This window comes from Trachypithecus francoisi, unplaced genomic scaffold, assembly GCF_009764315.1.
Source record: "Trachypithecus francoisi isolate TF-2019V2 unplaced genomic scaffold, Tfra_2.0 Lachesis_group6, whole genome shotgun sequence".
NCBI lineage: Eukaryota > Metazoa > Chordata > Mammalia > Primates > Cercopithecidae > Trachypithecus > Trachypithecus francoisi.
The window spans coordinates 37288574-37428748 of record NW_022681471.1 but is presented as its reverse complement, the minus strand read 5'-3'; the positions used below and the strand labels follow the sequence as shown (position 1 = coordinate 37428748).

The 140175-nt window shown below is 38.1% G+C and overlaps 1 protein-coding gene, 1 non-coding gene and 1 pseudogene across 2 annotated transcripts; 2 read left to right on the top strand and 1 right to left on the bottom strand.

Annotated features, from left to right (window-relative positions):
• Positions 1 to 62733: 62733 nt before the first annotated feature.
• IL13RA2 (interleukin 13 receptor subunit alpha 2) lies at positions 62734 to 100949 on the bottom strand. The gene is made up of 13 exons (XM_033201365.1): positions 100771 to 100949; positions 78575 to 78702; positions 76241 to 76429; positions 75923 to 76049; positions 74498 to 74649; positions 73262 to 73415; positions 72610 to 72730; positions 69360 to 69544; positions 68244 to 68388; positions 67323 to 67338; positions 66685 to 66829; positions 63943 to 64061; positions 62734 to 62846 (listed from the first exon to the last, which is right to left on the bottom strand). The coding sequence occupies exons 4-13, from the start codon at positions 76014 to 76016 to the stop codon at positions 62796 to 62798; spliced, it is 1182 nt and encodes a 393-aa protein (XP_033057256.1). The 5' UTR covers positions 76017 to 76049; positions 76241 to 76429; positions 78575 to 78702; positions 100771 to 100949; the 3' UTR covers positions 62734 to 62795.
• Positions 90923 to 91031, top strand: LOC117078613. The gene has a single exon (XR_004435061.1). It is a non-coding gene; the product is annotated as a U6 spliceosomal RNA (small nuclear RNA).
• Positions 100950 to 102257: 1308 nt separating the features above from the next.
• LOC117077684 lies at positions 102258 to 127620 on the top strand (annotated as a pseudogene).
• Positions 127621 to 140175: the final 12555 nt, after the last annotated feature.

Below are 140175 nucleotides of genomic sequence, written 5' to 3'. Positions count from 1 at the left end.
GGAAGCTGCCGAGGCTTGATGCTTACACCCTCTGAAGCCATGGCCCAAGGTCTACATTGGCTCTTTTCAGCCACAACAGAAGTGGTTGGGAAGCAGGGCACCAAGTCCCTAAGCTGCACAGCACAGGGTTCCTGGGCTAAGCCCACAAAACCACTCTTTCCTCCTAGGCCTCTGGGCCTGTGATGAGAGGGACTGCCATGAAGACACGCCCTGGAGACATTTTCCCCATTGTCCTGGGGATTAACATTTGACTCCTCTAACTTATGCAAATTTTTGCAGCTGGCGTGGATTCTCCCTCAGAATATGGGATTTTTCCTTTCTATTGCATTTTCAGGCTGCAAATTTTCCAAACTTTTATGCTCTGCTTCCCTTTTAAAACTGAATGACTTTAACAGCACCCAAGTCACCTCTTGAATGCTTTGCTGCTTAGGAATTTCTTCTGCCAGATACCCTAAATCATCTTTCTCAGGTTCAAAGTTCCACAAATCCCTAGGGCAGGGGCAAAATGCTGCCAGTCTCTTTGCTAAAACATAACAAGAGTCACCTTTGCTCTAGCTCCTGATAAGTTCCTCATCTCCATCTGAGACCACCTCAGCCTGGATTTCATTGGTCCATATCACTACCAGCATTTTGGTCAAAGCCATTCAACAAGTCTCTAGGAAGTTCCAAACTTTCCCACATTTTCCTGTCTTCTTCTGAGCCCTCCAAACTGTACTAAACTCAGCCTGTTACCCAATTCCAAAGTAGCTTCCACATTTTTGGGTATCTTTTCAGCCGTGCCCCACTCTTCTGGTACCAATTTACCAAATTAGTTCCTTTTCATGCTGCTAATAGAGACATACGTGAGACTGGGCAATTTACAAAAGAAAGAGTCTTAATGCGACTTACAGTTCCACATGGATGGGGAGGCCTCATGATCATGGCAGAAGGCAAGGAGGAGCAAGCCACATCTTACATGAATGGCAGCAGGCAAAAAAAGAGCTTGTGCAGGGAAACTCCAACTTATAAAGCCATCAGGTATCATGAGACTTATTCACTCTCACGAGAACAGTTTAGGAAAGACCTGCCCCCATGGTTCAATTACCTCCCACCAGCTCCCTCCCACAACACATGGGAATTCAAGATGAGATTTTGGTGGGGACACAGCCAAAACATATCACTGCAGAAGAGAATACAAAAGACACACTGCTAAAGAAAAAAATGATTCAATGACACTTTTTAAAGCACAGTAAGGCAAACTTTATTCAAGACCATTGCAATGGGTGTCGAGATAACTGCAATAGGGTTTTGCAGTAGGGCAAGCTGACAAATTGGACTCCATCAAAATTAAAAACGTATGCACTTTGAAAGACAGTCCTTAAGAGAAAAAAAGACCAACTATAGACTGGGAAAATATATTTGCAAATCACAAATCTGATAGAAGACTTTTTTCCAGATATGTAAAGAACTCTCAAACCTTAATAATAAGAAAATAGCTCCATTTTGAAAAGATAAAATATTTTAACAGACCCTTATTTAAGAAGATATACACGTGGCAAATAGGCACTAGTGTAATGAAAGTTAAAACCACAATACAATAGACCCTAGACAGCTATTCAGATGGACAAAACTGAAAAGACTAATCACACTGAGTTTTGGCAATGCTGTGCAGCAACTGGAACTCTCATACACTGTTGGTTGGTGTATAAAATGATCCAAATACTATGGAAAACGGTTTGACATTTTCTCAAAAAGTTAAACATATGTCTAGAATATGATCAAGCCATTCCACTCCAAGAGAAATGAAAGCATATGTCCATACAAAGACTTGTGCACAAGTTTTTATAGCAGCTTTGTCATAGCCAAAACCTGGAAACAATCCAAAAGTATATCAAGTGGGTGGATGAAGAAAGTATGACATAACCATATAGTGGAGTGAAACCTAGCAATAAAATAATGAACTTTTTATACACGCTATGACATTAATATGTCATTAATATGATTCTGTAAATGGAATTATGCACTGTGTATTCTTTTTTTCTTTCAGGCTTCTTTCACACAGCATAATTTTTTCAAAGAAGTAACTAGTGGCAAGATCATGTGGGAACTTTGGATTTTCAGGTTTTGAATGTGAGGTCATAATAACTGTTTTCAAAACGTGATTCTAGTCCCTGTGTTGAATATAATGTAATGGGGTAAAGGTTAAATCAAGGATACCAGTTAAGCATTACTATAATAGTCCAACTACAGTAAGAAGTGAGAAGTGGTTGCATTCAGAATATATTTTGCAAGGTGAATTTGTTGATAGATTGAATATCAGGTATGAGAGAGAAGAGAGTGAAGATGAACAGAGTTCAATGTTTGAATAAAGGAGTGAATACTGCTGCATTTTTCTGAGATGGGAAACACAGAGGGGAAGCAGATTGGAAGTGAAAGAACCAGGCTTTTGATTTGAACATTTCCATGTACATATGCATACAACCATACACACACATTCATATATGTGCAAATATACATATATTTACACACATATACATATATATAGATAGATGTTTCAAAGACAGATTTCTGCTCTTGCTTAATGCTCTTCACAAAGATTTAAAAAACCCTTCACATCATATACATAAATAAATACCATTATTTTTAATGTCCTCACGATGTTCCATGGTATGAATAAGCTGTAATCTATTTAAGCATTTATCAACTGATAAGCTTTTAAGTTGTTTATTAATTTTTCTGTTAATATAATTCTTTAATATTTATACTTCTACATGTATCGTCATAACTTTTGTGGGCATTTTGTATGACTTCCACAACCATTTAGTCAGAATTTTCATTATGATTAATAATTATCTTGAGAGAAAGAATTTTTCGTTATTTTTTGCAGCATTAACCAAGAGATAAAATATCTGACTATATCATATTCCAACCAGGAACAAGAGACCACTCTGGGTTTTTCAAACAAAGGGAATTTAATACTGGCCTTTGTTAGTCAGAAGATGAATGTGCTGAGAAACGAAATAGGAAAAAGTGAGGCAACTCAGAGATAAGAAATGACAGGAAGCTATGCTTTCCCTGTGGAAGAGTGACAAAGGACAAGGAGCTATTATGACCAGAGCCCAGAAACTGGGGCTAAAGTGCAAGGGCCTAGAACCAAGGCTGGACTGGGACCATACAGGAGGAAACCATGAGTGGCAAATGAAGCCAGGCAGAAGAATCAGTCGTTGTTAGAGATACTAGAGAAAGCACAGAGATGGGAAGAAGTACTCTGTCTTCTTCCCTGTTCATACTCCAGCACCTCAGATTTATCCAACCTGATCAGAAAGGAAAGGGCAAAGATGTCTAGGATAGACAACTGGTTTTAATATAGAATAAAGCAAGGAAATAGGTTTTATACCAATTGGCTAAAGCATGGATGAGGCAAATATTATAATAATGGCTAGTTGTACCCAAATATGCAGAATGAAGAATTCATCAAACTTTTCCATAAATAGATTATTTCATGTTTATAGATCAGTGTTCTACTTAACGATTTGATCTCTGAGACTCTTAATACCAGGAAAATAGCGTCCTAGGGAGCAAATATCAGCTTTCCTATATTGGCACGTTCCCCTAACAATTATGGATTAATAAAGAGCCATTCGAATTTTTAACACAAAAACAGAAACTGAGGAAAGAAGAAAAGGAGGAAAGAAGGAACAGAAAAAAATATAACATGTCGTTACAGATTTATTTTTCTTGGCTAGATTGTTTGGGGAATTACTCTGGTGTCCAAATTATTATATTCCCAAATATGAACTAATATCACCTCCCAAAAAAGAATGATTGTGACTGACTTGGAGATGGAGATCCCTGAGGCCTTAATTTGGATTGGCGTGCCTAATGTGTCAGTACTTGCCAAAGCTGTTTGACGCATACCTTATTTTGTCTGGAGAATAGTTTGGATAGATAGCTCATCAGTGTTTATTGACAGGCATTAAGTTGGTTAGAACTTGCCTGAACAGTATTTTATTTTTCTTGGTTTGGCTACAACAGCCTGCTCACCACATAAGTCAATTTTTTTTCTGTAGCCTCATCTGCCTTTTATACTATGGTTGAATGACAGAAAAAGGTTCTCTGTCTAGCACTTATAACAACTCCAGACCTGAATTCTATGTGTCTTTCTGATGTTAGTTGGAAGATTGACTTATTTCTTTAGTATGTGAACAGATATTCCATTACGTAGGGCTTGATGGAGGTTCTATTTATAAGTGTTGAAAGAATTACCTAGTTTCACTTTATATACAGCAAGAATCGTACATCAATATAAGCAAACTGTATGTTTGGCAGATCTCTCTTAGCTATTTAGGTGTTAAGATGAGACAAAAAAATTGAAATTCTGCAGAACAGGGAATCTCAAATGCCTGTCTACAAACCTGTGCACAATCAGTGGTCTCATAACCACATGGGAAGTTTCCTTTAAAAAGAACCAGGGGAGGCAGGCAGAGCAAGATGGTCAAGTAGATCCCTCCAGTGGTCATCCCTCAACAGGAACACCAAATTGAACAGCTGTCTACACAAGAAAGCATCTTAATAAGAACCAAAAATCAGGTGAATGATCACAGTACCTGGTTTGAATATTACATCCAGGAAAGAGGAACGGAAGAGGGTAGAAAGAAAGCCTTGCATTGGCTACACCACCCCTCCCCCTATCACCTCTGAGTGCCATGCAAGAGAGAATCCATGTGCTTGGGAGAGGGAGAGCAAAGTGATGGTGGGACTTTGCATTGGAATTCAGTGTTGCCCTGTCACAGCAGACCACAACACCAGGCAGAATTCGACCATCACCTACAGAAGGAGCATTTAAACTAGCCCTGGCTAGAGGGATATCCTCCACTCGAACCATGGAAATCTGAGTTCTGGCTAGCTCCACCACCATCTGACTAAAGTACCCTGGAGTCCTGAGTAAATTTGAAAGGTAGTCAGGCCACAGGACTGCAGTCTTTAAGTTATTCCAGGTGCTGTGCTGGGCTTGGAGCCAGTAGAATTGGAGTGCACACAACCCAGTTAGACACCAGTTGTGGCAACCAAGGGAGTACTTGCACTACTCCCACCCTAATTCCTGACAGTGCAGGTGGGGAGAGACTTCTGCTATGGAAAGGAGAGGGAAGAGTAAAGAGGATTTTGTCTTGCAACTTGGGTATTAGCTCACCCAATTTCCTTGGGTATTAAATTTGGCATTTAATAACCAAATTCCCAAAGGTCAAGGATAAAGAAGGATCCTAAAAGCAGCAAGAGAAAATAAATAAATAACATATAAAAGAGCTCAACACATCTGACCACAGGCTTCTCAGTGGAAACCTTACAGGTCAGGATAGAGTGGCGTGACATATTCAAAGTGCCAATTTCCCCAGGCAAACAAAAGCTAAGGGATTTTGTCAACACCAGACCTGTTCTACAAGAAATCCTAAAGGGACTACTTCAATTAGAAAAAGAAAATTTAAGAGCAATAGGAAATCATCCAAAAGTACAAAACTCAGTGGTAATAGGATGTATACATACAAAGGGAGAATACCACTAATTGTGGTGTGTAAACATAAAAACATGTAAATGGAAATGACAAAGAATTTAAAGGCAGGGGGATGAAGTTAAAGTGTAGAGCTTTTATTAGTTCTCTTTTTTCTTGTTTGTTAATTGTTGTTTATAATTGGGGCTTAGTTGTTATCAGTCTAAAATAATTGGTTATAAGATGTTATTTGCAAGCTTCATGGTAACCTCACATCAAAAAACCTAGAAAAGATACACAAAATATAAAAAGAAGGAAATTAAAACATACCACTGGAGAAAATAATGTTTACACAAAGGAAGACAGGAAAGAAGAGAACACCACAGAACAACCAGAAAACAAATAATAAGATAGCAGTAGTAAGTCCCTACCTAGCAATATATATATAATATTGAATGTAAATGAACTAAATTCTCCAATCAAAAGACATAGAGTGGCTGAATGGATAAAAGAAACAAGATCCAATGGTATGTTGCCTACAAGAAACATGCTTCACCCATAAAAACACACATACACTGAAAATTAAGGGATGGAAAAATAATGGAAACAAAACATACCAAAAATCTATGAGATACAGAAAAAGCAGTACTAAGAGAGAAGTTTACAGGTATAACTGCCTACATCAAAAACAGAAGAACTTTAAATAAACAATATAATGATGCATCTCAAAGAACTAGAAAAGCAAGAAAAAAACAAATCCACGATTAGCAGAATAAAAGAAATAATAAATATCAGAGCAGAAATAAATTAAATTGAAATGAAGTAAAAAGCACAAAATATCAATGAAAAGAAATGTCGTTTTTGGAAAAGTTAAAGAAAATTGACAAACCTTTAGCCAGATTAACAAGGAGAAAAGTTGAGAAGATCCAAACAAACTAAGTCGGAGAAGAAAAAGGCAACATTTCAACTGACAATGTAAAAATTCAAAGGAAAATTAGTGGCTACTATGAGCAACTATATGCAAAAAAAAATTGGGAAATCTAGAAGAAATGGAAAAATTCCTAGACACATAAAACTTACCAAGATTGAACCAGGAAGAAATCCAAAATCTGAAAAAGCCAATAACAAGTAAGGAGATAAAAGCCATAATACAAAGTCTCCCAGTAAATAAGAGCCTAGGACACAATGGCTTCACTGCTGAAATCTACTGAATATTTAAAGAAGAACTAACAGCAATCCTGCTCAAGCTGTTCTGAAAAATAGAAAGGAAGACCAGTATTACCCTGATATAAAAACCAGATAAAGACACAACACAAAAAGAAAACTATAGATCAGTATCTCTGATGAATATTGATGCAAAAATCTTCAACAAAATTCTAGCAAACCAAATTCAACAATACATTAAAAAGATCATTCATAATGACCAAGTAGGATTTATCCCTGGGATGCAAGGATAGTTCAACACATGCAAATCAGTCAATGCGATACATCATATCAACAAAATAAAGGATAAAATCCATAGGATCCCTTCAATATGCTGAAAAAGCATTTGATAAAACTCAACATCTCTTCATGATAAAATAAAACTGAGTATAAAAGGAACATAACCTAACAAAAACCATATATGACAAACCCATAGCTAGTATCATACTGAATGGTGAAAAATTGAAAGCCTTTCCTCTAAAATCTGGAACATGACAAGGATACCCACTCTCACCACTGTTATTCAACATAGTACTGTAAGTCCTAGCTAGAGCAATCAGCTCTTCCCAAAAAGCGATAAAAATAAGGGCATCCTAAGTGGAAAGGAAGAAGTCAAAGTATGCTTGTTTGTAGATGATATGATCTTACATTTGAAAAAACCTGAAGACTCAACTAAAAAGCTATTAGAATTGATAAACAAATTCAGTCAAGTTACAGGACACAAAATCAACATACAAAAATCAGTAGCATTTCTATGTGCCAACAATGAATGACATGAAAAAGAAAGTAAAAAAGTAATTTCATTTACAATAGCCACACATGAAATTAAATATTTAGGAAATAGCTTAACCAAAGAAGTGAAATATCTCTATAATGAAAACTATAAAACACGATAAAAGAATTGAAGGGGATACCAAAAAATGAAAGATATTTTATGTTCAGAGATTGAAAAAATTAGTATTATTAAAAGAGTCATACTAGCCAAAACATTTTACCCACAACAGATTCCATGCAATCCCTACCAAAATACCAATGACATCTTCACAGAAATAGAGAAAAAATTCCTAAAATTTATTTAGAACTACAAAGGACCAAGAATAGCCAAAGCTATCTTAAGCAATATGAACAAAATTGGAGGAATCACATTACCTGACATTATGGTACTGGCAAAAAAACAGACACATAGACCAATGGAACATAACAGAGAACCCAGAAACAAATTTACACACTTACAGTAAACTCATTTTTGACAAAGATCCCAAGAACATACACTGGTGAAAAGACAGTCTGTTCAATAAATGGTGCTGGGAAAACTTGATATCCATATGCAGAAGAATAAAGCTAAACCCCTAACTCTTGCCATATAAAAAATCAGATCAAAATGAATTAAAGACTTAAATCTAAGACCTCAAACTATGTAATTACTACAGGAGAACATTGAGGAAACTCTCCAGGACACTGATCTGGGCAAAAATTTCTTCAGCAATACCCCACGAGCACAGGCAACCAAAGCAAAAATGGACAAATGAGATTACATGAAATTAAAAGCTTCTGCACAGCAAAGAATGCAATCAACAAAGTGAAGAGACAACCCACAGAATGAGAGAAAATATTTGCACATTATCCATTTGACAAGAGATTAATAACCAGAATACATAAGGAGCTCAAGCAACTCTATAGAAAAAAAAATATTTATTGGTCTTTATTTTTTCATGTGAATTTGAGTTGTTGTCTATTGTCCTCTCAATTCTACCTGAAAAACTCACTTTATTATTTCCTGTAGGTCAGGTGTGCAAGAGACTAATACTCTCAGTTTTTTTAATTCAGGAATGTCTTTCCCTTTAATTTTTGAATGACAGTTTTCCTGGTTATAGAATTCTTAGTTGACAATTTCTTCTTTCAACACTATGTTAGCAGACTTCCTGCCAGCCTCAGTGGTTTCTCAAGAGACATCAGCTGTTATTAAGGAGGACCTCTTGTATGTCATGAGTCACTTCTCACTTGCCATTCTCAAGAATCACTGTCTTTGGTTTTCAACAGTTCAGATATGATGTTTTTAGGTGTGAATCTCTTTGTGTTTATCCTCTTTGAAGTTTATTGAGTCTCTTGGATAGGTAGATACTTGTATGTCATCAAATTTGGGGAGATTTCAACCATTATTTCTTCAAGTAACTTTCTTCCTCTTTTTCTCTCTCCTTCCTCTTTTTCTCTCTCTGGACTCCTATTATGCTTATATTAATATGCTTGTGTCACATAGGACTCTAAGATTGTGCTTATTTTTCATTTTTTTTTCTATTCCTCAGATCAGCACTCTCAATTGACCTGTTGATGTGTTTTTTATTGTTGTAGTTCTATCTAGTTTGGTCTTGAGGTCTCTTTGTTGAGAGTGGCCTTAGGCCAAGATAACCACTCTCTAAGTGATCCCTGACTGGAGAAAGTTAGATTCGGGTGTGTTAGTCAGGTGAGACAGAATGAGGAGGTAAAACCAAAATACATGAAACAGATAAATTTTATTATTTACAAATCCCCGAGAGATTGGGGGTGCTGATGGGGAGTGGGAGGAGACAGGAAATCTGGAGGCAGAAGGGAGTTCAACCAGCATGTAGGGAGAAAGAGCGAGAAAGAGTACCTACGGGACTATGACTTTATTAAGGTTCATGGGTGCTATCCTTTAGGATTTCCCATGGGGAGTGTGGATTGATTAGTTTAAAGAAAGCACACACAAAGGGGGGAACTTATTGACATGACTCTGGTGTCAATCACTAGATTTTTATCATGGTGAGCTGCTGTGGGGTGTGTTGGATTTTGTGTCAGTGAAATGAGGAATGAATAGGCTATATCACAAACATCACATAAGGAGGGGAAATTTTAGCTAGAGCAAAGGGGATGGGGTATGACTGGTTTTCAAATAATTTATGTCAGGCCCAAAAATGAGTGCCCAAGCAGCAAATATATTAAACAAATGTATGATGCTTATATTTAAGTTCACTGGTACTTTTTTCTGTCTCCTAAAATCTGCTGTTGAGTCCCTCTAGTATTTTTTTTTTCATTTAAGCTATTGTACGTTTCAACTTCAGAATTTCTTTTTTTGTATATTTTCTCTGTGTCAATATTCTTTATTTGGTGATACATCATTCCCACATTTTTTCCATCATTCTTTAGATATGGTTTCTGTTAGTTCTTTGAACACATAGAAAATAATTGATACACCAGCACTTTGGGAGGCCAAGGCGGGTGGATCACGAGGTTAGGAGATCAAGACCATCCTGGCTAACACAGTGAAACCCCATCTCTACTAGGCGGGCGGATCACGAGGTTAGGAGATCAAGACCATCCTGGCTAACACAGTGAAACCCCATCTCTAGTAAAAATACAACAAAAAAAAATTAGCCAGGTGTGGTGGCGGGCACCTGTAGTCCCAGCCACATGGGAGGCTGAGGCAGGAGAATGGCGTGAACCCGGGAGGCAGAGCTTGCAGTGAGCTGAGATCACGTCACTCCACTCCAGCCTGGGCAACAAGGCGAGACTCCATCTCAAAAAAAAAAAAAAGAAAAGAAAATAACTGATATAAAGAATTTGTCTAGAATGTTCAATGTTTCGGTTTTCTCTGAGACTTTTACTTTATTAATACTATTAATCTTGTGTTTGGGGCATACTTTCTTGTCTCTGTGCATGTCATATAGATTTTGTTGAAAACTGGACATTTTGAAAAATACAAATTGTCAGGTTTGGAAATCAGATTCTCCTCCAATGTTTGTTGCTATTGTGTTTAGGTCCTTTCCTGAATTTATTCTATTAAGTCTGTATTATTTGTCACCTGTGGCCATTATACTCTGTGCTTGGCTAGCTTATGGTCAGCTAATTATTGAATAGAGTTTTTCTTAAATTCCTAGAACCAATAAAAAAGATATAAAGTAATCATAACAAGTTATTAATTCAAAAGTAATAGAAAATTTAAAAGATGAGACAACAGAAGGCCCATAACAATATGGTAGATTTAAACCAACATAACAACAATCCCTTTCAGTCTAAATCAACTGGATTAAAAAAAATCAGACTCAACTGCATGATATATACAAGAAATTCACTTTAAATATAAAAGTATAGGCTACAAAATGGAATACATATATTATGAAAAAAGTAATCATAATACAGTGGGAGAGGCTATATTAATATCAGACAAAGAAAACATCAAAACAGAATATTACCAGAGATTTAAAAAGACATTTTATAGTGATAAAGGAGTCCATTCATCAGGAAGACAGAGCACCAGTAAAAAATGTGTACACAACTAACAGCAGCATTTCAAAATACCAAAAGCAAAAACTGTCAGAACTGAAAAGAAAAACAGACTAATCTATAATTATAGTCAGAGATTACTTTGAAATATAGAAATATTTTTCTTTCTATAATTGATATAATAAAGTAGACCAAAATCAGTAGGTATATAGACAATTTAAACAACACTAACAACCAGAGTTACCTAACTGATATTTAGAACATTCAGACAACCATAGCAGACTTTAAATCCTTTTCAAGTGTACATGAAACTTTCAGCGAGAGACTACATGTTTGGCTATAAAATGTATCTGAACTAATTTTTAAGATTGAAATACAATGGAGTATATTCTCTAACCGCTATAGAACTAAACTTGAAATCCATAAGCAAAGGATATCTGAAAAAGAAATCCCCTAAATATTTGAAATTTAAACAACACACTTGGCCAGGTGTGGTGGCTCACGCAGTAATCCCAGCACTTCAGAAGGCCAAGGCTGGTGGATCACTTAAACTCAGGAGTTCAAGACCAGCCTGAGCAATGTGGTGAAACCCTATCTCTACAAAAAATATAAAAATTAGCCAGAGGTGGTGGCGCGTGCCTGTAGTCCCAGTTACTCAGAAGGTTGAAGTGGGAGGATCACTTGAGTCTGGGAATGCCAGGACTACAGTGAGCTGTGATCTGGCCACTGCACTCCAGCATGGGCAACAGAGCAAGACTCCCTCCCAAAAACAGAAATAACATATTTTGACTCTGGAGTTTTTAAGCTCATTTTTAAACAAATACATTAAAATCATAGATTCATTTAAATGATAATATAATTAAAGCAAAACATTTTATTCATTTAACATGTAAGTCAGAATTCACTACTTGGAAGAAATATGTTGGTAGGCTGTTGGGGGTGAATCTGCAAGGTGTATCCTGAAGTGGAAAAATTGGTCCCTTAAAGGACCTTCTCAGAAGAGCAGGTCCATGTAAATGTGGTACCTTTTTTATTTGAGCATTTTGGATAAACTCCTGCAAAGATGTTCAGGGTATGATCAAAGAGAAAAGTATTTGAAAGTGATATAGGTGAATGTAATCCAAGAGAGGTAGGAGACAGAAGCTTCCCATGGCATAAAGAATTAAGGAATACAGAATCCCTTAAGCAGGTTGTCCAAGAGGGGTCTTTGGAAAATGAAATGTCTAATATGAGTTTTTAGTGGATTGCTGTGTGCCATCCTCATGTTCCCACAAAACCTAAAGGCTACTAATATAAATCATGATATGCTTGGTATGCTTAAACTTGTGAAAATCAAAGCTGATGTCAAGTTGTGTATCCCGTTAGACCTGTCCCTGAAACAGCGTTAGCACACATGGACTGGAGGACAATTGAAAATTGGATACAATACTTATATTTGCTAAGCTGTTAGATAATTTTTTTTTTGAGACAGAGTCTCACTCTACTCTGTTGCTCATGCTGGAGTGTAGTGGCACGATCTCGGCTCACTGCAACCTCCGCCCCCCTGGTTGAAGTGATTCTCCTGCCTCAGCCTCCCGAGTAGCTGGGATTACAGGTGCCTGCCACTGCGCTCGGTTAATTTTTGTATTTTTAGTAGAGACAGGGTTTCACCATCTTGGCCAGGCTGGTCTTGAACTTCTGATCTCGTGATCCACCCACCTCAGCCTCCCAAAGTGCAGGGATAAAATAATAAAAGCAAAACATTTTATTCATTTAACATGTAAATCAGAATTCACTACTTGGAAGAAATATGTTGATAAGCTGTTGGGGGTGAATCAGCAAGGTGTATGCTGGAGTGCAAAAGGCATGAGCCACTGTGCCCAGTCGATACTATTTCATTTCACATACCATCTCGATAACTTGGACAGCTTACCTCACTTTCTGATAGAACTTGTCAGGTCTGCAGTACATAAAGTGAAATGTATGTTTGTCCAAATATGATCAAGATGAAATTTTTAAATTTTACACAGTCCACTAATCAAAGGTAAAGCCTCTCTTGCTTGATAAACAGAAACTTCTCAAATTTCTTGTCACTCATTTTATACCTGGGCTCTGGCCAGTCTAGTGGTTCATGCCTGTAATCCCAACATATTGGGAGGACAAGATGGAGGATCACTTGAGGCCTGGATTTGAGATCAGCGTGGGCACATAGTGCGACCTTGTCTCTATCAAAACAAAAAAGCCAGGTGTGGTGACATGTACCTGTAGTCCTAGCTACTTGGAAGGCTGCGTGACATGGAAGGATCATTTGAGTCCAGGAGTTTAAGGTTGCAGTGAACCGCAATCATGCCACTGCACTCTATCCTGTGCAACGGAGAAAGACCTTGACTCAATAAATAAATTAATTAAATAAAACATACTTGGGCTCTAATGCATCATGTTTCATCTTTTTTTTAAAAAACATCACCGATTCTCGGGGCGGAGCAAGATGGCCGAATAGGAGCAGCTCCAGTCTCCAACTCCCAGCGCGAGCGACACAGAAGACCGGTGATTTCTGCATTTTCAACTGAGGTACTGGGGTCATCTCGCTAGGGAGTGCCGGACAATCGGTGCTGGTCAGCTGCTGCAGCCTGACCAGCGTGAGCTGAAGCAGGGCGAGGCATCGCCTCACCTGGAAGCGCAAGGGGAAAGGAATCCCTTTTCCTAGCCAGGGAACTGAGACACACAACACCTGGAAAATCGGGTAACTCCCACCCCAATACTGCGCTTTAAGGAAACAGGCACACCAGGAGAATATATCCCACACCTGGCCGGAGGGTCCCACGCCCACGAGCCTCCCTCACTGCTAACACAGCAGTCTGCGGCGATCTATCCGCAAGGCAGCAGCGAGGCTGGGGGAGGGGCGCCCGCCATTGCTGAGGCTTAAGTAGGTAAACAAAGCCGCTGGGAAGCTCGAACTGGGTGGAGCTCACAGCAGCTCAAGGAAGCCTGCCTGTCTCTGTAGACTCTACCTCTGCGACAGCGCACAGCTGCAGTCCATTAGGGGAAAGAGCGGGGGCGGTGCAGACGCGAACGACTCTGTCTGACAGCTTTGGGGAGAGCCGTGGATCTCCTAACGCGGAGGTTGAGATCCGAGAACGGACAGACTGCCTGCTCAGGTGGGTCCCTGACCCCTGAGTAGCCTAGCTGGGAGACATCCCCCACTAGGGGCAGTCTGACACCCCATACCTCACAGGGTGGAGTCACCCCTGAGAGGAAACTTCCAAAGAAAGAATCAGACAGGTACACTCGCTGTTCAGCAATATTCTATCTTCGACAACCTCTGCTGCTGATACCCAGGCAAACAGGGTCTGGAGTGGACCTCAAGCAATCTCCAACAGACCAACAGACAGTCCTTCTGACTGTCAGACGGAAAACTATCAAACAGGAAGGACACCTATACCAAAACCCCATCCGTACGTCACCATCATCAAAGTCCAGAGACAGATAAACCACAAAGATGGGGAGAAGCAGGGCAGAAAAGCTGGAAATTCAAAAATAAGAGCGCATCTCCCCCTGCAAAGGAGCACAGCCCATCGCCAGCAACGGATCAAAGCTGGTCAGAGAATGACTTTGACGAGATGAGAGAAGAAGGCTTCAGTCCATCAAACCTCTCAGAGCTAAAGGAGGAATTACATACCCAGCGCAAAGAAACTAAAAATCTTGAAAAAAAGTGGAAGAATTGACAGCTAGATTAATTAATGCAGAGAAGATCATAAACGAAATGACAGAGATGAAAACCATGACACGAGAAATACGTGACAAATGCACAAGCTTCAGTAACCGACTCGATCAACTGGAAGAAAGAGTATCAGTGATTGAGGATCAAATGAATGAAATGAAGCGAGAAGAGAAACCAAAAGAAAAAAGAAGAAAAGAAATGAACAAAGCCTGCAAGAAGTATGGGATTATGTAAAAAGACCAAATCTACGTCTGATTGGGGTGCCGAAAGTGAGGGGGAAAATGGAACCAAGTTGGAAAACACTCTTCAGGATATCATCCAGGAGAACTTCCCCAACCTAGTAGGGCAGGCCAACATTCAAATTCAGGAAATACAGAGAACGCCACAAAGATACTCCTCCAGAAGAGCAACTCCAAGACACATAATTGCCAGATTCACCAAAGTTGAAATGAAGGAAAAAATCTTAAGGGCAGCCAGAGAGAAAGGTCGGGTTACCCACAAAGGGAAGCCCATCAGAATAACAGCAGACCTCTCGGCAGAAACTCTACAAGCCAGAAGAGAGTGGGGGCCAATATTCAACGTTCTTAAAGAAAAGAATTTTCAACCCAGAATTTCATATCCAGCCAAACTAAGCTTCATCAGTGAAGGAGAAATAAAATCCTTTACAGATAAGCAAATGCTTAGAGATTTTGTCACCACCAGGCCTGCCTTACAAGAGACCCTGAAGGAAGCCCTAAACATGGAAAGGAACAAGCGGTACCAGCCATTGCAAAAACATGCCAAAATGTAAAGACCATCGAGGCTAGGAAGAAACTGCATCAACTAACGAGCAAAATAACCAGTTAATATCATAATGACAGGATCAAGTTCACACATAACAATATTACCTTAAATGTCAATGGACTAAATGCTCCAATTAAAAGACACAGACTGGCAAACTGGATAAAGAGTCAAGACCCATCAGTCTGCTGTATTCAGGAGACCCATCTCACATGCAGAGACATACATAGGCTCAAAATAAAGGGATGGAGGAAGATCTACCAAGCAAATGGAGAACAAAAAAAGCAGGGGTTGCAATCCTAGTCTCTGATAAAACAGACTTTAAACCATCAAAGATCAAAAGAGACAAAGAAGGCCATTACATCATGGTAAAGGGATCAATTCAACAGGAAGAGCTAACTCTCCTAAATATATATGCACCCAATACAGGAGCACCCAGATTCATAAAGCAAGTCCTTAGAGACCTACAAAGAGACTTAGACTCCCATACAATAATAATGGGAGACTTCAACACTCCACTGTCAACATTAGACAGATCAACGAGACAGAAAGTTAACAAGGATATCCAGAATTGAACTCATCTCTGCACCAAGCGGACCTAATAGACATCTATAGAACTCTCCACCCCAAATCAACAGAATATACATTCTTCTCAGCACCACATCGCACTTATTCCAAAATTGACCACATAATTGGAAGTAAAGCACTCCTCAGCAAATGTACAAGAACAGAAATTATAACAAACTGTCTCTCAGACCACAGTGCAATCAAACTAGAACTCAGGACTAAGAAACTCAATCAAACCGCTCAACTACATGGAAACTGAACAACCTGCTCCTGAATGACTACTGGGTACATAACGAAATGAAAGCAGAAATAAAGATGTTCTTTGAAACCAATGAGAACAAAGATACAACATACCAGAATCTCTGGGACACATTTAAGCAGTGTGTAGAGGGAAATTTATAGCACTAAATGCCCACAGAGAAAGCAGGAGAGATCTAAAATTGACACTCTAACATCACAATTAAAAGAACTAGAGAGGCAAGAGCAAACACATTCAAAAGCTAGCAGAAGGCAAGAAATAACTAAGATCAGAGCAGAACTGAAGGAGATAGAGACACAAAAAACCCTCCAAAAAATCAATGAATCCAGGAGTTGGTTTTTTGAAAAGATCAACAAAATTGACAGACCACTAGCTAGACTAATAAAGAAGAAAAGAGAGAGGAATCAAATAGACGCAATAAAAAATGATAAAGGGGATATCACCACCGACCCCACAGAAATACAAACAACCATCAGAGAATACTATAATGCCTCTACGCAAATCAACTAGAAAATCTAGAAGAAATGGATAATTTCCTGGACACTTACACTCTCCCAAGACTAAACCAGGAAGAAGTTGAATCCCTGAATAGACCAATAGCAGGCTCTGAAATTGAGGCAACAATTAATAGCCTACCCACCAAAAAAAGTCCAGGACCAGATGGATTCACAGCTGAATTCTACCAGAGGTACAAGGAGGAGCTGGTACCATTCCTTCTGAAACTATTTCAATCAATAGAAAAAGAGGAATCCTCCCTAACTCTTTTTATGAGGCCAACATCATCCTGATACCAAAGCCTGGCAGAGACACAACAAAAAGAGAATTTTAGACCAATATCCCTGATGAACATCGATGCAAAAATCCTCAATAAAATACTGGCAAACCGGATTCAGCAGCACATCAAAAAGCTTATCCACCATGATCAAGTGGGCTTCATCCCTGGGATGCAAGGCTGGTTCAACATTCGCAAATCAATAAACGTAATCCAGCATATAAACAGAACCAAAGACAAGAACCACATGATTATCTCAATAGATGCAGAAAAGGCTTTTGACAAAATTCAACAGCCTTTATGCTAAAAACGCTCAATAAATTTGGTATTGATGGAACGTACCTCAAAATAATAAGAGCTATTTATGACAAACCCACAGCTAATATCATACTGAATGGGCAAAAACTGGAAAAATTCCCTTTGAAAACTGGCACAAGACAGGGATGCCCTCTCTCACCACTCCTATTCAACATAGTGTTGGAAGTTCTGGCTGGGCAATCAGGCAAGAGAAAGAAATCAAGGGTATCCAGTTAGGAAAAGAAGAAGTCAAATTGTCCCTGTTTGCAGATGACATGATTGTATATTTAGAAAACCCCATTGTCTCAGCCCAAAATCTCCTTAAGCTGATAAGCAACTTCAGCAAAGTCTCAGGATACAAAATAATGTGCAAAAATCACAAGCATTCTTATACACCAGTAACAGACAAGCAGAGAGCCAAATCAGGAATGAACTTCCATTCACAATTGCTTCAAAGAGAATAAAATACCTAGGAATCCAGCTTACAAGGGATGTAAAGGACCTCTTCAAGGAGAACTACAAACCACTGCTCAGTGAAATCAAAGAGGACACAAACAAATGGAAGAACATACCATGCTCATGGATAGGAAGAATCAATATCGTGAAAATGGCCATACTGCCCAAGGTGATTTATAGATTCAATGCCATCCCCATCAAGCTACCAATGACTTTCTTCACAGAATTGGAAAAAACGGCTTTAAAGTTCATATGGAACCAAAAAAGAGCCCGCATTGCCAAGACAATCCTAAGTCAAAAGGACAAAGCTGGAGGCGTCACGCTACCTGACTTCAAACTATACTACAAGGCTACAGTAACCAAAACAGCATGGTACTGGTACCACAACAGAGATATAGACCAATGGAACAGAACAGAGTCCTCAGAAATAATACCACACATCTACAGCCATCTGATCTTTGACAAACCTGAGAGAAACAAGAAATGGGGAAAGGATTCCCTATTTAATAAATGGTGCTGGGAAAATTGGCTAGCCATAAGTAGAAAGCTGAAACTGGATCCTTTCCTTACCCCTTATACGAAAATTAATTCAAGATGGATTAGAGACTTAAATGTTAGACCTAATACCATAAAAACCCTAGAAAAAATCTAGGTAGTACCATTCAGGACATAGGCATGGGCAAGGACTTCATGTCTAAAACACCAAAAGCAACGGCAGCAAAAGCAAAAATTGACACATGGGATCTAATTAAACTAAAGAGCTTTTGCACAGCTAAAGAAACTACCATCAGAGTGAACAGGCAACCTACAGAATGGGAAAATTTTTGCAACCTACTCATCTGACAAAGGGCTAATATCCAGAATCTACCAAGAACTCAAACAAATATACAAGAAAAAAACAAACAACCCCATCAAAAAGTGGGCAAAGGATATGAACAGACATTTCTCAAAAGAAGACATCCATACAGCCAACAGACACATGAAAAAATGCTCATCATCACTCGCCATCAGAGAAATGCAAATCAAAACCACAATGAGATACCATCTCACACCAGTTAGAATGGCAATCATTAAGAAGTCAGGAAACAACAGGTGTTGGAGAGGATGTGGAGAAATAGGAACACTTTTACACTGTTGGTGGGATTGTAAACTAGTTCAACCATTATGGAAAACAGTATGGCGATTCCTCAAGGATCTAGAACTAGATGTACCATATGACCCAGCCATCCCACTACTGGGTATATACCCAAAGGATTATAATTACTCTACTACAAAGATACATGCACACGTATGTTTATTGCGGCACTATTCACAATAGCAAAGACTTGGAATCAACCCAAATGTCCATCTGTGACAGACTGGATGAAGAAAATGTGGCACATATACACCATGGAATACTATGCAGCCATCAAAAAGGATGAGTTTGCGTCCTTTGTAGGGACATGGATGCAGCTGGAAACCATCATTCTTAGCAAACTATCACAAGAAGAGAAAACCAAACACCGCATGTTCTCACTCATAGGTGGGAACTGAACAATGAGATCACTTGGACTCGGGAAGGGAACATCACACACTGGGGCCTATCATGGGGAGGGGGGAGGAGGGAGGGATTGCATTGGGGAGTTATACATGATATAAACGTCATGCACATGTACCCTAGAACTTAAAGTATAATAAAAAAAAAAAAAAATTACTTTGCAAAAAGAACAACAAAAACAAAAAAAAAAAAAACATCAGCCAAGATAGAAAATTTTACCATGTCTCACGAAAACAGCTCCCTCAACTTTCATCTCAATATTTCTCACATTAGATCTAACCCATTGGCTGACCAGAGAGGGGACAGGTATCATGATATATCCTTCTATCATCACTGTCTTTATCCTCCGTCAAGTCCCTGTACACAGTCCAAAAGTCCTCTGCTCTACTCTATTGAAAAACAAAATCTCCCATATTAAATAAGTATAGAAAAGAGATAAGAGGATAGAAAACTCTCCCTCTCAACAAAGCCTGGATTTCAAGAGGAAAACACCTCGTTCAACTTCAGTCCTAAAATCTCTCACTTTACGGACTCAATCTAATCCCTCTTGAACATTATGAATATATTAACTGATCACATCTTTGAATTTCTGCTGTAACTATCCTAAATCTTACCAGACACATGTATGCATCTTCTAGAATAAGAGGGAGATTGGTGCAAGGCAAAGAAAAAAAATTATATTAAGATACATAAAAAAGTGTTCTGCTGGTTATAATAGTGTGTGATTTCCTAAAATGATGACTTTGAACCAGATATCACTAAATCTTTAATATGCATTTTGGATGATTATTTACATAATTACCCGTACTACTTTACTTTTTCATGTGATGATGCATTATTATTTAGAGGAATTATGTTAGTCAAAATCTCGTAAAACTGACAACTTCTATTATACTTTTGCCATTGGTCTCAAAGCAGTGCTCGTATCACCCATTCCAAATCGCTGTTCCTCACTGTTATCAGAGTGATATTTCTATAACACTAATCATGTAATTCTAGAGTTGAAACTTCTTAAATGACTTCCTTCTCCATCATTGACATTTATGTCTTCAGCCATCACATGCTTACGACCTCCAAAACTTCAGCTCAACTCTTTCTACCATATTACAGATCCATATTCCACTGTCTACTGGATGGATACACTCAGCTGGAAGTCAACATGTTCAATTCTAACCACTGATTGTTTGTCCACCATACTAAACAATTTTAAGTTCTCAAAATGCATTTATACTTTTGCAAATGCCATCAACTCTGGAAGGAAGTTCCAACCCTACGACCCCCAACTCTCACCCCTAGGTCGTTTCTTACTGCCCCTTACAGCAACCTGTGGCTCATTAATAACATTCTTTAACATATGTTGAGTGATTTGTGCCCAGTGCTTTAAATGGATTATCTCATTGCATTTTCAAAACAACCCTAAGAGATGGATACTATTATTATCATCATTGTACTTATGAGAAAACTAAGACTGAAAGGGTATTTTTGCTTACGTCATATAATGGATAAAACCAGGGATGGGAATCCAACCAGACAGCCAAACTCCAGAGCCAGAGAACTCAGCCTCAATACTATACTGTCCACCCTTTACATAATACGTATCACATATCGCATTTCCTATCATTGTGATTTTACTTATATGTCTTCCGAACTAAACTCTGAACAATTTGAGAGAAGAGACAATGACCATCTTGTTCACCACTTTATCCACTGTCCCATGAACAATTCCTAACACATAATAAATTCTCAATCAATGTGTGTTGAGTGTATAATTGTAGAGCTGAATCAATGAATGGCTATTTTAATGGTTTCTGGGCAATCCTGCTCAATGTAGCACTTAGCTTGAATCTACAAAAAACAAAACAAAGCAAAAACCTTTAAGCTAACAGTTTAGTTATATGTTCATTTCATTTTCTTTGGGTCTTCAATTTTGTACGTTATCAAATTACAAAAAGTATCATTTATTATGCATTTTATAATTTTTATGGTGATTATGATACATTATCAGCCAGAGAATAAAATGACTAGTAGTAGACAGCTAAAGATTGATTCAATAATAAGAATCTCCAAACAAATATTAACTACAATCAAAAAATAAACTTTAGAACTAGCATACAACTTTTAGAGATTATGTGTTAAAAGTCATACATTGCTGACACCCAGTGGAAATCAGATATAAAGCAAGCTTGGTTTATGTAATGATTTTCATTTCCAACTATAAAATTAGTGGTTAGACTATCTTTATTTGCATCTACTTTCATTTTATGCCTTAAATTTATAATTTTACATTTCATATACATAATAGTCATTTTAGAATTTTTTAGAAAGTCCAGAAATTTCAAAGAAAAATATTGTTTATTAAACGATCACCAAGAAGCAGCAACTCCAATATTTTAAGCACAATTTCAAACTGGGTTCCCTACAATTGTGTTTTAGAGGAAGTATCCTGACATATTGCATATGTCTTTAGTACATGAAAAGTTATATTCATATAATATTAAAACTATGAGTAGACGGTGATGGAGTCTGTACTCCAAACCTCAGCATCACATAATATTCCCATGTAAGAAATCTGCACATGTATCCTCTCTATCTAAAATAAGGTAGAAATAAAAATAAAAATTTTTAAAATGGAAAAATAAGAAAAAGTAGGTTTTATATTTTTATAAGATACTATACAGAAATAAAAATGAACAATAGCCAGGTTCAGATATACGTATGAACCTTGCAACATAATTAAATTAGTCCAACATAAGACAGTGCATTCTGTTTGATGCCATTTAAATAAAGTTTAAAAACAACCAAAAAAATACTACGAGGGAAGCAAACAGTAGAGGAAGTTGTATTCAATTCATGTAAGTACCATCTAATAATATTTTGCATTTTCCTAGTGCTTTAATCTTTACAAAGCATTTTAAATGCCTTATGCAATGCTTCAATATAACACAAGAAGGTCTCTTCTTTTTCTTATAATACAAAACAGGAAGTTGTCTCCTTTTTTGATATAATTAATATGCAAGCATTAAACAAGCAAATCAATAGTCCCCTCTAATATTCTCATGTCTTGATTGTTTAACTGCCAAAAGCACTATATCATTTTCCTGCTCGTGAAGTACATAAAAACTCCTAAAAGACAACAGAAGATCACTAACACCATTGTCCTGAATCTTGCCTCTTGCAAAAAGGTTGAAACAAAGTATTTTGCTACATTTAATGTTCAGGTGAACTTGTCAACTGAAAATCAAAACCACATTCACAAGACAGCAGGAAGAAATGTGTATTTGCACTGGTAGATAGCCAAAAGAAATGAGAACTTCTGCTTTGATGTTTTATCTTTAAGTGAATCTCATAGTGATCGTAGGCCTTAGCCCTTAGCGTAGCCGTTTTTTCTTTTTTGTTTTGTTTTTTTTTGAGATGGAGTCTCGCTCTGTCGCCCAGGCTGGAGTGCAGTGGTGCAATTTCGGCTCACTGCAAGCTCCGCCTCCCGGGTTTACACCACTCTCCTGCCTCAGCCTCCCGAGCAGCTGGGACTACAGGTGCCCACCACCACGCCCAGCTAATTTTTTGTATTTTTTAGTAAAGACGGGTTTCACCATGTTAGTCAGGCTGGTCTCAATCTCCTGACCTCGTGATCTGCCCACCTCGGCCTCCCAAAGTGCTGGAATTACAGGCGTGAGCCACCGCGCCCGGCCAGCGTAGCGGTTCTTAAGTTATTGTATTTTACTGACAAGTAAAATTTCAAAAAACTTGAGAGTTCTGACATAGGTTTGTCACTTTTAAAATTCTTTTCCAGGTATGCGAATTTTAAAAATCATACCTGAAGTCATGATGTCATTCTCTGAAAGCAGATAATTTCATATTAAAAATGTAGGAATAAAATAATCAGTATCTAAAGGGCAGCGCTTCATAAGAAATGACAATTGGCAAGTATACCATTTTTTATTTGTCACTCTTCACAGATAGGTGAAGACATGATCAAGTACTAGTCATTGGAAACCTCTTCTGTACAACACATTGTCAAATCTTGCCCTCTGTCACTGTTCAGGAAATGTGGCTTCTATGTGAGAGGCTGTTTCATTCACCAAAGTGTTTATGTTAAAGAGTGGAATCAGAATTCTATGGAAATGTGATGTATATATATATGTAAAACATTTCTTCATTAGTTAAAAGGAGATACACAAATAAATAGAACATCTGATTTGTCAAAAACTGTTTAAGTATATTGTATTTATTGTCTCCCATCTCACAACAATTACATAACATAGGAACTAATATTATCCCCATATTATGGTTGAAAAAACTGAGACACAGAGAGGTTAAGTAACTTGCCTAAGCTTACACAATTGGCAAAGGGCCAAGAAATATTGGAACACAAGGAGTGTGAATCTAGAGCCTGCACTGTTAACCAGAATACTAAAACCTTGAATCCGAATAGTTTGCTTCCCTTGCTTTCATAGGTAAATGACAACAGAAAGAAAAAGTTAAATAGCTTTGATTGAATAATGCTAGTCCAAGTTGGTTACATTTGGATTTTGAGACTATCAGAGAGCATAAACTTCTATGTCTCTTGTGAGTTTGTAAATGATTACGGGGAGTCAGGAATACACTAGTCAGTTGCCTTATTTCTCCTTTATTCCAGAAGAGAATATGTCTGATACAAATAATCTTTATGGGAGCACAGCAAAAATTTATCTCCCATTTTGAATCAACCAAAAATCCAAGTGTGAGTGAGTATATAGAATAACTAGAACTCTCATGTATTGCTAGCAGGAATGTTGAATGTTACAAACACTTTGGAAAAGAGGTTGGCTGTTTTTATAAGTTAAACATACATTTACCATGGGACCCAAAATTCCACTCCAAGATATTTACCGAAGAGAAATGAAAACATATCTGCATACAAATCATTGCATATGAATGTTCACTGAAGCTTTATCGGTAATAGCCATAATAGCCAAATGCAGGAAACAACCCAAATGTCCACTAATCAATGAATTGATGAACAAATTTTTGTGTACCTAAACAATGGAAGACAACTTAAAAATAAAAAAGAACAATCTACTTATACATGCAACAACATGGAAGAATCTCTAAACTACTAAGAAAAGTGAAAGAGACTAGATTCAAAAGACATGCTCAATGATTCCATTAAAATGACACACTGGAAAAGACACAACTGTAGTTACAGAATACAGATCAGGGGATGACAAAGGTTAGCACTGGGGAAAGGGGATTAAGTACAAAAGGTCACAAAACACTTTTGGGGATAATAAAAATATCCTATATCCTAATTATGATAGTATTTATATGGGTGAAAATATTTACAAGGCTTATCTAAATGTATGCCGGAAATGAGTGTATTTTCCTATATGTAAATTAAATTTCAAGAAAGTTGATTTTCAAAACCAAACAAAAAAGTGCTAAAGAAGATAAAAAGTAACTAATGAAATTTTGACATTAAATGCTATTAAATCAGCAATGAAACATTCAGTGTAAGTGACTATACTTTGAAAGATAAAAAACTATTAATCAAAGACACAATTAAGAGGCTAAACATGCAAGAGCACAGTGTGGAAAATACTTACGAACATAACCAGCAGGGTGATATCATGAAACATTCTCCTCTCTGTAAAAGCAATGAGAAAACTGGTGAAAATAGTCATCATCATTTCCGAAACTCTGCAAATTCACCAAAAGCTTACAGCAATCCAGGGAAGATTTACTCAGGAAAAACAGTGAAATTAAGAACAGTTAGCTTTAGAAATATTTTGATTTACAGAATTCCTATTCCCCTCTCTCAAGCTCTGTGATACCCTTAAAAACTAACAACTAGCTATCGTGAAAACCAGTAACCTAGTAATGGGATGGCTGGGTCATATGGTACTTCTAGTTCTAGATCCTTGAGGAATTGCCATATTGTTTTCCATAATGGTTGAACTAGTTTACAATCCCACCAACAGTGTAAAAGTGTTCCTATTTCTCCACATCCTCTCCAGCATCTGTTGTTTCCTGACTTTTTAATGATTGCCATTCTAACTGGTGTGAGATGGTATCTCATTGTGGTTTTGATTTGCATTTCTCTGATGGCCAGTGATGATGAGCATTTTCTCATGTGTCAGCTGGCTGTATGCATGTCTTCTTTTGAGAAATGTCTGTTCATATCCTTTGCCCACTTTTTGATGGGGTTGTTTGTTTTTTTCTTGTAAATTTGTTTGAGTTCTTTGTAGGTTCTGGATATTAGCCCTTTGTCAGATGAGTAGATTGCAAAAAGTTTCTCCCATTCTGTAGGTTGCCTGTTCACCCTGATGGTAGTTTCTTTTGCTGTGCAGAAGCTCTTTAGTTTAATTAGATCCCATTTGTCAATTTTGGCTTTTGTTGCCATTGCTTTTGGTGTTTTAGACATGAAGTCTGTGCCCATGCCTATGTCCTGAATGGTACTACCTAGGTTTTCTTCTAGGGTTTTTATGGTATTAGGTCTAACATTTAAGTCTCTAATCTATCTTGAATTAATTTTCATATAAGGAGTAAGGAAAGGATCCAGTTTCAGCTTTCTGCTTATGGCTAGCCAATTTTCCCAGCACCATTTACTAAATAGGGAATCCTTTCCCCATTTCTTGTTTTTGTCAGGTTTGTCAAAGATCAGATGGCTGTAGATGTGTGGTATTATTTCTGAGGATTCTGTTCTGTTCCATTGGTCTATACCTCTGTTTTGGTACCAGTACCATGCTGTTTTGGTTACTGTAGCCTTATAGTATACTTTGAAGTCAGGTAGTGTGATGCCTCCAGCTTTGTTCTTTTGACTTAGGATTGTCTTGGCAATGCGGGCTCTTTTTTGGTTCCATATGAACTTTAAAGCAGTTTTTTCCAATTCTGTGAAGAAACTCACCCAAAGGATTATAAATCATACTGCTATAAAGACACATGCACACGTATGTTCATTGTGGCACTATTCACAATAGCAAAGACTTGGAATCAACCCAAATGTCCATCAGTGACAGACTGGATTAAGAAAATGTGCCACATATACACCATGGAATACTATGCAGCCATAAAAAGGGATGAGTTTGTGTGCATGGCACAAGTATACATATGTAACAAACCTGCACATTATGCACATGTACCCTAGAACTTAAAGTATAATTAAAAAAAAGAAAAGAAATAGAACAATTAATGATTAAAAAAAGAAATAGTTAAGATGGCAGATTTTATGCAATGTGCTTTTAATTAAAATTTTTAAAATTAAATTTAAAAATTAAAATTAAACATAAAATGAAATTTAAAAATTTTAAAAACATTAGTAAACTTTATGAATATGCTTTGGGTAGTAGTGATTAGAGTACTCTTTGAAGGGAATGAGTTGTGAAGAAATGGAACCTATTTAAGCAATTTTTAAAAGTTCTCGGGCAGGTAAATATTACAAAATGTTTTAAGAAAAAAAAGGAATCTAAGGCAAAACAAAAAATAAATACAGACTCTGCAATATCTTATAACCTCTCATTTTATACTGTGGCAATGAAGCAATTAGGTTAAAAGTGCTAGACTAGAATGCTAGAGAACCAGGTTTGATCCTCAGCTCTAACACAAAGTAGAGCATTTTGAACAATTGTGATCCTTAACCAACTTTATGCTTTGTTGCCTCATAAGTAATCTGGAGCTAATAGACCTTACCTGTCATAAGGTTGTTGGGAAAATTAAGTTAGATAATGTTCATTGCAGTTTCTGGAAACCTGAAAAGTGTGGTACAAATATAAAGGATTGTTACTATCACTCAGGTCATTTGTTACTGGAGAGTTTATAAAGCCTTCCCACAGTGTTTCATTCCACCCAAACTATGAGAATTCCTATTTTTATTTCTGTCTGATGGCTGTCAGAAAATACACAGAAGCCATTGTTGCCTGAATAAGGGAATCACAGACCAAATATATAATAGCAAACTAAAAAAAAAAAAAAAAAAAAGAAAAGAAAACCAGTAACCTGGCAACCACCAGAGGGAAGAACAAAATTAATTGGAGGTCCCTTGAAGCCTCATTCCCAGAAAAGTGTTGTTAATTTACATAACAGTTAGTTCCCCGGAATACTCCAATTGCTGCCTAACTTAATAGAACCTGATTCAGAGCTTGCCCAACACTAAAAGTCTTTTCCCAAGGGAAGTTTGATGAAAGCATTTAGAGGTCGTTTGAATTTGAGGCTGCCCGAGAGGTTGAAAAGACTTGGGGTAAATGGTAGACTAACCAAAACCTAAAACAGAAAAACTGAAGAATGAGATATCCATAAGAAATTTGAAAAGTTCTCACATATTCCTCGGAATTCAGAAGACCACAAACATGTGCAGGGCTATGTGCATACCCAGAGATGTGTACATGCTCAGGAAAGACCTAAAAAGGCCCTAAGCTGTCTTTTCTGGTTGACCTTGAAACTCTGCACAGGCAACAAGTATAGGCCCTATATGACCTTGATATGACACCAAAATTACAAGCAGTAAGTGACTGATTACAGTTTGCTTTCATCAACATTAAAGGTATTTGTACTTCAAAGGCCACCATCAAGAAAATAAAAAGACAGGGGAGAAAAAAATTTGCAAAAACATATACCTTATAAGTTTTCATTTGAACACCTATTTTCAATTCTCTTGGGTATATACCTAGGGATATATACTAGAATATGTAAAGAAAACTTACAACTTCACAGTAAAATGATATATAACTCAATTAAAAATGGGCAAATATTTCAAATAGGCATTTCTCCAAAGAACATATACAAATGGGCGGCAAGCACTTGAAGAGATGTTCAATGTCATTAGGCATTAGGGAAATGTAAATAAAAAACGCAGTTATATAACACTCCACACCCACCAGGATGGCTACAATCAAAAAGGAAAACAGTAACAATTGTTGGTAAGGAAGTGGTGAAATTAAAACCCTTATTCATTGCTGGTGAGAATGTAAAATGGTGCAGCCACTTTGGAAAAGAATTTGGCAGTTCCTCAAAAAGCTAAAAATAGTTACCATCTGACCTAAAAAATTCTACTCTTAGGTATGTAACTGAGAGAACTTAAAACACGCTTTCAGACAAAAACTTGTTCATAAATGTCCACAGCATTATTATTCATAATAAGCAAAAAGTAGAAACAACCCAAATGTTCATTAACCAATGAATGGATAAACAACATGTGGTATATCCGTATGCCGGACTATTATGTAGCCATAAAAAGGAATAAAGTACTGATTCATGCTACAACAGAGATGAACCTTGAAAACATTATGCTAAGTGAAAGAAGCCAGACACAAAAGGCCACATACTGGATGATACTATTTATTTGAAATGTCCACAATAAGCAAATCTACAGGCATAGAACACAAATTAATGGTTGTTGGGGGCTGAACAAGGAGTTAGAGAGAGAAAGGGAAATTATTGCTAATGGGTAAAAGTTTATGTTTAGAGTGGTGAAAATGTTCCAAAATTAGATTATGTGATGGCTGCACACTGTGAAAATCCACTAAAATCATTGAATTGTACATTTTAAATAAGTGATCTTTATCCCATGTAAATTATATCAGTATAATTTAAATATTTAAAAGCATTTAAAATTTATTTTAAAATAATGAAAGACATGCATATCTATAGAAACAGCAGAGACTTAAAAGACAATAGCATGAACAACTTTAATCCAATAAGCTTGATGTTCTACATTGAGTGGTTAATAACTTACAAAAATATAACCTACCCAATCTGACTAAATATGATATAGCAAGTCTAAACGGTCCTATCATTATTAAAGATTTGAAACAATAGCTTAAATTCTTCCTACGAAGTAAATGCTAATCTTAGATGGCTTCTGGGTGTGTAATACCACACTTTCAAGGAAAAGATTATTCAAATGTTATTCAAAATCTTCTAGAGGCCAGAATAGAAGGGAACACAGTGTTATTTTGCTTCTGATTTTAACATAAAACAGTATAAGTAAGAACCTATAGATAAATCTCGCCCATGATCATAGATGCAAAAATTCTAAAAAAAAAAAAAAAAAAAAAAAGAGCAAACAGAAACCAATGGTACAGAAAAATAACATATATCACAATTTCAATAGATACAAAGCTTTTGGAAAAATTCAAAGTAAAAAAAAAAAACCTTACCGAATGAGGAATAATATGGAATTTTGTTAAACTGATAAAGAGTATCTGCCAAAAAACTATAATAAATATTATTCTTAATGATTAAAAGTTTGAAGCACTTCTTCAAAATCAGGAGGACAACAATAATACCCCTTATTGTTGCTTCCATTCAATAGTGTAATGTATGAACCAGCTAAAGCAGTAAACGCAAGAGAAAGAAATAAAATGTATGAGGTTAAGAAAGGAAAAATAGGCCGGGCGCGGTGGCTCAAGTCTATAATCCCAGCACTTTGGGAGGCCGAGAAGGGCGGATCACGAGGTCAGGAGATCGAGACCATCCTGGCGAACACAGTGAAACCCCGTCTCTACTAAAAAATACAAAAAACTAGCCAGGCGAGCTGGCGGGCACCTGTAGTCCCAGCTACTCGGGAGGCTGAGGCAGGAGAATGGCGTAAACCCGGGAGGCGGAGCTGGCAGTGAGCTGAGATCCGGCCACTGCACTCCAGCCTGGGCGACAGAGTGAGACTCCATCTCAAAAAAAAAAAAAAAGAAAGGAAAAATAATACTGTTGGTACTCACTATGACATACAGTTAGTTGTCTGACAGAAATCTATGATTTATTCCCCATAGTGTAGGATTTTCTCAGTCCCCTTACAATTTGGTGGAGCCACATGACTAACTCTCACTAATAGAATGTGAATGTAGGTGATGTGTGTCATTTCTTGGTCAAGGTGGTAGGTGTGCTTCCTGCACACTCTTTTAGCTGGAAACAAAGGACTCCAAAGACCTAGGAGATGGTAAAGCTTCAAAACAAAAGATGACTCTGTCCTTGAGTTGTCAAATGGAAGGCTAAATCCTGAACATGCACATTGGACTTTACATTAATGACAAACTACTATTGCATTAAAACACTGAGATTTATGTGTGTATCTGTCAAAAGAACAACTCTTACCTTAACTAATGAATTCATAGAAGATAGAATTATCTATAGAGAAAATGCAAAGAATATATAAATGAATAGAAATAATAACCATTTTGCAAAGGGGTGAATGTAGAATCAATATATAAAAATCAATTTTCCATACCAGCAACAAACAGAAAAACATAATTTAAAAAATTATTTCAATAGCAACAAAATATTAAAGTGCATTGGAATACAGTTAATGAAGTTGCAAAAAATCTTTACATAGAAAATTATAAAACTTTATTACAATAATAAGAAGATCCAAATAAATGGAGAAATATATTTGTTTGTGGATAAATGTGTTGAAATTAACATTATATCAATTCTACTAAAATTTATATACAGATTTAATGTATTCTAATAAAAATTCCAACAGTTTTCCAAGGAACTTGACAAGCTGATTCTAAAATGTTTATGTAACAGCAAAGGGCCAAGAATAACCAAGACAGTTCTGAAGAAGAACAAACAAAAGGACAGGGAGGAGCATGAGGAGGAAAGGGAGATATGGTATGAAAACTTGCCCTACCAGATCTCAAAACTGATTATAAAGCTAGAGAAATGAAAACAGTGTGGTTTTACTGCAGAGGTAGAAAAATTGATCAATGGAACAGAATAGGAAGCCCAGATTCAATTTCATTCATATATGATAACAATATGACAAAGCCCATTGTAAATCACTGGGGAAAGAAGGGTTGGCTGAATAAGAACCGATTTACAAAACAAATAAAATTGGATCCCTGTCTTACACCATTCCCAACATTTAATTCGAGATGAATTAAAGACTTAAATGTCAAAGACAAAACTTTTAAACTTCTAGAAGGAAATAGAAAAAGAATACTTATATGACCTTAGGATAAGGAATGATTTCTTAAAGCAACAAAAAGACTAAGCATGAAAGCATTCCCAAAGCATCTATTTCTTATTTCCAAAATGTTATTGTAGTTAATTTCACATAGGATTGTAACTGCTTACTTGATTGTTTACTCCACTAAACTGTCAATTACTTGAGAATAGAGACTATATTCTGTTAATTTTATCTTCTCCCTTACCCTGGCATGTGTTAGTTGAGGACAGGAGAGAGGATAGAGTTTCAGGAAGCAGGGGGTAGATATTACTTTTCTTCTGATTTGGCACTCAAGGGCTTTTCCTTCCCTGACAGCTACCCGAATTTTGTCTCCTTGTTAGATATGTGAAGTGACATTCACATATCTATAACACTATCCTCCTAATCCAAGCCATGTTTTCCATTGCCCACTCTTGGTCATCTTCCCCATTTGTAAACCCTTAGTCGCATATCCCATTCCTTCATGACCTGAACTTCTGGGCTTTCAAAGGGAACAATTAAATAAAAAATAAGGCTCTATTAAAAATTAAGAAAAAATCCATAAGACACCTTTCCCAGTATTATTTGTTCATTTCCTAATTAGATCTCTTGAGGTTAACCTCCAGAGGAGAGATTATAAAAGTGCAATTACAATTCAGAGTGAGAGAACTACATGACTGCAGACCAGTCTTAGATCTGGAAGAGACCTTCACAAGATAATCTGGTCTAACTGTCCTTCCAATGTGAGAATTTCTTCTGTCACATTCTTGATCTTTAGTGAAACTGCTCAGCTGTAATCCTTCAAACAACACTTCTGGTGACAAGGGGCTCATTGTTTCACAGGGAAGCCTGTTCCATTTTGGTTTGCCCCACCTAATTAATCTAAACCTAGAGAAGGGAACACACAGCCTTAGGGCAGTACGAGCTCATGTGCATTATCAAAATTTCCACATTTCTGTAGGTGGTTTCCCAAAGTATTTTCTCCAGAAAGTTTTTCAACATAATGCCTTAGATTGCATAACTAATGACAAACACAGACTGCCCCAAAGCCTCTACTAGTAAAAGCTAATCACCATTCTATAAAATCTGCATTCCAAGAATATCAAGTCATTTGAAAAGACGTGAGAAACTGAATCATGAAAATATTACACCAGTCACTTTGTAAGTAGGGTATGTCAATAATGGAATTATCAATGACTCAGAGAATACTTAAGACTGCTTTGGAAAAAGTATAAACAAGACATAGGGGCAGAATGTCAACCAATTTCACTAAAAGAATCAAAATATGTCAAAGTTGGAAAGGGCCCCTAGAGATCATATAATCCAGTTGCATTACATAGAATACTAGTCCTGCAAGAGATTCTGAATCACGAGGATTTCATGGTAAGTATGTGTAAAAACATGCATCATATTAACTTCCTCTCTAGAGGCCTCTAGATGACATTCACATGTTACAGGATCTTAATGATTGAAAGAAACCTGTAAGTATGGTTTAACTTAGGGCATTCCAAACACATGTAGCCAGTCACCCCCTTTTTTTTAGTAACAACTAGCAAAATATTAATGCATCTCAGATATACTCCAAGAAATGCTAATCTAGTTAGATTTTCTCATTGTAAAGACCCAGAAAGATTTGTGAAATGCCTAAACCAACCAAACTGCTTAGTGGCAGAGTGAGGACTACAACTCAGGTATTAAACCAGCTTATAAGTCTGGAGCTTTCAACCACTCCTGCTTTCACTTGACTGGTTGACTGCTGTTTGTTCTTTCTTTCCTTCAGAAAGCCTTACATAAGGCTCAGTTATGTTCCCTTCATATATATTTCAGTGTGGCTGAAAGACAGATGGGGTAAAGAAAGAGAAAGAGAGAACCAAGAGAGTGAAGTGGTGGAGAAGCATATGTACTCAGAGATAAGCGACACAGTAAAGAACTAATGAGGGGCCAGGTCATGAAGGGCCTTGTACCTCGTGCAATGAAATTGATCTTTATCAATACAGCCATAGTAACACATGGAAAGATTTAAGCAGGAGTGTTATATAATTGAATGTGCATTATAGAAAAATTGCTCAGGGGAAAAATCCACACTGTCACAGAAGGAAGTTTTTATTGAGTTCAAATTTTTCTGGAGCTTAATTTCTATTGTCTTAGCCAGTGTAGCCCCTGTTCTGAATGTGGGATGATTAATCTAACAGGGCCTAAAGAGGGATTATGACAATCTAAATCACTTGGAGATCAAGGTATAAGAGTCAGTATAACAAAACGGCACAGCTGACTCATAACTAGTGACATGAATCACCCAAGTCAGTATTTCAGTTGGAATAGTTCACAAAGAAACTCACACTTGTTATTTCTGTAAGACAAGAGATTGGAACAGTATGTTTCAAAACTGTGTTTAAGTTTATAATATTCTAACTAAAGACATGAAAATTTTGAATTTTCTCTCATAATTTATTGGAACTCATCAGTCTTAGAATCAATTGTTCACCAAATTTTCTCAACCTCTTTCACCTCAAGACATACACTAAAGAAGCTCATTACCACAACTGTTTTGAAGATCCTGCAATAACTGTAATGCAGTGACCCTCATGACCAATCTACCTGAAGAATGTTCATTTTACAAGGAATTATTGTCATGAAGGCGGTCAACTGTACCAAGGCCCTGTCCCACTTAATTGTCATGGAATCTATATAACTCCAATGTCATATGACCATTCTTTGGTGCCTTAAATTCTTCGTCATATTCAAGTTCCTATAAAATCCCTAATAATAATTATACAAGAAACAAAAATAATATGAATAATGTAGTACTTTCTATGTGCTAGACACCACATGCATTATCTCATGCATGTACAAAATGAGTTAGATACTGTTAATATCCCAATTTGACAGACAAGGAAACGAGCCCTTAGAAAGATTAAGTAAATTGCCCATGGTCACACGGTTGTTATACAGCACCTAGTACGTGCTTGAAACTGCGGCAGTCAATTTATAAGCACACTGTCATTTAACCTTCAAATTGACTTACCAAAAGGTAACATTATTCATATTTTACAGATGAAGAAACTGAAGCTCAAAAAATTGATTTAAATTGCCAATGGTTATATAAGTAGAAAGATGCAGAGGCAGGATTCAGATCTAGATTTCTCTGATTCTAAATCTGTATGCTGTGCTTAACCACTGGTAGTTTCCAGCTATTTCCTATAGAACTCCATGACTCTGCGTGCCTGGATCAACGTGACTATGCTAAAGGGAGGGCTTGGCAGGGATTGCAGAAGGGAGACTGTATTAGTCAGTTCTCACGCTGCTAATAAAGATATATCTGAGACTGAGTAAGTTATAAAGAAGAAGAGGTTTAATGGACTTACAGTTCCAGATGGCTGGGGAGGACTCACAATCATGGCAGAAGACAAAGGAGAAGGAAAGTTATGTCTTACATGGTGGCAGGCAAGAGAGTGTGTACAGGGGACTGCCTTTTATAAAACCGTCAGATATCATGAGACTTATTCACTATCATGAGAACAGCACAGGAAAATCCTGCCTCCATGATTCAATGACCTCCCTCCAGGTCCCTCACATGATACACTTAGGGATTATGGGAGCTACAATTCAAGATGAGATTTGAGTGGAGACACAGCCAAACCATATCACAGATGAAGGGATTATGCCTTTCTTTACCACTTGTCTTATAATGGTGCCACTTCGGGTTTATCTGTTTTCTATTTTAGTGTTTAAGATTTCAAATGAAAAAAACCATTTCTCTTTTCTCAAAAAATTTTCAATCCATTGCTTCATGGTTTGATTTTTTTGTTTTGTTTTGTTTTGAGATGGAGTTTCACTCTTGTTGCCCAGACTGGAGTGCAATGGTGAGATCTCGGCTCACTGCAACCTCTGCCTCCTGGGTTCAAGCAATTCTCCTGTCTCAGCCTCCCGAGTAGCTGGGATCACAGGCATGTGCCACCACACCCAGTTAATTTTGTATTTTTAGTAGAGACAGCATTTCTCCATGTTGGTCAGGCTGGTCTCGAACTCCCAACCTCAGATGATCTGCCCGCCTGGGTCTCCCAAAGTGCTGGGATTACAGGCACAAGCCACCGCACCCAACCACGTTTCTATCCACTAAAACTTTAACAGACGTTAGTTGACAGTCATCCTTGAGCCAAGGAATTGGAAATCCAGAATGACACTGAGATCAGTGCAGCTATGAAGACTTGGTACTGAATCCAGCAGGAAAATATAGGGAATGAGGATTTTAATGAAGCACAAGGATCTCTTTTATTTCTCTCTCTTTCCTCCTGTGGTGATTTCAGTGTCTGATTCCATGAGCACAGAAGGAAGAGAGAAGCACTGTAAAGCTTACAGCAGCAATGTCAAGTTTACTACCCGTGAATGTCTCAGTCAGCTTCAGACTCCAAGTCATGAAAGTCTCTCCCAGGTTAATCTTAAGGATTAAAAGGTTACATTTCCCCTGTCCTAACCAGGAGCAGGAAGATGAGCCTCATGAAAACGAAATGTTCTTTACTCTGCCTCAAGATGTTTACAGTAATAGAAATCAAATAGATCTGAAGACAATGTTTTCTAAATATAGTCTGTGGAGCTCATAAGTCACTCCTTCAAAAGAAAGTTGCTTGAACAAGTGTTGGAAATGCTGCATAAGATATATGACTCAAAGATAGGGTGATCTATAATTCATTGTCCAAAGTGGACCATTTCTGAGTGCCAAAGGGGATGTTATTAATAATTGCAATGGGGCAATAAGCACATACTAGAAATGTCCTGGGAAAATTAGGACCTGTGGTTAGTCTAATGTTTAATCAACGACTTTCCAAATTTATTTGGCTACCAAAAATTTTTCCCTTGGTAATACCTGCCAACATTATGAGAGACCAATATTCACAATCTACCTTGGAGGACATTAAAGTTTTATGAGAATCTGTATGAAATACAATAAACTTGTGTTTCCCAATCATTTCCTGTCAGTGCACACAAAGGAAGCATTGTTAATATTTTTGTGCACAGAGAGGTAACTGGATGAGGCTCCTTTTAGTCAAAAAGGATATAGCCAAAAGGGTGGAGTGTGTGAGGGGATCACTATCTCAGGACTCCTGTTATTCTCTGATACATATATAGGTCAGACACATAGATCAAAAAGCTGTGACCAAAACACACCCACAAATGACCTCCATGTGTTTCTCTTCCTTGGAGAACAACTTCCGGTGATTAAGTTAAATAAAGGCAATGGGGGACTTGTTGGTTTTTCTTGCTTTTTTTTTTTTTTTCGAAACAAAGTCTCACTCTGTTGCCCAGGCTGGAGTGCCGTGGCATGATCTCAGCTAACTGCAACCTCCGCCTCCCGGGTTCAAGCGATTCTCCTGCCTCAGCGTCCTGAGTAGCTGGGATAACAGGCGCCTGCCACCACACCTGGCTAATTTTTGTATTTTTAGTAGAGATGAGGTTTTACCATGTTGGCCAGGCTGGTCTCAAACTCCTGACCTCAAGTGATCCACCCGCCTCAGCCTCCCAAAGTGCTGGGATTCCAGCCTTGAGCCACTGCGTCCAGCCTTTACTGGCTGTTTTTAGTCTCCTCTTGGCCTTTTTTGTCGCCGAGGATTTGGGTCAGTGCTAAAAATCTTGAAAATGATAAAAATGCAATAATTAATCTCACTGATTCAGACAATTTATCTCTGATTTCAAGACACTGAAAAATAAAAGTCACTTCCATGGAAAAATAGAACTCATTTTAGGTGTTTCAACATGGAGTCTAATACAAGGAGTTGGTTAAACAGGCAGTGGACAATTCAAAAAGCAAAAAGGGGAACACAGAGGTGGCAGAAGATTGGCAGAGCTGGGCCTCAGACCTCTGAGGAGGGAACACTGCCCAAATGAGTACATCTAAGGGACACAGGGAGGCTGGTTCTAGAGCACTCAAAGAAGGTGAAGACTGGAACCCACTGCTGCTGCTTCAGTGAAGGGTCATTCGTAGAGTAATGTTGACAAGAACAGCAGGCAAAACTGAAAGGAGCAAGTCTGTTGTCCCATTTCACTGTCCTTCTCTAGTTCCCTCTTTTGTCACAACCTAATAGAGAGCAAGCAAAGATAAAATGTGATTTGTAGATTTCATGTCTAGCATCACAAGGAATGTAGAAGTGTAGATCAGGGGACAGCAGCTTAATTACTGACCTACATTCCAACCGAGGGTGATAAGGAGAGGTAGGTAAAGGTCACATTCATTCTGTGTCTACATCTCCTGGCTCTGGACCTGGGGAGGGAGCAGAAAGGGAAGCGGGTAGAGAAATGGATTATGTGGTCTCAAAATCACTATTATTTTGCTTTGGATTGTTTCTTCTCATCATTCAATCATGAAGGTCCTCCAGCCTTAGCAAGGTTTTGGGAAAACAACATGAATCCTAACTGGGTACAATGATTCCAAAACTGTTTCCAGGAGTTTTTCCATGAAGGCCAGTGTAGAGAAAACTGTAGTCTTTGGAATGTGAGGAAACCAAGCATGAAGCCCTGTACCCTTCTATTCTTCCAGGATCATTCTGAGGGCAGAGCAACACTGTGAAGATAGGAGAAGAGGAAGAAGCTCCCTGCTCAGCCTCAAATAGGCAGATCTGAACCCACTGGCCTGAAGGCCCAGCTAAATATAAGGGTACCAGATACTCAGAGAACAACATATAAAGCCTGGGCATTAGAAAAATAACACTTAATTCTCCATCACTTTCCTCACGTGAATGCAATTACAAAGGGCTAATTGTTGACAAGTTTGTGTTGGTTAAGATGATTTGCCAAATGCCAGAACAAGGAAGTCTGAATTCCTTTGTGTAATCAAAAATTAGCTCTCCTCCTAAACAGATACCCTATTTGAAGCCAATAGAGAGAAACAAGAATGTTTAAGGCACAAATGGGTAATGTCTGAAACTTCTTTCATAATTAAAAATATGCAAGGATTATTCATTTACATAAAAGAATGTATGGGCCGCTTTGCCACAAAATTGTATTATGGCAAACAAACTATACACTGGTAACTACTGGAGTTCTCAATGATATTTCACAGACTACCTACCAACTGGTCCATATCCTCACCAATTCCAGTAACTCATTTGGGAACATTTGAAAGACAGAAAGTGCTACATCTTCAGGTACTGGATTTACCACCAACACCAGCAGATACTCCCTCCCAGAGACTCTTGACATTGGTTGACTCTTATATAGCTCTTGATAAGTCCAGGTCCAGTTAGCTCAATAACCCCACAGAATACACCTGGAGATGAGTTATATTGAAATGAGAATTTAAAGTACTTGAGGTCATTAAAAGTTGCTTTGAATATTTCAGTTCAGAAGAGAGAGGCTAAAGGGGAATGGAGGCAAGATGGTTTTCCACGCTGGAGAGAAAATGTGGGAAGTGTTCCCACTTTTTCTATTCAGAAGGGAAAATAAACCATTTAAAAAGTGTTTTAACATTAGGTACTCATGGACAGAAAGATGGCAACAATAGACATTGGGGACTAATAAAGTGGGGAGGGAGGGAGGGAGCAAGGGTTGAAAAACTAACTGTTGGGTACTATGCTCACCACCTGGGTGACAGAATCATTCATACCCCAAACATCAGCATCATGTAATATACCCATGTAACAAACCTCTATTGTACCCCGAATCTAAACAAAATGTTGAAATTATTTTTTAAACAGTGTTTTAAGTGGAGAAACAATGTTTGAATGTTAGTCCCCTTGCCAAATTGCTTTTACACTGTATTATTTATTTTATGATGATCATTTTGTCCCGTTAAGCTTTTCAACTGAAAGTCAGGAGCCATGCTCTTCACAGGAAACCCTTAAAAGCCTATTCCAGGAAAGGTCACCCTCTGTTACCTTCCCCAAAGTTGCTGTGAAAGGAGGAAAGACGAAGGAATCCACTATACACTGACCAAGGAGGACATGTTGCAGTGCTCCGATGAGCAGCAAGAATATGATGGGCCTCAGATTAAAGCTATGGTCTGAGATTATAAACTAATAAAAACATTTAAAGCCAACAGACTCAGAGAGGTAATCTATCTTACTGGTTAAAATCATAGGTACTTGGATAGTATGGGTTGATAGGTGCAGCAAACCACCATGGCACATGTATACCTATGTAACAAACCTGCAGGTTCTGCACATGTATCCCAGAACTTGAAGTAAAATTTTTAAAAATTGTAATCTCCATGTATCGAGGGAGGGACCTGGTGGGAGGTGATTGGATTATGGGGGCAGTTTCCCCCATGCTGTTTTCATGACAGTGAGTGAGTTCTCATGAGATCTGATAGTTTAAAAGTGTGTGGTGGTCCCCCCACCTCCTGCCACCATGTAAAATGTACCTTGCTTCCCCCTTCGACATCTGTCATAATTGTAAGTTTCCTGAGGCCTCCCCAGCCATGCAGAATGTGAGTTAATTATACTTCTTTTATTTATAAATTTTAAAAAAAAGAACAGAGCTTAAATCGTAGCTTAAATCTTAAATCTTAGCTCCTTCACTTTTTTCCGAATGACCTTCTTAAGCTCTCTAACCCTCAGTTTCTCTATTTGTGAAATGGTATAATCCGTATGCTGGCACTATCTATGTACAACATCTCTTTTTTCCCCCTGTTCCAACTCTAAAGCAGGACACAGATTTGAGTCAAGATGGAGTAAGTTTACAAAATAAAGTATTCCCCCCCCAAACTCCATTAGATGTCTTTTTCCAAGTCTAACATCTCACAGCCAGTAGGTCTTCTTTTATGCTTATCCTTCCCAGTTTTGACTTCTCTCTTCCAGCATCATTATTATTCTCTTTCTATCCCTTTCTTAGGCAGAGTGAAGTATCTCTGTCTAGGGTCTTCCAAACTCTCATACCCACACTTTGTTTGCTACTGAGCAAACAAAGCACCTATCAGTTATTAGTAGGCCCCTTTATTAAAGGGCAGCAACAGATAATACTTCACATTTTTGCAGTCACATGTGGATAATTAGAGTAACTAACCAAACAGAGTTATTGTGGGATTAAATGTGATAATGAATCTAAAGTGATTTGCACAGTGGCATTTAAGTGTTAACCAAATGTTACCTGTTGCTGTGGTTATTATTTTGATCATTATTATTTAGTTTATGGACTCTTTCATTGAGCATACTTCTCCTTTGTTAGTGCAAATGATATGTGTCACAAATTTGTTTAATATTGTTGCTGCCTTGGCATTCATTTTTAGGCCTGACGTAGGTTGTTCAAACCCAGTAGTATCCTGTCACCTCTGGCCTAGTTAAAACTCCCCGTCTCCATGTGGTTGTTTGCAATACAACTCAATATTTCCTCATGTCATGAATGCCAAACAACATACCTCACAGTTGTTGACCACAGTAAGATCTAATGGTCAACACCAGAGTCTTGTAAATAAGTTCCACCTTTCATGAGTGTTTTCCTTAAACTTGCCAACCCACGACCTCCGCAGCAAAGCCTGCTAGATTACAGCCAAGGACCTTAATAAAGACCCAGTCCCACAGGTTCTCTGTCACTCTCTTTCACTCCTCACCCATTGGTTGCACTCACTGCTGCCTCAGGACTTCCTGTCAGCTTCCTGCAGGTACCCCTCATCTTTCTGGGATGTGTGAATAATAAATTTCTTCGGTGCCATCCATTTTGGTGGCACTTCCTTATTCTCTCTCAACTGACAAACCCCCTGAACCCAACACCCTCCTTCACCACCATCAGGGCTTTCCTAGAGAGTGACACTCTCAAGAGAGAGACCTCAAGACCAAATTAGAAAAGAAATTTTAAAAGTATGATGGAAAGAAAGTACTTAAGTTTTAGTAAAAAAAAAAAATATATATATATTTTTAAGAAAAACACACTCAACAAATGTGATCCTGTATTTTTAAGGGAGGTCCACTTGGCCTGGACATTTGTGTTCTCTTTCCTTCCTATTTGCAATTCAGTGGTAATCAAGTAACAGACACCATTCCCTATCTAGTGTTCTGGGGGAAAGGACATCATTATACATCTTTTGAGAGAAATAAAATGAAAGAATACTTATTGGGCTCTTACATTGTGATGAGTAAAGTACTAAATGCTATGATTATTTAATACTCGAGAAAACTCTATGAAGTAAGTGGTATTATTCCTCCATTTAAAATCGTAGTCTCCAAGATAATAAATCCTAAGTTTGTTCCTTGGTTTGGATAAAACACCACCAAACCCAGACCAGTCACAAAATCCCAACTACGACCAAATATCTCAAACTAGAAGAAAGAGAAAAAACTTTTCAAGGGTATATACAGTGTTTCAAAACATCTTGAAATGTGAAGTCTTTATAAAGCAATTTTCCTCATTTGCCAAAGGTTTTGCTTTGTCATAGACACCTTGTCACAGTTGTCATATTGTCAAAAATAAATAAAAGAACATCCTAGCTGCTATCGTTGCCTCCCTTGATCTTTATCTATTTGCATCCATGGAAAATAGAGGGGCTGAGTGACTGAAGCCCCTCTGCCAGGAGTGCACAATTGTTAGCAAAACGATGTCTGTATCTCAGCCAGATTTCTCATTCTTCATCGCTTTTCTCTCCAACTAACTACCCCGCACCCTAGGCTTTGCCTGGTCAGGGACTTACAGTTCGCTACTTTCTTTTTAAATCAGCATGAAGAAAGGTGCCTAGAGATGGTTGCATTCACACTCTCACTCAGACCATTTTCTCAGCACCAATCCATTCCAACGTGTGCCCAGGAGCACCACTTTCACACAGCTCTTAGGAGAAGTAGAAGCTCAGGTTTTAAGTATGAAGGAGAGGGGAGTTAGATTTTGGAGTAGATGAATTTGGGGTACCTGTGAGGCATGTTTGGACTCGGATCAGAGCTCTGGGTCAAAGACACAGTAATGAAAGGTGGTACCCAAAGCCAAAACAGAATGGATGAGGATATAAACGAAGAAAGGGAAGCATAAAAATTAAGACAAAGGGAGAGGAGGGAAGGGGTGGTGTTCATAACAGACCTCTGGGGTCTGACTACTTAGCAACAGCAAGGGTAAGAGAAGATTTGTTAGGGAAGTAAGCAAAGAACAAACTGCCCATCTATTTATTTAGCTCTCTGTCTGCAAGCTGTTGGTTTGTCAGTACTTGAGGAGGCAGGCATATGAACTCTATCATCAATGGCATATTTTGTACTGTTTCATATACTGACTGTTGTATCACTTCTAAATACTTTTTTTAATGCTTGGGGAATCTGAAGGACAGCTTGTTTTTCATTCAGCTTCGGATTGAATCACAGATTTTTGGTTAAGCAGGCAGTAAACGAATCTAAGCCTTCATGTGCCCAGGACACACAAATGCCTCCCCTTAATGCCTATATCCTGCTAAGTGATAATTCAGTCCTCAGAGTTAACATAACCTCATTTGAACAGGGCTTGCGAGCCATTCATATATCTCATACTGTTTTGTTCCTGGAATAGTCTCTTGAGAGATGTAACTAACTGTGGTCTAAAAGAGTGGTTCAAATAAATTTGGAAAGGTTGAATTCTGTAATCTGAGAGTCACAAAACATTAGTATAATGATGGCTCTGCCAAGTCCACAGTTAAAAAATAAAAAAATATATAAATAAATATAATAAATAAATAAATATAAATATAAAAATATAAATAAAATAAAAAATTTAACTTCACTTAACTCAGAACTTTCCCTGGTTTTTTGATCCCAGAACCCTTTCTCCATGGAATACTTACATCCGGAGGAACAAAGTTCTACAGAACACATGTAGGTGTTTTATTAATCCAAAGACCCCTTTCTAACATGGACTACAAAATCCATCTTACAACTGGGGAAAGTAGTCTGCACTTAAAACTGTTCTCATTTTTGTGGGAATTGCTACATGGCACATCCCATTAAATAATATGGTCAGTGGTATATACTAGCCAGAGAACTGAGGAGGGGTGGAGGAAAGTTTGTGTTATGGAAGAGAGCAAACTTCACTGGCCCATATTGGAATACAGCCTTTGCCTTTGGCCTCATTAACACTATGCTCTCCCCAAATAGCCAAAGCAATCATAAGCAAAATGAAAAAATCTGGAGGCATCATATTGCTGGGCTTCAAGTTATACTACAAGGTTATAATTACCAAAGTAGTGTGGAACTGGTATAAAAGTAGTCACATAGACCAATGGAACAGAATAGAGAACCAGAAGTAAAGACAAATATGTATAACCAATTAACCCTTGACAAAGCATACAAAAACATAAATTGGAAGAAAAACATCATATTTAATAAATGGTGCTGGGAAAATTGGCCAGTGACATGTAGAAGAATGAAACTGGATCCCTATCTCCCACCATATACAAAAATCAACTCAAGATGGATCAAAGACTTAAATCTAAGACCTGAAACCATAACAATTCTGGAAGAGAGTCTAGGAAAAACTGTTCTGGGCATTGTCCTAGACAAAGAATTCATGACTAAGACCCCCAAAAGACCCCAAACGTAAAGGCAACAGAAACAAAAATAAATAAAAGGGACCTGGTAAAATTAAAAAGATTCTGCACAGCAAAAGAAATAATCATCAGAGTAAAGAGACAACCCACAGAATGTGAGAAAATATTTGCAAACTATGCTTTCAACAAAAGACCAGTATCTGGAATCTACAAGGAACACAAAGAATTCAGCAAGAGAAAAAAACAAATAATCCCATCAAAAAGTGGGCAAAAGACATGAATGGACATTTATCAAAAGAAGATAGACGGTCAACCAACAAACATTTGAAAAAATGTTCAATGCTACTAATCATCAGGGAAATGCAAATTAAAACCACAATGACATACCACCTTACTCCTGCAATAATGGGCATAATTAAAATATCAAAAAACAATAGATGTTGGCATGGATATGGTGAAAAGGGAAGACTTTTACACTGCGGGTAGGAATGTAAATTAGCACAACCTCTATGCAAAACAGTATGGAGATTCCTTAAAGAACTAAAAGTAGAACTATCATTCCATCCAGCAATCCCACTACTGGGTATCTGCTTAAAGAAAACAAAGTCATTAAATGAAAAAGACACACGGATACATATGTTTATTTGCAGCCCAGTTCAGAATTGCAAAGGTACAGAACAAACCTAAGAGCCCATCAAGCACTATGGAATACTACTCTGCTATAAAAAAGGAATGAAGTTGTGTCTTTTGCAGCAACTTGGATGGAGATGTAAACCATTATTCTAAGTGAAGTAACTCAGGAATGGAAAACTAAGTGCCATTTTTCTCACTTATAAGTGAGAGCTAAGCTATGAGGACACAAAGGCATATAGTGTGATATAATGGACTTTGGAGACTCAAAGCGGGGAGCATGAGAGGAGGGTGTGGGGTAAGAAACTACATATTGGGTAAAATGTACACTACTCAGGTGATGAGTGCTCTAAAACCCCAGAATTCCACCACTATATAATTCATGCATGTAATCAACAACACTTGTACCACAAAAGTTATTGAAATAATAAAATATTTTTTTAAATGCTTTTCTTCAGAGGAGTTGGGGGAAGGGAGAGCATGAGAAGGAATAGCTAATACATGCTGGGCTTCATACCTAGGTGACGGGTAGATCCATGCAGCAAACCATCATAGCACATGTTCACCTATGCAGCAAACCATCATAGCACATGTTCACCCATGCAGCAAACCATCATAGCACATGTTCACCCATGCAGCAAACCATCATAGCACATGTTCACCCATGCAGCAAACCATCATAGCACATGTTCACCTATGCAGCAAACCATCATAGCACATGTTCACCTATGCAGCAAACCATCATAGCACATGTTCACCTATGCAGCAAACCATCATAGCACATGTTCACCTATGCAGCAAACCATCATAGCACATGTTCACCTATGCAGCAAACCATCATAGCACATGTTCACCTATGCAGCAAACCTGCACATCCTGCACAGGTACCCTGGAACTTAAAATAAAAGCTGAAGAAATAAAAATCCACTATATGTTCTCAATAGCTGAATGAATTAACTTCAGAGAGAACATGCATCAGCAACACGAAATTTTTCAGTGACCTTCCCTATTCTTTCAACATGTACTTATTATTACACAGTGGAGCACTTTTGATTCTGGAAAATCACTTTTCAAACTAATGGTGCTTGCTACAGAAAATATTTCACAAATCCCTTTTAATTTAGCACTTGAGAAAGTACAAGTGTGCACTTCAGCTATCTTTCTTAGCTGGTGCTATGATCTGGTGATTAGGGCATGAGGGCCTAATCACAAATGAGATTAGTGCCTTTATAAAAGAGGCCCATGGGAGACTGTTTGCGCCGTCCATCCAGTGAGGACACAGCAAGAAGTCCCCATCTATGAATCGGGAAAATGGTCCTCACCAGACACTGAATCTGTTGGCACCTTGATCTTGGACATCCCAGCTTCCAGAACTGTAAGAAATAAATTTTGTTGTTTATAAGCCACCCAGTCCATGTGATTTTGTTCAGTAGCCTGGATGAACTAAAATAGCTGGTATCATATTTTAAGCACTATTTTGCCTTAAACATCTTTTTTGCTTCATTAGTTTCAAATTCTAATTACTTACAGCAAACGTGAGTTGCAGACCAAGTTTCTTTAAAATTGGCAGCTCAGGCAATTGTTCAATGTAAGATATTTTGTTAATACCACAAGAGTTTTTTCTGTACCTTAAATAATCAAATAGCACAGGCTAATTTTCTGACCAGTGGAGGAAATGAATGTAAAGCATTTCATTCATATTTATGCATCTTCCTTTATAGATCAAAGGTTTTAACTCTTTCTAGACACTATGGGAACATTTACTGAGCACTTACTTGTTTGCTGTAGGATGGTATAGTGAATATAGCTCTAAAGTAAATGACTGGTTTCTAGTGCCCACTAATACTGACTTACTAGGTAATTCTCCCAGTTACACAATTTTGCTCTTTTCCAACTTCCTCCTCAATTGCTATGTTATATATAAGTTTCCCAGAACGGTTTAAATCCTACAGCTCACTCTTCCAACTACTTTACTTAACTGTAAGAATGAGTGCTCATGGAGATGACCAAAGCCTAGAATCTTCTTGGGCATTCTACAAAAGACTGTAGTTCTCTTTATGATGAGAAAAAAAGGCTTAAATTTTCTGCTTCTCAAAGTATAATCTTTTTGGATTTGACTCTGCTAATTTACCCTTTTTGGCAATGCTCTCCATACAGTCTACACAACAAGAAGCACCAAGAATATCCACCTGTTTGGCAGGAGACAACTTCCACCTAATCATCCCTCAATACATATACAAAAAACTACACGAAACTCAAAAATAAACCTCATACTTCATGCAAAATTTCACTCAAAAATGGATCATAGGTTTAAATTTTAATGTAAAACTATAAATTTTGAGAAGGTAAAATAGGAGAAAATCTTCTCCACCAAGAGTTTGGCCAGGAGTTCTCAAACATTACACCATAAGCACAATCTACAAAAGGAAAAATTGATAGATTAGACCTCATCAAAATTAAAATGTTCTGCTTTATGAAAAGCCTTGTGAAGAAGAGGAAAAGACACTCTACAGGTTTGGAGAAAATGTTTGCAAACCATATATATCTGAAAAAGGCAGGATGTCTAGAGCAAAAAACTATCAACAGTCAACCATAAGAAAACAACCAAATTTAAAAATAGGCCAGAAATGAAGAGACATTTAGGCAAATAAGATCTAAAGATTTCCAATAAGGACATGAAAAGATGTTCAACATCACTAGACAATAGGAGAATGCAAATAGAAACCACAATGAGATGTCACAACATACCTATTTGAATGGCTGAAATAAAAAATAGTGATAACACCAAATTCTGGAGAGGATACAAAGAAACTGCATAACCCATACATTGCTGGTAGGAATGAAAAATGATACAAGAATTCTGGAAAATAATCTGGCAGTTCATTATAAAGCTACATATGCAATATGATCTAGCAATTGCACTCTTGGACATTAATCCCAGAGAAATGAAAACTACATTGGAAAACCTATATATGGATATTTATAGCAGCTTTATTCACAATAACCCAAAACTAGAATCAGTCCAGATGCTTTTTAGTGGGAAAATGGATAAAACAACTGTGGCACATCTATACTATGGCATTTATCAGCAATAAAAAAGAACAAGCTATTGACACACACAACTTGGTTGGACCTCTGGCTAATTATGCAGAATGCAAAAAGCCAACATTAAAAGTTACAGAGTATGTAAATTCATTTATATGATATTCTCAAAATGATAAAATTATAAGGAGAGAAAACAAATTAGTAGTTTGCCAGGGAATAAGGGTCATGGACTCAAATATTAATTTCCTTTGGCTCACAGACACACCCAGGATCAATGCTTTGCATCCTTCAATTCAATCAAGTTGACACTCAATTCAATTCAATTCAATCAAGTTAACACTCAATTCAATCAGGTTGACACTCAGTCAAGTGTCCATACACATCTCAATCAAGAACCCACACACATCTCCTGAGATCATACATAATCTTCAAATAAAGACAAAAATAAGGTCATAAGTATGCCTAACATGTAAATACTACTATCCTTCATGCAACCGGAAATGCATCAATCTCCACCCAAATGCCATTACACAAAGTTAACAATACTTAAATGCTGATATGAAGTCAAAAAATCGTATTTCACATGGTAAAGGAAAAGGAAATAAAATGAAGTTTTTTTAGTACAACTGTATACATGCACAAAAATGTTTTTAACAAAAGAAGGGGGAAATACTCATGATAATTACATTCCTCATTACTGAAACTGGTCAAGTGGTCATAGCTGGTATTGATGACTACCTTCTTCTGCTACCCATTCTGTATTCCCTTTGCCTTCAGCAAGCACCTCTGCAGGTTGTGGTTTATTTCCTGGTAGAGTGACCCAAATCTTCATTCCTGACTGGTCTGGGCCATTTGTAGTCCTGCCTGGTTTGGGCTGTTGTAGTTTCCCATTGACTTTAATCACAGGGCATGGTAGTACTAAGAGATGCCCTAATGGATCTCCTGTATTCTATGCATACTCTTGCTTACCTCCATTATTGAGTAGTAGACTGATTTTATCTTGCTACTCCAGGTCAATCACCCCAGCCAACACTGTAACTCCCTTCTTAGTCTTTTGACTTAAAGGTAATGTCGTGGGAACAGGAAGGAAAGATTTTGCTAGTGGATCACTGAGGGTGATGGTGGGTGGTGCCACTTCCACTTCCATCCCTTGATTCCTGGACCCGTGAATCCTGGCTATGAGAGAAACAGTACCATATATTGGACGCTGATTCATAGCCTACATAGCCTTCTGGAGAACTTCACCCTAGGTGTGCAAAGTATTGCAACCTAGTTAGTGTCATAATAGTTACTTCAAAAGACCATTCCACCATTCTATCAATCCAGCATGAGCCCAGGGACCTACTGGACTCAATGTAAGTTAGACATGAGCTAAAACTCCATTAATTGTCTGACCTCCATAAGCCCATACTTTAACTGGAGGACCACAGTGATGTTTTGGGTCCCCTGGAATCAACGTCAGCTCAGAGCCTGTGTCCAGTAGTCCCTGAAATGTCTAATCATTTGCCTTTCCCAATGCATAGTTACCTGGGTAAAATGTCAGAGGTCTCCTCAAAGAAAGATGGGAGAAAGATTAATAGCATAAATTGTCGGTAGTGTAGTGGGTTCCTTCCTTCCCAACTGCTTCATTCAAGGGATTCTGGGTCTGTAAACTGACTGAACTGTGTTGATTGAGGGGCCATTATTGTCTGTTTTTATAATTCAAATTAGTCTTTTGTCCATTCGACCTGGAAGTTTTCTGCTTATATAAATTAAGTAGGAATGCAGTAAGCTTTCTATCAATTTCACTTCTAGGAACACTGTGTTAAATTAGTGAATGCCAGAGAAAGTCCTCCCACATGTCCCCATTCCAAGATGCAGGGTCCCATTCTTTTCCAATCAATGCCCTCACTTTAACAGTAGACACCTGGCAAGGCTGTATATGCACCTTTCATTGTAGGTCAGCCACTCACATGATAAGAACTTATGTCTGATTTTCCACAATTTCAATTCTTTCTCTACAGGAGATAAGACTCTCACTCAGAACAATCTTAGAATTTTTGAAGCTCAGGGGGGTGGTTCCAAGATGGCCAAATAGGAACAGCTCCAGTCTACAGCTCCCAGCATGAGCAACGCAGAAGACAGGTGATTTCTGCATTTCCAACTGAGGTACCAGGTTCATCTCACTGGAGTTTGTCAGACCCTGGGAGTAGGACAGTGGGTGCAGCCCACTGAGCATGAGCTGAAGCAGGGTGAGGCATCGCCTCACCCAGGAAGTGCAAGGGGTCAGGGAATTATCTTTCCTAGCCAAGGAAAGTGGTGACAGGCAGCACCTGGAAAATAGAGTCACTCCCAACCTAATACTGCGCTTTTCCAACAGTCTTAGCAAATGGAACACCAGGAGATTATATCCCATGCATGGCTCGGAGGGTCCCATGCCCATAGGGCCTTGCTCATTGCTAGCACAGCAGTCTGAGATCGAGCTGCAAGGCAGCAGCAAGGCTGGGGGAGGGGCGCCCACCATTGCTGATGCTTGAGCAGGTAAACAAAGCAGCCAGGAAGCTCAAACTGGGTGGAGCCCACCGCACCTCAAGGAGGTCTGCCTGCCTCTGTAGACTCCACCTCTGGGGGCAGGGCAAAGCTGAACAAAAGGCAGCAGGAACCTCTGCAAACTTAAATGTCCCTGTCTGACAGCTTTGAAGAGAGTAGTGATTCTCCCAGCATGGAGTTTGAGATCTGAGAACGGACAGACTGTCTCCTCAAATGGTTCCCTGACCCCCAAGTAGCCTAACTGGGAGGCACCCTCCGGTAGGGACAGACTGACAGCTCACTTGGCTGGGCACCCCTCTGAGACGAAGCTTCCAGAGGAATGATCAGGCAGCAACATTTACTGTTCAACAATATTCGCTGTTCTGCAGCCTCCACTGCTGATACCCAGACAAACAGGGTCTGGAGTGGACCTCCAACAAACTCCAACAGACCTACAGCTGAGGGTCTTGACTGTTAGAAGGAAAATTATCAAACAGAAAGGACATCCACACCAAAACCCCATCTGTACATCACCATCATCAAAGACCAAAGGTAGATAAAACCACAAAGATGGGGAAAAAACAAAGCAGAAAAGCTGAAAATTCTAAAAATCAGAGCGCCTCTCCGCCTCCAAAGGAACACAGCTCTTCACCAGCAATGGAACAAAGCTGGACGGAGAATGACAAAGCTGGACAGAGAATGACTTTGACGAGTTGAGAGAAGAAGGCTTCAGACTATCAAAGTTCTCTGAGCTAAAGGAGGAAGTTCGAACCCATCACAAAGAAGCTAAAAACCTTGAAAAAAGATTAGACGAAAGGCTAACTAGAATAACCGGTGTAGAGAAGTCCTTAAATGACCTGATGGAGCTGAAAACCATGGCACGAGAACTACTTGACAAATGCACAATCTTCAGTAGCCAATTCGATCAACTAGAAGAAAGGGTATCAGTGATTGAAGATAAATGAATGAAATGAAGTGAGAAGATGAGTTTAGAGAAAAAGAGAAATGAACAAAGCCTCCAAGAAATATGGGACTACGTGAAAAGACCAAATCTACGTCTGATTGGTGTATCTGAAAGTGACAGGGAGAATGGAACCAAGTTGGAAAACACTCTGAAGGATATTATCCAGGAGAACGTCCCCAACCTAGCAAGGCAGGCCAACATTCAAATTCAGGAAATACAGAGAATGCCACAAAGATACTCCTCAAGAAGAGCAACTCCAAGACATGTAATTGTCAGATTCACCAAAGTTGAAATGAAGGAAAAAAAGTTAAGGGCAGCCAGAGAGAAAGGTTGGGTTACCCACAAAGGGAAGCCCATCAGACTAACAGCAGATCTCTTGGCAGAAACTCTACAAGCCAGAAGAGAGTGGGGGCTTAAGGAAAAGAATTTTCAACCCAGAATTTCATATCCAGCCAAACTAAGTTTCATAAGTAAAGGAGAAATAAAATCCTTTACAGACAAGCAAATGCTGAGAGAGTTTGTCACCACCAAGCCTGACCTACAAGAGATCCTGAAGGAAGCACCAAACATGGAAAGGAACAACCAGAACCAGCGACTGCAAAAACATGCCAAATTGTAAAGACCATCGATGCTAGGAAGAAACTGCATGAACTAATGAGCAAAATAACCAGCTAACATAATATGACAGGATCAAATTCAAACATAACAATATTAACCTTAAATGTAAATGGACTAAATGCTCCAATTAAAAGACACAGATGGGCAAATTGGATAAAGAGTCAAGACCCATCAGTGTGCTGTACTCAGGAGACCCATCTCACATGCAGAGAGACACACATAGGCTCAAAATAAAGGGATGGAGGAAGATCTACCAAGCAAATGGAAAACAAAAAAAGACAGGGGTTGCAATCCTAGTCTCTGATAAAACAGACTTTAAATCAACAAAGATCAAAGAGACAAGGAAGGCCAATACATAATGGTAAAGGGATCAATCCAACAAGAAGAGCTAACTATCCTAAATATATATGCACCCAACACAGGAGCACCCACATTCATAAAGCAAGTCCTTGGAGATCTACAAAGAGACTTAGACTCCCACCCAATAATAATGGGAGACTTTAACACCCCACTGTCAACGTTAGATCAATGAGACAGAAAGTTAACAAGGATATCCAGGAATTGAACTCAGCTCTGCACCAAGTGGACCTAATAGACACCTACAGAACTCTTCACCCCAAATCAACAGAATATACATTCTTCTCAGCACCACATCACACTTAGTCCAAAATTGACCATGTAACTGGAAGTAAAGCACTCCTCAGCAAATGTAAAAGAACAGAAATTGTAACAAACTCTCAGATCACAGTGCAATCAAACTAGAACTCAGGATTAAGAAACTCACTCAAAACCACTCAACTACATGGAAACTGAACAACCTGCTCCGGAATGACTACTGGGTACATAAAGAAATGAAGGCAGAAATAAAGATGTTCTTTGAAATCAATGAGAACAAAGATACAACATACCAGATTCTCTGGTACACATTTAAAGCAGTGTGTAGAGGGAAATTTATAGCACTAAATGCCCACAAGAGAAAGCAGGAAAGATCAAAACTTGACACCCTAACATCACAATTAAAAGAACTAGAGAAGCAAGAGCAAACACATTCAAAAGCGAGCAGAAGGCAAGAAATAACTAAGATCAGAGCAGAACTGAAGGAGATAGAGACACAAAAAAACCCTTCAAAAAATCACTGAGTCCAGGAGCTGGTTTTTTGAAAAGATCAACAAAATTGATAGACTGCTAGCAAGATTAATAAAGAAGAAAAGAGAGAAGAATCAAATAGACACAATAAAAAATGATAAAGGGGATATCACCACCAATCCCACAGAAAAACAAACTACCAGCAGAGAATAATATAAACACCTCTGTGCAAATAAACCAGAAAATCTAGAAGAAATGGATGAATTCCTGGACACATACACCCTCCCAACACTAAACCAGGAAGAAGTTGAGTCCCTGAAGAGACCAATAACAGGCTCTGAAATTGAGGCAATATTTAATAGCCTAGCAACCAAAAAAAGTCCAGGACCAGACGGATTCACAGTCAAATTCTACCAGAGGTACAAGGAGGAGCTGCTACCATTCCTTCTGAAACTATTCCAATCAATAGTAAAAGAGGGAATCCTCCCTAACTCATTTTATGAGGCCAACATCATCCTGATACTAAAGCCTGGCAGAGACACACACACAAAAAAAGAGAATTTTACACCAATATCCCTGATGAACATTGATGCAAAAATCCTCAATAAAATACTGGCAAACCAAATCCAGCAGCATATCAAAAAGTTTATCTACCATGATCAAGTGGGCTTCATCCCTGGGATGCAAGGCTGGTTCAACATATGCAAATCAATAAATGTAATCCAGCATATAAACAGAACCAAAGACAAAAACCTCATGATTATCTCAATACATGCAGAAAAGGTCTTTGACAAAATTCAACAGCCCTTCGTGCTAAAAACTCTCAATAAATTCGGTATTGAAGGGATGTATGTCAAAATAATAAGAGCTATTTATGACAAACCCACAGCCAATATCATACTGAATGGGCAAAAACTGGAAGTATTCCCTTTGAAAACTGGCACAAGACAGGGATGCCCTCTCTCATCACTCCTATTCAACATAGTGTTGGAAGTTCTGGCCAGGGCAATCAGGCAGGAGAAAGAAATAAAGGGTATTTAATTAGGGAAAGAGGAAGTCAGATTGTCTCTGTTTGCAGATGACATGATTGTCTATTTAGAATACCCCATCATCTCAGCCCAAAATCTCCTTAAGCTGATAAGCAACTTCAACAAAGTCTCAGGATACAATATCAGTGTGCAAAAATCACAAGTATTCTTATACACCAATAACAGACAGAGAGCCATATCATGAGTGAACTCCCATTCACAATTGCTTTGAAGAGAATAAAATACCTAGGAATTCAACTCACAATGAATATGAAGGACCTCTTCAAGGAGAACTACAAACCACTGTTCAACAAAATAAAAGAGGACACAAACAAATGGAAGAACATTCCATGCTCATGGATAGGAAGCATCAATATCGTGAAAATGGTCATACTGCCCAAGGTAATTTATAGATTCAATGCCATCCCCATCAAGCTACCAATGACTTTCTTCACAGAATTAGAAAAAACTACTTTAAAGTTCATATGGAACCAAAAAAGAGCTCACATTGCCAAGACAATCCTAAACCAAAAGAACAAAGCTGGAGGCATCACACTACCTGACTTCAAACTATACTACAAGGCTACAGTAACCAAAACAGCATGGTACTGGTACCAAAACAGAGATATAGACCAATGGAATAGAACAGAGTCCTCAGAAATAATACCACACATCTACAGCCATCTGATCTTTGACAAACCTGACAAAAACAAGAAATGGGGAAAGGATTCCCTATTTAATAAATGGTGCTGGGAAAACTGGCTAGCCATAAGTAGAAAGCTGAAACTGGATCCCTTCCTTACATCTTACACAAAAATTAATTCAAGATGGATTAAGACTTAAATGTTAGACCTAAAACCATAAAAACCCTAGAAGAAAACCTAGGTAGTACCATTCAGGACATAGGCATGGGCAAGGACTTCATGTCTAAAACACCAAAAGTAATGGCAACAAAAGCCAAAATTGACTAATGGGATCTAATTAAAATGAAGAGCTTCTGCACAGCAAAAGAAACTACCATCAGAGTGAACAGGCAACCTACAGAATGGGAGAAAATTTTTGTAATCTACTCATCTGACAAAGGGCTAATAACCAGAATCTACAAAGAATTCAAACAAATTTACAAGAAAAAAGCAAACAACCCCATCAAAAAGTGGGCAAAGGATATGAACAGACATTTCTCAAAAGAAGACATTCATACAGCCAACAGACACATGAAAAAATGCTCATCATCACTGGCCATCAGAGAAATGCAAGTAAAAACCACAATGAGATACCATCTCACACCAGTTAGAATGGCGATCATTAAAAAGTCAGGAAACAACAGATGCTGGAGAGGACGTGGAGAAATAGGAACACTTTTACACTGTTGGTGGGACTGTAAACTAGTTCAACCATTGTGGAAGACAGTGCGGCGATTCCTAAGGATCTAGAACTAGAAATACCATTTGACCCAGCCATCCCATTACTGGGTATATACCCAAAGGATTATAAATCATGCTGCTATAAAGACATACACACATGTATGTTTATTACAGCACTATTCACAATAGCAAAGACTTGGAACCAACCCAAATGTCCATCAATGATAGACTGGATTAGGAAAATGTGGCACATATACAACATGGAATACTATGCAGCCATAAAAAAGGATGAGTTCACGTCCTTTGCAAGGACATGGATGAAGCTGGAAACCATCATTCTCAGTAAACTATCCCAATGACAAAAAACCAATCACTGCATATTCTCACTCATAGGTGGGAATTGAACAATGAGAACACTTCGACAAAGGAAGGGGAACATCACACACTGGGGCCTGTCATGGGGTGGGGGGAGGGGGGAGCGATAGCATTAGGAGATATACCTAACATAAATGATGCATTAATATGTGCAGCACACCACCATGCCATGTGTATACATATGTAACAAACCTGCACGCTGTGCACATGTACCCTAGAACTTAAAGTATAATAAATAAATAAATAAAAATATTTGAGGCTCAGTATCTGCTTCTGAAGCTGGGAGCTATAATCCCTGACTCAATCATTTTCTTTCATCACTTTGTCCACTGAACTTAGGAGCAACCAACCAGCTTCATTATGGTCCTTGGTTCTCCACGTATGGTCAAAGGTATTATGTATAGAGTCACTAAACTTGCCTCTCACAAGCAGTGAATCAGATGTGTCAAATGCACTTCTTTTGCATAACTCACTAAACTGTTCATGCTAAAGACTCTCAGTGTTCCCCATACTATTAGAAGTAGAGTCCTTAGCATTTTGGGGTCTGACCATATTAAGCAGCCAACTCCAGAAATCCCCAAACCAATGAAAGAACTCCATTCTTAATATTCTCTTCCTCTAGAACCAGTTCTGGTACCAAAATCTGTATCAGTCAGAATTCTCTAGAGGGGCAGAACTAATAGGATAAATATACATATGTAAAGAGGAGTTTGTTAAGAAGTATTAAACTAAAACAATCTTACAAAGTCCCACAATAGGCCATCTGCAAGCTGAGGAGCAAGGGGAAGACAGTCTGAGTCCTGAAGCTGAAGAAGTTGAAGTCCAGTGTTTGATGGCAGGAAGCATCCAGTATGGGATCCAGTATGGGAGAAAGATGTAGGCTGAGAGGCATCCAGTATGGGAGAAAGATGTAGGCTGAGAGGCTAAGCCAGTCTAGCTTTTTCATGTTCTTCTGCCTGCTTAAATCCTGGCCATGCTGGCAGCTGATTAGATGGTGCCTACCCAGATTAAAAGTAGGTCTGGCTTTCCCAGTTCACCAATTCAAATGTTAATCTTCTTTTGCCACATGATTGCAGACACACTCAGGATCAAACTTTGCCTCCTTCAGTCCAATCAAGTTGACATTCAGTATTAACCATCACCCACTTAGAACATTAAAACATTTCTTCATGGAATACAAGGCCCTCCGATACCTGATTCCTACCTTTAAATCACGTCACAGTATTCTCTGCCATGAATAACACTCCAACAACATTGATGTATTTTTAGTTCTAAAGTACCAGAAATTTCCCACAATAGTTACCCCATTATTTGCTTTGCTCTCAGATTAGTACCTTTTTCCTGCTACTCCTTCCATGTCTCACTTCTTTTTATTTTTCAAGTTTCCTCTGAGAGATTTTTCCTAGGCACTTTAAAAAAAATACCGCTTGTTTTGTTGTATTATTTTTTCACAATGACTGACTAGGGGCATTGGATGCCAGTTTTTCTCAGAAAGAATATCAAAGGTACTGGTGAATGGGCAAGTTCAGAATAAAAAGATGAGGAAACAGGGTCACAAGCTGTTGAAAATCCATGGGAAGAAGTTGGGATGCTGAGAAGGAAAGCAGCAACAGTCTGGCAGAGATCAACCCCCAAAGAACTTGGAGACACATGGAAAGGGTAGGTGGAGCTGCCTCTCTGCTCCCCTCACCCCTGTGACAGTCTGATGACCACCAAACTGTTGGAGAGCCCCTGTGCCCTTGTGACCATGGGCAACACTGTCAGTGGCAATTTGGAAACTTCCTGCAGACAGAAAACTGGGTGGTTCATGTAAGCATGCCCACACTTCCCTCAGACCTGTACTGAGATGGGAGGTATCACACTGGCTGTGCACCCATGGTGGGCCACTGCTCTGCACAGGGATTCTCTGCCCTTGAATCACCACACCCCCAGATCCCCCACAAATATGCCCCACAATCCACTCTGACTCTGGCAAGCATGGGAGACCAATAGGTCCCTGGGGAGTTGCAGGTCCCGCTGGAGATCTAATTTTAGGTAGGGGCCACCCATAAGGGAGAGTAGCAGAGCCCACCAAAGTCCCCGTTGGGACAAAGGAAACACAGATGTGGTACCAGTCTCAAGAGGAGAGGAGTCTACCCAACTCATAGGTATTTGAGGATACAAACCCATGGCTTGGCTCGGCTTAAAAAAGTTTTATTTGAGATTCCTTTTATGGAAAAAAGTTCCATCAAAGCCAATTTTAAAAAGCCTATATGAAGTCTGGGCATGGTGGCTCATGCCTGTAATCCCAGCACTTTGGGATGCCAAGGTGGGCAGATCACCTGAAGTCAGGAGTTAGAGACCAGGTTGGCCAACATGGTGAAATCATGTTTCTACTAAAAACACAAAATTAACAGGGCATGTTGGCACATGCCTGTAATCCCAGCTTCTTGGGAGACTGAAGGAAGAGAATTGCTTGAACCTGGGAAGCAGAGGTTGCAGTGAACTGAGACTGTGCCATTGCACTCCAGCCTGGGCAACAAGAGCAAAATTCTGTCTCAAAAAAAAATTTTTTTTTTAAAACCTATATAAAAAAAGAATTATTCTTGCTGCACTTTATACAAATAATCAGGCCAAGCATAATACAGCAAATCAGTCTTATCACGATTTGTCTTTAGTAAATTTCAGAGACTGGAGAGAGAAAAAATTATGCTTCAAAAATTGGCCGGGCGCGGTGGCTCAAGCCTGTAATCCCAGTACTTTGGGAGGCCGAGGCGGGCGGATCACGAGGTCAGGAGATCGAGACCATCCTGGCTAACACGGTGAAACCCCGTCTCTACTAAAAAAAAAATACAAAAAGCTAGCCGGGCGAGGTGGCGGGCGCCTGTAGTCCAGCTACTCCGGAGGCTGAGGCAGGAGAATGGCGTGAACCCGGGAGGCGGAGCTTGCAGTGAGCTGAGATCCGGCCACTGCACTCCAGCCTGGGTGGCAGAGCGAGACTCCGTCTCAAAAAAAAAAAAAAAAAAAAAAAAACAAAAATTATGGTACACTTGGTATTAGACTCTATTCTTATCAGTTGTTTTTAAGGTTTTTGTTTCTGCAGCTTTGACTATTTATTCTTGTGAACCAATCAGTGATCTCTGCAGCTCAGAAGAAACAAGAGGGATGGATAATGTAAAAGTCCAGATCAGTATTCTAATCCTGCACATGTATTATAATCAGCTAGCAACTCCATATCAGCTTGGTACCAACAGTTGCCCAATTCATGGAAAGCTTTTTAACTTCGGCTAATTTTATTGATTTTGCTTTACGTTGTGAAATATATTACTGTTGTACTCTTTGTGTAGGAATACAGGATAAGCTTCCTCCATGTTTTCTTACATTAAACACTTACTAATCTTTCAGATATCACCTTTTGTCGGAACTCAGAGTTATGAATGGCCCTCACCGTACTGACTCTTTCTGACTGAGCTCCTCTCTACCCCAAATACAAGAGATCCTAATAGTTAGGCAGAAATATCATTGCCCCATTCAGCCTGAAGAAGTTGCAGAAGAAGGATCTTCATCCGTCTACAACCCTCAGGATTGAGGTTTTCCTTGTAAAATGGAGGGGGAAATATGTCAGAGGTGTTTAAAGCAGAGTGACTCCATATTGAATAGGGACTGGGTAAAATAAGGCTGAGACCAATGGGTTGCATTCCAAGGATAAGGCATTCTTAGTCATAGGATGAGATAGGAGGCAGGCACAAGATACAGTTCACAAAGACCTTGGGGATAAAACAGGTTGCAATAAAGAAGCTGACCAAAACCTGCCAAAACCAAGATGGCAACTAAAGTAACCTCTGATCATCCTCGCTGCTCATTATACACTGATTATAATGCATTAGCATGCTCAGAGACATTCCCACCAGCAGTTTTCTCCTCTATTCTAATGTCACAATCTCCAAAGTGATTAGAAACCTCATTGCAGAACACCTGTTAGAGTTGTATAGCTGACAATAAAACCACCTTCTAAAGAGGCCCAAAACAAGACAACAATTGTCCATGGATGACAAAGAGTTTTAGTTAGGACAGCCACTATTAAAGCCACAATTGACAGGGAAATTTTGGTTACTTCTGTGGCATATGACAATTTTACATAACAATAATAACCATTGATAGCGTACACTAAGTCATATGGTTTTTATACCAAATAAACCAAATATGTTATTTTTGGACTTTAGGGGACCTAATGTCTAAAAGATTAATTAGGTCAGAAAAAGATATAATTTATAATTTAATTTTGGAAAGTTCGCCAGATATCAAATTACAGGTTACCAGCATAAGTCATTCATTTAGCCAAAGTAACTCAAACATTTTAAAAAGGCAAAAACCTTTACTCACTAATTGAGGGAAGGCTTAGCTTTCCAAACAATTTGTCTCTTTTCTTTCCTTTCTTTTTCCTGTGCTGCCTATTGTAGCCATGTACTGAACATATGAGCCAAAACCCTATCTCCTGCAGGGCTGATGGTGTGGAGGTCTCAGGAAGCTTATGTTGTGCACTAGCACTATGCCCTCCTAGAAGCAGGTTATTTAGTGGTGCATTTCAGGCTTCATTCCAGTATGTGGCTCTTAAGAGTAAGAGCCAGCTTTTCCTCAGGTAGGCTAACTATTGGAAACACCTGCCTTGATGGAGGGGGCAGGTGGTGGTGGTGGGGCGATTATGCCAGGGTGTGCTGAGGTCCCGGTTTTAGGGGCAGGAAGGTGGGAGTGCACCAGCTGTTCTTCCTGAGCAGGCAGGAAAGTGATCTTCCTATCATGCCACTGTTTCAGGGCTCATGACCTTCAGTTTGAATAGACTTTGTCCTTTGGTTTCTGGCCTAAGGCTATGAGTCACAGATAGACCCCTCTGGCAGCTACCGTTACCAGTGGTGAACCCATATGGGTCTGCAGCAACCTCAATTCTTGCCTCCTCAGAAGAAAGAATTCGACTGAGGGGCATAGGCTGAAGAAGAGACTCAGGCAAGTTTTAGAGCAGGAATGAACGTTTATTAAAAAGTTTAGAGCAGGAATAAAAAGAAAGTAAAACATACTTGGAAGAGGGCCAAGCAGCCAACTTGGAGGTCAAGTGTCCTGTTGGACCTTGGACTTAGGATTTTCTATGCCGGCTTACTTCTGTTATCTTGCATCCCTTTTCTGGTGCAACACCCCAGAAGGTCATATACCAGTTAAATTCTGCCATTTTGCTCTTAATGTGCATGTGTAAGCCCACGTGCTCAACTCCTGAAGGTCTTATCAAAAGGGGCTGATCACCAGCTTCATGTGTTTCCTATCTGTAGGGAGATTACCTTTCCCCGGTGCAGGCTGTGACCAATTATTATGTTAGAGGGACAGTTAACAACTGCCTGACCATCAGCTGATGGTCACCTGACTTTTCTGGTGGGGTATAGGGGGAGCACTCTCTTGCCCTTCTCATGCCTGACTAGCTACCTACTGTAACACTATCACCAAAATGAACTTGGAGCAGAGCTTCCTCCTCCAGTCTGACAACTCTTGTGGTTTGTTTGCCTTCCATTGCAAGCCTTTGCCATTCAGTGTAGAGAGGGTGAGTTGGGCCCCATCCTTCATGCAAGCCCAAGTTGTGTGGGCTCATTTTCAGTGGGGATGGAGCTACATGTGAAGTACAAAAAGCACTTTCTTCAAGTCCGTATGCTCTGGCGCCCAGTTCAGAGAACCTCTGTTGTGTCCAAAATAGTGGACTGGGGGAATGGCAGTTGACCTCCCTCTCCAAATTCATTTCTGGGTGCTTTGTGCAGGGCCCAACTCTATCCACATTTGGTGCCACTTGATTCCATTTTGTTGGGGCAATTCCGATTGGGGCTTCTAGGTTTATGGTAGAGAGTCCAGAATTCCTTTAATTAGTAGAGCTTGTTGTGCATGCACTAAACAAGGGAATTGGAAAAGTAGGTTGCCAAGATGCATGCAGCCTCCCGGGATGAGGTTGCCTGCCATATCTCTACCTCACCTTGACCTCTCCACATCACATTCCTCCTTCCTCCCCTACACCCTTCAACTCACTAAGAACAATTTTAGCAAGATCTAGTTTGACAGCAATTGCCAATCATATTGCATCTTAATTACACTATCACAGGAGTTTTAGTGTTTAACAAGGACAAGTCTACTTAGGGAAATGGTGGTACATCCTACCATTGATTACAAGTGACAGTAAAGAATGGTATTCTGGTTTACACTTCAGTTTTAGCTTTTTTTTTGTCTTTTAGAGATGATCAGTGGCAATGATGAGCACAGCTGTGGCTACCCTTCCCATGAGCTTTAGTCTGCATTATATTATTTTAGCATTTTTTATTCTAAAATACTGCTATAAATCAGTACTTTTCAAATTGAAAGTGTAAATGAATCATCTGGGAATGTTCTTAAAATGCAAATTGCTAACTGAGTAAGTCGGGGTTGGAGCAGTTCTAATAAGCTCCCAGGTTATGGCCACTCTACTATGAATAGCACTGAACAGAAACTAGTCTAAACTGAAGCTTGGCTCTTGATTGTAATCTATAATCCTGATTAGAGTCCATTATTCCCTAAGTTTTAAAGCAATTATCGACACCTAGTTTGTCATATACCCTGAAGGTGGGTTGTCCTTTTAAAAAGGTTCTTAGTAATTTCAGAGGTTTGTGCCTTTTGGTCTGTGAACCAAAAACACACACCATCAGAAAGTATAGGGAAACTCTCAAGTTTTACTGTGTAGTTTGTGACTTCCAGTTTTTTCAAATATGATTCCTAATCTATTACTTTTAGCCTTTTAAGCACTGCCTTCCTCACACATTTCTCTTCATGAAACGCAAAGAAGATACTTAGGACTATGAATGTATTTAAAACTTCTTGCTTCCTAATACTTTCACAGGTTACTTTTAAAGCAAAACACTTTTTTTTTTTTTTTTTTGAGACGGAGTTTCACTTTTATTGCCCAAGTTGAAATCCACGATCTCGGCTTACTGCAACCTCCGCCTCCCGGGTTGAAGCAATTCTCCTGCCTCAGCCTCCAAAGTAGCTGGGATTACAGGTGCGCACCACCACATCTGGCTAATTTTTTGTGTTTTTAGTAGGAACAGGGTTTCACCATGTTAGTCAGGCTGGTCTGGATCTCTTGAGCTCAGGAGATCCGCCCACCTTGGCCTCCCAAAGTGCTGGGATTACAGGCATGAGCCACCACGCCTGGCCTAAAGCCAAACAGTTTTATTCATACTGTGCACTTTCATCCCAAGTGCAGTTTAAAACAAACAACAACAAAAACTAGAATCTAATTTTCCAAAATTTGACAATATCTCTGTGGCTTAGTGCAATCTGTGAAGTCACTGTTTTTTATTAATACATCATAAATATAAAACCTGACTCATACCTTGATTTCTCTACATGCAGCACTCTCACTATGAATTTATAAGAAAAGAAACTGTTAATAGAATCCAGAAAATGTACTACTAGCTGAGGCTTTGAGTACTCAAAAGCCTATTTAAATACAACAACATTTTAAAATAAGACGTATTCAACATTTGCAAGAAAAATTCAGTTTATTGAGACTCATATTGAACATTTGGCCATGACTGGAAACTGGTGAGTCAATACCATGTCTCTTGATATGGAAAGTCTTCATCTATCACAGAAAAATTCTGGAATGTAGAAAGAACTCTGTTATTAACAAATCATCATCAATAACACAAACTATTTCACTGAAGATTAACAACTCAGAGAATAAGCACAAGAGCATTCAGCAAACAAAGTGAAATATTCTATACACATTCACTTTTCTCTCTATCTTGAAAAGATATGGCATTGAGATATTTTTCTCAGCCAGGCATAGTTGCTGGCACCTGTAATCCCAGTACTTTGGGAGGCCAAGGTGGGAGGAATTGTTTGAGCCCAGGAGTTTGAGACCAGCCTGGGCAACATAGCGGGACTCTATCTCTATAAAAAATGTAAACATTAGCCACTATGCCTGGCTAATGTTTACATTTTTTATAGAAATGGAATCCACTATGGTGGTGCATGCCTGTAGTCCCAGCTACCCAGGAGGCTGAGGCAGGAGGATTGCTTGAGCCCCAGATACCAAGGCTGCAGTGAACCATGATTGCACCACTCCTCTCCAGCCTGACTGACAGAATGAGACCCTGTCCCAAAAAGATATTTTTCTCCAGGTTACAACTCCTCCTTAAAGCCCCCCCCACCCACAGTGGTCTTACTGTTTCCTGAAATTCTATAGCATTATCTGCAAGACTCCAATGGCAATCATCTAAAATCATCTCAGAGGTTGTATTTTTTCATATGGATCCTGTCTCCCTTAACTTGAGTGTGTGCTCCAAAGGCAGGCACCATGTTTTATCATTTGTATGTGTCCTTGTGTCTGTGGCACACTGGTAATATGTGTTTCAGTCTATGACCATTTTCATTCACTCTTCTCTTTCTCCCAATCCTGCTTTTCTCTTGTAACTCTTTCTGTATACCATTGTCTAGTCTAGAGTCAAATAGTATTTCATGTTCTAAAGTTTGATTTTGACAAAAGTAAATCCACCTCAAAATGTAGTCTTGTAAGATTAATTTTTTAAAATTACTGTATTTTCTGAAGATAATATCATGAGCCGTATGGAATCAATTGTACACCCACAGTGAACAAGCAAAATTATAAAATGTAGCTCCATCAGTTCTAAGTGCAGAAAATTAAAAAAATCTCCCATCTCAGGCTAAACATCATAATGTTACACATCTTACCATTTTCGGGTAGCTGTCTCGCTTACACAAAAGCAGACCGGTTACAAATATAACTAATATTAAGATGAAACCAAATGGTAACAAGAAAAGTGGCAAAGTTTTCTTCAATAGTTCTTCAACTAGGATTAAAAATCACACAAAAAGAGGAAGTGTTATGCATTTATCACTATTTTTGGAACTGAATTATTTTATAAATAGTTAAGGACTGAGTTAAACTTGGAAACCGCTGTCATATTTGCCAGTGCATAAATACCACAATTGTGTTTGAGTATAGCATTCCTTTCATTTGTGCACTTTTTATACAGAAAAGTACTTTACTGAACTGTGACATGTCTTATTTTCACTTAGAAAAATAACTTCTCAAAACACAATTCTTATTTTCTGATATGGATTTGTTTATATTTGACCTTGTGAATTCTCCATTTAGAAATGACAAAATATTAGCGAAGTGGTTAAACAAACATGTCGCGTGTGTCTCTTAACTCTCAGTAAGTCAAACGTGTACTTAGATATTAGGATACTGTACTGAGCAAGAGGTATCCTTCAATACAAATTCCTGTGTGAGTAATGGAAATCATCTTTTAAGGTTACCTTTTTAAAGTTGTCTCATGTTTTAAAGCCCAAAGGGAGGGATAAGGTGTTTCTTTTCTTTTTTATTTTGCTTTTTTATTTTAGGGATGGAGTTTTAATGGTTCTTATGCATAGTAAGAAATGAGCAATCACTAGGCAAACTTAAAAAGCAGATGAAGTTTGGTCTCCCCAAACTAGTACCTCTCGCTTGTTTTGGAGTAATATAAAAGATCTTGAATCTTAGCCAGACATCTACAAACATCCCTCGATCCCACCTTTTTCTTTGTCCTATTTCCTCACAATCTTGTTTTCTACTAGAAAATTATCAGTCAAATTCACATGTTCAGAGAATATTTACAAGAATATAATCCAGATAAATTACTGATATAAGTTATCTGTCCTGCAAAATTAACAGTGGGAAGGCAGGAAGCTCCTTTCCTGAAGTTCTACTGCCTTTCCCCATACAGAGTCAATCCTGAAGAGGACATACTCTAATTTCCAAAAATACTATTGTCCTATTTTTCTATAACTTGAAACATCCAATAAGAAATGTCCTAAAGAACTGAGACCATATGGAACTCAAGAAATTCCTTGTTTCTAATTTCAAAGTTATTAAGATTCTATGAAGAGAGCCGGGCACGGTGGCTGATGCCTGTAATCTCAACACTTTGGGAGACAGAGGTGGGCAGATCACTTAAGGCCGGGAGTTCAAGACCAGCCTAGTTGACATGGTGAAACTCCATCACTACTAAAAATACAGAAATTAGCCAGGCGTGGTGGTGCACGCCTGTAATCCCAGCTACTCAGGAGGCTAAGGCATGAGAATTGCTTGAACCCAGGAGGCAGAGGTGGCAGACAGCCAACATCACACCACTGCACTCCAGCCTGGGTGATGGAGCAAGACCCCGTACCAAAAAAAAAAAAAAAAAAAAGGAAAAGATTTCCCTCAAAGCAAGAGAAATCTTAGGCATCACTATCACTGATAAGATTGCATGTAAAATACAGAAGATAATATATTTTTTGAGGATATGGCTAAAATCTCGCTATATCCGCTTTATACAATGCATTGACTAATGACAAGATATAGTTCAGGACATAACTTTAGAGTTTCCTGATTTTTTAACACAGTGACAAAAATGAAAAATATGAAACTAGTAAGTCTTCTTTCTGATTCCGTATAGCTCTTGGTTGAGTTTTCCACTGTTTTGCTATTTTTTCTCCATAATCCTTAGTGATTATATAATATTTTAGACTTCTCATTTATTGCCTATATCTACCCAATTGGAAATAAAATATAAGTTCCCTGAGGGTAGAGATTTATTTACTGCCATATCTCCAATGCTTGAAAAGAGTCTGAAACATAGTAGGTGCTTAATAAATATTTGATGAATGAAAGGGATCAATGATACCACTATATTCGTAGGGAGATAATAGAGATTCACTATAGTGGAACAACTTGAAAGGAGATGAATGATTGATAGATATGCCAGTATCCATCTGTATCAACATCAGTATATGAATTAATAGCTGCATCTCTATCTATGTACCTGAAAGAGCAATGTTGAGTTGATTTCTTTCAATTTTGAACATTTATTGGTAATTTCTACTCTTAAAGCTAGTATATTGTGAAGCACAATCATATTTTACCTCATTCTTTAGGCTTTTTAGTTTATATGCTATGGAATTTTAATGCCTTTATCAAAAATCACTTTAAATTAGTGTTGGAAGTGAATGGAATGAATATGTATATTACTAATCATGGCCTCTGAATTAGAAAAGTAGTCCTTCGGAATAGTATTAGACACTCAGAAACAAATATATGCTGATCTATACTTGCTTTAAGATTTCTGTTCTCTTGAATACTGAAAGCATAAGAAAATATTGATTAAAATACGCTCATGCCAATCCCTCAAAAGAATGAGCATATTATCTATATTGACAGAAAAACAGGAATGTTGATAATAGAGGTATAACAATATTCCTAGTCCTAACTGAATTAATATTAGACTTTTAATAAATCTTCGTTCAGTTGAAGCGCTTGCTAAATTATCCTCTCTGTTCATAGACTATATGGGAAAGTCTTTCACTTTCATAATTACAAAACACACTGAAAGAAAATTAATTTTGCTAGCAAATAGCTCATTATTGAGTTACTGTTCTTTTAGCTCATACCTTCCCAACATTGTTTATCACTCCACTCACTCCAAATTCCATCATCTGAGCAATAAATATTCACTTTGCTTCTTACTACAAAGCATAATTGTCGGGTTTCATTTGTTATTTTCAAGGTGTACGTTTCATTTTCAACTGTAGTAGTCTGAAAGCCAAGGACAAAATCAGATGCCATTATTTGATCTAGTTGCAACTAGACAGATTCCATATCTGCCCCTTTCAAAGTGGGTTTTATTACATACAATCTATGCATCAAAAGACTAGAAATGCATATTCTCAGCAGTAATTAGCTCTCTGTATAGTGGGGGTTTTCAAATCATTGTTTCTTCCCTTCTTTATCTATATTTTATTTCTACAGTGATAATGGATCACTTACCGTGAAGGACAGCATGTGTGAGAGGGCAAAATTCCTAGGTAGCTTTGGTGTATATAACACCCAGTATGTGGACTAGTGTCAAATTTCCCAGATTCTATGAACTGGAAGATGCGACATACACTCAGTTACCAAACACAGAGAGCCAGCATGTGAATATTATTACTATGGAAACTATAGAGTTCATGTATTAATATATAGCTTTTTCTTTTTCCTTATCCTTATTTCCTTATTCTGATTGTTAATAAGAATAAGAAAAACTTACATAACAATGCTCAGGGCTTGGAATAAGAATAAGGAAACAAAACTTGTATAACAGTGCTCATGGCTTGATATGAAACTATTGCTACAGTTATGAGACTCTCAAGGCTAGGTGATCTCAGAGTTAAAAAATCACTGAAGCAATGATTTCAATTTTGCATTTCAAAGAGCTCAATAATTTTTCTCATTCAATATAATAGCTTTTCCTTTGGCATAACTTATCTTAGGAATCAGCATAATGTAGTGTAGACTTAAGTGGACTGGGAATCAGATCTGAAATCTAGTTCTAGCTGCATAATTTGATTGTAAGTGAATTTACATACCTGGATCTATATGTCAATTCAACAATGAGTTTTCTTATCTGTATATGAAAGGAATGAATTAGAACTACCGGCTCACTAACTTCTCTCTACCACTCTCTAAACTGGAAACTAATAAGGAAAAATAATACATAACAACATGTGATTAAAGGCATCACCACATTGTTGGTGCTGGTGGCAGTAATTAGTCTTGCAACCATCGCCTAATTCCCCAGCCAGCCCTTGGTACAAGCAATTCTCTTGTAAGCCTGCCATACTGGAATTTTGACCTGATGGTTTTCCTCCATAAGTAGTCTTGTGGCTTTTTTTTTTTTTTTTGCTTTTACTTGAGGCCTCTCCACAATCCATCTTAAGCCTTCGGTAACTTTATTGACACAAAATTGAAAACAAGTGACTAGATAATCTCTAAGTTCCTATGTAACTTTAAAATTGGTATCATTCATTATACTTTTGTCCATTTGTTTATTTGGCTTTCTAGAGATTGAACTAAGATACATGTCATGTTCTTTCCCTCACGTGAATGCAACTGATTTTGGTTCTCACATTTGCTATTTTGTTTAAAAGGCTGTAGTTATGATTTTCCCAAATAAATGCAATATTCATACCACCAGGTTGTATCATCTTCTCTGATCTCAATTTCGTAAACAAAACACCTTGCTGGAATAGGTCCCAAAGGTATGCTCCATTTCAGCTTAATTTCATATAAACTCTCCTGAGTACAAGTAAGACAGACTGGCGGCAAAGGTTTAACTGAAAAGCAAAAGGGAACCATTTCAACACAGAGATTGTTGAAGTTTAGCAGTAGCCTTTATTCAAAGCTAGGGACATCTGGTAACAGAAACGTCTAGGGATAAACCAAGTGGCTCGGTAATATTCCCTATGATGTGTATTAAAATCAAAGTTGCTTGCCAACCAAGATGTGTTTCTTAACCAACTTGGTTATTTTGGAAACTCATTTTTGACAAGTCACTCACAGACAAATATATAAGCCCAAGAAAAAGTTCGAAGACCCAAATCATTACAACCATTTTCCATTTTGTAGCATTAGAAATAACAGCCACAATCAGTAATACTACTACTTTTACAGATAGATAACCCTTATTTAATGCTTATGCTATTTCAGACACTGTAAGTACCAAGGATGTTACATCATAATCTCATTCATGTCTCACAATAAACCTATGAGGTGGTCCTCTATTATTCTCATGATACTAATAAGGAAATCGAAACAGAGTAACTTGCCCAAAGTCACATAACTGGAAAAATGGTAGATCTAAGATTTAAAGCCAGGTCTGGAAGACTCTAGAACCCATCACTCTCATAACTATTAGAACTGAAAATATAGACTCAATAAATATCCAGTCATTTGTCTATTGAGGCCTGGAAAGAAGTGTCTTCATAATTACTCCATCACTAACACTAGACAAAATTACTGTATAGCAGACAACCTGAAGATGGAAAATAACATTGTGAGTTCTAAATGAAAACGATACTTTAACCTTTATTCAATTCCTTATCTTTCATCCTTATATATTTAATAAGAGCTTCCTCATTCACTCTGCTGACTCTCGTTTTTCTGTCTTTGCATTTCCATAGGTCTCTGTCTCTCTGTCGATGTCCCTCTCTCCTTCCTTCCCTTTTTCTCTTTCCCCCTCTCAAGTGATTGTAAACAGCCTAAACTAGAAACAATGAATTTGAAGTTGTTTGTTGGTTTACATCACCTATATTTTGAAGCTGAAAAGTGAAATAACTGGATCTGATAGGCTTGGTGTCTGATGATCCATTAACACAAATATAGAAATCTTTATAGTCTGATGACTCCAAATAGGGAAATCTGCATCCAATATTTTGTCCATCAACCTTGATGTAATCAACACACTGTAATGCATGATCCAAGCCCTCATACCTGTAAAATGAGTGTTGTGAGAATTGTGTTTAATTAACAATCTCTTCCAGTATCAAGGTGCTTCATTTTCAATTATATTAGGATACCATGTCAGTTTAAAAATCATTTAATAATGTACAATATTTATTAAGCACCTACTATATGCCAGGCACTATGATAAGCACTAGGGAAAAAACAGTAGGGAAAGCAGACATAGTCCCTGATTTCATGGAGCTTACAATCTGTTGGGAGTCTTCGCAAAATCTCAAAGACAAGGATTCTTACTTGTGTACTTAGGTTATATTGATTCATCAATAAGGTTTGTGAATCAAAGAATAAGATTCCTAGTAAGAAAACCTGTGATTTATACAAATAATCCTGCATGATATTGCCTTTTAAATTATTTTACTGGGGAAGTTATTTTAAAAGAAAGCAAATTTTAGAAAATATTATGTTTAATAAAATGAATGAAAATCTAGAGGATACAATACACATCAAGAGATAAACATCAGAAAAGCCACCTGTAGGAGGGCAAAAAGAAAAGAAGGAGTTGTTTGGCAAGTAACTGTTTAATTTTCTCATCTATTAAATGAGAAATGTTACCATATCCTTTAAAGTTAACCTTATTCCAGTAATAAAGCTAAAAGTAACTAGGGGTGATTCCCTACTAAATTCGAAAGCAACAAATGCTTACTATTTTCCTAAAGAATAGCTTGCAATGCAAACCATGACATTATCTGTAAAAGAAGCCAAAATTCCTGTTGAAATGAGGCCAATGTGGCAGCTGATATGGTGCCGGTACACATATCTGGACTCTACTAAATTAACTTTATGCCAACTATTTACTTTAGGGAGAGTTTGCAAAATTGTTGTCTCCTGGTTAGTTCACTTGATTAGATTTGGGACACTTCAGTTCCAGGCTTAACTTCATACAGACTTACTTGATGCCAGCAGGGAAGCCTTTATTTTTCAATCTCTAAAATGTTAATGTTTATTCCTCTCTATTTCACTAAGATGAGGATCAAATTATATCAAATATGAACTACAATGTACAGGAGGGCAGAGACTTTCTCTTATTCATGCTTTTGTCCTTTTTATCTAGAACACTGCCTGGCATTTAAAAGATGCTTAATATGTATTGAATTAATGAACAAATGATTTTGAAATTTGAAATTTACCTATTCAATTCCAGATGAGGAAACAAAAATTCTAAAAGAAAAAATTACTTGCCCAAGGCCTCAAGTTAAATGATGCTAGATCAGGGATTAGAACCCAGATCTCAGGATTGTTAATAGTTTATAGCTATCATTTATCTCTTATTATTTTCTAAAGAAAGATGCCATGATAATTTGGAACTAGAACTCACCAATAGTAATGCTTAGTCCTCTCTTGATTTGTCCATTGTTTAGTAAATGCATACATTTAGATAATTACCTATCAGTTTATCAGTGCTATCACTTGTTTCATCCATGTAATAAATATTTAGCGGTAATCTACTATGGGTATAGTACTTTGGAGGTAGTCAAGAGAAATATAATAAACAATTCATGCCCACCAATCCCTTAAAAGTTTAACAGGAGACAAAGCACACATATATGAGAAAAAATTTAAATACCATCTGGACAATAAACAATTACAGACTATAAAAAAAATATAAGAGTTCAAGCCAGTCACAGTGGCTCATGCCTGTAATCTCAGCACTTTGGGAGGCTGAGGTGGGCAGATCACTTGAGGTAAGGAGCTTAAGACCAGCCTGGGAGACATGGTGAAACCCCATCTCTACTAAAAATGCAAAAATTAGTCAGGTGTGATGGCACACGCCTGTAATCCCAGCTGCTCGGGAGGCTGAGGCATGAGAATCGCTTGAACCAGGGGGTGGAGGCTGCAGTGAGCCGAGATCGCACCACTACACTCCAGCCTGTGTGACAGAGGGAGACTCTGTTAAAGAAAGAAAGAGAGAAAGAAAGGAAGACAGAAAGAAAAAGAAAGAAAGAAAGAAGAAAGAAAGAAGGAAGGAAGGAGGAAGGAAGGAAGGAAAGAAAAGAAAGAAGAAAGAAAGAAAGAAGAAGAAAGAAAGAAAGAAAGAAAGAAAGAAAGAAAGAAAAAGAGTAATAGCTCAAGAAAAATGAAACAGAAGCTGACAGGATCAGTTAAAGGTTAATGAAACTCGGGAGCAGATGAGCCTTGAAAAAAATGGATAAAAATTGGTGAAAGAAAGATAGAGCCAGAGGGCATTTCAGAAGGTAATGCAAACAAAGGTATAAAAGGCAATAACATGGGTGAGAAAAAAATTGTAGAGATGGATCTAAATGGAGTGGAGCATTCACATTGGTAATAGTAGAGAGTATGGCAGCCCAGATTTTATCCTGGGGCAATGAGTAGACACAGGAGGTTTTTGAACAAGAGAGTGGTATATGAAGATGGCAGTATAGGAAGATAAAGCTGGCTACAGTGTGCAGAATGAATAAAAAGGGGAGAGATTGGAAGGGGAGAGACTGGAATCAGAGTGACCATCATTTGGGAAGCAATGGCAATCATCCAGGTGTTGAATGAAGGAAGCCTAAAGTAGAGCTCCTACAGTAGAGATGGTAGGTACTTAACAGATGTGCAGCCTTGCAAAGGAGTATCAGAACATGGTGATCATGTTACCCTGAAACAATTAAGAAACTAAGGAGATACATGAGTCACAATGGCCAAGTTTAAAAGCTTCAGTGACAGTTAACAAAGGTAGGGAGTCAGAAAAAAGATCCAGTTTAATAGATAACCCATTTTTATTTAAAGACAAGAATACAAAATGTGTCGAAAATGTTTAGGTTCCAACTTCATCTATCTAAAGGATACAAAATTAACCCAGTATAGAAACAATTATTGCATTCCTTATATCACCCATAGAATACCTTCCAGTATCTACATCCTAAAACCACTTACACCCATTGAAATCCTCAAATAATTGTAAACAATTTTCATCATAAATACAACTCTGACGAGTATAATGAATTTAACTTAGTGAAAATATAGTTACTCATACTATTGATTAATTTGAGTAGACATTTTTAATATTGAATTCTAATTATAAAAATACTTACCAGTAAAACAAGTTGTAATTGGTATCAAGAAGTACACCTGTGCCAGGTTTCCAAGAACAGAGTAAATATTGCCAATTGTAATATACACAATCCATATCCTGAACTTTAGTTTCTGGAATTCCTAAAGAACAAATCAATTGTGAATGCTTCAAAGGCTTGATGATGAATCATTTGTGAAATCATTTCACAATTTTACTTCATTTCCTATGACCTCTCCATTTTATTTTGCAATCAACATATCAAGATTATTTCAAAAGGAATTTACTGGAATTCACTTCATGATAAGAGGGATGTGCAAAACCAAAAAACATTTGAGGGCTCATTTACTCATATTAGTATAAGCATATGCAAAAGTAGTAAACTGATTATTCTAGGATGCTCTGAGCAGATGAACAAATACTCAGGAATGTTTACTAATATGACCCCAAAACTGGGAACTAAATCAATAAAATAATATGCAGGTTTTGCCAAAGGTATTTGCTGATTTAAAGAATTTTAAAAGGCTAATCATCAACTACAAGAATGATTCTATTTTGTGCCACACTGTCACAGGATCTATTGTGCCTACAGCCTGGCACATAAAAATTAAGGGACTTATTCCAAATGAATAGTTCTGATAGTATTAAATATGAAAAGAGAACTTTGTTTTAACCTTGTGGCGGTATCCAATAAGTAGCTTCTGCCCAGGAACTTTGAACTTCTGATCCATTTGTGCATTGCCATGGTAAAAGCGTGTGTATCTTTGCTTCAATGCCCTTGTTAAGATCAAACCCATCTTTGTAATGTAGATTCTTAGTAATGATGGTCTGTTTGACAAAAAGGTGAGACAAAGTCAAACTTAGAAACCTCCATGGTATAGTGAGCTATATTAATAAGACTAATAAATCATTAATACTCTGGAGAGTTCCCAATATCTAAGACAGTCCTAGTGACTATTTGATACAATGCCACAGATACATTTCCAGCAGAGCTCACCTCAGTATGTCATATCATCTGATGAGATCATTTGAATCTTAACATCTAATTCCAAATAAAAACAAAAACTTTTGGAAGGAAAAAAACTTTATGGCAGGAACTTGAGCTATATTCGCTTGGAATCAAATAGATAATTTTCATATTCCATATGCACATTACTTGGTAAATTATGTCACACTTAAAAATATAATATGAAACCTTCAGGAAATACATAAAGTAAAACTCTGGAAGTAACCAGAGAAATCCAGACAAATCATGAGCTTCTGGAGGACAAAAATCATTTATTATTTATTCATATATTGTGATATCTAGTAGAGTGTCCAGCACAAACTTGATCAATAAATGCTCGATTTGAATTGTCTCTTGAAACTACCTAGCTGAATTAGAGAGGTAACAGAATGCCATCTACAACAGAAATATTTGAAGATACATACTTGTTAAGTATATAAGTAATTAATAATTCAAAACATTTTCATTGAGCTCTTACTGCAATATATACAACGAACCATAATCCTGTGACCCTCTGTGGGAAGGGTACAAAGATAAATAAGCCTTGTCTCCTACAGTAGAAAAGGTCACAGTTCTGTAGCATGTGTAAAGCCCATATCCAAGAATATAAGCAATTGTAAAATACAGTGAAATGCTCTTCTAGTGAAGTACTCTTCAAGTTTATATTGCTTGAGACTGAGTTTTTTTTTTTTTTTTTTTTTCTTGTTCTTCCAATGGCAATCTTAACACTGGATGAGGTGAAAACAGATATAGTAGGATACATAGGAGACAGAAGCAGATGTGGAAGCTTTTATATCCTAATTAGAACTATTGAGATACGGGAATTGGAGTGGACACTAAAGTCAGGAATCACAAAATAACACCTGATGATCACTCTGATGCCTCAAATGCATGCTTTACTTACCGTCCATGTTTCACTACCAATGTTTCGGTATTTTAGTTCATATTCCACTGTGCATTCCTTAAAATTATCCAGAGACAGTGGGGGTTGCCACTGCAAATAGAGATAACCTAAATATCCGGGATCCACTATCTCAAAATCCTGAGGAGGGTTAACTGAAATAAATCAATAAAACACTTTTATTTTTTCTGTATTTTACGACAAATGTTGCTGAATCTAGATGGATTTCAAGTGTCCACCAATCGATTAACAGATAAACAAAATGTGCTACATGCATACAATCAAATATTATTCAGTCATTAAAAGACATGAAGTACTGATTCATGCTACAACATGGATGAACCTTGAGAACATTATACTAACTGAAAGAAGCCAGACACAAAAGACCACATATTGACATAGTTCCATTTCTATGAAATTTCAAAATAGACAAATCCATAGAGAGAGAAAGTAGATTTGTGGTTGGTAGGGGTCGGAGGGAGAAGCAATGCAGTGTGACTGCTTAAAGGGTTTAGGGGCTGTTTTACGGGTGATGCAACTATTCTGGACTTTGATAGTGGTGATTGTTGCACAACTTTGTGAATATACTGAAAACCAATGTATAGTACATTTTTAAAGAGTTGGTTTTGTGTAAATCATATCTCAGTAAGGCTGTTAAAAAATCTAGACTACTGCTATATAGTTGTTCCTTCTTTGAGAAACCACATATGCAAAATGTGACTTTGCCTCACTAGGTATTAATTTTTAGAGTAGCAAAAAATTCAATGTGGCTTTATCTCTGTGGTCATGTATGCCAGAATTTGGTCTAAGACGGGAACATTTTATTACAAAAATCTGTCTAACAGCAATAACAAATCAATATAATATAAATATATGTATTTTAATTGTATTAAATATAATATAATATATAATAATATGCTATAAATAATTTTAATTAATTAATAAATCATTAACATTACATTATATAATATAAAATAAGATAATTGAATAATAAAATAATTCCATAATTATTTTTAAATTTCACATTACATTTCTGTACCTTTTAAATGTATCTAATTGTCGTAAAAGCTAAAGATAGTAACTAAGGATAGTAATTAAGGAACTGTTCCAGTTAGTTTAGTACCGGGCAATGAGGTTTCAGATACTTAATCTGTTAAAAAAGACTATACAAAAAGGTATGGACAGTGTCTTTTAATTTGTCATTTATCACACAAAATGTCTGTCAACATCAGTTACCTTATACAAGAAAGTGACTAGTAAGAACATAGCTTTTGTTCATGGACTTCCTGAAATAGTTTCAATAACAGTTCATCTACTAGTTAGTTACGCACTTCCATAGGTAGGTCAAAAAGACAGTTAAGTTTCCATTAAAATCCATTTAATTTTACTTTTCCTAATTTAAAAACGATTCCATTAAAATCCATTTACCTTTTATCTCGGTGTCTGAAGATGAAGTATAGCCAAATGTTGTGCTCATGAGAAAGGTATATAAGCATCTGACAGCCAAGTAAACGAAAGCCATTTCTCCAAGATTTAAAACCTTGATATTGTCTCCCTATGAAAGAAAAATATAACATTTTAACTTTCTCTTACATCAAATAATCAAACTAAACGTGATTAAAAATACTTTTGTGCTTTCTACCAAGATTGGGAAAACTGTGTCCACCTCAGACCATGGAAATAGAAATAATCAAGTTAGGAACCAATATAATTGGAAAGAAAGGATTCTAGTCTCATCCTACTTACAAGAATAAAAGCAAAGCAAAACAAAAACCCTTGTAGCTCCTCACTTCCCCGCCGACAGGCACACTTCTCCTGACCAGGTTATGGTGACTTCAAATAGCCTTCATCCGGAAGACGTTAGACCCACGAGAGTGTTCTTACTGGTTCACAATGCAGTTATGAAATCATCCCTCTCCATAGCAACCGTCTCCCCTAGCAACACATAAAACACTGTCAAATACACTTTTCTGAGGGGGAAAAAAAAAAAGAAAAAGAAAAAAGTATTTGAAAGTTATTTCGGCCAGGCGTGGTGGCTCATGCCTGTAATCCAGCACTTTCAGAGGCCGAGGCGGGTGGATCACCTGAGGTCAGGAGTTTGAGACCAGCCTGGCCAACATAGTGAAACCCTTTCTCTCCTGAAAATACAAAATTAGCGGGGTGTGGTGGCGGGCGCCTGTAATCCCAGCTACTCGGGAGCCTGAAGCAGGAGAATGGATTGAACCCGGGAGGCAGAGATTGCAGTGAGCCGAGATCCTACATGGCCTCCAGCCTGGGCAATAGAGCGAGACTCTGTCTCTAAGTAAATAAAATAAAATAAAATAAAATAATAAAATAAAAGCTAGTTGACCACTGAGAAAGCTCAGAACCTAAACCGAAGACTCAGAGAGTTCAAAATTTGCTGTTTCCTCGTAAATATTTCTTTTTAGTTAAAAAAAAAAAAAAGTATTTAGCTCTTTCGCCCCCTACTGGACGATTGATTTTCTTCTTTACTCCTTTTTTCTTTTAATTACTTTTAAAATTAAAATGTTTTATTTCCATCTACTCTCATTGTTGTTCCGCTTTTTCCCGTGTTTCCTGTATTAGCAAATGGCATTGCCATCCTTCCAGTTGCCCAAACCAGAAACCTGGGAGTCTTCCTCAACTCCTTTCCCATCCAATCTCTCCATTACCACTACCACTTCCTAAGTGGAGGATCTTAGCAGGGATTTCCTTATTCAGTCTTTCCTGCCTCTGATCCATTTTCCACACCATGGTACAGCAAGAGTGACCTTTCTAAAGGGTAAATCTGAACTTTTCATCTCTTACTTAAACTAGAACTGCATTTCATTGCCACAGAATACAATTTAGTCATCTTTCTATTCTTGAGGGATATTGGTTTTATGATCAAAATTTAAAGGATTCATGCCTTCAAATACCTACTCAATTTAAAATACTTTACTTTTAAGGAAAAATTACTACTCCCAGTTCCATACACTTCTCTTCGAATCTATATTCTGGAACCAACAATTTCACAGAAAGTAAAGGATTAAAAGTCACTTATCCGATCTTTCAGGGGCAGCCCTTCTTTTCTTGTGCATAGATTAATTTAGTAGGACAGACCCTCTCTTCCACACTCCCCTTTCCTACTACCTGATCCATCTGTAATATTGTAACTTAGATAAGCTTCAATGGCTACTTTATAGAATCTTAGGATCAAATTTTTAGAGCCAGTATGTATATTAGAGACTATGCTAGTCAAATTCTCTTTTATAAATTGGGAAGTAAAACTCAGACTTGCCCCGACCAAGATTACACAGCAAATTATTAACAAAGCTGGAAGTAGAACAGAGATCATGATTCCCAGTCCTGTGCACTTTCACCCTATTCTGCTGTGTCCCACAGGCTTGACTCAGGATTATGAATGCTTTTGATCTGGGACCCCAGTGTTTAAGTCTTCCTTTAATTAGCTAACCAAGCTGAATCAATACCATGTTATTTTTAAAATTCTGCATCTCATAAAATCAGGAGAGAATGTCATTTCTCTCACTGAGGCCCAACAATTCTCTCTTTCTCCCCAATTCCTCTCCCTCTACTTGCCAGCCAATGGCTGCCCACTAATGCATCTGTAAGTACTAGGTAGATTTGGCTAACAGAAGGTTACGGATCTTCCACAGAGCTACCGTCATAGATTAAGATGAACATACTGGTTACTACTGGGATCGAGGCAATAGTTCTGACAAAGAGAAAACCTTCCATATTACCTTTAAGGACTAAGGCAATCAGGCTGCCCTTAAAATGCTCTCAGAGAGATTCTAACAAAATTCTTTCTCCCCTATTGATCTGTTCTTTAAAATTTCGTAGCATTGTGTCATGTACAGCATAAATGCTAAGTAAAGAGTTAAAAATCATTTGCTTCTATTCCAGTTATAGGCTATTGAAATCTGACTCAGGCTATCAAATAGCATTTCATGGATCAGACCAATCAATATACCTAAGCAAAGGTGGAAAATAAGATAGCCAGTTTCTAGCATCACTTATGGGTAAACCCAGAAAAGGAGTTGCTGAATTACACCTAGGGTCCAACCAAGACTTTCTTACCCAAATGAACACAAAGACAATTCTCTCCTTTGCTTCTGGGTCACAGGATTGTCACTATCACAATAAGGGACTTTATACACTATCTGGTTACCAGGAACACCTGAATTTCTCACAAGGAAGAGGGGGACCTGAAGATGAAGGGAAGATTAGAAAAGCAAATGCAGACATATTAGATTTGAAGAAGTTGTTTTTACATATTTCAGACCCCCAGACCACAGTTCATAACCACTCATCTGGTCTTAGCGCCTCATTTTTAAAAATAAGGAAATAACAGCCAGAGAGGAAGGTCAGTAGGCCAAGTGTATACAACTTATTGATGGCAGAGCTGGGACTGAAAACCACATCTCCTGAACCCTTTCCACTAACTAGCAAATAAATGTTCTTATCATAATGAATCTATCCTGCACCTATTTTACTAGAAGCCTCTTCCTGACTCCCAACCTTCCTCTACCTACTATCACCACCCAAACCATCCAGCACACCACACAGTTTTATCATTATGACATTTCTGACAGAGCAATAATTCAATAAACATTTATTGAGCATCTTTAGAATTTTTTGCCAGATAACTATCCCAGCTGAATCTTGCAGAAGATACAAAGTGAAAGTGGCAACAGTCATAGTATCTGTCATAATAATAATACCTTCTAGTATTTATTCATCATCTCAGGCACTGCTCTGTGCTATGCAATTCATATGCAGTATCTCATATAATCCTCACAATCAGACTTGGACATATATACTATTTTTAGTTCTATGTTATTTGTTTAAATTTTCTTTTTACATTTAATTTAATTTTAATTGCTACATAATGATTATACGTATTTATGGGGTACAGTCTAATGTTTTGTTACATGGATAACGTTGTGTAATGATCAAATCACGGTAATTAACATATACATCACCTCAAACATTTATTAGTTCTTTGTGGTAAGAACATTCAAATTCCTTTCTTCTAGCTTTTGAAAAATACAATTCATTGTTGTTAGCTATACTCACCTTACTGTGCAATAGAAAGCAGAATGTATTCCTCTTATCTAACTGTAACATTGTACCCATTCACCAACCTCTCCCCATCCTTGCTCCCTTATTCCCTACCCAGCCTCTGTTAACTTCTATTCTACTCTCTACTCTATGAGATTAACTTTTTGAAGAACAGAAACTAAGACATTCAGAAGTCAAATGGCTTCCCTCAAGTCACACAGGCCATAAATGATGAAACCTGGATTTAAATCTAGACAATCTAGTACCAGAGCCCTTGATGGTAATCACTATACTAGGTAATTTTTCCATGCTGAAGATCAATGTGGAGGGTAGCTTTCTCTTTCTACCCACTCAGTTTTACACAACACTATTCCTGGGATAGTTTCTCACTGAGAATCTCCTTTGGAATGGCAAACCTAAAGTAATTGCCTCTTCTCAGTCTCGCTTCCCCACCACTTCAAAGTCATGCAACATAATACTCTCACTTTAAGAGCTGGCTGCAATCTTTGCATTATTGGAGAAATTCCAGGTACTTACCAATCATATGGTTTCTCAAGAAATAGATTAACTTAGGCAGTTATCACAGGTCCTCTTTTGTTCTCCTCTCCACTTTAGAGACATTAATTAGAATCTCTAATACTTTCTTGCCTGTCTGATAATCAAGCATGTAGAAAACATTAGTTAGGTATTCCTGAAACAGTCACAGGGCCAGGACACAGATTCTACAAGTCACAAGATGGGGAGATTATGGGTGGGGCCCAAAGCCATCTAAAGCAAATTTGGAATTATACCAAGGTGCTGTAAAAGCTGGCAGGACCAATTATTCTTTGGATAAAGTAACAGATATATAGTCGAGGAGCTTGTTAAAATAAAAGGCACAACGGTGTAAGTATCAATCTGGATTTCACTCCTGCCTCAACCACTGTGATAAGAGGTAAATTATATTTCAATTGTATCTATAAAATGGAGGTAATGATACAAGCCTGGCAGGGGTGTCTTGAAGATTAAATACAATAATGTATGTGAAAGTGCTGGGAGAATAGTAAATTGCTCTATATACTTGAGAGGGGTTTGCTTCTGAGGACATTGCCACTACGCAACACTTGAAAATAACTTGCCACAAGCTACACATTTGCCTTTGTTAATTCAGCAAAATAGACTTGTACACAGTAGATAATTAGACATTTATTGTTAGTTTCCAATGTATACCACCCTTGTTGATCCAATGTGCTGCCTTTACTGATCTTTGCCATAATAACAGTAATTCCTTTCATTTGTTTAGTTTTTTGTAGTTTGTAAAGAATTTGTTGATTTTTTAACAGGTCTGTAAGTGTATAAGGTTTGTACTGCATATTTACAAACAGTAAAACTGGGGCTTAGAGAAGTGATATGACTAGCACAGGGCCCCACAGCTGATACAATCGATACAGAAAGGATAGGAAAAAGAAGCAAGAGACAGAAAAACATTGCTGCGCTAATAATACATAACATGGTTTTTTAGAAATGTTCTTTCTCTATGTTGACAAAGGAAAAAAAAAGATTCTTCTAAAGTGTCCAAAATGACCATATGTTTTTTGTTTTATTTTACTGTAAAGGCAGTGACCAATTTGCAAAGACAATTATTTATTAGAAAATGATCAATGGAATTTTGCAATGTCACTAAAATGATTTCTTTAAAACAACACATAAAAACTATAGGCATGTTATTTCTGTTGCCTTTGTGTAAAAAAAAAACAAAAATTATAAAATTTGATACTTCCTATTCACATTGTTTAAGCTATCTAAAAATACTGGTCAAAGCTTTTAGAATGGGGCTTGAGGAGAAAGAAAATGGAAAAATAGAGAAATAGACACCGAGGAGAGAAAAATGGAAATGTAGAGTGATTGCAGACTTAAATGTCATTTGCAAGTGAAATGATAAATTGATATAGTCTTACATGAGAAGGCATTGACTAGGAGATTTGGGCTTTCTCACCAGCTTTGCCAGGTGACCTCAGAAAACAATAATAATAATGACAGGGATCATAGTTTATTTTGCCTTTACTAGGTGTCAAGCTCCATGTCAGATGCTTATATGGATTAGCTCACTTAAGCCTTACAAACTTTTATGACCACTATTATTATCATCCCAATATTACAAATGAGGCATTTGGGGCTCAGGTTTCTCAAGGTTATACAATTTAAGCAATAAAAGATGCCAATATCTGATTCTAAAAATCACACTCCTTTTAAAATATAATACTCTCTTCCAAGTAATCTCACCCTGTGAAAGGCAATTTTCTCTCACACAAGTTATCCCTAGGCTATAATTCTCAATTCCAATAGTTAATCTGCCATATAGCCATCCGTGGTTTCAGGATGAGACTCAAGAGCACTGGCTTCCTGGATAACTAATCTTATTTCAAGAAGGCCATCCAACATGTATAAATGCCTATTCATAGCTTCTGGAGTATAGTCATGACTCAGCACCATATACAGAATCTCTGGAACCTGCCAGGTTTTGAGGCCTGATAACACACTGAGATTAATACATGGCTCAATGATAGTACAATCAGCCTATGACCTGGTGGTGAATCAAATCTAATTTAGGTAATAACTGGCAAATAACATGTCCTGCAGTGAAGTAGTTTATAAAGAATGCTGAAGATGACTTTGTACTATCAAACACAAAAAGGCTTTGAATCACACAGATGCATCATGTTTGCCAGTAGTAAAGTGGTGTCAGTCATGTCTTATACATATACACAAGGAACTTAGGAAGATGCTGAATTATGAAAATTATTGTATGAAATTGAAATACATGTAGGACTTATTTTTAACAAATATCACTTTAACATCCAGCTCTATATAGCATGATTATATTTCCATCCCTGATAAGATTATATACTAGCATTATTTGATATTTATAAAATATGTTCAATAAATCTACAGTTCTTATAAAACCATGGGTAGTCATTCTAGGCCATAACTATTTTCATTTTTATTTATTTATTTATTTATTATTTATTTATTTTGTAGAGACAGGGGTCTCATTATATTGCCTAGGCTGGTCTTGAACTCCTGGGCTCAAGTCATCCTCCTGTCTCGGCCTACCAAAGTGCTGGGATTACAGGCCTAAGCCATAGTGCCAGGCCTCATAATGCTTTTCTAGATGCTTTTCCTGTATGACATCTTGAGTTCATCTGGCTAACAAGTTTCCTGCAACACTGTCAAAGCTAGACAATTCAGTTTTGAGCCACCATAGCAACATCTAGGTTCACAGTGTTAATTCATGAAGCAATTTACAAATTTCAGAATTTGTCCCCAAGCTGATATTACAGCTTTATTAGTGTATAATTCTATTCAACAAACCACCAACATGCTTTTAAAAGCAACTCACTAAATTTTTTTTTTTTTTTGCAACCCTCTAAATAAAATCCCCCAGGTCATCAATTAGTAAATATTTCTTAAAACAGGTCAAATAGTTCTTACTAAATATACCTTATATTCTACTCCAGTGAAGTCATAACTGAAGAGCAATGCACTGCCTTGAAAGGCATCACTGCTCTGGAACTAGCAAAACAATCTCTTTTGTTCAACACTGTTCTCTGTACTCCCAGATGGTCCCAAATACTTGTTTGCAAACAGGCAGGGAATACCCAAAACATTCATGTCATGTAACACCTTCAAAAGTAAATAATAGGATGTACTCTACCCACTCAATACTCAGTAAAAATAGAATACAAAATGTACAATAGCAATTTTTATATTCCTTCCAGGTTATCTACCAGTATGTTATTTATAGACTGTAAACACATGGAAATGTGGTATTATATTACATATAGTACCATTAGTTATAGAAAAGAATGTTAAAAACAATTAAATATTAATATTTCTATTACATATTAACTATTCAATTATTTCAGGAAGTCTACTACATGCTAGGCACTGTTACAGGTACTGGGGATACAGCAGTGAACAAGACAAAGTAGCTACCCTCATTTCTGGTGTGGGAGACAGATAATAAACATATCAGATAACCACAAGTTGTATAAAGAAAAATAAAGCAAGATGACATGAAAGAATAATGGGTGATTCATTTTAGGTAAGGGTACTCAGGGAATGACTCTCTGAGAACGTAGCATCAAGGACTTCAGTGATGCGAGGAAATGGGAAAGAATGTTTCCAGATTTAGAAAAAAAAAAAAAAAAGAAGGAAGAGCACATTCAAAAGCCCTGTGGCAGGAATCAGCTTAATAGTTTCAGGAATAGGAAGACCAGCAGGATAGGGAACAGAAAAATTAGATGATCTCACAAATATAGGAGAGGGTAGGCCATGATGATGAATTTGCCATTTATTTTTAGTAAAATGGGAAGCAACTGGACAGTTGTGAGCAGTGACTTTGATATGGACAGGAGACAGGGAAATACTGGGTAGAAGAGGGCATTTCCCAGGCAAAGGCCCCACCCTCAAGCCTGGAAACCCATGGCCTTAAATGGGAACAGGCATTCCTGTTTTCACGTTCAAAATGTTGCTTTTTGCCCACCATGCACCCTTATCCTGTACACATATAAACTCCAACCCTAGCCTCCACGAGGGGGCAAACAGAAGCATGGAAGAATGGCAGCTTTAAAGGCACAGCAGAGAGAAGAGAAGGAGCGTCTGAATGCTGAGAGGAGTTCAGCTGGAGACAGTCAAAGAGGAGATCAGCTGCTGAATGGCCAAACTTCAGGGGAAGATGATCCTCCCACTCCACCTTCCAGTTCCACATCCATCCCGCAGAGAGACACCTCTACCACTCAATAAAACCCCTGCATTCATCCTTCAAGTTCGTGTGTGACCTGATTTTTCCTGGATGCTGGACAAGAGCTCAAGATACAGAAAGCTGCCACACTGGCCCTCTGCCCTTGCAAAAAGGCAGAGTCCACTGAACTGTTTAACACTTAAGCCATCCACAGAAGACAAAGCTAAAAGAGCGCACTGTAACACATGCCCACTTGGGCTTCAAGAGTCACAGACACCCACCCCTAGATACTGCTGTGGGTCCAGAGTCCAAAGCACTCACCCTGGCTCCTGCACCTGCCCCTCTGCATGCTCCCCCTCCCACAACCCCCTGTTGCCAGAGAGCCACATCCCCCTGTCACAGGTTCTGCAAGGGGGGCCAGGGAACTCTCCCACCTCAACATGATGTAGATTACATTTTAAAGGGCTATTGTATGCAATGGAAAGGTAGAAACAATGACCTGGGCTAGAGATGATGGTGACTTTGACCAGGTTGATAGCAGTGCTGATAGAATATACTGGTGGATTGAGTGTGCAGTATCAGAAGATGATGGCTTTATTTTGGCATGGCCATCTGGATAATTGTTTATGGGGCCTAGGGATGATGGTCAAGAGTTCAATTTTGGATGGTTAAGTTTGAGCTGACTAACTAACTAATATCCAAGGGGAGATGAGTAGGCAGTTGGATATTCGACTCTGGAGATGGGGGAAAGACCAGAGCTGTAAATATAAATTTGGGAACCATCAGGATATAGACAACATTTAGAGCCATGTGATTGATTGGAGTCACCTAAGGTAGAGTGTAGATGAGATAAAGACAAGAGGGCCAATGACTGGGACCCCCAATATATAAAAGGCTAAATCTTGCTACCAACAAAGGAGACAAAAGAGAGGCCATATAAGTGAAAGGAAAATCAAGTGGGGAAAACGTTTCAAGGATAAAGTGATAGGTAGACAATGTCAAAAGCTGCTGATAAGTGGAGTAAAACGAGGCCTGAGAACGGGCTAATGGTTTAAGCAAAGTGGAAATCATTGCTAATATTGCTAAGGGAATTCAGTCAGTGGCACGTTGGGGGAAAAACTCAGATTAAAATGAGTTCAAGAAAGAATGGAAGGGTAAATTTTGACACAGTGAGTATAGATAACTATTAGGGATAGGAAAAAAACAGTGTTTGTCCTAGTCTCACGCAGGCAATACAACACAGAATTCTTCGTCTCTGGTCACCGAAACGTATGGAGATGTCTCCTTCACCAACAATCAATCACTTCTCCACTAGTTCAAGTTAATTCTAAGACTATCTACCAGGAGATAGTTTTGGATCCCTCAAGTTAAGAGTTCAATCCCTCAAGACTGCCCCTACTTCAGATGCCAATAGCAATCCCTGGGTTGTGACTTGTGTTTCTGACTTCTGGGTATGGTTAATTTGCTAGGATAGCTCACAACTCAGGAAAACACTTTACTTACTTTTACCCATTTATTATAAATGCTATTACAAAGGATACAAATGAACAGCCAGATGGAAGAGATGCATTAGCAAAACATGAGAGAGAGGGCACAAAGCTTCCATGCCTTCTCCAGGTATCTCCATATGTTTAGCTCTCCAGAAGCTCCCCAAACCCAGTCCTTCTGGGTTTTTATGGATACTTCATTATTTAGGTATAATTGATTACATCGTTGGTGATTGGTGATCAACTCAACATTCAGCCACTCTCCCTTCCCTGGATGAGGGCAGTGAGGAGATTGAAGGTGAGGAGATCATGTGGTTGGTTCCCCTGGCAACCAGCCCCCATCCTGAAACTATCCAGGAGCCCCCAGCCAACAGTTATCTCACTAGCATACAAAAAGACATTTACCACTTAAAAGATTCCAGGAGTTTTAGGAGCTATGTGCCTGGAAACTAGCCAAAACCAAATCTACGTATATCCTATAAATCACGATAACACAGTCCACCTCCCCTTTTTCAAACACAGATTCTTTACATCAAAATGATCATATAAGTCAAAAGATATTGGCACATTCAGTCCCATTCAGTCATTAATACAGTCATGCACTGCCTAATGATGTTTTGGTCAACAAGGAACAACATATACAACAATGGTCCCCTAAGATTATAGGTGAGCTGAAAAATTCTTATCATCTAGTGACACTGCAGCCATTATAATGTCCTAGCAATTACTTTATTTTTTATAAATGTAATGTGGCCTAACTGGACAGTGTTTGTTAAGTCTACAGGAGTGTACAGTAATGTCCTAGGCCTTCACATTCACTCACCTCTCACTCACTGACTCACCCAGAGCAACTTCCAGTCCTGCAACCTCGATTCATGTCAAGTGCCCAGTACAGGGATACCATTTTTAAACCTTTTATACCATAATTTTTACTGTAGTTTTACTATTTTTAGATATACTTAAAACACAAATACTTAGCATTGTGTTATAATTACCTAAAGTATTCAGTACAGTCATATGCTGCAAGGTTTATAACCTAGGAGCGATAGGCTATACCATATAGCCTAGGTGTGTAGTAGGCTATACCACGTAGGTTTGTGTAAGTATGCTCTAGGGTGTTCGCACGATGGTGAAATGGCCTAATGACACATTTGTCAGAAATTATCCCCATCATTGAATGGCACATGACTCTAATTAGTCTAGTCCATTATCACGTCTATGAAAATGTCTCCCAGGGTGGGGCGACTCAGGTTTGCAGGCTTCCAAACCTCACAATAACTCCTTTGAGAGGTTTGCAATGAAGGAACATAAGGAGCTATGGCTGGGAGGAAATCTCTTTTCTTCCCTCTTTAAAACATGGATGGAGAACATCGCACATGAAGTCTTAATCCTGCTCTTCCTTAGATTCTTGTCACACCTATTTAGCAATGATGCTGTTCTTATTTTATGGATACAGGTCAGAGTACTTTAGGATATACTTATCAAAAGGTACCCATATTATGGCAGAGCATTTTTTTCTGAGGCATTTAGAAACTACCAAAGTTTAGTTTCACCAGTGATTACATTAACAAATACTTTCCATCTGCTAAAATAGTTTTGCAGCCTGGCAAGGTGGCTCATGCCTGTAATCCCAGCATTTTGGGAGGCCGAGGCAGGCAGATCATGAGGTCAGGAGTTTGAGACCAACCTGGCCAACATGGTGAAACCTCATCTCTACTAAAGATACAAAAAAATTAGCCGGGTGTGGTGGCACGCACCTGTAATCCCAGCTACTCAGGAGGCTGAGGCAGGAGAATCACTTGAACCTGGGAGGCAGAAGTTGCAGTGAGCCAAGATCCTGCCATTGCACTCCAACCTGGGTGACAGGGCAAGACTCCATCTCAAAAAATAAAGTTTTGCAAAGCTATCTCCAACTTCTGGCATTTCTAATAGAATAATTATTTTTTTAAAACCTGCCCTTTCTCCAGACTATAGAACATTTCTACTTCCTGTGTGCAATCTGAGGTTTCATTTGTTTTCTTCTAAATTTATTTTCTGCAGCAAAATTCATCAGAAAAAAAAAAAAAACTTACTATTATATATTTTTGTAAGGCAGTTTTAAATTGTGGTTGTTAGTCTTTGGCTTAAATGATTCAAACCAAAGATCTGAATCAAGGGAGTGGCAGAAATTCTGGTTCTAGTCCTAATTTCAAAATGCAGAATAGGAACACATAGACTTTATTGTATTTTGAAAACTTTGAAACTAAGGGATCAAACAATACAGCTGTGCATATTCCCAAAGAGTTTTAGTAAGTGCATATCTCTAGGCAAAATTCTGTTTATTCTGGCTTAGCTAAGCAGGCTATTTGGAATGCAGAACATGGAGGGCAGCTAGTGCATCATTTCAGGCTCTTGCCGTCTGCTTCTTCCTCATGTCCCCCTCTCTCCTGGCCCTCTCCTCTTCTTTTCTTCTTTCTACTTTTCTTTTTTTCTTTTTTCCCTCTTTTCCTCTCTCCTACTGATGTTCCTCTTTTCCATTAGTGGAAATTAGTATATTTTTGCATCACTGGTTGTCCTTATTTTTAAAATACTGGAGCATCCTCTCTTCTCAGTACATTTTTCATTAGTTTTTTGGCTTCAGAATAATATTTTCCATTATGTCACTTGTAGATTAAATCTGCAACTTTGTAAGCTTACTTTTTAAAAGTGCTTATGACTAAAAAAAAATGTCACTGTTCAGTTGCCTGTAGGCTGAGCTTTATTGTTTTGCAGCACACTGATTGCCCTTCATAGAAATGGATTTCCAGCTTTAAGATGACTGGTTCCTTATACTCGTCGGCTTAAAGACTAAATCTACCTCATAATCCTAAGTGGTAGGTCTACTTACTTCCCCCACTTTCTCGTTGTTTTGATAACTGCTTTCGAGCCTAGGCTAGACAACGTTTTTCAAGGTTCCTTAGAGTCTCTATTTTTATAACCTGTGTTTAATCTATACCTTTGCTTGCTGTATTGGTGCTGACATGGCCACAGGCATCCATCCAGATCTTTATTTCATAGGCATTTCCTGAGCATTCATTTTGTACTCAACGCTGCAGATATGAAAACAAATAAGACACAGTGTTTCCTGCCCTCAAGTCTATTGACAGGGCAGACCAAAAAAATTAAAAATAGTCATAAAGTGTGGGCTTTCTCTCAGACTACTGGTAGAAATGTGAATTGATGCAATCCTTTTTGGAGGTGATGTGGCTGAGATTACTAGCTGTCTCCTAATATTCACTGTCCCCTCCTTCAGTGGTAACGGAACCCCCAAGTTGTAGCTGGGCACGTGGTCACACAAAACAAATACTACAGTTCTGAGTGCCCTTTCAGCTATATGTGACAGGTGATTAAGTTCTGGCCTAAGAGATGTAAATGGAAGTGTTATCTCCAATCTCTTGAGTCAGGCCTTTAAAGAGAATAGACCTTTTCTCCCCTTACCTGTTCTTCCTTTCCTCCAGCCTGCTTGTTAGAATGTGATCTTGGCATTGAGCCACCCTTGATCAAACAAATGAGGGAAACACCCTAGGCATGGCAGAACAAGTTGAGAGTAGCCCAAGGCCCTTGTTGGCCTCATGCAATAAAGCTGCATACTTTTCATGCAGCCCTGGCTGGATTAGCTATCCCCAGACAGTCATGTGAGCTCAACATAAACCACTGTCTTTTTAAAGCAGAACCTGTGATCTAAAACTAATTAGAGAAGTCTTGAAAAATGCATATCAAAACACTTTAAAAGTTCATATCCTTTTAGGCCAGCCATAGTGGCTCACGCCTGTAATCCCAGCACTTTGGGAGGCCGAGGCGGGCAGATCACTTGAGGTCAGGAGTTTGAGACCAGCCTGGCCAACATGGTGAAACCCTTTCTCTACAAAAATACAAAAATTAGTCAGGCGTGGTGGTGCACGCTTGTAGTCCCAGCTACTTGGGAGGTGAGAGAATTACTTGAACTTGGGAAGCAGAGGCTGCTGTGAGCTGAGAGCACATCACTGCACTCCAGCCTGGGTAATAGAGCCAGATCTTGTCTAAGGAAAAAAAAAGTTAATATCCTTTTAACCCCAAATTTCCAGGTAATCAAAGAAGTATGTGCTTCTACGGTCAGATACCTCTTTTCCACATAACCTTTGAGTCTGAAGCTCCTGCAGAATTCTTCTGAAGGGCCACATTAGCTTATATAGCACTTCCCTTAGCTAAAGCGTCTGACCAAGTACCTGGGAAACAAACCATACTGAGTCACCCCACTTGCAAATACTACAGCCACAAAATGCTGAAGTAGAAACTTTTCACAGGGACAACAATACAATATGACAATACTTCAATGTCCCCCTTTGAGGTTTTCAAAGTCCTGGATGTTGTAAACAGGAAGATATAAGTGGGCCAGGCACTGTGGCTCACGCCTGTGATCCCAGCACTTTGGGGGGCCAAGGCGGGCAATCACTTGAGGTCAGGAGTTCGAGACCAGCCTGGCCAACATGGTGAAACCCTGTCTCTGCAGGCGGGTACCTGTAATCCCAACTACTCAGGAGGCTGAGGCAGGAAAATTACTTGAATCGGGAGGCGAGGTTGCAGTGAGCCAAGGTTGCACCACTGCACTCCAGCCTGGGAGACAGAGCGAGATTCTGTCTCAAGAAAAAAAAATAAGCTATAAGTGCTGGAGGACCCTCTATGGCTTTTTGGTAATTCCGCTGCTATGAGCTGCTCACAGATGCCATAGCACTTCTTCCACCATCATGAGTTGTTGCCATAATTTTCCGAATGCTGTTCTGGCAGTGCACTCACACAGCTTTAATCTTTTTTTGTCTCCACATTTTCCAGTGACTGGCAGCTCACTCTACATGCTTTGGTTATTATCAGAATATCCTGAAATTCAAGTTTTCTCTCAATGAATCAGTGTTATTTCTATCAACAGTGTACACTATTCTTCCTGCAAAAGTGCTAGATAAAGAAGATGGCTGATTGCATAACCAGAGATTAATCACTGCTGGAAGAGCAAAGTCAAGCATGCCAGGGAAAGAGAACTATGTGGAGTAGAATCATCCCAAAGAGCATGGCCTTGTCTTCCATTTTAAAGCATCAATGGAGGGTTAAAATGACTAGCACCTCTTACCCTCTAGTCTCCGCTTTACTCCTTAGAAGAGGATGGTGTTCTCACTTTAGCCACACATATACTGAAACTGGGATGATACAGATAAGATTAGCATAGCCCTTGGACAAGGATGACAAATAAATTCTTGAAGCCTTCCATTAAAAAAAAGAATTTTCAAAAAGTTGGGGCACTCTTAGGGATCTAGTCCTAAGCCCTCCTTATTTTCTGACACTTACAACCAGAATACAATGAAGTGTATGTACAAATTTTCACATGCAAACACATTTTTGGCTTCCACTATCTATGACCATGGCTTAAATACTGCTTAAATCACTGCTGGGTGCTGATGAAAGAAGTCCCACTATAGATTAGTTCCTTGATAATTGCATAACATTTCATTTTAAATAAGCCCACGGTACTACTCAGGAGCCCTATTACTTGTCTCTGTTCAACATCATTCCATTACTGACCATTACAAACCTTTTCCGTTCTCTTAAATCATTTCATCCCTTCTCCCCTGATCTCAGCACATGAGCTTGCCTCGTACTTTGAAAAACAAAATTGAAACCCTCAGATGGAAATTCCCTCATCTTTCTGATTTGATACAAGAATCTTTCCACATTCTCTCTTCTTTGCCTCCTGCTCCTCGTATCTGTTTTGAATTCTAACCCTGCTCACACTTTCAAAAATGTTACAGTCATTTTTTTCATCTCTCATATAACTTCCACATACATAAGATGTATGTATGGATACACACATCTTGGCTAAATGCATCTCATTCGCTTTTAAACCTGTTCATTTCTCCTGACCGTAAATACAAAAACAATTACCTTGCCTACATATTTGTCTGCAGCTACTGCCCCAATACTCCCATCTTCTTCACAGCCAAATTTCCAGAAACTTCCCCTCTCACTCTTCATCACTCCATTTCCTTCTGGGTTCTTCCTTCACCTCACCACCAATCCATAGCTCTACGGAAACAGGTCCCACTAGAATAACTAATGACCTCCATGTTACTGAATCCAATTAATATTTTAATCCCAATCTTATTTATATTTCAGCAGCATTCACCTGTTTATCATCATCCTTCTTGAAACACTTTTCCCTTGGCTTTTCTGACACCCATTTCCCAGTTTTCTTTCTACCTCTCTGGTCACTTTTTCATTTCATTTTCAGGCTTATCCATTACTTATCCTAATAGTAAATGTCAGAGTTCTTCGAGGTTTGGCCCAAGGCCTTCACCTCTTTTGATTCTATATTCTTGCTAGGTAATTTTTTCTGCCCCCACAGCTTCCATTATCATCTATATACCAATGACTTCCAAAATATATCTCTGATATACTTTGGATATTTGTCCCCTCCTAATCTCATGTTGAAATCTGATCTCCAATGTTGAAAGTGGGGCCTAGTGAGAGGTCTTTGGGTCATAAAGGCAGATCCCTCTTGAATGGCTTGGTGCTGTTCCCTTGGTAATGAGTCAGTTCTTGCTCTATTATTAGTTCATGTAGATCTGATTATTAAAAAGAGCCTGGCACGTTCCTCCCCACTCTCTCTTCTTCACTCTCTTGCATGTGACACACCTGCTCCCACTTTGCCTTCCACCATGATTGAAAGCTTCTTGAGGTCCTTACCAGAATCTGATGCCAGCACCATGCTTCTTGTACAGCCTGCGGAAACATGAACCAAATAAACTCTTTTATCTATAAACTACTCAGCCTTAGGTTTTCCTTTATAGCAACACAAAACAGACTGAGACAATCTCCCATGTGAACTACTCTTCTGAGCTCCAGGATGTATATCTAATTGCTTTCTCAATATCTTCACGTGGAAGTCTCAAACATACATCAAATGCAAAATGTCAAATGCCAGAATCATGATCTCCCACTTGAAAACAAGTGTTCTTGCAGTATCCATTCAACAGTAGAAGCCAGAGAGTTACCCTAGACATCTACATACCACCATAGTCAATCCATAGTCAAGTCCTGTCCATTTCTCAAATATCACTCATCAGTCACCAAAGGATTTTTCTCAACAATATTTTTAAACTATATAATTAACAAACTTATCAAAGAAAAGCATGGAGAAGAAAGTATATCTTCCTTGGAACAGTACTAAATTTCTCCTTAGTCAGATTATCTTAAAGTATCTAGAAAATCCTTCAATACATGATTTCAAATTACTGATGGATGATATCATTCAGTTATCTCTGCTTCAGAGAATGTGAAATCCATGAAGATTACAAATACCCAAAACATTAACACAACTCTTTTTTTTTTTTTTTTTTTTTTTGAGACAGGGTCTCACTCTGTCACTGAGGCTGGAGTGTAGTGGCACAATCTCGGCTCACTGCAACATCCATCTCGCGGGTTCAAGTGATTCTCCTGCCTCAACCTCCCAAGTAGTTGGGATTGCAGACACCTGCCACCATGCCTGGCTAGTTTTTGTATTTTTAGTAGACACAGGGTTTCACCATGTTGGTCATGCTAGTCTCAAACTCCTGACCTCAGGTGATCTGCCAGCACTTCCCAAAGTGCTGGGATTACAGGTGTGAGCCACCATGCTCAGCCAACACAACTTATCATCTTCCTTTTCTTTATTTCCTTCATCAAATGCTAGGATGACTTCTCAAGCCAGAAACCTAGAAGTCATCTTAGATTCCTCTCTCTCATTTATCCTCAACCACCATTTCATGCACATACACAATACCCTAAAGATTCAATTCTCTAAGCATCTTTGCAGTCCATCTGTATCACTCCTTCTTCACTGCCACGACAGATTCTAGCCATCACCATCTCTTGACTAATCAACAGCAATAACCTCCTAATGCATTTTCCATCTTAAAATAAGTCAGGTTCTGGTCATTCTCACCCTGTAGCTAGCATGACCTTCTAAAAACTCAAATATGTTCAAACTTTTTCATTGGTTTCCCACTGCTCTGCAGAATAATTTATAATAACTCACAATTCAATGTGCTTCTGGTGTGACAGTGTTTTTCTAAGCACTTCACTGTATTAATTCACTTAGTCCTTACTATGGTATTATGAAGTAGGTACTGATGTTATCACATTTTACTAATACATAAACTGTAACACAGAGAAGCTACATGATTTCCTTGGGGTCTCATAGCTATCAAGTGATGGAGCCAAAATTCAAAGCCCAGCAATGCCATTTCAGAGTTTGTGCCTTTAACCTCTATATTGTGTTGTCTTATAAAACAACATACAAAATGTTTAGCATGGCAAGCAATACTTTTCCACTTTTAGACTCATCTTCTACTTACAGGTCTTGAAAAGTTGGGTCTTATTTTATCTCTAAGCCTTTTCCCACTGATATCAATACTGCTTTACCTAGTCTAGTCATTTAGATTTAGCTCAGGTACTACTTCATTCTATAAGCTTTCCCTATTCTCTCCCCCAGATTGGATTGCAAGTCTCCTCTGTACTCTCTACTAAAATATAAGTGAATAAAATTCTGCAATATTTTAACAGGCACTCACCATTTAGTGAAGAGGACAGTCTTCTAACCAGACAAGTATGTGGCTACGTTATTTTGAGACAATCATGTGTGTTTTGCTCTGTTTTTTCTCTTTTTCATCCCATTTCTAGAAGATAAATGGGCCATTTTATTGTTTATTTTTTATTGTTTCTTATCCATGGAAATTCCTCCTCCCCTGTTGCCACTTGTCTATACTTGCCTTCCTGGCTTTAATTTTCCCAAAACCCAGACTCATGGGAGAGATTATTCTCTCTAATATCAGTGAGGGTCTCAAGAGAACAGATGAAATTCCTTTTAGAGCACTGAGAGATGGAAAAGGAACACAGACTTTAGACAAAAAGAAGTCAGGAGTCTGATAGGAGTTGGTGGTGGCAGGGAAAATAGGGAACAGCTCAACATTTGATGGCAGCAGCCTAAAACAGGGGCAAAAGCTCAGAAAAGTTTCAATGAGTATGCTGAGCCTGAAATACAGGGGACCCAAACTCAGCAGTGATCCAGTTCCCCAAGCCCACAAGCATAGCATAGGAGCAGCAGCAGCAAACATGAAAAAATCATTCCAGCTGGAGACAAAATGGGGTATCAGAGAGCACATCAGGGAATTGACAGAAGATTAATGATCAATAGCTAAAAGGACCTCCCCAGTACGGATGGTCTCCAACTTACAATGGTTCAATTTACAATTTTTTGACTTTACGATGGTGCAAAACCATCACAATTTTGATGTACGTTGAATTTTTATTGTTTCCCAGGCTAGTGATATGCAGTTACATGAGATAGTCAACACTTTCTTATAAAATAGGCTTTTCGTTAGATGATTTTGCCAAACTGTAGGCTAATGTAAGGGTTCTGAGCACGTTTATGGGAGGCTAGGCTAAACTATGATGTTGGCAGGTTAGGTGTATTAAATGCATTTTCAACTTATATTTTCAACTTACAATGGGTTTATTATAACCTCATCATAAGTTGAAGAGTATCTGTGTTTTGGTGTAGCCTAAGGCCTCAAAATATTTGCATAACTCAGCAGGAGGCTTGAGTATTGACTAAAAATTGTGTGTCTTACTTTCCTGGCAGAATGTTGAATACAGGAGAGCTTATAAGAACATTTTAAAATGTGAAATGTCTTGCATATCCATTTGTGGACTAGATTCTTACTAATGTCACTTATAATAAAATGTAGTAAGTTCCAGGAAAGAGGCAAGCATTTAGAAGCACAGAGGACAGGTACTCAATCTGGTCTTGGGAATGGTGGTCAGGTAATTAAATACATGCAGAGTTGATAAAGATTAATGAATTCAGGGATCTACAAATAGTTTGCTTTTGGCTGCAGTATAAGATGTACATAGGCATGCCTTTTGAGCCACATTAAAAGACTTTGGACTTAATCCTGAGGGCTATCAGATAGTACTGAAGGATTTCTAAACCTGAGGGATATATCCAATAGACAGCTCAGTTTAACACATGTAAACTGCAGGAATACGGCTTTTGCCACCCTTGAAAGAACAGATCTGAGGGGGACAAGAAAGGAGACAGAAACAACAAGTTAGGAGACTTTTAAATAGTTCAGGATAGAGATAATGAAGGCCTATACTATGAAAATAATAATGCTCTAAAAAAGATGGAACACATAACATATATTAAAGAGGTAAAATGGACAGACTTTAGTGATCAGTTGAAAACAGAGAATAAAACTGGACAGATTGTAGAGATATTTGGACCACTGAATTTTCAGGTAGCATTTGCAATAGAGTAGTTCACAAATGAGACTACAGAGTGACCAGAAAAGAAGGAGGAAGGAAAGGAGAAAGTGGTATCACAGAAACTAATGAAGCAGAAGATTTCAAAGAGAGAGTATTAAAAAGCAAAGTGCCTCACATGTCAAAAAATTTGGGGACTTGAGAAAGTAGGACAAGAATTGAAATGTGTCTGTTGCATTTGGAAATAAGAAGTAATTAGTCACTTTTCTTTTTTTTGAGATGGAGTCTCGCTCTGTCACCTGGGCTGGAGTGCAGTGGCGCGATCTCGGCTCACTGCAAGCTCCGCCTCCCGGGTTCACGCCATTCTCCTGCCTCAGCTTCCCAACTAGCTGGGACTACAGGCGCCCGCCACCACGCCCGGTGAATTTTTTGTATTTTTAGTAGAGACGGGGTTTCACCGAGTTAGCCAGGATGGTCTCGATCTCCTGACCTTGTGATCCATGCCCGCTTCAGCCTCCCAAAGTGCTGGGATTAAGGCGTAAGCCGCCTTAGTAAAGGCAGTTATATGTGTGCACCACTTTTATTGAAGCCTTGTTATACAGGTTGTACACAACTTGGTTATACAGGGAATGGTCAAGAAAAGATGTCTCTTTTATTTACTTTTTATTTTTATTTTTGTCATGAAAAGAACTCAATGGGAGGAAAAGGTTAAAAACACAGAGAAGAAAGAGGATAATTATGAAAAAGGGCCCTGAGAAAGCAAGAGGACAGCATGGACTCTGAATCACAGACAAACTGAACTTGCACAGATAGAGAGCTAGTTTTTCCTCTCAGACAGGACAAAAGCATGGGTGAAGATACAACTCAATGTGTGTGTAAAAAACAGGAAAGTGGGTGGATAAGTGGTTCAAGCAGACCTGATGGCTTTTATTTTCTGTGTGAAATAGCAGGCAAGCCTATCTCCTGAGAATAAATGCATAATAACTGAGTTGGAGGCTTAAAAAGAGAGGAAAAAGTTTGCAATAGCCACTAAAGAGGATGTAAAAGAGCCGAGGGAATTCCAGAAGAATCTGAGTAAGGAAGTGGAGAAGGATGATCCAGTTAGCACTGATTCATTCTGCAGTTCTCAGCTAAGACGTCAACTGCTCAAAGAAGATGAAGTCCCTGTTACGTGTTTTCAGAGAACTGACTACCTTTCTTTTAGAGACTTATCATGGTTTAAATCTTATATTTATTTGTGAGATTATCTGATTAATTTATGTTTCATTGGACTGCAATCATGAGGTCAGGGATCATATTTATTTTGCTCATCATTGTATCATTTAACCCTTAGTTTCCCATCTCTAAAATATGGAGAACAATAATTCCTCTCTACGTGATCAGGAAATGGATATAGTTAGGTTAGCATGAAACTGGAATTTAAGATATAAGAAGACAGGGACTTCTGATTGTTCATTGATGTATCCCCGGTGCCTAGCACAGTGCATGACACATTGTAGAAGCTCAATAAATATTTACTTGAATGAATGAAACAAATATAGCTTCATATTTGGTGTCATAGGACACCAAGTCTCTAGACTTCCATTCTAGTGCTCTTCCCATTCTCCCACAGCTATCTACAGCAGATGATTGATACATTATGTTTATTATGCTAAGGGTCAATGCATATGCATTATTATCTTTGTTTTACTCAAGAAGAAAGTGAAGCTCTGAGAGATGAAGTATCATGTGCAAATTAAACAGCTAGTAAGTGGTGAATCAAAATTCAGTCCTAGGTCTGTGTCACTCCAAAATCTGATCCCTTTCTAGTATTCCATAACACCTACTCAGGTATTAGACAATAAAAGGTTTCATGCATGAACCTTTTTAGGGGTATGCATAGTTGAAATTGAAACTTTCCCATCAACCTCCCCACTGGCAAAGAAAAATAAATAAAAAAAGCATTACTTTAGTGATAAAAAATCTCAGGAAAAGTAACTATGACAGGCCAATGAAGATAACATTTATGGGCATTCACCTACCACTGCCTCCCACATCACACCATGGAAGCACCTACCAATCTACTCTATGTGACCCTATATATTATCCATCTCCCCAGAGTAAATTTTTACCCCACAGGCACAATGGAAGACCCAATTCTAAAGAGCTTATCTTCTCAGAATTGTCTCAGAGTGAACACAGAAGCAGCATGGGGTAATGGAAAAAGCCACATAGATCTTGGCATGACAGTGATACAGGAGGGGGGCAGGAAAGTGCTGGGTAGAGAAGGGCAGAGTCCCTGGCAAGGACTCCACCCTAGGGCCTGTGCCCATGGACCTAAGTGAGAACAGGCACTCCTGTTTTCACGCCCAAATGTTGCATTTTCCATGACCACTCTGGCCCACCATGTTCCCCATCCTGTGCCCATAAAAACTTGAGACCACAGCAGGCATGGACACAAGTGGTTGGACATCAAGAAGAGCAGAGGAACACACCAGCAGACACCAGCAGACATCAGCAGACATCAGCAGACCAGCAATGGCAGAACAATGTGGACACCGAGGGGAGTTTGACCAGGGGCGGTTGGAGGAGTATCCAGGGGAAGATCACCTTCGCACTCCATCCTCCTTCTGGCTCCTCATCCATCTCACTGAGAGCCACCTCCACCACTCAATAAAACCTTGCATTCATCCTCCAAGCCAATGTGTGATCTGATTTTTCCGGTATACTGGGCAAGAACTCAGGATACAGAAAGCCCTCTGTCCTTGCAATAAGGCAGAGGGTCTAACTGAGCTGATTAATACAAGCCATCGGCAGACAGCAAAGCTGAAAGAGCACACTGTAACACACACCCACTTGGGTTTCAAGAATCATAAACACTCACCCCTAGATGCTGCCATGGGGTTGAAGCCAAAAGTGCTCCCCACAACCTCTGCACCTGCCCGTCTGCATGCTCCCCTAGGGGTTTGAGCAGCCTGACACCGAACAACTGACCCCTGTGGCATGCCCTGCGAGGGGCATAAGGGAACTCTCCTGTTTCAATACTTGAGCTATCTCTATCCCAATTTTCTTATCTATAAAATGAAGGCAATATTACTTGCCTACATAAGGCTTAGGAAATGATTAAATGGAATAGTGTATGTAAAATGTCTGTAGCACAGTGGGCATAATAATTCAATTGTTAGCTGTCTAGTGCTTCCCTCATATCCAGAAGCCACCTCCTATAGATTCCTTGAAGACACTGAAAAAATATATCAAAAGGAACAAGCAACCCACCCCACCCTGACTTCTCCAAGTTGTAGCAAAATACATATGATACATTTCTTTGATTTAAAAAAAAAAAGAAATGCCCTGGAAGCAGCAACTAATCATTTACAGGTAAGATCTCAGCACCAAAAAATAAAAACAATCGAATAGGCATCCTGCCTGTCCTTTGTCTTATCCTACTGTTTAAATAGTTATTTCTAACATTTTATTGTCTTTCATAACATTAGGTGGAGTCAGGACATCTGGTTCATTTTACAGATGAGGAAAGTAAGATAGGGAGGGTGGGGTGTCCATTCCAAGGTCACACAGCTATGCAAGGAAGATCTAGAACTGGAAACCAGATTTCTTTGTCCTTAGGTTAGTACTCTCCTCACTTAGTAATAATAATGATAATAATAGATCTGTGCAATTGACTTGAGTTACAAACTCTGTAAAACATTATAGAATTTATTAAAATTTCAGTCAAAAGTAGCTGAAATATTTTATTGTCTAATACCTTAGTAGGCAGTGTGGAATAGGAGAAAGAGCTCAGATTTTGAAGTAAGGCAGACTTGGGATTGAATTCTAATTCCACTCTAAAGCATTCCAGAGTTTTAAAAATTTCAATAAAAAATAGCTGGTGCATGCTTGTAGTACCAGCTACTTGAGAGGCTAAAGAGGGAGGATTGCTTGAGCCCAGGAATCCAAGTCCAGCCTGGGCAACAGAGTGAGAACCAATCTCTTTAAAAAGTTGTTTTTTAAAGAGCTCATTAATCCTTGGTGTTCATGTCCTGCTTTTATGTATCGTCTTACATATTTAAAGAAGAAAACTAATCTGGAAGCATCCAAAATGGGTACAGTTTGTAAAAGTGATGTTCATTATTTAAGTGTTAACTATAGAGGAAAACAAGCATCAGAAGTATAAGATGATAGTTCATTTCAGAGCAAAAGCTGTGAAAATTGGAAATTTTATATGAATAACTCTACTGTATATGAAATCATAATATATGAGCAAATTATGCATAAAAGGACACACATATTCTATAACTTAATTCAAAACATCATACAAAGATAATGAAATCATTCATTTTAGAGAAGTTCTATGATTATCTATGAGCTTAAGAGATAAAAGTTGCTGCAAAGTCAGGATTCTGACTTATAGAAAAAAATCACATAGAAATTAATCTCAGAGAACATCCTAACTCTAAAATGCAACTACCTTACCACCACCAAAAAAAAACCAGTTTTGCTTTAAAGAGGTATGAATTTTATAGAAAATAAAGGCTAATAAGAAAACAACAATAAAAATTAAAGCAATAGTGCTATCCATACTGATGATCCAGCACCCATTAGCTTCATGTGAGAAAAAAATGCAGTACTCCCCAAATTATTGTTGTATCAAATCAAACTATTTTTGCCTGAAAAAGATTCAAGATCCCATTAGGAAAAGGTGAAGAAAGTGAAACAAATATTCAAAACTTAGCTCTTACCTGCAAACTTTCTCCCCTAAAGTATCAGACTTACTCTATATGAATAATGTGACCAGTTGTAATCAAATTCTGTAATGCCACTGAAGACTGTCTCAATGAACAGCTCCTTTGTTTAAATGAATTTTAAAGGATCTTAGAACTAAAGCCTTTCTTTTAAAAAGTAGGAGGAGCTCTTGCTTTATCCATGAAAAATACCAACTGTCATTAGAAAATTTGCATTCAAAACAGGTCAGCATTTAAGCTTACATTTGTCAAAAGATTCAGAAGAAATTACAAAGTTCATCTGAGTGTTTTTTCCCCCTTTTAATTAGCTCCTGATACAGCATCTTAGTATGCCAGTGTTTTCTTTTTTCTTTTTTCTGTTTTGTTTTGTTTTAGCTGTGTGACTCATCACATTGGGAATTAAAAGATAATCCAAAGGTAAGCATTTGATTGCCAGGTTTATGTTGTTTCCTCAAAGTGTACTACCCAAAGGCATTATTATTTTGAGTTTCAAATACTTTAAGTACAAAAGGAGTCATAAATAGATAAGGAATCCAGAAACCCGGATTCTACTCTAGGCTTTCCCTCCCAATCAGTTCTGTGACCTTGGGCAATTTCCTTAACCTTTTTGGGCCTCAGTTTCAAAAATGTATTGAATGGGATCTCAGAAGTAATCTGGTCTAACCTCCTATTCCCAAACAAAAATTGCCCCTGTACTTTCCCTAAGCAATTGTCAGTTTCTCATGTGTAAAATGAGCCAATAGAACTATGTCATTTCCTTGATTTCTAAAATTCTAGATGTTGTAATTAAAATTCAGTAAGTGTTATGTATACATTTTGTTTCCCATTGGAAATTTATCAAATCATTCTTTACACAACCAAACAAGAGTTTATTTTTGTAAATTCAGGCCACCACCAAATTGTCCCTTATCCTTCAAGTCTCCAAAGAGTTTTTGTCTGCCCTGGTTTAATCTCCATGTCCAGGAACCACGCAAAGCCATAAGAAGCCAGAATATTTTTGATGCTTTTCCGGAGCAGATGCGATGCCAGTCATTTATTCCCAAAAGGGAATGAATTGAGGCTGTATCCAATCTGTACACCATCCAATAGATACAAATTTTCTTCCTTGCTTTGGAACACAGGTTCAGACTTGATAACTTCTCTCAGGTTCTAAAGATAGGTTTTACACTAAATATGTGAATAAACAAATTAAAGGCAGGAGTGTGAATGAAGAGTGGGCCATGTGTGCAATCTTCTCTCCACTATTAGCTTTATGTTGTACCCCAAGATGTTTTTTACCCCTAGATGTCTTTCTTTTTTATTCATTTCCATAGCTGATGTTTCTCCCTAAATTAAAGTTAGGAGGGTGGGAAGAAACTGGGAGTTGTTTAGGGAGTTTTGTATTTACTTTTCAGATGTCAGCTCATTTGGCTCTCTCACAACGATTTTTAGCAGAAATTATTTATCAGGCCTACAGGAGGAATTTTCTAATCAGAATTGCTGACATGACGGTAAGAAAAAGAAGATCTAGATTCAAAATCTTCTTTCTTTTTCCTGAGATTGCATTTTCAATTAACTAATTTGTCTTCTTCTATTTAAGAAAAAAAAAAAAAACACCTCCAGGAAGTTTTCTTCAAGCTTCCTGTTTTCCCTGAATCCTCTAGCTCTTGCAAATATTTCACTATGCTATAACTTATCTTTCAATGCCACTAGCCCAGCTTTGTGATATTCTTATTATATACCATGATATTGGAGTACAATTCAAAGAAATGGAAGCATAATAATATCTTGGAATAATAAAGTACATTTATTTGTAGATATGCAAACCACAAGTTAAATTTAGTTAATCAAATACAGTTGGAAACAATAATGCACCATGCCTCAGTTGTTAAAGTCCATTAGATATTCCCTTCCACTTTGATTTGATAGCTTAATCAGTGAAAGCATAAGGTAAGCTTTGCTTCTTGGTGTGAAAAAAAATACACTAAAAGATAATTCATTTTAATCTACTAAAAGTCCTATTTGAATGCTTTCTAATGGCATCAATACAAATACATATATTCTTAGCTTTGAATAAATATATTCTTTGTCATTGATACTTGTATACTTGTACCTTAGCAATCATTGATCTCTGCTCCAGATACAAGGCATGTTTCAAGTCCTAAGAAGAAGATTTGGGAGTAAACTTGAATGGTGCAGAGAAAGGAGGATGGGTAAGACTACTTGGGGCAACCCCTCTCTAGCTGCAAGATGGTCTACGCCAATTGAAGAGAAGGTGTAAACCCAAATTTGATGCAGACCTGGGTAAGTGTTACCCAACGGGTGTGGAGTGAAAGGTACATCAAAGCCTAAGAATGGGGAAATTTTTCAGGACAGTTGAGATTAAGTCATTGTGATACAATTAGGTGCAGCTAGAATGGAGCTAGGCTAGACAAGGACGTTCCATAGCCTCTCCAGCAGGAATATATATACTACTTTATTTTATCTATTATCCCTCTCAGACAAGCAAGTGGGTATTATTTTAGTTTTACAAATGACTATTAAGTTACTTTCCAGAAGTCAAAAACTCAGGAGAAATCAAACCTCGGTCACCTAGATTTGACACCTAGGCTTATGCTCTTCCCATAGAGTCATTCCACTGCTGGGATGTTTTGTTTTGTTTTGTTTTGTTTTGTTTTGTTTGATACCTCAGTAGCTAAAATGGTCAACTGGCAGAAGTCATTCTGTAAAGCTTTATAATCCCAAGTATTCTGTTAATTATCAAAACAGGAAATGAGTATTCCTAAACTGCTATACAAATGAGGTAATCGGCAAAGGCAGCATCTAATGTCTCAAGTATTTAATGGCCTTGGTAAGGTTAAAGGGCATTAAATAGGCAAAAACAAGAAAAATAAATAATGCTTTGACATTTAGGTTATATGTATATGTACATGTACACACATGGTTTAAACAAAATTCCCTGAATTTGGTAACAGTTTTTAAACATTCATGCAAATGTCACTTCTAAAGTTCTAAAGGCATTTTTTAAAAATCAAACCATCCCCACAAGACTGACTTGAAAAGTTATTTGGTAAAGTTGGCATATTGCATAGAACATTGGTCTCCTATAAAGAACACACTCTGTGAGATAGAGGGCATGAAGATTGCCTGCTTTCCCCCAAATCCACTTAGTTTGATAAAACTGATTTATGAACTCTGAATTCACCCTCTAGACTACCACAGATTCAACAGTAGGAAACCAGAGCTGAGATTCTCAGGAAACCCACAAGATTTGGAAAATACAATTAGCAACATCAGGGTCTAGTCCCTAGAAACTTACTGGAATTAACAATTAACACCAGTCATGAACAGAGACCACAGAGGTTAGCTGTGCCAGACCGTTTGCCATTCACTCATTCAAGAGTTACAGAGCAATAATAATAATGTGCCAAGCATTGTAGCTCACATTCTAGTTAGAGGGATAGAAATCAGAAACTATGAAATATTTATGGTATAATATGAGAAGAACAGTACACTATGATAGAGGTCATTGGCAGCAAAGGGAGCTCAGAGGAGAGAACAACAAACTCTACCTGTGTTGTCAAAAGGGTGAATATCTTCAAGCAGAGATGGTTTGGAGAACCACTCTAGCTCCTGATAATACCAAGTTGTAGAATAATAAAATATATATTTGACGTTTGTCCCGGGTTATCTGAACAGAGTGCCTAAAACCCTTGGAATTTCCTGAGTAATAGGAATGTCTTCTATTATTCATAATGAGCCCCTTTCAACCACACCTGAATTTATGCTAATGAAGTGACTCTTGGAGGATAGGGGCTAGTGGCCAGAGGAACCAACCACTTAATTAGAGGGTTTGAACTTTCAGCCCCACCCCTGACCTCCAGGGATGGTAGAGGTTTCAGAGATTGAATCAATCACCAATGGCCAATGATTTGATCCATCGTGCCTACATAATGGAACCTCCACTTAAAAAAAAAAAAAACCTAAACCAAAGGGTTCCAAGAACTTCCACATTGAGGTGCTGGGAGGGCAGCATGTCTGAAGATGGCATGGAAGGTCCGCAACTCCCTACCCCATACTTTATCCTATGAAGTTCTTCCATTTGACTGTTTTGAATTTGTATTTTTTTATAATAAATTGATAATAGTAGTGTTTTCCTGAGTTCTGTGAATCATTCTATCAAATTATTGAAACTGAAGAGCCAGTTAGTCTGAAGCATTGGGACTTGCTACTGGCATCCGAAGTGGGGCAGTCTTGTGGGACTGAGCCCTTAACCTGCCATGTCTGTGCTAACTACAGATAGTGTCATAATTGAATTGCATTGTTGGATGCCCAGTTGCTGTCAGAGAATCGGAGATTTAGAGAATTGGTTGGTATCAGTAAATACACCAGACAAGTCAACCTTCTGTGAAAATAAATAAAATTTAAAAGCCGTGGAATCCCCCAAAACACTTTAAGCTTTGAGAGAAATGTAACTGTGATTCAAGTCACAGATGGATACAACTTCTGTTCTCAGGTTATACGTTGACTCACTTTCTATTTTTCTTGTTCTGTACAATTACTAGAGAGAATTAAACAATGTCAGGGACAAAAATCTCCTGCCTTCTTAATGAATGACTCTTGTTATAGATTAACTTCCTCTCTGGTGTCCTGCTTTGCTCAAACTAGATGACAGAAAACCCATGATGATTATACTCTCTGTAAAAAATGTTAAATATATCCTTTCCAAAAAGAAACACTGACTATAACCAATCAAATTGCTATAACTAAGCACCAGCCTTGCATGAGTAATGCTGTAATCCTGCTAAAAACTCTCTGTTTCTGCCTGTATAAATAAAACCTTACCTTCCCTACTTCAGAATGCTGACTCCATTCCCTTGGAGTTGGAGTTTCTGAGGTCCATTCTCACACATTGCACTTAAATACACTCTCTTTCAATTAGATTTTTACCTTTTTGATTATTTGAGGTTGACACTTCTTTATAACACTTTCTTTATCAAACTCACAGAGCCTACCTTTTTGTAAAAGCCTAGGTCTTTTAGGAAGCTAATCAAGATAAAATTGTTGATGAAATCTGGCAGAGACTAATTATTTCCCAGTGTCAATTCTACTATTTTTCCTTGTATTATAGTGATAGAAACTCATGAGTTTTAGCTGTGTACATGGCCTCCAGTCTAGAGACTACATTTTCCAGACTCCTTTGCTGCTTGGTATGAAAATATGACTGAAATTTAGACAATGAGATGCAAGAAGTGATGTGTGCAAACTTTGAGTCATGTTTTAACAAGAAAATCATTTCTCCTCTTCTTTCTCTCCCCCCAGCAGGCTGTAGCCCAGATGTAATAGTGGAAGCCATATTTAACCACACTGACAATGTCAACATGCACTAGGAAGTGGCAAAGAAATCAGGTAGAAGGACCCTAGGCCTTGAGTGATCTCCTGCGGCAGTGCTGTCTTCCCATCTTTTTGTCTTTTGCTTGAGCTGTCATATTTTGAGGTTTCTTGATTATAGCAGTTTGACCTGTAGCCTAATTATACAGAAACAAATATCCATTAAAGTGCTAATTGACATTACTTATTCTTCCAGAAGATATTTGCTCATGGAATCCAAATATCAAAGAATGTACAAAATCCAAAGGGAAAATACGCTAATGGTGTTTCAAATCCAGTGATGGGCTGGAAATTTTTGTGTCTTGGTTTGTTTTTACTTGCCTTTAAATCCTAGCATAACAGCAATTCCCTACTCTGCCACTCCATTAGGTTCAGTCCTGACTAATGTTTCACATGTCTGTTTCTGACCTTAGCATGTGAGTTCCTTAGGGGCAAGAAGTGTGCCTTACTTACCTCTGTAAATCCATTTTCTAGAACATAGCATGCATTCAATAAATATTTATTAAATGTAACCATATTTCCTCCTTTATTTTTTAAAACTTCCTCCACATATAATTTTATTCAAATAATGCAAATAACCAAATGACGAAGATAATAATGACAGTAGATATTGCTGATTTAAACTGCATGTCAGGCAGTATGTTCAATGACTACTCATGTTCTTTGGTCCTCACAATAACTCCATGATGTAGAAACTACTATTGGCATTTCCATTTTACAGAAGAGGAAACTAAGGCTCCGAAAAGTTAAATCATTTTCCCAAGGTTCTACTTTTAGGAAGTGGCTGAAATGGGCATTTGAATCCAAGATTGCTTGACATCAAGACATTTTCTTAGCTACAACATAGTCTACCCCACTTTCTTCCAGAAACGGCCTGGCAATGTGTAGGATGTCAAGGAGAAAAATCATCCTGGATTTAAGAGTTAGTTACAGATAATTAAGCCAACTTAAATTATACATTGTGGGTTACCAAGTCAGTACGAATTATAATACGCTTATGAAAAGCTTTTGCTAGCTTCCTAATTAATGAATACCTTCACTTTGAAAATCTGTACACAGGGAACGTTTGCAATCTAGTCTGAACCTTGGCATAGTTACCCAAAAACTGAAGAAAATCGCCCTGGAATGAACATAAAAGGGGTTGCTATTTTGTATAAATGTTTCAGAGGACAATGGAACAAAACATTGTAGACATAAAATAGACTTTGCAAGATAAGTTTGAATGTAGTAAATTATCTATCATAAAATGTAATATCAATTATATTTCTAAATTTGCTATTGTAAGAATATTCAAACATACACAAAAGTGAAATTAATATGATGAAATCACATGTAACATTTATCTAGCTTCAACAATTATCAAGGTAACAAAATATTTATTAATTTATCCTCTCATGAAAACTGATACTTCAACACTCAAAAGGCAGGAAGTATGGAATTCACAGAACCTTAAATTGGTATGACTGAAACAAATCTAAGAACTCTAGTCTAACTCCCTCTTTTACAGACAAGGAAATTGCCCTGAAAGGAAAGAAGACCTTGTCAGGGTTATTTAGTTAGTTAGTGACAAAGCCAATAATAGAATCAGTTTTCACTAGATCACACTGCCACTTAATAATAAATAATCTTTAATTTATTTGAATCATTTCAAGATAATTAATGCAATATGGTAAAAACTCCTTTCTCCATAAATGCATGAAAACAAACTAGGATATTCTTCAGCATTACTAGATATATATCTTTTTCTACCTATTTTTTCCGAGAATAGCAATTACAGAACAAAATTCTTTTGTATTTGTCTCCTTTAGTGTCCAAAATGTGTTATAAAATAAACAGTTCTTCAATCACAAGAGTTCAGAAAGGCAATCATATAAAATTTTGCCCTAAAATCATGATCTTTCCTGGTTTGTTCTTGATAATGCTGAGACAGGAACTAACACATAATGAACTTGTTAATGAACTATCAACAGGAAACCAGAAGGTACACATGTGTGTCCTTGGATTGAGTCTTAATAAAATTAAGACATTAAGTCCCAGTTGGAGAGTAGACAAGCAACAGAAAATCCCTAATAGCCAGGATACACCATAATTTCAGAAAAACAAGCATCAAAAATAAATATTAATTTTCTCAAGTTATCATTTTATTAGTGGCATGTGGGTTTTAAAATGTTTAAACAAGTTACTAAACAGAGTTTCAAAAGCACCTCATCTATGAATCTTTTTATTTAATTTAGAAGACAATCACAGATTTTCTGGACCATATTCACTACATATTAGCACTGACTTTAAAGTGGCTGTATTGCCAGAAAGGAGAACAGCTGGACTTTTACATTAATACTGGGGTGATCTTGTAGACTATTGTAGATTGGCAGGAGACTATTTTAGATTGGCAGTATACCTTGTGTTTTCTATTTTTCTTTTTTTTTTGAGACAGAGTCTCACTCACTCCGTCGCCCAGGCTGGAGTGCAGTGGCGCCATCTCAACTCACTGCAACCTTCGTCTCCCAGGTTCAAGCAATTCTCCTGCCTCAGCCTCCTGAGTAACTGGGATTACATGCGCCCACTATCATGCCCGGCTAATTTTTGTATTTTTAGTAGAGATGGGGTTTGGCCATGTTGGCCAGGCTGGTCTTTAACTACTGACCTCAAGTGATCCCCCCGCCTCGGCCTCCCAAACTGCTGGGATTACAAGCGTGAGCCATCACGCCCAGCCAAAAAATAAATATTAATTTTCTCAAGTTGTCATTTTATTAGTGGCATGTAGGTTTTGAAATGCTTGAACAGGTTACTAAACAGAGTTTCAAAAGCACCTCATCTATGAATCCTTTTATTAATTTACAAGAAAATCACAGATTTTGTGGATCATATTTACTACATATTAGCATTGACTTTAAACTGGCTGTATTCCCAGAAAAGAGAACAGCTGGATTTGTACATTAATATTGGGGTGATCTTGTAAACTATTTTAGATTGGCAGTATATCTTTGAAGACATGTTTTAGTTCTTTCCTAAGACTAAGACCTACTGTCTCCCTAGGCTACTGCAATTTAGTGATTCATTCATTTAGTCAGTCATTTATTCAATTAATAATTATTGAGTTCTATACTAGGTAACTGAGATATAGCAATGAACAAATAGACAAATTCCTATACTTGTTGAGTTTACATTCTAGTAATGGAGAGAGACCATAAACAAATAAACAAGCAAAAATATGTTAAGTAATTATAAACCATCAAAAAAAAAAAAAATTCGGGTAAGAGGCTAGATAGAGACTGGTGGCCTGAGAGAACAAGGCTATTTTAGAAAGGATGATCAGGAATATCCTCTCTGAGGAAGAACCCACAAAGATAACTGAGTAGTGAGTGCTTCAGACAGAAGAAATAGCAAATGCAATGGTCCTGAAGTGGGACTGTAACTGGTGGGTTGTGGCAAAGAAGCCGGTGTTGCTGGGGCAGAGTAAGCAAGGAGGAAAGTAGAAGAAAGAAAGGTCAGAGAGGTAGAGGGGGCAGTTTGTATGGTGCCTCATGACCATTTAAAAGATTTCAACTTTTAAACTAAGTGAGATGGTGAGCTTTGGAAGGTTTTGATCAGAGAGGTGAACGATATTACTAATTTTTCAAAGATCACTCAGCTGCTGAGGAGACAATAAGTTGGATGGATACAAAATGGAATCAGGGAGATGATTTCAGAAGCTCCTGCAATTGTCTAATCAAGAGATGATGGTGACTTGCACTATGATGGCAAAAAGTGTCATATTCTGAATACGTTTTGAACATAGGGCTGGTATAATTCTCTAAACGATTGGATGTGGGTTATGAGAGAGAGAGGGTAATCAAAAATGATGCCAAGGATTCCAGCCTAAGCAACTAAGTAAATGGTGGTGACATTTATTGAAATGAGGCACATGGGGAAGAAGCAGGCTTATTGTGAAAATAAAGAATTCAGTTTGGGACATGATAAGTTTGAGCTGCTCATTAGACTTTCAAGTAGAGATACAGAGTAGAGAGTGGTTACATGAGTCTGGAGCTTAGGGTGGAATTCAGTACTAGAGATAAAAATTTTGGAGTTAGTAATATATAAATGTTACTTTAAAGCCCTGAGACTGAATGAGATTGCCTAGTGGTCATTTATGTAGCAGACTTAGGCATAGGTATTTCTAAAACTAGAAAATTATGACTTCTAGAGAATTAACACACTACTAAAGATGAATATATATTGATGGGAATAATTATCAATATCACTAGGTAAAGTAAATGATGTTCATTGATTATAGTCTTTTTTGTCCTTTATTCTCAATTACAAATGTATATTATCTGACATGGTAACCTGTCATACGAATTTTGCACTCTTTCTTTTAACCTACTTTGTTTTAAACAATCAAAGTTTCAGCAATGTTAACACTACATTGGTAATCACTAAGCTTTTAAGAGCTACATAGTCTTACTCACTTTATAAGACTAATTATTTGTAAGCTCTTATACTTTTCTAGAACATTTCCTTGCTCAGCTCATTACATTACCACATCAAAATATGAAATTTTCTTACTTATAAATATCTCATTCTCTTACTTTTCAATTCAAATTTGAAGACTGATTTTCAAATTTTGCACTAATGTGACAACTGTGGAACAATAACTAAAGATTTTCCTGAAGAGGCCGGGCATGGTGGAATACACCTGCAGTCCCAGCTACTCAGGAGGCTGAGGTAGGAGTATTGGTTGAGCCCAAGTGTTTCAGGTCAGGCTGGGCAACATAGCAAGACTCCACCTCTAAAAAATAATAACAGAAAAATACAAAATAAAATAAAATAAAAAGATTTTCCTGAAGAGAGAGCTGTTCAAAGTTTTATAATCTCAGGACTCAAAAGACCCCTTCATAAAAAAGAAATACTTCTTCTTTCCTGTGTCACCAAATTGCTACACCAATTTTCTGGTGGTGCTAGTTTCAGTAGATCTTTTTGGGGGATTCCCCATTAATCTTTGGGTGCCACATTTAAATGTTGAGAGCAAAAATGTATACCATTTTCCTTGGTTCTGAGCTGCTCTCCAGCAAACAGATGTAGCCCACATTTAGAAGAAGACACAGAGTAGCTGACAGAAATACAGATTTACCCACTAAATTAATCAAACAAGTTCCATACCATAGTATATTGGCCAAGAACGTAGATCTGGAGCCAGTCTGCCTGGGTTTGAATCTCGGTTCCATCATTTACTGACTGTGTGACCTTGGAAAATGTACTAAAGTTCTCTATGCCTCAGTTTCCTCATCCTTTAAATGGGGATAGTAATAGGGCTTAATCCACAGGACAGTAGTAAGAATTAAAGGAATTAATATGTGTAAAGCACCTACTATGTGCATGGCACAGAGTAGGCCTACATGTGAATTAGGTGATGGAAAGTTTTGATTAGAAGAGTGGGCAGGGGGTGAATAAAATGAAGCTCTACCTGTCTATAACTTGCCAGGATTTACCCCTTGCCATGTACTGGGTTACAAGTCCCACTATTGGTATCACTCCATTGTGCCTGGTCCCAAGGCAGGAATCATTTTCTCTAAAAAATACATTGATATTCATATAAAGTATTTAAGAAGGCTATGTGGGGAAGAAGCAGGTGTGTATTAATCTTTTACCTTTGCACATTTACACAACATGACTAATTCTTTTCTTGAGTATTTTGCAAGGCACAGAGACTAGGACTGGAAAATTTTAGTAATGTGTAAGAATGAATGTATAGGCCGGGCGCGGTGGCTCAAGCCTGTAATCCCAGCACTTTGGGAGGCCGAGACGGTGGATCACGAGGTCAGGAGATCGAGACCATCCTGGCTAACACGGTGAAACCCCGTCTCTACTAAAAAATACAAAAAATTAGCCGGGCGAGATGGCGGGCGCCTGTAGTCCCAGCTACTCGGGAGGCTGAGGCAGGAGAATGGCGTAAACCCGGGAGGCGGAGCTTGCAGTGAGCCGAGATCGCGCCACTGCACTCCAGCCTGGGTGACAGAGCGAGACTCCGTCTCAAAAAAAAAAAAAAAAAAAAAAAAGAATGAATGTATAGATACAAGGATGCATGCATAAATGAAATAATAACTCTAAGAAAAGGGAAGGTGAACATAATGACAGAACATCAAAACAGAGGAAGACAGGAAAGCAAGAATTGCTAAGCCACAAAAGACCTCATTGCCATATTTGGCAACTGTGCTTAAACCTCTTGAATATTTTTTCAAGTAAAATAACTATTTTCAGTCAGTGCTTAACAGAAACTTTTCAAGGTCCACTGTTAATATATAAGAGGTCCTTCCTTTGGAGAAAATAAAGCAGGGAGTATCTTGGGATACAACATCTACAGATAATTGTAAGTTTCAAAATATCAGATAACAATGACAAGATTGCTTCCCTAGTTTATCAATTTCATATGCCTAAGTGAGTTGCAGAATCACAGGGACCCAGAAGATAGAATAAAGAATTTGAAGAAAACTAGTGTGGGAAGCAGTGTCATTTCTACTTTTTCCTAAAAGTTTGAAAACTTAAATTAGGGGAATGGGGTAATGGAAAATATCCCACAAATCTTTCAAGTAAAATTGGTCACACATGTGAATCTGATTTGTGATATTTGTTAAGGAATTTATAAAGATTTAAATGTCTTTTGCACCCTTTAATAAGTATTAAAATGTCATTCTTTTTCCTGAATGACCTCAGTGGTGAGGTGGCCAAATGCAAGTATTCAGAAGCCTTTACAAAGTCCTCACTCATGTCCACAAGTGAATTAGGCATTGCAAAAGGTATAGATGGATGTATAATGTCTGCCTCTGAAAAGTACACAGAAATAAGAAAAATAAAGGACTGGGACAGGCCAGTATGGAATCAAGGGCTAAGTTGTCAAATATGGGTTCTAAAAGCATTCAGAAAAGGCAAAGAAGGTAGAGTGTATGCTGCTCTCCTGAGCTCCAGACCATTATATCAAATTGCTTAGGAGAAAATGTATTGATGGGAATAATTATCAAATATCACTAGGTAAAGTAAATGACTCATAGGCAAGTCAAATTCAACACGTCCAAACTTGATATCTTCCTCCCCCACTCAGAAGTGTTCTTCCTTGTGTGTCCCATATTTCAGTGAATTGCACCACTATCTAGTTGTTCAAGCCAGATAAGATAGATATTCCTTGTTCTCTCTCTTCCCTCACCTACTACAGTCAATCCAAAACCAAGTCCTGTCAATATTAACTCCTAAATGTCTCTGGAGTCTGTCTACTGCTCTCTATTCCCACCACTGCACTAGCTGAAGATGTCATTACCTTTTCCATGATGATTCTTAACTATGCTTCCTGCCATCATGTTTATCCTCCTCCAGTTCAGTCTAATCTTCGCTTAGATGTCACGAGATCAAAATGCAAATTGTACTGGGTAATCTTCCACTTACCAACACATTCAACTGCTCTTCTAGTTCTACAAGACAGGGCTCACGGTATACAAGTCACCTTATGATTTAGCCTCTGCTCATCTTTTTTATTTAGATCCCTTCATGACTTCATAACATCACACCAAACATTTTGTCTTTTTCCAAATATTCCCTGAATTTCTTATGCTTCATTGCCTTGGACTGGAAGCTCCCTGAAAATATGGGAGGGCAAGCATGTTTGCAAGAAGTCCAGTTAGGGAGTACTTTCAATAATCCAAGGAGAAGATGATGAGATCTTCTTATTTAGCAATCTAAACTGCACTCAGACGTCATCACCTCTCTGAAACCCATAGCTTGGGTTTCCATCGACCCATATGGAAAAATGCTTTTGTCTCTTCAGTAGACTGTCTCATAATTGTTTACCTGTCTACCTCTTTATCTCCTGTACTGGACTATGAGATTCTTGAGGATAGACAATGTATTTTTATCCATGTATAAGTTCTTGCAGTGCATATGTGTTAGGGCTAGAGAAGATGGGCTAGAGGGAAGAAAATTATGACAGAGAGAAGAGAGAGAGGAAGAGTTAGAAAGGAAGGAGAGCGGCCTATAGTTGTTAGCAAAGACAGAACTTGAGATGTCAAGACAAAGTAGTTAATGGTGTGTAGATATGGGTTACCCGCTTTTTCCTTCATTTACTGTATCAGTGATATTGGCCTTTCACATTACCATGAGGCTTTTAGTCTGCCACACTGCTTGACAATTTTTGTTTGCTATGTTACCCAAATACTTGACGACACAGAAAGGCTCTCTAATTCCAGGCTACATAAATATGGCTTACTATGGACATTTTACTGCACATTCTTTTTAATAAGGTTTGGAGGGATTATTTTGTGGCTAATATATGCCACATTTAATTTCTTAACTATCATCTATGATATTTAATATGAAGCAAATTCCCATGATACCAACTATTTTATTTTCATGAACAATAAATCAATATCACTTTCTAATCCTCCTCTCCTTTTATTCTAGAAGAGTTTCAACATGAAAATGTTGTCTCTAAGGTCATGAAAAATATCTTCTTTATTAGTCTCCCTTACACTTCTACGGACCAACAGATTCTTAGCCCTAATAGACATACACAAACTCATGCTACCTCACCAGACCACCAAAACAGAGCAAGATGTAATGATGTGTGTTGTAAAGAGCTCTAGACTGAGTTAGAGTACCCTAATACTACCACTGTTATCTTGGATACACTCTTTCTTTTCTCAGGATTTCTGTTTTCTCAAAAGATGAACCATAAAGTCATATCCAGTTCTAATTACAGATGGTTTCTGACTTACAATGTTTTGACTTACGATTTTTTCAACTCCATGAAGGTGTATGAGATGCATTCATTAGAAACTGTCCCATTCAGTAGAAACTTCAAGTACCCGAACAATCATTCTGTTTTTCATTTTCAGTAACTATTCAATAAATTACATGTGATAATCAACACTTTCTAATACAATAGGCTTTGTGATGATTTTGCCCTTCTGTAGACAATGTAAGTGTTCCAGGCATGTTTAAGATAGGCTAGGCTGAGCTATGATGTTTGGTAGGTTAGGTATATTAAATGCATTTTCAACTTATGATACTTTCAACTTACAATAAATTTATTGGGAAATAACCACATTCTAAGTCGAGGAGGATCTGTACTCTTCAAAAATACTTTAAAATATATTTGGCTTTATTACAAATGTATTTATCTGATACAATTTTGTTATAAGTTTTAAGAAAATTAAAACTTACCTTTTCAAATGTATGTGAGATTCAGCCACTTCTTGTGAATTGTCTCTACAAATCCTATGCAAAGAAAGTAATATGGATTAAAAACAAACTAACTTAGAGAAAAAGAACTTTTAATCTGGTAACCTCTTGATGAAGTCTGTGGAAAGAAAACTATTCAAATAAACACTGTTTCATTTTACAAAACACTTAACCTAACAGGACTTGGGTGAAACGGCACCGCTCACACTGTTTTCCCTCCTTTCAAAAAAGAATCAGTAATATTAATCTTAATCATCAATGATGAAATAATTACTGAGACAGCAAAGAATTACACTGAGCATATTACTCAAACTGTTATTAAAATCATGTCTGGAAATGAAAGGAGACAACTAAACATTACAATTTTATTACAGAGGATATGTTTTTCAAATATATCGCTTGACCACTTGTTTAAATACAATAATGCTAGTGCACCCCAATGCTATATAAGGGCAACATGATTCCAAAAGGGCTGGTGTATCAAATCTAGCCCTATAGGAGAAACCTTGGGATCCCTAGGTCTTGCTGTTGCACTCAAACCATCATAGACAGATAGACTCTCTCCTATTTACAAACCTCTCTGGAGGAAAGATTCCACAACTTTCTTCAGAAACCATTTTCAATGTCTCACGTTCAGGATTCCTTCTTAAGTCTAATTAAAATTTCCCATGGCCCTTCTTAAGTCTATTTAATCATCTAAGAATAAAGAGAATATTTATTGACTATTTGTGCATCTGAGTCATGGCTACATTTTAAAGACAATTATTAAATTATCCCTCACACATCTTTTCTTCTGGGTCAATAAATACAGTTCCTTCAACACTCTCTTCATAGGGCATCTCTTATATCTGGTAATAGGTCTTCTGTATCTTTAGGTAAATGCCATGCTTCAGGGCTCTGGTAAGATCTGCCTGAATTTGAGTTTCTCTTCAGATGTTTTGCGCTCTAAACTTGGTATTTGGAATTTTGATGGGGTCTAGAGAATCTGGTCTTTCTCTAAGATTTTATCTCCCAGAATAATATTAAGCAATACTGCTGAGATTTGCCAAAATATAGCTGTATTAACTCAGTGAAAAATATACAAGTAAAAAAGTTAAAAAGCCCTGGTTCCAGCTCACAAAAGAAAATAAGGACAATGTAGTTTTAGCTTTGTGATATCCTGTCCAGAGGCCAAGAAATGATTCAAGTGGTATTTCTCAGGAAATAAATGTTTAGACTCCTGGGAGGAAGCCAGAAAGCTTTAGTGGTGCTACAGTTCTTGGCTCCTCAATTCTTATGTCACCAGAGAAATATTTTGGCTGAGTACTGGATACTTATCCTCATTTCCAGACCACTTTAGCTTGTAAAGTTATATTCTTTGGATAATTACACAGCACATCACAAGTGACTCTTTATGGTTTAATTGTCATATGTTATATATTTGAAATCTGAACTTTTGGAATTTATGAAGGTATTGCCAATACAAAAGCTGTCTTCTCATATATTACTCAATAACATGAGAACTAATGCCTCTCTAAGGCTTCTGTCGGCAGTTGCTGAATCAGGCTCTCAACAAGAGAAGGGAATGTTGCCTTCTGGATTTAATAAGTTACAATTGGGACACACTCTAATTATAGGCAGAATAGGTGGACACTTTGTAGTGAGATTTGAGGTGCCCTAAAAGATCATTTGGGTTCAAGACCTGACTTAGTCCTTTTGGTTCCCAAATGTCTCTTCGATAAAACCTACATCGTGGCCCTCGTATTCAGAATTGCAACATGCACCAAACCCTCCACCTACAACAGCATACCTACTATTTCTTTCTTTTTTGTATTATTTTGTTGTTGTTTGGTTTTTTGAGACAGGGTCTCACTCTGTCACCCAGGCTAGAATGGAGTTGCACAATCATAGCTCACTGCAAACTCAAACTGCTGGGCACAAGTGATTCTCCCACCTCAGCCTCCTGAATACCTGGGACCAAAAGTGTGCACCACAACACTGGGCCAATATTTTATTTTCGTGGAGACAGGGTCTCACTATATTGTGCAGGCTGGTCTCAAACTCCTGACTTCAAGTGATCCTCTTGCCTCACCCTCCCAAAATGCTGGGATTACAGGGATGAGCCATCACATCCAGTCTATAATTTAACTTTTTAATTGAAAAATTAAATATATGTATATACTTACCATGTATATCATGTTGTTTTGAAATATCTCTACATTGTGGAATGGATAGATAGACATAATTAACATATGCATTACCTCCCATACGTAGCAATTTTCGTGGTGAGAACACATAAAATGTACCCTCCGCAATTTTTAAGAATATAATACAGACATACCTCATTTTACTACACTTTCCTTTATTGCACTTTGCAGATATTGCATCTTTTACAAATTAATGGTTTATAGCAACCCTGCATCAAGTAAATCTATTGGCCCCATTTTTCCAAATGCATGTGCTCACTTCTTGTCTCTGTGTCACACTTTGGTAATTCTTGCCATATTTCAAACTTTTTAATTATTTATTGTATCTGTTATGATAATCTGTGATCATCATTACATTGGAGTGACATTACATTTGGAGCGACATGAGCCACAGCCATATAAGATGGCAAACTTAATGGATAAATGTGTGTTCTGACTGCTCCACCAACCGACCATTCTCCTGTTTCTCTACCTCACCTTGGGTCTCTTTATTCCCTAAGACACAGCAATATTGAAATTAGTTATTATTAATTATCCCACAATGACCTCTAACTGTTCAAGTGAAAGGAAGAGTTGTATGTCTTTCACTTTAAATCAAAAGCTGAAAATGATTAAGCTCAGTGAGAAAGGCTCGTGGAACATCAAGATAGGGTGAAAGCTAGGCCTCTTGAGACAAACAGCCAGGTTGTGAGTGCCAAAGAAAAGTTCTTGAAGGAAATTAAAGTACTACTCCAGTGAACAGACCAGTGATAAGAAAGAGAAACAGCCTTATTGCTGATATGAAGAAAGTTTTAGTGGTCTGGATAGAATAGCAAATCCAGCCACAATATTCTTTTAAGCTAAAACTTAATGCAGAGCAAGGTTCTTAACTCTCTACAATTCCATAAGGTCTGAGAGGTGAGAAAACTGCAAAAGAAAAGTTGGAAGCTGGCAGAGGTTAGTTCATGAGGTGGAAGGAAAGAAATCATCGCTATAACATAAGTCTAAGTTGAAGCACCAAGTGCTGATGTAGAAGCTGCAGCAAGTTAAGCAGAAGATCAAGCTAAGTTAATTGATGAAGGTGGATACACTAAACAACAGATTTTATGTAGAAAAAACAGCCTTCTATTGGAAGAAAATTACATCTAGGACTCTCATAAATAGAGAGAAGTAAGGCCTGGCTTCAAAGCTTCGAAGAACAGACTGAATCTCTTGTTAAGGATTAATGCAGCCGCTGAATCTAAGTTGAAGCCAATGTTCACGTACCCATGCAGAAAATCCTAGAGCCCTTAAGAATTATGTGAAATCTACTCTTCTTGTGCCCTATAAATGTAACAACAAAGCCTGGATGACAGCACATCTGTTTACATCATGGTGTACTGAATATTTTAGGTCCACTACTGAGAGCTACTGCTCAGCAAAAAAAGATTCCTTTCCAAATATTACTGCTCATTTAAAATGTACCCAGTCACACAAGAGCTGTGTTGGAGCTGTGCAAGATTAATGTTGTTTTCATGCCTACTAACACAACATCCATTCTGCAGGCCACGGATCAAGAAGTAATATCAACTTTCAAGAAATACATTTCCTAAGGCTATGGCTGCCACAGATAGCAATTTCTCTGATGGATCTGGGTAAAGTAAATTGAAAACCTCTAGAAAGAAGTCATCATTCTTGATGCTGTTAAGAATATTTGCGATTCCTGGGAAGAAGTCAAAACATCAACATTAATACAAGTTAGGAATAAGTTGATTACAATTGTCATGGATGACTTTGAGGAATTCAAGACATCAGTGGAGGAATTAACTGTGGATGTGGTGGAAACACCAAGTAAACTAGAATAAGAAGTGGAATCTAAAGATGTGACTGCATTGCTGCAATCTCATGATAAAACTTGAACAGATGAGGAGTTGCTTTTTATGAATGAGCAAAGAAAGTGGTTTATGAGATGGAATCTACTGCTGGTGAAGATGCTGTGAACATTGTTGAAATGACAACAAACAATTTAAAATATTACATAAATTTATTTGCTAAAGCAGTGATAGGGTTTGAGAAGATTGACTTCAATTTTGAAAACAGTTCTACTGTAGGTAAAATGCTATCAAACAGCATCACATGCTACAGAGAACTGTAGTGAAGGAAGTGCCAATTGACGTGACAAATTTCATTATTGTCTTATTTTAGGAAGCTGCCACAGCCACCCCAACCTCTAGTAACCACCACCCTGATGAGTTAAGCAACCATCAACATCTACATAAGGTCATCTGATAGGTGAAGCCAGCTGGACTTCCTGGGTCTAGTGGGGACTTGGAAAACTTTTCTGTCTAGCTAGAGGATTGTAAACACACCAATCAGCTCTCTGTAAGAAAGCACCAGTCAGTGCTCTGTGTCTAGCTAAAGGATTGTAAATGCACCAACGAGCACTCTGTATCTAGCTAAAGGATTGTAGATGTACCAATCCGCACTTTGTAAAAATGCACCAGTCAGTGCTCTGTGTCTAGCTAAAGGATTGTAGATGCATCAATTAGCACTCTGTGTCTAGCTACAGGATTGTAAATGCACCAATCAGTGCTCTGTGTCTAGCTAAAGGATTGCAAAGGCACCAATCAGCACTCTGTAAAAACGCACCAATCAGTGCCCTGTGTCTAACTAAAGGATTGTAAATGCACCAATCAGTACTCTGTAAAAATGCACTAATCTGCTCTCTGTGTCTAGCTAAAGGATTGTAAATGCACCAATCAGCACTCTGTAAAAATGCACCAATCAGTGCTCTGTCTCTAGCTAAAGGATTGTAAATGCACCAATCAGTACTCTGTGTCTAGCTAAAGGATTGTAAATGCACCTATCAGCACTCTATAAAAATGCACTAATCAGTGCTCTGTGTCTAGCTAATGGATTGTAAACACACCAATCACACTCTGTAAAAACGCATCAATCAGCACTCTGTGTCTAGCTAAAGACTGTAAATGCGCCAATCAGTGCTCTGTAAAAATGCACCAATCAGTGCTCTGTGTCTAGCTAAAGATTGTAAATTCTCCAATCAACACTCTGTAAAAATGCACCAATCAGCACTCTGTGTCTAGCTAACCAATCAGCTTTCCATGTCTAGCTAAAGGATTGTAAACGCACCAATCAGTACTCTGTAAAAATGCACCAATCAGTGTTCTGTGTCTAGCTAAAGGATCATAAATGCACCAATCAGTGCTCTGTAAAAATGCACCAATCAGCGCTCTGTGTCTAGATAAAGGATTGTAAATGCACCAATCAGCAGTCTGTAAAAATGCATCAATCAGTGCTCTGTGTCTAGCTAATGGATTGTAAACACACCAATCAGCACTCTGTGTGTAGCTAAAGGATTATAAATGTATCAATCAGCACTCTGTAAAAACACACCAATCAGCACTCTGTGTCTAGCTAAAGAATTGTAAACGCACCAATCAGCACTCTGTAAAAACGCACGGTTCTTATTTTGAACACATCCCCTCAGTAGAGGTATGTGTATTTATAAATTATATACATGCAGTGTCATACATGCAGTGTCATAATTAGCTTATATCTTAAGACAAAACATATTTCTGGCAAAAGTTTACTGTTACTATACAAATGTAAATTTATATATCAAAGTCTTCTTGCTAATTTTTTAAAATTTTACTTTAAGTTCCAGAATACATGTGCAGCCTGATAGACTGCATAAAGAAAATGTGGTACATATACACCATGGAATACTACGCAGCCATAAAAAGGAATGAGATCATGTCCTTTGCAGGGACCTGGATGAAGCTGGAAGCCATTATCCTCAGCAAACTAATGCCAGAACAGAAAATCAAACACTGCATGTTCTCACTCACAAGTGGGAGCTGAGCAATGACAACACATGGAAACAGTGAGGGGAACAACATACACCAGGGCCTGTTGTGGGGTGGGGGGTGAGGGGAGGGAACTTAGAGGATGGGTCAATAGGTGCAGCAAATCACCATGGCACTCGTATACCTATGTGCTTTCCCACATTGTTTACATTTATGTGACTTATCTCCACATTCCCCACACTCACGGTTTGTGTACAGTGTGATGTATGATGTGCCTGTCAAGGGATGAATGACATGAAAACGTTTCCACACACACTACATTCACACGGTTTTACTCTGGTAGGACTTTTCTTCTTCATATTAAGATTTGGAATCTGGCTGAAGGTTTCCCCATGATGATTACCTTCTTTACTTTCACATAGTCTCTCCATGATATAACTTCTTAGATTTCTCGCAGGATTTTTGAACTCATCTCCAATGTTCTGATCTTCCTATTTGTTTCCTACAGAAGCCAAGTTCCTGGAGGTTTTCTCCATCATATCTCTGTAGAGATTCTTCTGAGAAGGATCCAGTAATGTCCACTTCTCCTGAGTGAGTTTTCTGCCACATCTTCAAAAGGCCACTTAGTCCATTTCCCAGCTTCTGGTATGTCTCAATGTCCTATCTATGGATCTCTCAGTACCTTCAGTTCACAGGGTAACAGAGGCTATGACAGAGCCACTTGGGACCTCTGGCAGCAGAGAAGATAAAGCAGTGGAGATGAAATCCCCAGGCACTCTTATATTTCTATTTGCAACTCCAATGTCTAATTAAAAAAACCCAGAGTATATTTCTGTAGTTTTGGACACCATTGCATCGGTTTGTTCTATGATCAGAAAATGAATTCCTGAATTTTGAAAGATATCCCAAAAATGTGAGGACTAAAATACAAATCATTTTCCATTGCTTTCTGATGCTTCAGCAGGAAATCATCTCACCATGCTGTCTCAAATTCAGTCACCTAGCCTTCTAGCTGAGTTTTTACTATATTTACTCTCTCTATATATCTATACCTATATCTATCTATCTATATTATATCTATCTATCTATTAGCTATCTATTTTGAGACAGAGTCTCACTCTATCACTCAGGATGGAATGCAATGGCACAATCATGGCTCACTGCAGCCTTGACTTCCCAGGCTCAAGCAATCCTCCTACCTCAGCCTCCCAAGTAGCTGAGACTACAAGCATGTGCCACTACACCTGGCCTATTTTTTTATAGAGACAGGGTCTTATTATGTTGCCCAGGCTGGTTTTGAACTCCTGGGCTCAAGTGATCCTCCCACCTCAGCCTCCCAAAGCACTCGGATTACAGGCATCAGCCACCATACCGAGCCTATATTTACTATATATTTAAATATCACTTAGAGTGTAAGAGGTCATTGGCCGGGCACAGTGGCTCATGGCTGTAATTCCAGCACTTTGGGAGGCCGAGGTGGGTGGATCACAAGGTCAGGAGATCGAGACCATCCTGGCTAACACAGTGAAACCCCGTCTCTACAAAAAATACAAAAAATTAGCTTGGCATCGTGGCGGGCGCCTGTAGTCCCAGCCATTTGGGAGGCTGAGGCAGCAGAATGGCACAAACCCAGGAGGCGGAGCTTGCAGTGAGCTGAGATCACGCCACTGCACTCCAGTCTGGGCAACAGAGCAAGATGACTCGTTCTCAGAAAAAAAAAAAAAAAAAAGAGTGTAAGAAGTCAGAGGTCATAAGTTGATTACCAGATTAATAAAATAGTTCTATTAATTCAGTAAGATTACATAGCTCATGTTTAAGAACTTTATTGAGGAACTTACTGGGTTTCAAGTAATTACACTTTGCTCTGAATCATTATATCCTCAAGATTACAGATCTAAACAAAAATGTAATGCATTAAACCAAACATATGTTTAAGGAAGCATGATGTATTGGAAAGAGTTTTGTAGTCATACAGGTTTGAATTTGAATCCTGGCTTAGCTATGTAGGAGCTGTGTGGCCTTGGAAAAGTGCCTTAACTCTCTGAGTTTCAGTTTCCTCATGTGTTAAATGGAGATAATATCATCTACCTTATCAGGATTTCTTGTAAAAGATGGTAATAAATAAGTGTTCAATACTTAAATATCAATTACCATTTAAAATGAATAAAATTATGTGTGAATGAAGGAATTTTGCAATTTAGCATTCCATAGTAATTACACATTTTAGGAGATCTTTCATGAAGGGGCTAGTGTAGTATCTCATTAATTCAACAATTATTTATTGAGCACCCATTCTATGCTGAGCATTGTGCTGCATATGGTAGTGGATATCATACTCTCAAGGATCACAGTAGGGTAGACTAAACTGCTATAATAAATTAACCCAAATATGTAATGATTCAAATGCAACAGAGGGTCAATTCTTGTTTGTACAGCAACGAGGGTGAATATGGAGGTCACTAGGTGGCCTTTCTACTTTCAACATGTGGTTTCCAATGTTGGTTTGGTTTTTACCGTTCCTTTCTGTGGAGAGTCAAATAAAGTTCTGAAGTGCATGTGTGGAGGTTCTATGGGCAAGTCTTGGAATTAACACATGTAACTTCTGCTCCCATTCCACTGGAGCGAATTTAGTCAGATGGTCTAACCTAACGGCAAGAGCGGCTGGGAAATGTAGTCTAAGCTGTGTGCCCAGGAAAAAGGGGAGAACAGATATTGGTAGACAATAATAATAAATCCAATTATTATACCTCTATCTGTGTTTTATGTATTCAAACTGTTCTTTTTCAAATGGATCATAGAATAACTTCATACTAAAGCATATGATTTCCTTATGGTCTGGCAAGGTTAGTATTTTCTCTCCCTCTTTCTCCTTCTCTTTCCCCAGTCCATCTTTAAGACCGAGGTGGCCTTAAATAGAGTTAAGCCTCTATGTAGTCCTTCTCTCCTCTCATATTTCTGAAGGCTATCTTGGCTGTCTCCTAGAGTTTCCTAGAGCAACAAGGCAGAAGTATCTGCCCCTATAGTACATACTGTTCCCCTGCAAAAATGGAGAAAAGCTAAATCAAATAAAATACACACACACACCCTCACACACACGCGTGCACACACATGTGCGCACAAGAGAGGGAGAGAGAGACTTGCCCAACAGTTACATTCTGTATAACTCTTAAAAAGCTTGTTTTTAAGCCTGCATCACAGATATGATAATCATATTTCACTGTAAAAGAATTCAAGAATAAGCTAGCAATCAGGTGATTATAAATATAAGATGAGTTTCCTCAAACAAACAAAAATCCTCTTTCCCTGAATGCAATGGTCGAGCAAATGTCTCTTGTGGGAGAGGTTCTTATGTTATTGTTTGTTGTTTGGATGGATTGGAAGGGTCTTTATCACTCTGAGAATGGAATTATAGCTCTCAGTAAAGTTTGCAATCTGTCCCTTCTTAGTGTGTGTGTGTGTGTGTGTGTGTGTGTGTGTGTACATTTAGGTATTGTCCTTCTTCCCGCAACCCCCCCCACACTTATCCACCACATACTTCCTGGTGAGAGTACTAACATCTGGGAATTGACCAAGTACAAAGCCTGGTCTTACTGAGATAGCTAGCAGAATGAGTTTTTTGTGGGGAAGCATAAATGAAAGTGAGAGGTACCGAAGTAGGGACACAAAGAACACCGTTATAGAAATGGTGAATCAAATTCCATTAAATCATCAGTAATTCATTCTTTGGGCCTCAAAAGCATTGTAGTCTGCAATAGACATTTAGTAAAATGCAAAAGCCTGGGGCAGGGATAATACTTTTAGATGTGCCCACTAATATTTCTACTAGAGGAAATAGCAAATGCCAAGGCCATTTTGATGAGACAGCAAATGGCAAGGCCCTGTAAGAAGGAAAATCAGGCTAGCCATGAACAGGGCGAAAGTGAAAATGTAGGAGGGTGGGGATGGGAAAGGAGGCTGAATAGAAATAGAAGGCACCAAGATAAGAGTTTATCTGCTTTATAAATTCGATTGGGTCCATGTTCAGATATTCTGGTTCCCTCTTTGTTTTTCTTTTTCTGCAGTTTCCTCATGCTATTTTACATTTCTTTTTCTAATCTATTTTTTTTTATCTACTAAATCAGATCCAGGGTTGATCTAGAAGACCGAAAGGTGTGGAATCAGTGTGAAGTTTCTGGGCACAAACAGAGGAAGAATACAATAGTAGAAAGCCAAGTTATAAGTCGAGCAAATGTCTCTTGAGAAAGAGAAATATGAAGTACAGGCAAATAGGTATTATGGCATTTTCTGTTTTTCCCATTAGAGTTTCACTCTCAGTTTGTTTTCTCACCCCAAATAACATTCAGAATCAAAATTACATTACACCAGTTTTAGAACAGAGGAAACTGGGAGATAGTTCAAGGAGAGAACATTAAAAAAAAAAAAAAAAGGATCCGGGAAGATTGAGTTATAAGCTTTGCTCATTACACAAAATAAACTAAATTAAACGAAGAGGAAACTGGTGGTGGAGTTGCCAAAAGCAAAAGAAATAACTTGCTCTGGGTTAGTGGAAACAAAAACAAAACATCTATACCTTGAAACTTTTGAGTATGCTATAATTCTTGACGTTTCATTTAAAGTTTCATAAGTCTATCATTTATGTTAAAACATTTTCAAAATGATAAACACTTTGCAGCTGAAAGGTTTCTTATCTCACTTTCCTAGGAATGTATGACAGACATCTTTGTTTACATGTCATGACTTGAAAAACCCTAATGAAAATAGAGGTCTTACTATCAATGATAAAATACTGCACATACTGTTATTCTTGAAAGGCACAGATCATGACCGTAATTAAGGAAATGTTCTTAAGAACCCAGTGTCTTCTTGGATGCTGTTTATTAGTGCATAGCCAGTTGTGCATGCTGCTCCATGTCGTGGTGTTGGCTTATTGTCTCTATTTGTTCATTATTTTTTCTCCTCTAGGGGATTTATTTTTAGAATCTATAGAAATTAAAGAGTTCAGTGGCACTGGACATAATAAATAAAAATGGCTTGACAGAAAAAGAAATTCAAGAAAAAAAAATACTTGATTTATCTTTGTGGGACAAACCCTTGGCTTCTAAGGAAAAAGAAGCGTTTTATCTTAATTAACTTTTGCAATTCCTTAAGAGTTAACCTGTGGGGTGGTTATTCTCGTTGAGAAATTAAATGGCTCTAGTGATTTCATAAAGCTTATCAAAAGTAGGTACACAGACCAGTCAGTAGAGCCAGGGAGCAGCGTGGGGCGGAGGCGCAGGATGGGGGATGAGGAGCCGTGGCGCACCCCCCTACCCACCCAGCGGCTCTGAGAGAGAGAAGAGGGCCGCTCCAGCCACCCAGCGCCATCTGGCCGGAAGCCCTTGCCGCCTTTGTCATCTTGGCCCGTCGAGCCGGGGAGTTCTGGCGGAGCCCTCGCTCGTCTGGTCAGAGTTCCACGTCGCGGAAGGCAGAAGCTGTGGATCCTGGGCAGTAGCCACCATCTCGATCGGCCCTCCAGGGCCAAGGGCAGCCGCCTACGCAATCCTCTCAGGTGCAAGGTCCGCCATCCGGGCCCAGGCAACAGGCACCCTAACCTTCCCGGCGACCCAGACGGCGCCATAGGCATTCTTTACCGGGCACCAGATCATGCACGTCCAGGAGGACTTGGAGACCGACCTGGAGGCGCTTTTGAGCGCCGTCATGAACCCTAAGATGGCCAACATACCCCAGACCGTGCCCATGAGGCTCTGGAAGCTGCCTGACTCCTTCAAGCCGCAGGAGCCCAAATCCCACTCTGGACAGGCCAGTACTGACAAAGGCACTACAGGAGCCCTGACTTCACAGTATGTTCCAGCTCATTCCTCTCCAGCTTCTCTGCAGTTGGGAGCTGTTTCTCCTGGGACTCCCACTGGAGTAGTCTGGCCCAGCTGCTACACCCACAGCTCAACATCTTCGACAGTCCTCTTTGGAGATACCTGATGATGTACCTCTGCCAGCAAGCTGGGAGATGGTGAAGACATCTTCTGGCGAGCGATACTTCTTAAATCACATTGATCAGACAACATGGCAGGACCCCAGGAAGGCCATGCCCTCTCAGATGAACATTACAGTCCCCACCAGTCCACCAGTGCAGCAGAGTATGAACTTGGCCTCAGGTCCTCTTTCTGCTGTAAGGGAACAAGCCATGACTCAAAATGAAGACATTACTATCTAAACCATGAAAAAAGACCATCTCTTGGCAAGACCCAAAGCTTGACCCTTGTTTTGGTAAAGGGTCATCTCCAAACCTTTTTGGATGTTTTTGATTACCATCTTTTGTATATGAATTTGGGAAAGCACATTTAAATAAAATTGCATTGCTTTATAGTATTTTTTAAAAGTAGGTACAGAAATCCTTTGAGAACAGATCTTCCCTAGAGTTTTAATCTAAGTTTGCTCAAATATTTCAAAGTCAGACTGCCAGTGTGCAGCCCAGGGAATGATGGATTGATTCCTGGTTATCTCTAGGTTGAACTATTTTGCTCTCTGTCATGTCAACCAGAAACGTGAGTGTTGTTCATATTACTCCAGTTTCCTCTCTGTGATCCAAGTAGAAACATAAAAGAAAATGAGAGGGAGGAGCTTCACTAAAAAAATCAAATGAAACAACAGTAGGAAATGATACCCTTTAGGCAACTCAAATTCAATTATATGTAGAACTTATCTTCCCCATTCCAAATCTGCTTCTTCTACTAACTTACATTGCTAATGGCATCACCATCAATATGGTTCAAGTCAGAAAGTCTAGAATAGTCTTGACGTCTCCAATGCCCACATGTAGCCATTTATCAAGTTTTCTTTATTTCACTTCGAAAAAAATCTCTCATATCAGTCCCTTCCTCTCTTACCCCACTGCCACTGACCTAGACTTTGCTCTCATCATTTCTCACAAAAACCTCTTAGTCCCCCAGATTTCCTCTTTGCCAATCTTCCCCCATTAATCTGTCTGCCACACTGCCATCCACATCTCTCTAAAAGTCCAAACTGAGTATTCCTTTGCTTACAGTCCCTCATTCATGTCCATTACTTACAGAATTATAGCTAAATTCCTTAGCATGGAGTTCAAGGTTTTTCATTACCTAACCTAGTCTACCTTTCCAATCTCATCTGCAGTCATTCATTTCCATGCATCTTACACACTAGTGCCCAGGATTTATTTCTCCTAGCTGAACTATGTAGTTTCAGATCTGTTTTTTTTTTTTTTTTTTCTAATGCTTTTTCTGTCTATCTGGGATGCCCTCCCCACCTTCAGCCACTATTAACTCATGCTTAAAGATCCAACTCTCAAATATCACTTTTGTTCTTCAGCTTTCTCTTCCTTTCCACAATCCACCCGCCCCCGCCCCACACACACCCTAGGCACATAGAAATAATTGTTCCCTCATGTATGTTCTTATGAGACCTTTTCTTATCGTTCTTACAATTTATCTTGTATGTGGGTTATATGTATAAACTTGTCATGCCTTATTAACTACTATTTCTTTTTCCTTGACTAAATTTACACTGATGGCTTAATCTCTTAACTCTCCATTGTGCCTTTTAAAACATCCATTACATTTTAACAAACTGTGGTCCTTCGCTGATGGTTAACTTTCTTCTCTGACTTTAATTTAAATAGAGTTATCTCTGGATAACATATCTCTTGCCATGCCATCAAGTGGAGGCTGCTATTTCTTCCACATTCAATTCAGCTCTGGGTCAAGTGATGGGATCAGTATCCTTTTAATTTTATACTACTGCTTCCACAACTTCACACATCTACTTTGTGAAAACCTCAGTTCATGCAGTCAGCTCTAACCCCATCCTCTTTGGTTGCAGATTCTACCAATTACTGCTAATGTTCCTCCATTCAATTAAGATTAACACATGTTTCATTTCTCTTCTTTTCCATTCCCAGTGCTGAAGTCCTGGGGTATTTCAAATTTAAGTTAATGACTCACTCAGCATTCTGAATTTTCAGTATCTTAATCTCTTTATCTTCCATGACTTCTACCCCATTTCAGCAATCCACTTCCATGGCGAGACTCTGGACCTTGTAACCACTCATGACTAATTACCTCTGAAATAAATCTGGCCACTATACAATTTGACAACATTTTTAGGAATCTCACTCTATCAATCTCAAGACGTCAGTTCTTCAACCACAGCTCACAGACCCATTTACTTCACCCATATGAACCATCCTTTGTCTTTGTTTTACCTCCCTATCAAACTTAGGTTGCATGGTCTATCACTTCAACCCTCTCTTGGCAATATTCTTAACTCCCATGTTATGTGGCCTACCACTTGCTTGATAAAGTGTTCTATCTAAAAGTATACTTAAATATACATGTTAATTGTGCTATTAAAATCTTCTTTATCCTTACTGATTTTTTGATCTGCCAGATGACTCAAACACTGAGAAAGATATGCTAAAACATTTGTGATAGATTTGTTAAATTTTCATTTTGTTTCTATAAATTTTGCTTCACGTATTTTAAGGCAAAGATACTAGATACACATGAATTTGGGCTTTTTAGTAACTACATGATGAGTTGAAATTTTTATTATATGGTAACTTTTTCTAGGAATGTGTCATAGTTATTGTCTATTTTGCCCCATAATAGTATAATACATAAGTTCTTTACTATTGAAATATAGCTGCTAACTTTACCGGGATTTTACATTCAACCTTTCAGTGTATCTTTTAAATAACATATACTTGATTGTTTTAATCTCTTATATTTTTAAATTCAGTCTGTCAATCTTTGTCTTCAACTGGAAATTCAGCTCCATTTACATTTATTGCCTAAAATTTTCATAGTTCTTTTGTTTTGCTTTTCTCCCTGTTTTGTAATCTTTTAAAAATAGTTTTATTGAGATACAAGTCACATATCATAGAATTTACTCTAATTTTAAAGTATAAAACTCAGTGGTTTTTAGCATAGAGTTGTGCAACGTTCAACACTCTCAATTTTAGAATGTTCTTATCATCACAAAAAGAAACCCCATATGCATTCGCAGGTTCAGCCCATGCCCTGCCCCAACCCTGTCAGCCCTAAGCAACCATTAATCTATGTTCTGTCTCTATAGATTTACCTATTCTGGACATTTCATATAAAATGAAATCATATAATGTTGGTCTTTTGTGATTGACTTCTTAGCATGTTTTCAAGGTTAATCCATGATGTAGCATGTGTCAATTCATCATTCCTTTTCATTGCCTAATAATATTCCATTGTGTGGATATACCATGTTTTGCTTATTTATTCATCAGTTAATGGACATCTAGGTTGTTTCTACTTTGTGCTATTATAAATAACGCTGGTATAAACATCCATGAACAAAATCGTGTGTGGATATATATTTTTATTTCTCTTGAGTGACACCTAAAAGTAAAATTCCTGGGTCAGAAGTCCTAGTCTATTCATGTCATTTGCCCACTGTCTTCTGGTTGCTTCTCACGATGTCCCTTCAGCTCCTGAGTCTGTATGGCCTGGTTTTTCCTCGGTTATAATAATAAAACAGAGATTATTATAATAGTAAAAGAGAGATTGATACTAAAGCTAATGATTAATAATACATATGATCATCTCTATATTCTATTTCTATTACAACTTTTCTTATTCTAACTATTTTCTTTATTATATTGGAACAGGCTGCGCCTTCAGTCGCTTGCTTTGCCACCTGGGTTGCTTTCTGCTCACAATACACATTACATCTTTGTACATTATAAACCCGTCAATATTGCTTTATGCTGATGTCTTTCAAGTCAGATAGGAGAAGAAGAGTTACAAACAAAAATGCATTTACATTGAGTATTATATTTACCTATAATGATGTTCCTTATCTCTTCATGTAGATTCAAGTCACTGCCCATCATTCCTTCATTTCAGGTTAAAAGATTAACTGTTAGTGTTTCTTATATGATGGGTCTGCTAGTGTTGAATTCTGTCATTTCTTTCCTCCTTCATTTTTTAATAATCTTGTTACAGAATTCTTATTTGAATCTTTTCCTTTCAGCACATTGAATGCCAACCCACTGCCTCATATGGCCTCTATTTTTTACTAATGAGAAATTAGTAATGTTATTGAGGATCTCTTGCACCTGATCAGTCATGTTTCTCTTGCATCTTTCAAATTTCTCTTTTTGATAAGTTTGAATATCATTTGTCTTGGTGTAGATGTATTTATTTTACTCAGTTTATTGAACTTCTTAGTATGTAAGTTTTCATAAAATTTGGAAAGTTCTCAGCCATTATTTCTTCAAAATGTGCTTAATGGCCTGCTTTTTTTTTTTTTATTGGAAGTCCCATTACGTGCATTACGTGTAAGTTGGTACACTTGATGGTGTTCCACAGGTTTCTGCTTTTTCTTCTTTTTTTTTTCTGTTCCTCTGAATAGATCCTCTCAAGTGTCCTATTTTTAAGATTTCTTATTCTTCTGTGAGCTCAAACCTGTTTTTGAGCTCCCCCCTCTGCTATGCCCCTGCACCCTAATGAACTACATTTCAAATGCAAAATTTTTATTTGATTCTGTCATATAGATTTTATCTCTTTATCTTCTCTATTTGGTAAACATCATTTTCATAATTCCTTTAATTCTTGAAGCATGATTTCCTTTAGTTTTGTGAATATTTATAATTGTTTATGAATTTTGCATAGTATATCAAACATGTGGCCTTCCTCAGGTCTAATGACTACTTTTCCTGTATATGCACCATAGTTTCCATTTCTTTGTGTGTCTTTCAATTTCTTGTTGAGAACTGGATATGTTATATAATGTGGCAACTCTGGAAATCAGACACCCCCAACTACCCACCCAGGGTTTGTTGTTATCACTGTTTGCCTAGTGATTTCCCTGAACTAACTCTTTAGAGTCTGTATTCTTCATTGTGAGCAGCCACGGATGTCTCTGTTCAGATAGTTTCGTGGCCAGCGAATGATTAAACAGAGATTATCTTAAATGCCTTCAATCAAAAAGTCTGCCGTCAGGGCTCTGTTTATTTGTTGGAGAATGCCTTCAATGCTCTGACAATTTGGAAATCTGCCTTATCCTTCATTGCTTGCCTATGCAGAGCTTCAAAGTTAGCCAGAGGCAAGAAACTAGGGTCTTCTTAGGTCTTTCTTGTGTATGCACTCAGTCTTGCACTTGTGTATGGCCATCTGGATCTCCAGAAATATGTCAGAACTTTTCAAATACCCCTTTGGACATCTCATTCTCCAAATTTTTATGTTTTGGGGCCTACTGTTTGTTTAACCCAACTGTTGCTGATGCCTCAAGAAACTGTGATGTCAAACAATTGCTCCTAATTTTTTTAATGGAAAATATCCTGGGGATAGGCCTTTTTTCACTGAGCAAGTCAAGAATGAAACTAAATAAAGACCAGTCCTGAGAATAAGGTTTTTCCAAGGAACTGCCAGAATGATGAAATAGTGACAATTATTGAGCTAGGACTCTTTTGGGAGCTCCAGCCCATTCTGCCCCCTTCTGTATTTGCTAGGTTGCAGATATGCACAGATACATATGATTCTGTGGCTGTTGGTTTTCAAGGCTATCACAGAGTAGGGGAGAGTATGGGGACAGGACAGGCTAAAATGTCATAATTCTCAGCATTCTTATTGAAATTCAGCCATTTTTCTTAAATAAATGTTCCCTGGATTGTTGGAGACCTTTGATTGATTTCCAGAATCATGAGAAAGTTAATTTTGGCAATTTTTGCTAGTGTTCTTGTTACTGATGGAGGGTCTTGACTACAAGTTGTCCAGATTCTTGGTGTGTTGATCAAAGAACTGAACAAAATGCACAAAGCAGCGAAAGAATGAAGCAGTGAAAGCACAGGTTTATTGAAGTGAAAGTACACTCCACAGGGTGGGAACAGGCTCAATCGAGTGGCTCAAGGTCCCCAGTTGCAATATTTTCTGGGATTTAAGTATCCTTTAGAAGTTTCCCATTGGTTACACCATATGTAAATGAAGTTTTGGCCCATAACCCATCATACACTGAAGGTTTAGCCAGTGAACAATCAAAGGCTGAAGTGAAGATTTGGCTTGTGACAAATCAGAGGCTGAAGGTTTGGTCTGTGACCAATCAGAGGCTGATGTGAAGGTTCCCTATCTCTTGACTCTATTCTCCTGCCTCATTGTCATTGCCTTTATGAAGGAATGAATTTTCAGAGGTCCTTACCCCACCAATGCAGAAGCATTTCTCTCATCATTCTTAATTTTTTCCTCTTAGGTCATTTTACCCTTACTTTAGAATACTCTCTCTTTAACCATTTAATGGTTACCCTTGGTATTTTCTCATGCATACTTAATGTCTAAAGTTAAACATTTTACCTTCTTTTGAGAAGACAAGGGCCATTAACTCAGATGATACCTCCCTCACAAGGCATGTGATATGGTATGGCTGTGTCCCCATCCAAATCTCATCTGGAATTCTAGCTCCCATAATTCCCACATGTCATGAGAGGGACCCAATGGGAGGTAATTCAATCATGGGGGCAGATCTTTCCCACACTGTTCTCACAATAGTGAATAACTCACAAGATCTGATAGTTTTATAAAGGGGAGTTCCCCTACACATGCTCTCTCTTGTCTGCTGCCATGTAAGACTTGACTTTGCTCCTCATTCACCTTCAGCCATGATTGTGAGGCCTCGCCAGCCATGTGGAACTATAAGTCAATTAAACCTCTTTCCTTTATAAGTTACCCAGTCTTGGGTATGTCTTTATTAGCAGTGTGAGAACAGACTAATAGAGTAAATTGGTACCAGGTAGTGCAGCACTGCTGTAAAGATAACCGAAAATGTGGAAGCAATTTTGGAACTGGGTAACAGGTTGGAACAGTTTGGGGGGCTCAGAAGACAGGAAGATATGAGAAAGTTTGGAACTTCCTAGAGACTTGTTGAATGGCTTTGCTCAAAATGCTGATAGTAATATCGTCAATAAAGTCCTGGCTGAGGTGGTCTCAGATGGAGATGAGGAACTTGTTAGAAAATGGAGCAAAGGTGACTCTTGCTATGCTTTAGCAAAAAGACTGGCGGCATTTTACCCCTGGCCTTGAGATCTGTCAAACTTTGAACTTGAGAGAAATGATTTAGGGTATCTGGTGGAAGAAATTTCTAAGCAGCAAAGCATTCAAGAGGTGATTTGGGTGCTGTTAAAAGCATTTGGTTTTATGTATTCACAAAAATATAGTTTGGAATTGGAACTTATGTTTAGAAGGGAAGCAGAGCATAAAAGTTCAAAAAATTTGCATCCTGATGATGCAATAGAAAAGAAAACCCCATTTTCTGAGGAGAAATTCAAGCTGGCTGCAGAAGTCTGCATAAGTAAAGAGGAGCCAAATGTTAATTACCAAGACAATGGGGAAAACGTCTCCAGAGCATGTTGGAAGTCTGCATGTTGGAAGTCTTCACGGCAGCCCCTCCCCTCACAGGCCCAGATACCTAGGAGGCAAAAAATGGTTCTGTGGGCTGGACCCAGGGCCTTGCTGTTTTGTGCAGTCTTGGGACTGGATGCCCTGTGTCCCAGCCATGGCTAAAAGGGGCCAACACAGAGCTTAGGCTGTTGCTTCAGAGGGTGCAAGCCCCAAGCCTTGGCAGCTGATACGTGGTGTTGGGCCTGTGGATGCATGTAAGTCAAGAATTGAGGTTTGGAAACCTCTGCCTAGATCTCAGAAAATGTATTGAAATGCCTGGATGTCCAGGCAGATGTGTGCTGCAGAGGCAGAGCCCTCATGAAGAACCTCTGTTAGGGTAGTGCGGAAGGGAAATGTGGGGTGGAACCCTCACACAGAGTCTCCACTGAGGCACTGCCTAGTGGAACTGTGAGAGAAGGACTACCATTCTCCAGACCCAAGAAAGGTTGATCTACTGACAGCTTGCACCATGTACCTGGAAAACCTGCAGACACTCAACATCAGCTGGTGAAAGAAGTCAGGAGAGGGTTTTTTTTGAGACGGAGGCTCGCTCTGTCGCCCAGGCTGGAGTGCAGTGGTGCAATCTTGGCTCACTGCAAGCTCCGTCTCCCGGGTTCCCGCCATTCTCTTGCCTCAGCCTCCTGAGTAGCTAGGACTACAGGTGCCCGCCACCTCGCCTGGCTAGTTTTTCTTTTGTATTTTTTAGTAGAGACGGGGTTTCACCGTCTTAGCCAGGATGGGGGAAGAGCTGCCCAAGACCATGGGAACCTACCTCTTGCATCAGTGTGACCTGGATGTGAGACATAGAGTCAAAGGAGATCATTTTGGAGCTTTAAGATTTGACTGCCCCCTGGATTTCAAACTTGCATGGGGCCTGTAGCCCTTTTGGTTTGGACAATTTCTCCCACTTGGAAGGGGTGTATTTACCCAATGCCTGTACCTGCATTCTATCTAGGAAGTAACTAACTTGCTTTTGATTTCACAGGCTCCTAGGTGGAAGGGGCTTGCCTTGTCTCAGATGAGACTTTGGACTGTTGACTTTTGAGTTAATGCTGAAATGAGTTACGACTTTGGGGAACTGTTGGGAAGGTATGATTGGTTTTGAAATGTGAGGACATGAGATTTGGCAGCGGCTAGGAGTGGAATGATATGGTTTGGCTGTGTCCCCACCCAAATCTCATCTTGAATTCAAGTTCCCATAATTCCCAAGTATTATGAGAGAGACCCAGAGGGAGATAACTGAATCATGGGGGTGGTCCTTTCCCATGCTGTTCTCATGATAGTGAATAACTCTCACAAGATCTGATGGTTTTATAAAAAGGAGTTCCCCTGCACATGCTCTCTTTTGCCTGCCGCCATGTAAGACTTGACTTTGTTCCTCATTCACCTTCAGCCATGATGGTGAGGCCTCTCTATCCATGTGGAACTGTGAGTCAATTAAACCTTTTTCTTTTATAAATTACCCAGTCTCAGGTATGTCTTTATTAGCAGTATGAGAACATGCTAATACAGTATGTAAATATGGTCTGGTATTTTATTTCCATCTTATATTTTCTTTAATTCCTCAAATTAACCATTGTTGTTATCACTTAGTACAGGCAATATTTGTTTTGATTTTCCCATGTACTAACGTATACTGCCTCCCTCCCCAAACTTAACTCTAGAGAAACTATAAAGGGAAACATAAGCCTTGAGAACTAATAAAATATCCTTAAACCCCACTGTGAAGACATGAATGTATGTATGTGAAGTGGAACAGGGGGCTGCACCTGGTGCAGACATTAGTTGGAGGCAGCAGCGAGAAGAATGGTTAGGAAAAAGAAGTTTATGTTTTGGTTTTGCCTCTACACTGCATTGCTTTGAGATAATAATTGCACTACAATGAGAGTAGACGTGTATGACAATAGGGCTAATATCAGAGTAGCCAAGTGAAATATAAAGTACTATAAAATTATGAGCAAGTGGGATTTATCTCATCAATACATCAGAAAATCTATTCATGTAAATCACCACATAACAGATTATTGGATTATATTACAATTGATGAAGAAAAGTATTTGATAGGTTCAATATCTCCTTTTGATTATGTAAAAAATCCAGAAAACTAGGATACTTGATATTCAAAAACCTACAGAAAATATTATATTTAATGGAATAACATTAGTTACATTCCTGTTAAGACCAAGAAGAGAAAACTGAAGCTAGTCAACACCATAGTTTAACACAGTACTGCAGGTCCTGGCCAATGCTATAAACAAATAAGAGGTTTGTGTATTAGAAGACCTTAAAATCATTATCACTTGAAAATTATATAGTCATTCACATAGAAGAATCAGTAGAATCAGCAAATCATTAAAATTAAGAATAGTTAAGCAAAATTATTAAATACAAAATCAACATTTTCCCATGCCAGAAATAACAAATTAAATATATACTTTTAATAAGATACCATTTGCAATTGCCTCAGAATAATATCCAGGGATTAAGTTAATCAGGGAGGCCCAAGACCTCTATGGAGGAAATGACAAAATTCTAATAGAGGACACAGATGATCTGAATAGAGATACATTCAATGTTCTTGAATGGGTTGACATTATAAATATATCAATTATCCCCAAATTAATATTTAAACTTAATGTAATCTCAGCCAAAATTCCAGTTGAAAATTTTAAGTCAATAAATGTACTAAAACGTATGCAGTAGAATAAGGGTCCACAAATTGTTATGCCGACCTTAATAAGGATAAGGAAAGGGCCATAACAACATTTTCCATTTTAAGAAACTGTGATATTGGTGTAACTAATCTAATAGACCTATGGAACAAAACAGAAGTCTCAGAGATAGACACATATATATGGAATTTAATAAATGATAAAGGTAGCACCACAAATAAAAAGAAAATAAAGGATCATTTAGTAGGTACTATTGAGAAAACGTACTCTCCATACGAAGAAAATAAATGACTTTAAAAAGTCTCTGCCCCAATGCCTGTCCCTATTGCCAAAAGCAGGACTGAGAACTCCATTTTGACCAAGATTCCTTCCTTTTTAAATAAACTGTCTTTGAAAAAACACAAAATAATGTTTCCCTAATTGCAACATTTTTAAAAATGTTAAATATATGGCATTTTAAACTACATACAAGGTCAAAGAACTTTTTTGTTCCGGCACAACTTTGCGGTAAGTAAATCAGCCCCTTTGCAGTCTTACAACTTTTATTTCAGTGCCTGCAAGTCCTACCACCACTGGTTAATATTTTTTAATACAATATATTTTGTCAACTGGTTGTAGAATGTACCAATACCATTTTAATGAAGAAAATGTGAACAAAACACAACTTCTTTGATGTCTCACCAAGCTTCCAAGTTAAAAAAAAAAAAAAAAAAAGTGGAGATGTGTGCTTGATCATATCTAATCACCACTTAATCTTGTTAACTGAAAACCTGTGGAATAAGAAAGGAACTCACTCATATTTTCAGTCAAATGACAATAAATATTAGTAACTGGCCCTTCTCTACTTATCCCTACTGTGATCACATTTCCCTTTATCTCATTCAGTGACAGACAGGGAAGCACACTGGAGGCTGGGAGATATTTCTCCTGGCTTTGTAGCCCCATGTTTTACATATTGCAGAATTCTCCCTACCAGAAAAATAATCATCCCACCAGTTACTGTTCATTTTATTAACTGCTTGAAGTTTAAAGCTGGAACCTTTTAAACTTTGTGTAAAAGTTTCAAAGTCCTGAAAAGAATCTTTTTGTGGTCAAAACTATTGAAATCACTGGAAACTCCAATCTTTGGAAAACCTTTTACTCTAAATGTTCAGGTATAATTTAGGTGGAGGAATCAAGTAATGTTCACTCCGTTTCCAAAATGCTCTCCCCGAGATTAGAATTCAACAATTTCCTAAATATCTCCTCAAAATTTTGTCCTTTTGCCCCCTTTTTTGCCTCTCTTCTTTCCTCCTGAAAATCCTGTTTTAAAAACACATATGGTCTTCTTTTGACTATTATGTAACTATTTTAATGCAATTGAGAAGTTAATAATGACATAAGAATTTTACAGAATTTAATGAAAAACATCCGGCCTTTGAATTTATAGATTGGAGCCACTTATGAATCATGTTCTAGTTTCCAGGTTTACTGTTTCTTCACTATCTTATAAAGTGAACTAGGTGGGAATGATTCCATCTCTAACATTTCTAAGAAACTTGTTATAGTTTCCGATTTTTTGATATACCATTAATTGATTAAACAAACACTTACTAGGAAAACAATTCTTAAAAGTGTATGAGAATGTCTAAAAGAGACCTCAACTTGTATGTGGCAGGGAAGAGGGTGGTGTTGGCAAAGGGTGCCCTAAGAAACCTTGTCCCTGAATGGTAAATTGGAATTTGCCAAGGTCAGTGAGCAGAGAAGGGAGGTTCAGGGAGTCATTTCATTTAGTTATCTGGGGATATTAATTAAATCTGGTTAGTCATATTTCAAATTTGTATTGAGTTCCTACCAGGTACCAGACGCTTTGTTAACTGTTAAAGATACAGTAACGAACAAAGCACATTAAGATCCCAGCCCTAGTGAATCTTATAATCTAGTGTGGAAGTGTTATGAACACATAAATTGTCACATTGAGAAGTACTACGAAATAAATAAACAGGATGCTGTGTCACAGAATAACAGGAGAGAACTCTTGAAGAGAAGAGGAGACTTTTAAGATAAATGTTAAGAAGTCAGCCTCTGGGAAATTGCATTTCAGGCGGCATACAAATGTCCTGATACATTCGTGAGGTCAGTGCACAGTAACGAGGCCCACATAGCTGGAGCATGATTGGTTGGGAGAAGAAATACAGTAGAGCTGAAGATGAAGAGGTAAGTCAGGGTTTATTCTAAGTGAGATGTTTTAAGGAAGCGATGACATGATAATGTATGTCTTTAGGTCACTTGACTTTGACATGCAGAGTATAGATTGGAGAAACAAATGTAGAAGCAAGGCCAGTTAGGAGGCTATTGCAGCAGTCCAAACAACAGAGGATGGTGGCTTGGACTAGAATGGTGACAGTGGAAATGGAAAAATGAGACAGTGTTGAGGTAAATTCTGAAAACAAAGCTAACAAGTCTTACTAATGACTTGAATATAGAAAATAAGTTAAAAAAAAACCAAAGATGACTCCCTGTTTCCTGTCATGAGCCACTATCTTCTATGAGTAAGAATGTGCTTGAGGACAGGGTGCAGAATCAACAGTTCTTTATCGACCATTTTAGATTTGAAGTGTCTGAGATATAGCAATGTGATGTCAAGCAGGCAATTGACTACATAGATTTGAACCACTGAGGAAAGGGTTGAGCTAAAGATAAGGGTTATATGGCTACAGATTAGCGGTTCTCAATCCTGGCTGCAAATGAGAATAACCCAGGAAGGCTT

What these genes read in the sequence shown, in the direction of transcription:
- IL13RA2 (XM_033201365.1), bottom strand. Translation starts at nt 76,016, where the DNA reads ATGGCTTTCGTTTACTTGGCTGTCAGATGCTTATATACCTTTCTCATG. An exon ending in TTCAGACACCGAGATAAAAG is followed by an intron (nt 74,650 to 75,922) that starts GTAAATGGATTT and finishes GATTTATTTCAG; the next exon opens with TTAACCCTCCTCAGGATTTT. An exon ending in TTGGTAGTGAAACATGGACG is followed by an intron (nt 73,416 to 74,497) that starts GTAAGTAAAGCA and finishes TTTGTCAAACAG; the next exon opens with ACCATCATTACTAAGAATCT.